At 34.8% G+C, this 144,179-nt stretch overlaps 5 protein-coding genes across 17 annotated transcripts in view; 1 reads left to right on the top strand and 4 right to left on the bottom strand.

Moving 5' to 3' along the window:
• Positions 1 to 1,620: 1,620 nt before the first annotated feature.
• On the bottom strand, positions 1,621 to 31,195 carry LOC143256453 (nuclear receptor-interacting protein 3-like). Its single transcript, XM_076513700.1, has 7 exons — positions 30,880 to 31,195; positions 16,006 to 16,176; positions 13,513 to 13,662; positions 7,210 to 7,292; positions 6,639 to 6,775; positions 6,218 to 6,273; positions 1,621 to 5,298 (listed from the first exon to the last, which is right to left on the bottom strand). Exons 2-7 carry the CDS (start codon positions 16,126 to 16,128, stop codon positions 5,179 to 5,181), a joined length of 669 nt encoding a protein of 222 aa, XP_076369815.1. The 5' UTR covers positions 16,129 to 16,176; positions 30,880 to 31,195; the 3' UTR covers positions 1,621 to 5,178.
• Positions 31,196 to 41,714: 10,519 nt separating this feature from the next.
• On the bottom strand, positions 41,715 to 55,824 carry LOC143256454 (RNA-binding protein 1-like). 6 transcript variants are annotated; one of them, XR_013031364.1, is made up of 7 exons: positions 55,693 to 55,793; positions 53,333 to 53,387; positions 50,010 to 50,216; positions 47,613 to 47,717; positions 46,675 to 47,134; positions 45,374 to 45,517; positions 41,715 to 42,003 (listed from the first exon to the last, which is right to left on the bottom strand). XR_013031364.1 is itself a non-coding variant. In XM_076513702.1 (6 exons), exons 3-5 carry the CDS (start codon positions 50,213 to 50,215, stop codon positions 45,418 to 45,420), a joined length of 411 nt encoding a protein of 136 aa, XP_076369817.1. In that variant the 5' UTR covers position 50,216; positions 53,333 to 53,387; positions 55,693 to 55,789; the 3' UTR covers positions 41,715 to 42,003; positions 45,374 to 45,417. The 6 variants fall into 6 exon arrangements, 3 of the variants coding, with proteins under 3 accessions (XP_076369817.1, XP_076369816.1, XP_076369819.1); XR_013031363.1 differs by lacking the exon at positions 53,333 to 53,387 and having other exon boundaries at positions 55,693 to 55,824; XR_013031362.1 differs by lacking the exon at positions 53,333 to 53,387 and having other exon boundaries at positions 46,669 to 47,134; positions 55,693 to 55,824.
• Positions 55,825 to 72,091: 16,267 nt separating this feature from the next.
• Positions 72,092 to 74,315, top strand: LOC143258087 (uncharacterized). The gene is made up of 3 exons (XM_076517107.1): positions 72,092 to 72,494; positions 73,272 to 73,458; positions 73,817 to 74,315. Exons 1-3 carry the CDS (start codon positions 72,345 to 72,347, stop codon positions 73,852 to 73,854), a joined length of 375 nt encoding a protein of 124 aa, XP_076373222.1. The 5' UTR covers positions 72,092 to 72,344; the 3' UTR covers positions 73,855 to 74,315.
• Positions 74,316 to 99,705: 25,390 nt separating this feature from the next.
• LOC143256455 (monoglyceride lipase-like) lies at positions 99,706 to 121,756 on the bottom strand. 3 transcript variants are annotated; one of them, XM_076513705.1, is made up of 7 exons: positions 121,457 to 121,753; positions 120,257 to 120,363; positions 119,265 to 119,401; positions 111,637 to 111,747; positions 104,376 to 104,555; positions 102,205 to 102,336; positions 99,713 to 101,995 (listed from the first exon to the last, which is right to left on the bottom strand). In XM_076513705.1, exons 1-7 carry the CDS (start codon positions 121,588 to 121,590, stop codon positions 101,897 to 101,899), a joined length of 900 nt encoding a protein of 299 aa, XP_076369820.1. In that variant the 5' UTR covers positions 121,591 to 121,753; the 3' UTR covers positions 99,713 to 101,896. The 3 variants fall into 3 exon arrangements, with proteins under 3 accessions (XP_076369822.1, XP_076369821.1, XP_076369820.1); XM_076513707.1 differs by lacking the exon at positions 104,376 to 104,555 and having other exon boundaries at positions 99,706 to 101,995; positions 121,457 to 121,756; XM_076513706.1 differs by lacking the exon at positions 111,637 to 111,747 and having other exon boundaries at positions 99,711 to 101,995.
• A 5,837-nt stretch (positions 121,757 to 127,593) lies between these two features.
• Positions 127,594 to 144,179, bottom strand: part of LOC143256456 (glutamate receptor-interacting protein 1-like) — a 76,527-nt gene continuing 59,941 nt past the window's right edge. For 4 of the 6 annotated variants that reach the window (XM_076513709.1, XM_076513713.1, XM_076513708.1 and 1 more), the window contains 8 exons: positions 142,878 to 143,095; positions 140,724 to 140,939; positions 136,540 to 136,684; positions 134,718 to 134,863; positions 133,264 to 133,295; positions 132,362 to 132,518; positions 130,897 to 131,576; positions 127,594 to 130,066 (listed from right to left, as the gene is read on the bottom strand). In XM_076513709.1, the coding sequence (XP_076369824.1) occupies positions 129,824 to 130,066; positions 130,897 to 131,576; positions 132,362 to 132,518; positions 133,264 to 133,295; positions 134,718 to 134,863; positions 136,540 to 136,684; positions 140,724 to 140,939; positions 142,878 to 143,095 (1,837 nt within the window). In that variant the 3' untranslated portion in view covers positions 127,594 to 129,823. The remainder of the gene's footprint in view (positions 130,067 to 130,896; positions 131,577 to 132,361; positions 132,519 to 133,263; positions 133,296 to 134,717; positions 134,864 to 136,539; positions 136,685 to 140,723; positions 140,940 to 142,877; positions 143,096 to 144,179) is intronic. The other 2 variants (XM_076513710.1, XM_076513711.1) reach the window with 2 other exon arrangements.

Below are 144,179 nucleotides of genomic sequence, written 5' to 3' on the forward strand. Positions count from 1 at the left end.
CGGGATTGCCCATACTTAAGTCATTTATTTGTATATAGTTTTGGTTATTGAACATAAAGTTAGTTTTTGTGTTAGTGAATTCTATAAAGGTTGCTAACTGGTTGGTGGGTATGTGTATCAATAGGTTGGGGTCTTGGATATAAAGTTGTAAGCTATCTTGCAGACTTCGCTCGATGGAACTTCTGTGAAGAGGGAGATTACGTCAAATACTTTATAGTTAAGTTGATGAAGAATATATTTAAAGTTAAAAGAGAATTCGAAAAAGGAGCCGGCTGATGTTACATATTTAGAAAATGCCCACGCTATATATTTACCAAAGTTGTAGTTGGATGATTCATAGGTTGGCATTATGAGTAGTAGTGTATAATCGGGTTTGTGAGGTTTGGGAGTGTCTTATAGTTGTGGTGTGCGTGAGTCAGTTTTACGTAGGTAAGAATAAAGGGTTTCTGAGACTGTGTTTGTGTTTTATTTGTAGTAATATTTTGTTTAGTTGGTTTTCATGTGTTTTTGTTATATTTTTGTGTATTGGCTTAAAACAAACCCGATTGTCTACTACGGTCCATAATGTCGACTGTCTAGTAAACAGTCCAACCCCCTCACCTGAGATAATGGGTAGAACTGCTTGAATCTAAACTACTTACTTAACAGAAAACAAAGGGTTTACCAATAGAAACCAGCATTATCCACGTGAATTGTCGTTCTCATTCAACATAGAGATGGTCATAACCTCTGAACATGATCTGAGATGGTCATATCGTCTGGACATGATCTGAGATAGTCATAACCTCTGGACATGATCTGAGATGGTCATAACCTCTGGACGTGATCTGTTCTCCCAGTGAAGGAAGCCGCCGTTCTAGGCCTTCTTGCACAATTTACAGCATTACAGTAATAATTCAATAGCAAAGCAAGTATTATCTCTGGAGAACAGCAACAATAACAACAACAAAACAAAACAAAACAAAGACACCTACAACAAAAATCAATTTAATATTTTTTTCTGGATCACGTGGTTATGTGGAATCTGCACAGACTCTGAAAATGTTTCAACAGCTCCACAGCTGAATTTTTTTAAAACGTACTTATAGACTTTTTCATTACCTCTAGTGTAATATTTTATAAGCTCATTTTTTTATTCTTTATCATACTCAATGCAGTGTTTTAATAAACTCGTGTTTTAGTCTCTTTCATTCATTATACTCTGTGTAACACTTTATATATTCGTTGTTTGGAAGATTTACTTTCACCCAACGAAATATTCATATTTTATTCTTTGATCCAGCATAATGTTTTATACAGTCTTTCAGAATATTTGATTACAAATGTCGAGCGTAGCCCACTAGTCAGTGTGCCGAAACTGCATTATAAGAGTGATGGTGAAACACTATAATTCGGACTGTGAGTGCAGTCCAACTTTTAGCAGTGAGTAGTGGTATTTATTAACTGCATTGTTTCTAGTTCATCAGCTGAAAATTAGGGACGATTAGCGAAGACACCCTTGAGTTGCTTTGTATAAAATCCAACAAAACACTGCAAAGTAACTTATTTATACCATTCAGTAGGCCTAGCTTTTATGACCTGATCAAGTTAAGGTTTCTTGATTAAAGTATGAAACCATAATTAACAAATATAAATAAAAATTTATTGGACGTTATAAATACATATAATGTGAATCAAACCTCATATTCTGGTCACAGGTAAGTAAAGTCTGAGTTGGGTGCTGTTAAGACTAAAGAATGGGTTAAACAATCGTCAAGTTGTTGTATATTTTTATTCGAAGTTTAAATAACATTATGTAACAACTTATCGAATGTTTAACCTATTTAATGGTGACGTCTTTTTCTTGTATACAGTTAGTTATACATTTATTTTTATTTCAGTTGTTGATAAGCAGAAGTTATCTGTGCTTTGTTAACTGTGGGTATTGAAATTCGATTTTTAGCGTCGTAAGCCTTGAGATTTTCCGCTGAGCCATGGGGGTGAGCAGTAGGTAGAGTGACACATATTGCACCTCTGTTGACAGCTATCAAATCATGAGTTCTCCTTCTTCCCGTTGTAAAGTCCTATCAAAGCATTTTTCAGCGAGCAGTTTGAGTTTCATAGCATACACAATACATCAAATTCTCCAACTACACACAACAATAACTTTATACTTTATTATTATAAACTAAGCGATAAATTTGCAGGCTTAAGACTCTAAAAATCTGGTTTCGATACCCACGATTAGAAGAGCACAGATATTCCTCTGAGCAACTCTATTTTAATACCAGGTATCCATTGTAAAATTTACTATAATTTCTAACTCGTTGAGTGAGAAAACATTTACTGTAACTTCTAACTCGTTAAGTGAGAAAACATTTACTGTAACTTCTAACTCGTTAAGTGAGAAAACATTTACTGTAACTTCTAATTCGTTAAGTGAGAAAACAAGTAGCTTTTATTTCCAGTTTTTACATATATCAAGATTTTGGTGTAAACAAAAGTTTTACAGTGAGTGACGTGCAAAACATATATATATACAATGAGATACTGATCATTAATAAAGTAATTAAAACCTCTGTGTTAACTGAGTCAAGTGGACTGTTAACTGTTTATGTTGTTATTGATCACTATGTTTTTACGCGATATTTTGAATGTATCAAACGAAGTGTATAATTTATTTCATCCCAATACAAGCGTTGGAAATACATTCAGGGGTTTATAAGATGGTAAGTTATTACGCGGTTATCTGTGTTTGAACATAACATCATCTTCATTACATTATGTAACACAAATTTTGTTCCTGGATAGCATGTGTTACTTCTTAATTGCTTATGTTGTAAAAGTACAGAAAATGGTCATTATTCCCTTCAAACTTTGTTTTTGTGGCCTGGATAATGAAATTTAGAAATTAACCTGTCTTCTATGTGGGTTAAGGCGTTCTACTCATAATCTGAGGGTCGCGGGTCCGAATCCTCATTGCATCAAAGATGCTCGCCCTTTCAGTCGTGGGGGCGTTAAAATGTTACAGTAAATCCCACTATTCGTTGGTAAAAGAATTGCCCAAGAGTTGACGATGAGTGGTGATGACCAGCTGCCTTCCATCTAGTCTTACACTACTAAATTAGAGATGGCTAGCACAGATAACCCTCGAGTAGCTTTGCGCGAAATTCAAAAAACAAACATCTTTTATGTAAAAACGGGCAAATTTGCACATTTTCATTTACATAAGTTCTGAATAGAACAACATATGAATCAAGATTTACATGTATTTATAACTTTAGTATAAATAGTTTAAAAGTGAATAGCTTTTTGACTGTAATGTAAATCACTTGCACGTGTCAGCCCCCAAATACAGTCTCCCATCATGTTTTCATTATTCGCTCCTTGGTCACAAAAGCAAAGTTTGAAGAGTAAAATAGGTCTTTTCCATTTACTTTAGGCTTAAGCAATTGGGAAATAACACTTTCTGTCCAGCAACAAGAAAAAGTAAAAATTTTGTTACATAGTGTTATTATTTAGGGTTAATTAAGGCTCTAATTCTGTATTCAAGGGAGAAGAATCAGTCGTTGTCATGGTTACCAGTTGAGCTATCACCTCAGCTAATTATTAATTAGTTATATGTTATTTCTAGTAATTAATCAACAGCCATATTTTAGCAGTGGTGTAACTTTAAATTTTATAAATCCGGAGCTCTGCGAAAATTTGTATCATAAGCGCACGCGCGCAAATTAAACTGAAGAAGTCATATTCAAAACTTAATTTACATTTCTGGAATTCAGGATGTCTCCACGCCCCCGATGAGTTTAGGGAATTTAAACACCAAAATCCGGAGTTTGATTTCGTGCGCTAAAAATGACCACAACCACAAGGCTTCGGCAAATCTACGCCCCTGCACTAGGATATCTTACAGTCTAGTAACAATAACTACAATCAAACTGCAAATGTTTAATGAAAAGAAATATTCAAAAATCTAAAGGTCGAGTAAGAAAAGAGTTAGCTTTTGGTTTAAATAAATAAAATTAATAAATAATAAAAAGATACCATTTGTTGCTTTGACTTTAGTAGTTGGGAACCAACATTACCAATGAAAATACTCCATCTGTTACCGCATGCAGATATTATCATCAAAATACTCCACCTGTTATCACATACAGATATTATCATCAAAATACTCCACCTGTTATCACATACAGATATTATCATCAAAATACTCCACCTGTTATCACATACAGATATTATCATCAAAATACTCCATCTGTTATCACATACAGATATTATCATCAAAATACTCCACCTGTTATCACATACAGATATTATCATCAAAATACTCCATCTGTTATCACATACAGATATTATCATCAAAATACTCCATCTGTTATCACATACAGATATTATCATCAAAATACTCCATCTGTTATCACATACAGATATTATCATCAAAATACTCCATCTGTTATCACATACAGATATTATCATCAAAATACTCCATCTGTTATCACATACAGATATTATCATCAAAATACTCCACCTGTTATCACATACAGATATTATCATCAAAATACTCCATCTGTTATTACATACAGATATTATCATCAAAATACTCCACCTGTTATCACATACAGATATTATCATCAAAATACTCCACCTGTTATCACATACAGATATTATCATCAAAATACTCCACCTGTTACCGCATGCAGACATTACCATAAAGTTACTCCATATGTTACCATATGCAGCCATTATCATTAAAAATATTCCATCTTTTAGCACATGTGGACATTACCATAAAGTTACTCCATATGCTACCATATGCAGCCATTACCATCACAAATACTCCATCTATCACCACATTTAGATGTTACTATAAAAATACTCCATCTGTTACCATATGCAGGCAGTATAAAAATACTCCATATATTATCACATGTTGAGAAAGAAAAGTATCAGTTGGTAATTTCATGAACGCTTTGAGAAAATGTTATGAAAAGAGCTTCGACAGATAATTGTATTAATAAAAGTTACATTTCCTGTTATTATTATCAGTTTTAAGAGACAAATACAGATCCTGTTCACTAGGTGAGAAAATTGAGTTACAATTAAATAAACGGCAATGAAAAATTAATATTAATTAATCAAAACAGATTCTTACAGCACGAACGAACTTATTGTTCTAGCTTGTTTTTTAACAGAATATTATTGTGAGTTGTTTAATTTTCGGGTCAGCATTATCACATCCCTGGTGGTGAGAAATGGAACTCTTTCTCCAACTTTGCCTCCTATCCTGAGGGAAGCATCTTCAAAGTTCACAACAGCCTAAAGGAAAGTTGAAATAAAACTTTTACGTTTTAAAACGGTAAGTTACAAACAAATTCTATCAGTAAAACTGAATACCGTGAAAATAAATGTGATATATACCGTGTATAATTTTACTAATCGAAGAAAAAGAACACGGCAAACAGTAATTTCTTTACATTGTTATCTGCCAGCCTTTCTTTATGGCACATATTAACAATATTCTTATGAGACAGGTTCTAACAAGCAGTTTTATTGTACGTATGCATGCGTATCATAGGACAGCTTTTACTTTTCTATTTTCAGTAAATAGCGTTTTACCTGCAACGAATATATAATTTATTTTCCTAAATAACTATGAGCAGAAACTAAATTTCATTAGATGAAACTTCAAAAAGACTTTCAAGGTATCCAGAGGCTCTTATAGTATATGTAAACAGAACCACAGTATCCTGAGAGTCTTATAGCATATGTCAACAGAACCACACTATCCAGAAACGTTTATGGTATATGATGTCAACAGAACCACATTTTCCAAGTAATGTTTAATATTCCAAGGAACTTGAGTGATTTGAAAATTCACCTTTATTCGTGGTATTTTTCGTGTTTGTTTTGTACGAAGAATCTTCCTAAAGTTGGCCAATTAACAACAATCAAGCGTGTGCACATTTCCAGAACAGTGTTCATAATCAAACTGTGCGATGAATGAACAGTGAGAAGGTCTACATTCTGATCATAATGAGTCAAGAAAGTCCATGTGTCTGTGTCGGGGGGTAAATCATAAATAAACTAGTATTACAGCTCATCTACAACAAAGCCCATCGTTAGTCGTGATATTTTCATCTCTGCCAAGCAGACCTACACAACACTGTAGTACTGAACCTGACTCTATTCAGTATCGAGTTTCAAAATGGTTGTCACGTTAAGTATTAACACTTACCTGTGTTTTTCTAAGGAAATCTACACCAAGGCTAATGTCCGGGACCAGGTCATTCACTGTAAGGAAGAACAGAAAAGTATTGACATTTACACATTCCCAACCCTAAAAAAAAAGTGACACGTTTTAATAACTGATGTAAAATTTAAAAAAAATGTGTAATTGAACCCCGTTTGATAAGTTAGTTTATCCATCACACAGCGAGCACTTTCTTACAATGAGCAAAATATAACCTTTTATGTCATACAGAAAAGTATTTAAGCAAGATCAGCTGTTCATTAAAGAAATTTAATTTTACGACTAAGCATCACATGATAAGAATCCACAAAATTCTGATGAAGATCTTTTACTAACACAGGACAGAGACACCTGTTACCACCTTATTAGTGATAAATATAAATACTGAATACTTAATGGTTCTTACCTACACAGAACTGAGACACCTGCTGCCAGTTTCCTAGTGTAAGATCTACATACTTAATTTTCCCTATGACGTCAGGATATGGAAGGCCCATATAATTACACACAGAGGTTGTATCCGGGATTATTTGGTCTGCTAGTCTGTTGATGTGACAAGTACTGTTATTATTTGTATGTATATTTCTTCTCTAAGTATGATTTCTACATCAACAAGGAGGCTCATTTATCTTCAGTGAAAATTATTTTTGATCTGGACTACAAATATTCTTAAACCCAAGCAGACTTGTTGAAGATTTTTTTTGTTTCCTTAACCTTTAAAACAGTACATTATTTTATATTTGATGCAAACGTCTAAAGACATTTCCGTAATAATTTGGTTTCCAGGATAACTGTTTATAAAATGAGATTATTCCGTGTTCACTTTTATCAGTTAGGTTATGAAACAGTATTTAAAGAAGTTACCTTTTAGAGAAAGGATAACACACATAACTTTAATAAAAGTTAAGACACAACTATATAGTGACGGATAAAACAGAACTTTCATAGCAACTACTAATAAGTAAGAAGACACCAACCTCAGCTGCTTCACCATAATCATTGATATCAATGATACCATGGTTCCCGTGTTGATCAAGGCGTGCCCTTCCACTCCATTGCACTGAGAAAGATATACAAGGGTGTCAGCGTGTTTTCATTACCGTCGTCTTCTGGTTCTAAGATTTATTTTACTATACGTAACTTCAATATCTGTACTATTTCTGTTGTGTATACTCCATGTCCAACAGAACTACTTCTGATGTGCACAATCTATGTCTAACAGTACTTCTTCCGGTGTGTACATTACATGTCTAACTATATCACTTCTGTTATGACAGTCGATGTCTAACTATTGTACTTGTCTTGTGTACGCTCTAGGTCTAACTATACTAGTTCTGTTGTATACACTCCATGTCTAACAGTACTACTTCTGTTGTGTATACTCCATGTCTAACAGTACTACTTCTGTTGTGTATACTCCATGTCTAACAGTACTACTTCTGTTGTGTAAACTCTATCTAGCTATAGTACTTCTGTTGTGTATACTCCATGTCTAACAGTACTACTTCTGTTGTGTATACTCCATGTCTAACAGTACTACTTCTGTTGTGTATACTCCATGTCTAACAGTACTACTTCTGTTGTGTATACTCCATGTCTAACAGTACTACTTCTGTTGTGTATACTCCATGTCTAACAGTACTACTTCTGTTGTGTAAACTCTATCTAGCTATAGTACTTCTGTTGTTGTGTATACTCCATGTCTAACAGTACTACTCTGTTGTGTATACTCCATGTCTAACAGTACTACTTCTGTTGTGTATACTCCATGTCTAACAGTACTACTTCTGTTGTGTATACTCCATGTCTAACAGTACTACTTCTGTTGTGTATACTCCATGTCTAACAGTACTACTTCTGTTGTGTATACTCCATGTCTAACAGTACTACTTCTGTTGTGTATACTCCATGTCTAACAGTACTACTTCTGTTGTGTAAACTCTATCTAGCTATAGTACTTCTGTTGTGTATACTCCATGTCTAACAGTACTACTTCTGTTGTGTATACTCCATGTCTAACAGTACTACTTCTGTTGTGTAAACTCTATCTAGCTATAGTACTTCTGTTGTGTATACTCCATGTTTAACAGTACTACTTCTGTTGTGTATACTCTATCTAGCTATAGTACTTCTGTTGTGTACACTCCATGTCTAACAGTACTACTTCTGTTGTGTATACTCTATCTAGCTATAGTACTTCTGTTGTGTACACTCCATGTCTAACAGTACTACTTCTGTTGTGTAAACTCTATCTAGCTATAGTACTTCTGTTGTGTATACTCCATGTCTAACAGTACTACTTCTGTTGTGTAAACTCTATCTAGCTATAGTACTTCTGTTGTGTATACTCCATGTCTAACAGTACTACTTCTGTTGTGTAAACTCTATCTAGCTATAGTACTTCTGTTGTGTATACTCTATCTAGCTATAGTACTTCTGTTGTGTATACTCCATGTCTAACTATAATATATCTGTTGTGTACAGTCGATATCTAGCTATAGTACTTCTGTTGTGTATACTCCATGTCTGACTGTACTGCTTGTGTTGTGTATACTCTATCTAGCTATAGTACTTCTGTTGTGTACACTCCATGTCTAACAGTACTACTTCTGTTGTGTAAACTCTATCTAGCTATAGTACTTCTGTTGTGTATACTCCATGTCTAACAGTACTACTTCTGTTGTGTAAACTCTATCTAGCTATAGTACTTCTGTTGTGTATACTCCATGTCTAACAGTACTACTTCTGTTGTGTAAACTCTATCTAGCTATAGTACTTCTGTTGTGTATACTCTATCTAGCTATAGTACTTCTGTTGTGTATACTCCATGTCTGACTATAATATATCTGTTGTGTACAGTCGATATCTAACTATAGTACTTCTGTTGTGTATACTCCATGTCTGACTATAATATATCTGTTGTGTACAGTCGATATCTAACTATAGTACTTCTGTTGTGTATACTCCATGTCTGACTATAATATATCTGTTGTGTACAGTCGATATCTAGCTATAGTACTTCTGTTGTGTATACTCCATGTCTGACTATAATATATCTGTTGTGTACAGTCGATATCTAGCTATAGTACTTCTGTTGTGTATACTCCATGTCTGACTATAATATATCTGTTGTGTACAGTCGATATCTAGCTATAGTACTTCTGTTGTGTATACTCCATGTCTGACTATAATATATCTGTTGTGTACAGTCGATATCTAGCTATAGTACTTCTGTTGTGTATACTCCATGTCTGACTATAATATATCTGTTGTGTACAGTCGATATCTAACTATAGTACTTCTGTTGTGTATACTCCATGTCTGACTATAATATATCTGTTGTGTACAGTCGATATCTAACTATAGTACTTCTGTTGTGTATACTCCATGTCTGACTATAATATATCTGTTGTGTACAGTCGATATCTAACTATAGTACTTCTGTTGTGTATACTCCATGTCTGACTATAATATATCTGTTGTGTACAGTCGATATCTAGCTATAGTACTTCTGTTGTGTATACTCCATGTCTGACTATAATATATCTGTTGTGTACAGTCGATATCTAACTATAGTACTTCTGTTGTGTATACTCCATGTCTGACTATAATATATCTGTTGTGTACAGTCGATATCTAACTATAGTACTTCTGTTGTGTATACTCCATGTCTGACTATAATATATCTGTTGTGTACAGTCGATATCTAACTATAGTACTTCTGTTGTGTATACTCCATGTCTGACTATAATATATCTGTTGTGTACAGTCGATATCTAACTATAGTACTTCTGTTGTGTACACTCCATGTCTGACTGTACTGCTTGTGTTGTGTATACTCCATGTCTGACTGTACTGCTTGTGTTGAGTACACTTCATATCTAATAGCACTTCTTTTTCTGTTATGTGTATTTCTTACATAATACAGGGTGTCCCAAAATTACGTTTACACTCTTTGACTGTGTATAGCTAACAAACCGTTTCTTTTGTCTCAGATTTGACTTGTGTCCAAGGATGGCGGATAATCAGCTTACAATCGACCACAAAATATTCATTCTCAAAACTTTTGCAAAGTCGAAAACAAAGCTGAAGTGCAAAGACGTGTTACTAGAAAGTTCCATATGGATGCGCCATCTCGCCCCAGCATTTCACGCATCATCGCCAAGTTTGATGAACACGGAACTCTCCACCATTTGAGAAAGGGTCGCTCCGGTCGAAAAAGATCATCAATACGCCCAACAAGAGAACAAGAGGTCAATTGATAATGTTCTGAATTCTCCAAGAAAATCAGTGCGCCTACTGTCTCCTGAAATAGGTATCCCTAAATCCAGCGTTCATCGCATTTTGAAGCGTTTCCAATTCAAAAGTTTCATCCCATCGCTTGTTCACGCTCTGAATGAAGATGACCCTGATCGAAGGGTTGAGTTCTGTGAATGGTATCTTGCTAGATGTGCAGGCGATGATGAATTTCCACTCAAAATTGTTTGGAGTGACGAAGCAACGTTTAAGCTGAATGGCTCAATAAATCGACACAACTGCACCTACTGGGCAACAGAAAATCCACATGTTACAGAGGAACATCACTTGAATTTGCTTGGAGTGACTGTCTGGTGTGGTCTGTCCGCTAGGGGACTCATCGGACCATTCTTTTTCCAAGACACCGTAACAGGATTGAATTATCTCAACATGCTACAAGAGTTTGCCATGCCACGCATCCAAGAACAATTTGGAGAAGAAGAGTGTTTCTTCCAGCAGAATGGCACTCCTCCCCACTTCCATCGCAACGTGAGAGCTTATCTGGATGCATCTATGCCAGACAGATGGATTGGACGAAGTGGAAGTGTATAATTTCCTGCTAGATCACCAGATTTGACACCCATTTCTTTTTGTGGGGGTTTCTGAAAGACAAAGTTTACAGCACAAAAAGGGCAACAATTGACGAATTGAGAGTTGCAATTGTAAAACAATGTGCTTTAATACCAGTTGAAATGATGTTTGATGTGTGCACTTCCATTTCTTCCCGTTATGAGATGTGTCTGGAGCAGAACGGATTTCAGTTTGAACACCTGAAGTGAAGCAAGCAAATTGTGACATTTTACAATTTCAAACAAGGAGAGTTTTCCTTGGGAAGAATTTTATTTGTTATTTTTTCTCTTGATTTCAGTATTAAATCTTTAAATAAATCCCTTGGCTATCATATGTATCTTGTTTCATTGTTAAAATCAATAAACAAGGCAAGTTATGATGATCCAAAGAGAATAAACGTTATTTTGGGACACTCTGTATATTAATTTTAATGGTATAAACGTCCTATTAAACACTGAAACTCCTGCTAACATAAATATGTTTTTATAGTATTTATTTTCTACTTAATGTTTTCACTTTGGTATTTATAGAGATGAAATTCATAGCAGTTATCATTCAAAACTCAACTACCTAAAACAAATGTTTGTCAAAAGGATTCATTGATGATCAAAGTCACTTAAAGTGCAAATTGGTTGTGCTTCGCCAGATATGCTTAAACCTTTTATATTTTAAAATGTTAAAAATTGCTTATTTGTTGTTATATGCAAAGTTACACAATGTATTAACTGTACCTAACTATACCTCTCTCTGTATGGGTATTTAGGTATTGATGTTCATATACCCAGGAGGGTCAGGTTTCGTTAACCTCTTCCTCCTTCCTTCAAATGTTGGTTTTACAACTGTCAAGTGTATTTATACATGGTACATGAGGACCAGAATAACCCGCACTTACTCAGGCCCCTTTCAGGGCAATGTTCATTCACAATCTACACATACACTTGGTGCAAATAAAACATTTCTCTTATAGTTCCAAAATTATTTACACTTTCATTAGTTAGGTTTTAACTATAAAATGTTTACATAAAAAACCCTTTCAATGTTTTGTAATTAATCCCTAATCTAATGTGGAGTCTAGTTTATAGGTGGCCTTTTATTTATTTATTATTTATTTAGAAAATATATATTCACTGGGGAAAGGTGCTTAGGTCTATCATCATCATTTAAACAACACCTGTAAAGTTCGCTTACTAGTTCATTTTTCTCCAATTTTTGTCAAAATAGTTTATTGTACTTTGTAGGAGTCTATCTGCTATTGTTTCTATGCGTGCGTATTTATGCATAAAATCAGATGATGTTTTCTGGGTACTTTATAAGCTGTTGTGAGTAGTGTATTTTGTATTGTTTGCAGTTTTTGTTTACATTTATCCATGCAGGAGCTGAATAGTCAATGACGGCTCTATATAAACCTGATTTGTAATGTATTCAACCTTTAAATTTACCTCCGGGGGCAAACATTATGGTGCATCATACTCTAATGGAACTCTTGCTTATATGATACTGGAAAAACGTTTCTATCACGCGATATGCAATCCCAACTTCACGAAATTTTTATCCTGTGGGCATGCAAATTTGCAGCAGGGGTAACTATCTCCATTTCGCCTCTGTCACGGAGAACTTTATTTTTCTCTATTCTCAGGGTGCAGATATGACGTTATGAATACGTCATATGCAGATCTAATGCACTAGTACCACGGATAATCGGCCAGTATATATAATTAGTATTTCATAAAATCTTTTGTTTCTCATCGTCCAGCCCAACTGATGAGTTCTGGTATTAAACGAAACGTGTCTTTGGTACTGACTTGTTCAAGAAAAGAGATAAATATGAAATTGAATTTTAATTTGAATCTGAAACTGACAAATTAAGACGAATGTGAGAAAATCTTAAAGCTATCTGTGAATATGCTTAACGTTAACTTGCGTCGGGTTAATAAATGCTCAATAGCAGCATTGATTGTGGTCGAGGAGATTGTGAACCTCCAATAACATGCCTGTTGTTCCAAGCTGTCATCCTACAAAGTTTGGTTGAGATTGCTCTAGCAACTTAGGAGCAGTTAGATAACGGACAAACAGAGAGAAACAGATTTTTGTGTGTGCGTGGTTTATATACATGTACAGTCTGTCAGAGAATCGGATACAACAGCAACACCTTTCGACACTAATTATATGTTGTTACAGAGTAAACAAAAGCAACTTTGTTAAACGGAGTTCAGAAAATGTTAAAAAACAAATTATCTTGAAGTGCATAAAATAATGTGAATATTCATAACATTGAGTAATAGCGACCTTTATTATAGATTAAGACACGGATTATAGCATGCAGTAAACAGAATATTTATATTAAATCTAAAAAAAAAATTCTGACGTGACATTAATCTAAGGGGAGAATTCAAAATTTACAGTCAATACGTTACCTCACATTTGATAACGGGTGGCACGTGCATTCTTCCAAGTCTCGTGTCGTCCTCGAATAGCGTAACAGTCGTGGCACCAACAAACGATTTTTGTGTTCCGTTCTTCGAATCTACTCCGAAACTCTTGGTGTCGAAAGAGCTTGATCTCCTCTAAAAGCAATATTAAGAATACTGCATGTGCTTACAAATATCCCACAACAAGAGAGAATCCTCAATAACCGCGGCTGTAATTAGATCTCAAATCGGTCAAGATATTGGACTACGAGCTAAAGGTTTGTTCTCGAAAACAAACAAACTCGGAATCATTTTATGAGCCACTAACCTACGTTTAAAACACATACACGTAAATAAGGCCTAAGGGGGGTACTAATGGAGTATGCAGTTATTGTTGTTTAGGGTAGGGAATATACCCAGCAAATAAAGTACTTTTGCTGTCAATGGTGGATTAATAACAACAGTTATATAGCTAATAAGCAAGAGAGGCCTTTTGCTTTTCAACTTTTTGTAGTTAATCATAAAGCTACACCATGGTATCGAAACTTGATTTCTAGCGTTGTAAGTCTGAAGACATGCTGCTGTGTCACTGGCGGGCTTACTTGTAAAGTTATAGAAATGCGTGTTTCTTTTATTAACTTACTGGTTTTCGATAATATTTAATCAAAACCTCGTAAATGAATCTGGAATTATTAAAACAGTTTGTAGAATACATTAGGGACGGGGTGGGAGCCCGTCCGTGGCCCAGGGGCATGACTTACTGATGGATACATTCAGAAAATATGATTAACGTATAGAGGCGAAAGAATGTTGAAAAAAAAAACAACGGAGATAGCGAATCAAGGAATATATTAGGCCTTAATATCATCTTCCCTTACTGAAATTCACGTTTTGGCGAGTAAAAGAAATTTTCGAAATAAAATGTTTTAATACCGTTTATATTAATTAGGTTATCTGCGCTAGCCAACCCTAATTTATAAATTATAGACTAGATGGAAGGCAGCTAGTCAAACCACTCACCAAAGTTACCAACGAATAGTAGGATTAACTGTCACATAACGACGTTCCCATGTCTGTAAAGAGCGAGCACGTTCGGTGAAACGGATTCGAACCCGTTTACGTTAGTTAATGTTATTTATAACGTAGGCCTACAACAGCAGCGTTCAAGCTTGTAGACATGTAAAAAGAAGAAATTTCGTTGCGGTTGTTCACGTGGACTGGACTTTAAATACATTTCGCCGGATGATCTATACGAACACACCAACAAAACACAAATGTTACAGTTGAGTAAAAGGTTTTAGGAGAAAGTGGTCCAATCTAACCTGACCCTTCCTGGTCTATAAGGCCAAAACCCCGACAAGGAGAAAGAAAAGCAAGTAAACGCAACGGCAACATATAGGTTTTACAAAAACCACTAGACATAAGAATATTTCAAAACACTAGTTGTGAGAAGTGAAAATCCACTACACACTTTAAATAAATGTCCAGGTCAAGTGTACATTACTTATTTTTATTTTCGTTTAACTTTATTACAACATTTTGACCACTTATCAACAGATAACTATGGTATATTGTGTAATAGAGAACTGTTAGCTGATGATGGCCACATGATTGATCAAAACGTTAAACAAAAATAAAAATAAAACAGCCACACTAAAGCTGTTCGTCTGGAGTTTTATAAAACCGGGTGATTCCAATAAATTAATTATTTATTTGGCCATTAGTATCCCTAAAGTGAAGAACTTTATTTTTAGTTACGTGTACAATACTCTTATAGGGCGTCTTTTTTATTGTTTTAATCTACACAATCTTGAAATAAAATAGTTTATAGCCCCAAAAAATTAAGAAAGGTAAACACATTCTGTCTCAATGAAAATAACAAGTGTATGAAAGCTCCGATATGTTAATAATACTTCCTCCAAACACTTTAATAATTTGCATTTACTACACAGTATGAAGCAGTTCTTCTTGTCCTACCTGCCTTCTTACACTGCTAAATTAGGGATTATTTGTTTGGTTTGTTAAATTAGCGCAGATAGTCCTCGTATAACTTTGCACAAAATAAAAAAAAACAAACTTTTGTCCCTTTCAAAGGAGTAGGCCCGGCATGGCCAGGCGGTTAAGATACTCGACTCGTAATTTGAGGGTCGCAGGTTCGAATCCCCGTCACACCAAACATGATCGCCCTTTCAACTATAGGAGCGTTATAATGTGCGGTCAATCCCACTATTCGTTGGTAAAAGAGTAGCCCAAGAGTTGGCGGTAGATGGTGATGACTAGCTGCCTTCCCTCCAGTCTTACTCTGCTAAATTAGGGACGGCTAGCGCAGATAGCCCTCGAGTAGCTTTGCGCGAAATTCAAAACAAACCAAATCAAAGGAGTAAATTTTACTATTCATTACAAAAATCGTCAAAATAGTGAACGAAAACAGTTTTTTATTAAACACAGCAAAACATAAACTCGTGACGACTTAACAAAACAGACTCGTTTTTCAAATACCTTTCCAAACGAAGCTGCTTCTGTTTCTAGTAGTTCCTCGACAGACGCACGACTGTGTAACCGTCGCTGTTGTCTTCGCAGCGCAATCTGGCGAATGTCGAACTTATCTTCATCTTCCATCATTTTTCTTGTTATTACAGGAAAATCGAAGCATTATGAATTTGCAGTTAACTGTAAAGATATTAATCCATTTAAGAATAATGTTTTCGTACTGAAATCTCAACTCCCATCGATATATAACAAAACAGAAAAATTATGGGGCCTCCGTACGACATTTGCAATTTTAGGTAAATTAACAATATAATCGTGATTCTGCCAACATTAAAAAAGGTAAAGTAACCATTATTGTTTGTTTTGACTTTTCGCGCAAAGCCACAAGAGAGCTATCTGCGCTAGTCATCTTTAATTCAGCGATAGAACACTAGATTCAAATCCTCGTCACATCAAACATGCTCGCCCTTTCAGCCATGGGAGCGTTATAGTGTGAAAGTCAATCCCGCTATTCGTTGGCAAAAGAGTAGCCGAAGATCTGGCAGTAGGTGGTGATGACTAGCTGTCTTCCCTCTAGTCTTACAGTTAGCACAGATTGTTCTCATGTAGCTTTGCGCGACATTTAAAACAAACAAACAAAACAAGCAACACGAGGGAAAAAGTAACGAGACAACTCAAACCACTTATAGACCGGAAAAGGTCATGTTCGATTGGACCTCTTCCTCCTGAGGGTTAGATTCCCCTCGGTGGACTCAACAGATAACCTGATGTGGTTTTGCTATAAGAAACACACACATCTTCCTCCTTAATTTAATAATTACTGTTTGTTTGTTGTTGCTTTTTTTAATTTCTCGCAAAGCTACACGAGAACAATCTGTGCTAACCGTCCCTAAGTTAGCACTTTAAGACTAGGGAGAAAGCAATTAGGCATCACGACATACCGCCAACTTTTGGGCTACTATTTTACCAATGAATAGAGGGATTAAACATCACATTGTAATGTGAACACGGCTGAAACGGAGAGCATATATGGTGTAATTACAAGTCGAACACCCTTAACACCTGGCCATGCCGTGTGGTTAACCTCTATTCATTTAACCCTGCAGATGATTTGGGCTACAACAACTGTATGTATGAATGATAAAATAATGGATAATAGTATGTATATGCTAACAATTTATTTTTCTGTTTTTACCACTGTATAATACCGAATAACATTTTTTTTTTTAATTTTGGATTTCAGGCAAAGTGACACAAGGGCTATATGCGCTAGCCGTTTCTAATTTAGCAGTGTAAGACTAGAGGGAAGGCAGATAATCATCACCATCTACTGCCAGCATTTGAGCTACTCTTTTACCAACGAATAGTGGGATTGACAGTAACATTAAAATGCTCCCACGGCTGAAAAGACAACCATGTTTGGTGTGACGGGGATGCGAACCCGCGACCCTCAGATTACGAGTCGCACGTCTTAACCCACCTCGAATAACAAATTCGATTGTCATAACATTACTGACAAACCTAAATTAATTTCGGTTACTATATGGTGAAGTGAAACGGACTCAGAATGTTATGGGTGAAGGAATGGATGATTATAGTATATAGCAGAGACTTCACTAAGTGAAACGGACTCAGAATGTTATAGGTGAAGGAATGGATGATTATAGTATATAGCAGAGACTTCACTAAGTGAAACGGACTCAGAATGTTATGGATGAAGGAATGGATGATTATAGTATATAGCAGAGACTTCACCAAGTGAAACGGACTCAGAATGTTATGGGTGAAGGAATGGATGATTATAGTATATAGCAGAGACTTCACTAAGTGAAACGGACTCAGAATGTTATGGGTGAAGGAATGGATGATTATAGTATATAGCAGAGACTTCACTAAGTGAAACGGACTCAGAATGTTATGGGTGAAAGAATGGATGATTATAGTATATAACAGAGACTTCACTAAGTGAAACGAACTTAGAATGTTATGGGTGAAGGAATGGATGATTATACTATATAACACAGAGTTCACTAACGATTCAATGGGTCTAGGCCCTCTCTTATTTATAATTTTGCGTCCTCACGCTATAAAGTGTGCCTCTCCTAGCTATAGGCCAATAATTTATGATATTACATACTCTTCATAAAATGAAACGCAAAAGGGATATTTTTTATTTTAAAGAGAAATATATGTAATAACGTTACAAGCTTAGAGTATGTGATGTTACACGTGTTAAGGCACTGATTGTCAGACCAAAATGACAATAAAAGTTGTGCACTTTGAAAACGGAGGAAAACATCGGATTTTTCGCCAAAACGCATTCGTGTCCAATAAATTTGTTTGAGAGATCTGCAGGTTCTGCAAGTGCAAAATCCCTATAAAAGTGACGGGTTCTCGGTTTCCATAATTCAGTGTTGAGCCACCGACAGGCAATACAGTTACGCCAAGACTGACTGAAGCACAACGCAACAACGCCATTTGTCGTTGGAAGCAGGCGAATCTCGATCAGATGTTGCCAGAGCTGTGAATGTCCACCCAAGCACCATCACAAAGCTATGGAATCGTCACCAACAACATGGATCAACTTGTGACCGTCCACGATCTGGCAGACCTCGTGTGACCACGCCTGCACAAGATCGCTACATTCGGTTACGTCACCTTCGGGATAGGACCACCACTGCGACGTCTACTGCCTCAACCATACCAGGGCTACGTAGGATTTTTGATCAGACCGTACGCAACCGTCGACGAGATTCTTAGGCCCCATGTGCAACCCATCATAGTGAACGTCAACGACGTTTTTCAACATGACAACGCCCATCCTCACACAGCCCGACTCACCACTGTCTTCTTGAAACACCACAACATCAACGTTCTTCACTGGCCCTCCAGAACACCAGATTTAAACCCAATCGTACATCTTTGAAACGAGTTGGACCGACGTCTACGACGGCGACAACCTCAACCGCAGACTCTACCTCAGCTTGCAGCAGCTTTGCAGGCTGAGTGGACAGCCATTCCACAGGATGTGATTCGTCATCTCATCGCTTCCATGGGCAGGAGATGCCAAGCAGTTATTAATGCTCACGGGGGGCATACTCGTTATTGACGTTGAGTGACGTTAAACTTCAACTAGTGAGCGTGGACTTCGCCTTTGCAGACTTTGGATGTTCAGCAGTGAATGTGCAAAGTTTCACACATGTCATACAAAACTACCCGGAATAAACTTGTTAACAATATGTCTCAAATTTTGCCTTTTGCGTTTCTTTTTTGGAAGAGTATATTTAAACTTAGTGTATGATCCGCGTGGATCAATTTCAATTATGTTTGCTGAAATCGTATAGCGTCTATCAATTTGATTGCACCACCCTTTCCAAAATCCTAGATCCGCTGCTGATCACAACAAAACATATGAAGAAGGAACGTATGAATGAATGTATCACACAACACTGTTTTATGATAACATATATGTTGAAAATTTAACAAATACCTTTAGCTTCCAAACCAAGAACCTGCTGTTTACGAAAATGTACATCTTAACCCTGAACCTGAATTTTTTATACACTTGATATAATTTGTCAGTTAGACTATTCTTTCACATTAAAGCTCAAAATGTTCCAATAAAAACTAAAACTTTGAGGTACTTATTTAAAGTATGGAAAATAAACAAATGTTTTTGTTTTACCTTATAATTTCACCAAGAGATAGACCCTGCATTCGAACACAAACCCAATCCTAACAGGATTTTTAATTTTCGAGTTGTTTTTATTTATTTAACATTTTTAGAATTCAGTATGCATTACGTACGGTACCTGAATTTCTATATGCTTACACAATAATTATATAATTGTAAAATCAGAGCCAAATACTTTTTAAGACTCATAATGTAGGTAAAGTAATATTTGAAATTATACACGGAGTTTTATTTACATTAAAATGTATTAACACCACATGCTACATTTTAAACTCTGAATATAGTGCTTTTCTGTTAAGTATATTATTGTGAAATTAACACCAGCTGTTACATTTTAAAACACCGAATGTAGCGCTATACTGTTTACCATTTGCAATACAACGTGTGATTAATCTATAATAATAAAAGAGTGTGTCTGTATGTGGGTATAACCGCCATAATTCTAAGACGAAATAACCTAATAACCTAAAATTTTGCACACATACGAAGTTGAATCTCAGGTTGTGCATCGATGTATCACTACTTACCCACATGGGTGCATCGATGTATCACTACTCACCCACGTGGGTGCGCAAGCGCATGTTTTTAATAAGGAAAGCTGGTGAAAACCACATAGGAAATAATATGTGACTGTCATATCACCAAGAAGAAAGGATTTAGGAACCTGAAATTTTGCACTCATACTAAATGAGCACTGAGGATGTGCATCTGGGTATTATTACTTATTTTATTTACGCGCATGTCCGTCTTTTTAATGAGACAAGCTAGCGACAAACCACACAGAAAAGAAGTGGTTCATTATATTGTAAATAGAAATCACAGACAGATACGCACGTATGCTCTCACACACGTGCGTATCTTTGCAAATGTGGCTACCATAAACCAGGAGGAAAGAACCTAGAAACATGAAATTTTGTAACTATACTAAATAGACTCTGGGGATTTCACCTGGTTATTATTACTAGCCTACGTGCCTGCGCATAATTTTAATGAGGAAAGCTAGAGAAAAAATATATAGAAAAGAAATGTTTCCTTAAATATCAAAATCTAATATATAGAAAAGTCAGTGCATTTGTTTAACAATGCATTCCAACAATGGCTTTCATGTCATGTTGGAACGCATTATCAGCAAAAAAAAATTATCTAATATTGTTGTTAATCTAGTACTGAAAGTATAAAACTGAATGTATACTCTATAAAACGTTGAAAAATATTTGCTGAATTCGTAATTTAGAGTCTCTGTTGATTAAGGAGATTTGTTTTTATTAAAAACGTTGGTGATACGACAGAAAATACCTTAATTTGAAAATGATTTAAGTTAAAAAAATTCAAGCGTGACGTGACACACACTGGCTTTTATAAAGCTTTGATAATAGCGTGACGTATAGTGACATCTATGTTATTTATAAAATAGCTATATAGAATGAAATGAAATAACTTTCGTTAACTTAATGAAATGATATGTCCTCTTATACAACACCATTTAATATATAGAAAAGCTAAGATGTTTTGTTCCAAGAATGGCTTTTATGTCATGTCGTTTAGCAACATAAGTATATAGGTTATGCTAAAATGGCTCCGGAATATACGCGCACACTGACATAGTCATCTGGAATATATCAACCTCGTAACCTGAGTGAAACTGAGTACTTTCGCTAGTCTTTTATAATAATAAAAGGGCGTGTTTCTGGATCTGTATGTCTGTGTGTATAAAAGAGGAAGGAACTTAGAAACCTGAAATTGTGTACATATATTAAGTGGACCTTGAGGGCGTGCACTTGAGTATTATTACTTATCCACATGCATGTACATCTTTTTCATGAGGCAAGATAGCGAAATAACACATAGGAAATAAATGTTTTATGCTCCTGGGAAATAAAAAAAAATGTTTATAGTATTTTTATTGTTTTTCTATGCTAAAATAAGTTCAGAATACACACATTAACGTACATATTCAACCAGAATATATCAACTTAAGGAGACGAGCAAAGACGGGTACTTTCGCTTGTCCAATATAAAGGCAACACAGTAAAATGTGGACGTTCTAAGATGACTTACGTATTTACTGTTGAGCTTCTATCTAACCAAATAACGCCAACACAGCAAAATTTAGGATGTTGTAGATTACCTAAAATGACAAAGGTATTTACAGAATAGCTGTAGTTTAATCCACTGTAAAGGAGTATTCAGGCAAAAAGGAAGACATGAAATGTATTTTGAGGGCATTATAGGCTTCAAGCGTTCTTATTGCAACCACTAACACTGAACAATAAAAAAAACTGTTACTGAAAAAAAAATAAAGTGATTCAGGATAATTTGTTTATGTTGATTTCTAAAATGTGTTCAGAAGTTATTCAATATCTCTAGATTTTGAGTTATTTCAATATCTCAATATTTTATAAGCACCATGTTAAATACAATTCAATCAACTCAAAGCAATAGATTATGCTGTTAAATTATGTTTACTTGGACAGCGTAATGGGCAAAAGGCGTACACTTTTAATAACTTCAATCATTCACGCTAGGCCCGGCATGGCCAGGTGGGTTAAGGCGTTTTACTCGTAACCTGAGGGTCGCGGGTTTGAATCCCCGTCGCACCTAACATGATCGCCCTTTCAGCCGCGGGGGCGTTATAATTATACGGTCAATCCCACTATTCGTTGGTAAAAGAGTAGCCCAAAGGTTGGCAGTGGGTGGTGATGACTAGCTGCCTTCCCTCCAGTCTTACACTGCTAAATTACGGGCGGCTAGCTCAGATAGCCCTCGAGTACCTTTGCGCAAAATTCAAAACAAACAAATCAAACCATTCACTCTAATGTATTAGTGTAAAATTACAATTATATTGTTCATTTACACCATTTGTTCTTGATTTAATTGTTGTAAAGTGGACCAGTTTTCCTTCGTTGTGTCATAATAAAGTCCGGTCTTCTTCCTCACGTCATACCTATGATAAAATAAAATTTTGTTTTTAAAATTATTTCAACTTTAGTTCTGTAAGTACAAATTATTTTCTATTTATTTAGAAAATAATCTGAAATAATGGCTGCTTCAAGTAAAGTCCGAAATTGTAAAAAATGACCCAAACTGTTTCTGCTACATTTGTGGACAATATATTACAGCTTCACCAAGGAAAATCATCATACTTAAGGTAAAGGTAACTGACTACCACTCTTTTGAATGTAAAATAAATAACAAAGAGAAACATTGAGCTCTACATGTGTGTTATACAGCTTGCACATCTGATCTGACACAACGGCTAAATAAGAAAAGAGTAAATATACCACTTGGAGATACCATGGTATAGTGTAAACCCAAAGATTATCCAACCGACTTTTATTTTTACATTACTTATGTTTCTAGATATTCGTACAAAACTAAACAATACGCTAAATATCCATATATTACATCTAAAATGAAACCAACGCCTCATAAGAATGGTCTTCTAATCCCACATTCACCAGCGAATTGCGAAACAGAAGAGTTATCCTGTGAAGAAGACAAAGAGTCATCTTCATCTTGTAATTTTACTTCTGTGACGTCTCAACATAATCTGTCTCATTTGATCATACAAGATGAGTTAAATGATCTGATTCGTGATTTGTCTCTATTAAAGCATCATGGGAAATTTCCTGTCTCTAGATTACAGCAATGGAATTTATTAGCTCTGAGAACAAGAGTTTCAGTTCACCATCAAAGTCCTGCCTCTCATTACAACGTACACGTTACTTTATGTTTCTGTACAAATGTTGATGTATTAATAGAAGACTTTGGAACTGAACACCATCCTCAAGAACGAATACTTTTTATCAACTCATCTACACTTAGTCTGTACTTTTACACGTTGAGAACAACAAGCCCTCGATTTCTGTTACTCATGACGTGAACATGGAAGAAACGTATCAAAGCAAACATACTATATATTTTTTAATGAAATGTTCAATGAATAATTAAAGTATCAGCTAGTTAGTTAGTTATCACCATTAGATTCCATCTAGGAACATAAGGCCGCAATCGCTTGCGGATTCTTCAACAAGTATTTAAGTGAGTAGGTTGTTAGCCCACTGCACCGAGCCGTCCCTAATTTAGCAGTGTAAGACTAGAGGGAAGGCAGCTAGTCATCACCACCCACCGCCAACTCTTGGGCTACTCTTTTACCAACGAATAGTGGGATTGACCGTCACATTATGACGCCCACACGGCTGGGAGGGCGAGCATGTTTGGCGCGACGCGGGCGCGAACCGGCGACCCTCGAATTACGAGTCGCACGCCTTACGCGCTTGGCCATGCCAGGCCCAATTAAAGTATTATAGCAAATGTATTTTCACTATATGTAAGAATATTTTCAATAAATCTGTCACCACGTGAACACCAGTGGCGATCAATAATGTTCAACATGATTTTTAGAATCAGCATCGTCAGAAACAGTTGAGAGAGAATGTTTGTTGTTCAGTCATCGGTAAAATGAGACACGAAACATCTTTTTAAAATTAGCCTTATTTAAAAAAAATATCAAAATGTTCACGATCCGTGTAATGCATGTAAACATTCCCGTAAGTAGTTTTCTTTTTCATTGTTCTTTGCGATAATTCAGAATCCGTGCATGGTCAAGTAGCATTGGTTTGTCACGAAAGCTCACGTGAAGAGATTCATTTTTGTGCTTTATCAACCAATGAGAAAGCACGTGTGGTGGGCACTGTGTATTCCGGCCCCAAGAAAACACTAATATTTTAATTAGTGGACTGGATTCGCGCTGACTGAAAGATGTTTATTACTTACTTTATTTGGACCAATCTCCTGATACCCAAAATGGCGGACTACAGGAAGTAGATTTAGTGGTGTGTTGTCAGGAAGTACATAAAAACTGTTTTGTTTCTTTGTTGTTAAGCACAAAGTTACACAATGTGCCATTTGTGCTTGTTAACAAGGGCAACGAAACACATTTTTCTTTGCGTCATGTACAGCGGTATGTCTCCGGATTTAGAACGCTAAAATCAGGGGTTCAATTCCCCTCGGTGGGCTGAGCAGATAGCCCGATGTGGCTTTGCTATAAGAAAACACACACACACACACACACACTTTGCGTCATAAGCCCAGACACCTCCGTCTGTAGCTTGAACACATGAAAATAAAGTATGGTATTTATTATGCGTGTAAAATAACATGTAACCTAATTATAAACAAGGACAACATTCCAGTGTGGGGTGTCACTCCTCCAAGAATACAAGGAAAACCCAATAATAAAATACCAGTTTTACGCTTTTACTGTGTGTGTTGTAAATCTAAATAGAACTATCGAAAGCTGGGCCACATATATTGTTGAACTTTTATTTTTAAAAAATCTAAGAGCTTCGATCCCTGAACCTTGGTATGAATCCCCCTCCAACTTATATATTGAATGATGTTGTTACTAACATGAAAGGCTATTATTTGTTCACAACTGTGACAATAGTTTTATAATAAACTATATTTTTACTTTATGTAAAATACTGGCAGTAAATTTGGCATCAAACTCAACCTTCGAGGCAATTATACACTGCTTAAATGCTGTGTTTAATAGCCTGCAAGGTGTATTCGAATTCGTTTCAAAGTTATTTAATGTGTTTACAAACTAACGAGTTTGACAGTTATCTATACATATACTTTAGATTTACTTTCCTTTAAAAGTTAGTTCAGAAGCTTGCTGTACAGACACTTTAAATTTACATTTCTCGATATGCCAGCAAACATCTTAATGAATATATATCGAGCAAATTTAAAATTCTGAAAGATTCGTATTTTCACGTGTTATTTTGTTTGACATCTAAAACATACAGGGTTAATTTTCGATAAAAACGTTTCCTAAGTGTTTTGGCGCCACTTTAAATAGAGGTAAGAATACAGAAGTAATAGCAGTTGGGTATGTTTGTTTGCGTGTTTTCTTATAGCAAAGCCATATCATTGCTCTGCTGAGTCTACGAACCAGAATCGAACTCCTGATTTTAGCGTTGTAAATTCGTAGACTTACCGCTGCACCAGTGGGGACCGGTGGTTAAGTAACGTTAGTTGGAAATATAGATATAAATAACACTAGGCTAGTTAGTCATTACTATTTATTGTTGATGTGCACGTGTGAATGCAACCGCCATTACTGAGTGTTGAAGTTCGAACTAGCAAATGGTGTAAAAATGTTGAAAGTAACAGTCGCCCGTTTAAGTCAAGACCAGAAAGAACGAAAGAAGCACAATGCTATGCCATTAACTGTTACACCTACCGTACCCATTCCACAAATAAATAAAACCTTGTTGTATAATATATTAAGTTACAGTGGGCGACATCGAACTATTGTTGACGTTTATATTTAGTTTCAAGTTATATATGCAAGTTTTTTGGAAGGCATTTCACTTATACATGTCTGCATCACAGTTTGATAGCTTTTAATTTGAAACGCTGACAGTATTAAGTACTCACATAAGTTGAAATAATTATTCACGACATTCTAATGTCACTTACTGGTCAGTCAGCTATACTGTACATAGAGATGTCGTCAAAACAAACACTGTCTACAGATACATGTTCTAAATTAATTCATTTTTGATGCTATCACTGAGTATGAAGATAGAAGTTTATTTATTACTAACTGGTGCAACCGTCCCCTAATTTGAAGTTATGTAGATTCGTGATTTATGAATGTTTTTTATTGGAACATGAACATTTGCTTCTCTTATATACAGTTGTGAAAAACTGCACAAACGCCCATAAAAATTATAAAACACAAAATGTTAAACCTCACTTTTTCATGTATCTCCGTGTGGATTAGAAAATCTTTCATGCCAAATTTTAGTGGAAATCCATCAACAGGGGGCGAAGTAGTGGCAAAACACGCACATCAAAACAGCAAAAAGCAAAACTAAAAATGTGTATGAGCATCCGCAAGAAACTGATGAACCTCCATACCAGTTTCTGTGAATATGAGTCCTCATCCTGGAAAGTAGTAACACAGTTTCTCAAATAAATGTGATTCAATTTTATTATACTCATAAAATAAATGTGCTCAATTATTTTCGCCCTCTTCAATTAAGAACATTGAATATTTGAAGGTAGATATATATAAATAACATTATCTACTGCCACCCACCACCCTAAAAAAAAAGACATGATGCGTCACCTATAGTTCATTAGTAACAATACTTGAGATGTATATTTTTCTGTGACACACAACATACATTGAGAAAAAATAACATATTTTAATTTTAAGATTTTCATCTGGATTTACATCCAATCCATTCTTCATATCACTGATCAGATATGTGTGTTTTGGGAAAGAATTTTGCAACAATTTCTAAGTTAAAATCAAGTTTAGACAATCTTGGCTTGACAGATTTATTAAAATCAAATTTTCCACTTTCGATGGAAAATGGCCAAGAATTGTCAGGTGAAATCGTCTTTCTATTGTAAATTCATAGTTATGTGTTTTCTTAGAACAAAGTCACATGCAAAAAATATATATGCCACATGCAGTTATATACTATGCCCAGCGAGGCGAATCGAACCCCTGATTTTTGAATTGTAAATCCGAAGACTTACCGCTGTCCTCTCGGATGACTTCTAAATTCACCTGGTGGACTTTGAAAGTTCAACACATAGGAATGGTAGCCGCTTGCTCATGCCAAAAGTCACGTGATTTTCAATATAATTTAATTGTATCTTTGACAACAATTATGAGTAAGAATTACGAAAACGAAAAAAAAAGTATAAAAAAAGATATTTTATTAAATTACTAAAGAATATGGAAATAATCTGTTTTGATAAAATAACAAGGTAAATATAATTTAAAATAACTTTTGAATAAACAATTGATAAATGAATAGAAAAGAATTAAAAGCATATTTATTACGCTTAAACTAATTGTTTTTAAACATATTTTGACGTATTTTATTCATGTAATGGCTGCACTTTATATTTTGGAAAATATATATTTAATTCATATTAAGTTGAAAACTGGTTTGTTTGTTTGTTTGTTTTTTAATTTCGCACAAAGCTACCGGAGGGCTATCTGTGCTAGCCGTCCCTAATTTAGCAGTGTAAGACTAGAGAGAAGGCAGTTAGTCATCACCATCCACCGCCAACTCTTGGTCCGCTCTTTACCAACAAATAGTGGGATTGACCGTCACATTATAACGCCCCCACAGCTGAAAGCATATTTGGTGCGACGGAGATTCGAACCCACGACCCTCAGATTACGAGTTGCACGCTTTAACACGCTTGGCGATGCCGGGCCTTGAAAACTGCTAATTGAAAGTTTTTACTGTAGCTCATCTGTAAAATTATGTCCTGTAGAGTAACTTTTGAAGTCACGACACCGGTAGAAAATGACGTAGAGTCCAAGAATTCTAGTGATTAATTTGATTTGTTTTTGAATTTCACGCAAAGCCGTCCTTAATTTAGCAGTGTAAGACTAGAGAGAAGGCAGTTAGTCATCACCACCCACAGCCAACTCTTGGCCTACTCTTTACCGACAAATAGTGGGATTGACCGTCACTTATAACGCCCCCCACGGCTGAAAGCATGTTTGGTGCGACGGGGATTCGAACCCACGACCCTCAGATCATGAGTCGAGCGCCTTAACCACCTGGCCATGCCGGGCCTCGATATGAAATAGCGTAGAGTTCAGGAGTTCTAGTGTTATTTGTATGTACAGATAGAAAACTTTATTCATGTTTTGGCTATATATACATATAGAGGCGTCCGTGCGGGAGGGGCAAGAGGGGACACTGATCCCCTAGAAAGTAAGAAACATAATTATTTCTTTATTTATTCAACATATGTATATGATTTTTTTTATTCATTTTACAATTTTACACTACTTTGTTCCTCCCTGGAAAGATACCTGTAGACGCCTATGTATAATACATATAAACATGGTGGTATCGATGCAGCATCTGTCATGTTGAATGAGGTCACTGCCCTGTGTTTTTGAAAGCAATATGATATACGACATGATTTCGTTGTTGGGCCGTACCGCGATCAATGATCCAATGAGTTAGGCTCTTTGTCTAGTACAGATATTTTAAAACATTTTTAGTTTAGTGATTTCTAAGGTGAACAAAAACAGTTCGCAGCTTAAGAAAAAACAGGAAAAGCGCACGGAAATTTCAACATACGAAATTTTTCTACTTATGACTTACTAAGTTATATCACGAAAATTACGTGTAGGACTAGCAATAATCTGTTCGAACACGCGCCTTTCGCAACGGGCTAGGTGTAATATTCACTAACTCGTCTACACAATTGCACATGTTAAGTATTTACATATTTAAAAGTTGGCACACTTTCAGTACAGGTTACAATTTTTTTGTACATAAAAAATTGTGTTTCAATGAAACATTTTTACAAAAGATTTGTTTATTAAAATGAAGTCTATTTCGTTACTAGTCTGAGTGCAAAGTGGTTTCATGTTACGATTAAAAATTATTCTTCGTTCCAGTAATCTCAGGTATTATTTGTGTAATCTCTATTATCTCCTAAACACATTTCAAACGTTTGTTTTCACAAGACTTTATATTTTGTTATTTTCTGTACTCTGACTACGTGGGATCTGTTACATGACCAACCTCGTAACCATCATAAACAGAATCTATTTGAAACAAATTTAGTCTCACAGACTGAAAAAAAAAAACGTTTCTGGTTTTATTATTAATAAAAACTTTATTTTTACAGGTGCGTAACCTTTTATTTGTTGTATATAAGTTTTTAAAGTTTAATATTCCCTACATGAAACTTCAATTTACATGTAAACCCCGATTGAAGAATAAATTTAAATTAAAAATGTTCCAAATCCAAGCTGGTGGCTAACGATGTTAAAACTGATTACAAAGAAGCTCGAATAAGAATGGATGAAATGGAGATGTGGCAGTTGTACAGTACGTTTTACAACAGTAATAGTACTAAAGACTGGATCTAATAAACACAGACCTGACTTAATATAGATATGCTGACGAATTAGTAAGCTGTAATCATATGAATAAACGATCTTTAAAATATGGTTTGGTTGTTGTTAAGCGCAAAACTACACAATGAGCTATTTGTATTTTGCCCACCACAGGTTTCAAAGCTCAGTTTTTAGCGTTATGTGCTCTCAGACATACCGTTGAGGTGCTCTAGAGCTTTTACTGCCTTGCATGCATATATGCATCTCTACCGTGTTTATATGACATATATACGTCCACATCTACCCATCCATACACATACACACATATATATTTATATACAGGGTATCTTAGAAGTATGGAACCATAAATAAAATAGACATTATATTACTAAAGTTCAACAAACACGTTTATAATTATTGTTGTACGTATTTCATGACATAGTATACCAATAGTTGATACATGTGTAGTTCTTAAAGCATGCAATTTTAATCTATATAAATATAACAATACTGTCTGCTGTATGTCCATGTAACTACTTATCTATATAAATATAATAGTACTGTCTGTTGTATGTTAATGTAATTACTTATATATATAAGTATAGCAATACTGTATGCTGTATGTCTATGTAACTACTTCACATGGTGTGGGTTGACCTTCACGTTGGTATGATGATTCCTTGGAGAGATACATATAATTCTTCAGTTTCACATTTTGTGATTGTTATTCACGTTTTTTTACCACTTGTTGATGGACATTCCATAAATCTGGCATGGAGGTTCATGGAGAAAACACAAATCTTCAGTCATGTTTTTTGCATTCTTCGGTTTTTGAGGGCGCTTTTTACTGCTATTTTGGCCTCAGTTGAGGAACTAATTATATGTATGGATTCAAACTATTAGAACACCCTGCATAAACGATAAACTTTCGATAAAAGATAAATTATAGGTCAATATAGCGTTTCAAGAACGTAATAAATGTCAAAGACATAACACCTACATAAAAATGTGATGTCTCTTTTCAATGCTATTTTTTTATTTAAAAAAATGCCGTTGTAATAAATTTACTGTTATTTACTTGAGTTATTTTAATATTTTCAACTTTATGCCTATTTCAACTTTAGGAAATAAGTCCTCAATTGTATATGTCATTTATCAAATTGATTGTTAATAAGCAGATCATTTATATCTCACAAGAAAATGGACATCAACATAAGTTAATGAATAACTTTCATAAAAATGCTATATATATATATATAATATACCATATTTTTAAACTTACCGTTAGTTCGTTCATGATGATTTTTTGCAAACAAACAAAAAAATTCCACTAGTAGAACTAGACTTAATCAGTATTCCTTCTGTTTGATGTAGCACACCGTTCGACAACGGTAACATTAACTGTTGGCGAATCAAATATATGCAAAACGACGTGAAGTATTCTGATGGAGGGTATGTTCAAAACATTTCGTGGCTCACATGTCGCCTAGCAACGGCGTTGCGTTTGCCAAGCACTGTTGGCGGTATTAGGGCAATCGACAGTCTTGCCACATCCGGGTATTTTGCGAATGATGTGGAAAAAAAAGAAAGAGACATTAAGTTTGTATTTAATTAAATACTGTTTCCTGTTGTCGTAACGGAACTTTTTGTAAAACGATGCACGCATTGACAAACATTATCTGTTTCTATATCTAGGATTAGTTTTTAAATTCTTCCTTGTTAAGGAATTGCTCTCAAAATAAAAAAAAAATTAATAGAGAACAATCTTGGAGGAGACGTATCAAAATACGCTTGTAGAGATTTCCGTATTAAAACGTATTTATAGTCGAAGCGCTGAATTTTCAACATAAATACTCTTATCAAACGTGGAAAAAAAATCATAATTTTGAAGTGATGGGCTTAGATCTCGTCTGAGGGCCTGACACGGTTAAATGAGTGGTAAGACCGTTCTGCTCGCAATCTGCAGGTTCGAATCGAGCACGTCCCACCAAACATATTTGCCATTTTAGCCGTGGAGGCGAAATTATTTTTGGTCAACTCCACTTGGCTTTAACTGCTAAATTAAGGACTGTTAGTGCAGAAAGCCCTCTTGTAGCCTTGAGTGAAATTCCAAATAAACTAAAGCAGCTAATCAACAGTTGTATCGCCTAAATAGTGGAATTTGACCGTCACTCTTATGACGCATACACGGTCCCAAACTGCTAAGAACGATTTTAAAACAACAGATTCAGAATCATGATCATCGAATTCACAGTCTAGACACATAAGGTATACTATAACTATCAAAGTATACGTTTTTGTTAACCTTCTTCGGGACATCAGGTGGACAATGGGTCCCAAAGATATCAATTATCCCTAACAGACAGCAATGATACCGGTTTCACTTCTTTATGTGTTTATTATCAGAATAAGTGGAAAAGTTTTCATGTGGTTTTGATTAAATTTGGAAAGAACTTCGAATGTCCTCCACAAAGCAATTTATTTTTATTTACCCTTTGGTGAATGCAGCTAAGAGGCCAGCAACATTTTTTTTGTTGAGCAAATCCATTACGGAAAATGAAAACCCGTATTTTATCGTTGTAAGTACTTAGACTTACCGCCGTTTCACTTTCAGGGAACACAACTTTAATTTTGGTAAATGTAGCTCATCACTTCCTTTCCTTGTAATGGTAAAGGTATTAAATCTAAATTTTGAAAAAAGATCGAAATTCGAGAACCAAATAACGGAATTGACTGTAATTTTTATAACGCAGCTAAAAACGCAAGACATGCACAGGGTTAGTGTTCCTGTACAACACTTGCTTCTTTTTTGTCAATAAGAAAAGTGTGCTATCAACTGGATGGGTCCCAACTCTTGCCAACAAATAGTCTCTCTCAGTACTCTCGTAAAGAGTAGCAGCCATTTTCAGTAACATCAAATAATAAAAAAGAACTGTAAATAATTGGTGGGTGTAAAGACCATGAAGTGTATCTGAAAGTTCACCATGACAACTAAGAGTACCTAAAATTCACTACTCGTGCTCATGCAATGAAGATTTCGGACTCTTTGTGTGAAAAGTTTCGCAAGCTTAAATCTCCTTTAGTAGCTGTAAGCAGTCTGAGCTGCGTATATATAACAATTAAATATTCAACTAAATGTTATTTATTGCTTAAGAACAAAGATGCATCAGTTGGTTAATTATAAGAACTTCGGCCAATGCAGAAATCAAACAAAAAACTTTACCGTATGGAGGACTAAGCTTACTGATGAGACACTGGAAAGAAGGACTGTATATTGTTTGAGTAATATTCATACAGACGTTACAAGTCTTGTGTAATCTTTTTGAAGGCTTTCTTTTCCCATCTAAAAGTCATTATTTTTTAAACACTCTTTAAAATAAAAATAAGTTTATGTTTCACTATACTTTATTCCGGAACCCAATCTGTACATTTTAACGAACAACTAATGTTGACAAAACACTTTTGATTTGGTTCGTTTGGAATATTGCACAAAGCTACACGAAGGCTATTTTCGCTAGCCGTCCATAATTTAGCAGTGTAAGACTAAAGGGAAGGCAGCTAGTCATCACCACCTAACGCCAACTCTTGGGCTACTCTTTTACCAACGAATAGTGGGATTGACCGTAACATTATAACGCCCCCACGGCTGAAAGGGCAAACATGTTTGGTGTGACGGGGATTCGAACCCACTACCCTCAGATTACGAGTCGAGTGCCTTTACCACCTGGCCATGCCGGGCCTAAATAAAAACTTAACCCTGCATTGGTCTTCTATAAAAATTTTCCGTAGTTACCCCATCATAACAAATGTAATTTCAAGATAAACAAAAAACAACAAACCATTATTTTGAAAAAAAACACACACACACATACACATACTGAGAGCAAAACATGTATGAGCTACCATCTATCGGTGCAAAGGTTTACACAATATTTAATGTCCAAGAAGACCCCATAAGACTAACGCAAGGTTTAAACAATTCTAAAATCTTTCGAAAGTCATTTTTAAACTAAAGTATTTTTTATATTTCTTTTTTTTTAATTCTCAAAAAAACCTGACTGATCATTGTTCTAAATATAAAAGATGACACCATTTTTAGCTTAGATCTTCTGTAAGCTCTAAGTAGTGGACACCACCTTGAAACATATAATTATTATAAATAATACGAGAATCTTATTACATTATTTTATTACTTTATTACATTATTTGAGGTCCTAACTATTGTTCTGACTTCCATATACATCAGTTCACGTGTAAGTATTTATCTTCTCAGAAACAAAAAACAGTTAAAACCCAACAAGGGTCGAGGGTTCGAATTCCCGTCACACCAAACATGTTCGCCCTTTCAGCCGTGAGGGCGTTATAATGTGTCGGTCAATCCGTTGGTAAAAGGGTAGCCCAGAGTTGGTGGTTGGTGGTGATGACTAGCTGCCTTTCCTCTTGTCTTACATTGCAAAATTAGGGATGGCTAGCGCAGAAAGCCCTTGTGTAGCTTTGCGCGAAATTCACAAACCAAATAAAATAATAATAATAAAGTTTTTTATTGTTCAAATTATAGTAAATCTTAAAACTTAGGCCAAGAAGCCCTTCTAATCCCTTGTGAAAAAAAAAAGAGAGACATTTGCCCTAAAGGTTTCCCGGATAAGTAATGCATAATTAGAAGTTGAAGTACAGAATCTGACTGTGATGGTGACTGTGCAACAAAGTTGTCCATATGTGGTTGTTCTCTAATAATCTGTTGTTTTTTCATTTTTATTTATTTCTTCATTAACGGGGGTATCCATAATAAAGACAATACATTTCAGTGTCCACTGATCCCACCTGCCATTGAGTCCTATGAAAGGACGCAGTGAAATACCAAACAAGAGCACTGCAGCAATACCAGGGTCTCGTGGGCACGATACCCAAACATCAGCGTCAAACACAATGTCCACAACACCTATTTAGAACGTCCAGCACTGTTACTTGGTTAACCCTAGCCAGAGTGGGCCAACCAACTGACCCTGGGGGCCATTTCAAAGCTATACGTCAGCAGGAATTCAAGGCCAAAGTGGTTTGTTGGAGTTGGACCCTCAATCACCAGGATCCTCTCCTCCTCTTCACGAGTCGCCACACACAGTAATCACGTTGGTGGATGTTTAGTTCCTAAAAGAGGTAAACTGAAGTTACAAAATCTTTTGTAGGAGGTCCCCTCACCATACACAGGAATCCATATGTAGCTGTCATGTAGTGTGGGCATAATGAAAATCAGGTTCAGACAAGATACAATTATATTAGATGTTTAAAGAAGCCTATGCTACATATAAACATGTAAATTAGGTTGTATATATCAAATGAAATTGAGTGTCAGAAACTGAATATTATAAATTATTTTGGTTATCAGCGTCTACCTGAAGAAGATAGAATAAATAAAGTCGGGTACCACGGATAATCTGGATTTATATTAATGTTATTCTGTGTGTAGATATAATTCTCAAAAAAGTTTTCTGTTTTCACAATTATAAAACTGTTTCGCAAGTGAACTTAAATCTTCGTAATATATTACACACATTTTGTAAAAATTCTATTTTTATGGTAACACAAAGGAAAGAAAGTTTTAATTAATATACACAGATCAGAGGAAATATAGACCAAGATACAGGACAAAGAAGATAGAAATGAGTAGGTGGACCCTATTTGTAACGGGAAGATAAACAGGGAATACAAGAGATGATTGTACATACCCCAGAGAGTAGCTATACATGCAATATAACAAAGTAGGACTCTAACCGGACACAGAAGTTAATCTGTAGGGTGCAATAAGGAGAATCCAACAAGAGAAATCACCCAATGAAGCAATCAGATGAAAGAGTACACAAAGGTATCTGTGAGACCAACCCTGGCTGAAGACATTGGCAACCAGAGTCTGCAGATGAGGTACAGATAAATAAAGGAGGAACAACTTGGTATTGCGGTACACGGCAAATGCATCCAAATGAAGAGAACCCCCCTAGACGGCAAAGAACCCTGAAAACGGGTGGGTCTAGGGGTCATTCCGTTGGATAGGCTCGGTGCGGGTGTTAAACATAATCTGCAAATAGATTGAAACATTTGGCTCATGAAATGTGATGTGCAAGTGTCCAGTACAGATGATCCAAAGTCCGAAACGAAAACAGAAACATCTTGACCACGTTCTCCCTAGTGGTTGATATCAGTCACTACTTTAGAGCTGTCTGGTTGAACCATCATCAGTGATAAACAACAGAAAGAGATATAATGCCTGTCAAACTGCTAGAAGTTGGAGATAATTGATATGTAAGATGCTTTTGTCTGTAAACAAATTGCTAGAAGCTTTCTGATGATTGAACCAATCTTCCATCCCTGAAAGGAAACGTCCATGAAAAGAAGTATATCTGGATGAAGGAATGGAAGTGGCACGCCAACTGACATATGGGCGTTGTTTAGCTATCCCTGCAAATCGTCTTTTAGAAAATGAAAAAGCAAAATAGTAGCAGAAAAAAGGATCCCATGCAGAGAATATAGTCATGAAGGACTACATTTCTAAAAGCAACAAAATCTCGCAAGAAGTAGGTGACTGAGCTGAGAGGGTACAGTGAAATAAAAGTTTCATGGTACGTAGATGCAAAGGAAAAATGTCGCTGATGTTAGTGTCCAAGAAAACCCCCAAATGCACTATATATTGGGTGGATCAAAGGACTCTCTTCTCTGATCAACCAGCCTAGTTGAGTTGGCACAGAAAAGAAGTTAATGAGTGTAAGTGGTCAACTCCTACTCAGAATGAGTGAGGGGCCAGTCACCCATGTAATGATGAAATTGCATCCACAGAGTACGAATATAATGATCAAAAGGCTGAACGATGTGATAAAACGCGTACGGAACCATGTCATATCTAAAGAGCAGTGCCTGAAATTGGTAACCCATCTCGAGGTGAACAAACCAAATATAAGATTGAGATTTAAATGCAATTAGAATGTGGTAGTAGGCATCAGATACATCCATTTTTGTCATCCATAACCCTGGGGAAATTGCCCATCTTAGAGTGAGAAAGGACTCCATAGTGAATTTGGGGAGTGCAATGAAGTGGTTAAGGTGTGATAATTGATAAGGTGATAAGGTCCCAACAACAAAGAACCAATGTATGTAATGCCAGAGCCGAGAACGATACGAAGGCTAATGTGGAAGAGGCAATATAAAGAGTATGAGTAGAAAATCCTCCAGGATTTCTGTGGAGAGCCTTCGAGAGTAGATGTATGGAAGAATAGCAAGGGTAAAACGAAGGCGGGAATATTGGGGATATGTGAGACTAACATTAGATTTGGGAACCACTCCTATAAGATGTAATAAGAAACCCAACAGATGTTAATCCAAAAACAGATATCCCACCCAGGGGACATGCTGAACCCCACATTTAATTGAGAGAGAAAATGATTCGTATGTACTTAAATATCAGGAGAGTAGGAATGAGGTAAGAGATAGGAGAAAAAGGCAAAAAGTCATAAACCTGAGATGTACATTCTGTGAAAACTGGCGAATCTTCAGGCTGGAATTGAGAAGAAATGACAAATTCAGGAGAAAAAAAAAAGGTTATGAATCCTCATAATTCTGTTTAGCTTCAGCATAACCATGAGGAACCTGGACGATGCCAGGGGATAAAGGTTGACCCATGTTACGTTCAATCTCCTAATATACAAAAGCAGAAAGTTCCACTGTCGGGCATCCCGCACCTGAAGCCCAAGATTAAACATCAGTCGTTGGTATGACTCACGAAGTAGTAACGTTGACATCGGAATTCACTACTCATGAAATCTGCACAAAATTGTCAAGTGAAGAAATATACTTACAATAATAAACTGGGAGAAAATATTTAAAAGTATGAATTTAAAAAATATCTTCAAGCGGAAAATAAATAGTCACGCAGGAAGCACAAAAATCGTCAGCATTCGAAAGCTGCCAAACGAGAAATGGTCAGTAGAAAATAGTACTGTAGAGAGCCACATGCGCATGCCATTCTGTTGGTTTTCAGATGATGCATCATGATTTACACGAGGGAGAGGGCAGATCGGTAGGTTTGTGGAAAGAGTTGAGTAAAAGTTCCCGTATAGAGTGCAACACTTAATGAAAATAGTTAATAGTGTGTAAAGAGGTAAGTAACCTATCGGGCAACGAAGCAGCAACTCCATTTAATCACAATTACACAAAGAAAAGACACTGTACATGTATAACCAACTACATTTTTTATTTTTTCATACAACTATTTAATACTAACACAAGCATTTTCTCTCATTTTATAGTAGCTGTATGACTTGTGTTTATTGCAATAACAAAACCTGATCAATATTTAAACTAAGTTCAGTAGCTAATAACTTTTCATTTACAACAATCTAGTTTTCTTTGTGGTTTCCTGTCATTTAAATCCGCTACAGTTGATCATTAAGCTAATGCTACAATATCATGTTCTTCAAACTGGAACACCTTACATATAGCAGTTAAACTGGGATTTTGAAAGACGTGGAAGCTTCCTCTTGTGATCCACTTTGACATTTCAACCAGAAGAACGGAAACACCAATGGCCTTAATCTTCAAGAGGCAGAACGCCATTACGTCCTGTTCTGCCTCATCTTAACCTACTTACCAAACAATTTCCAAATGTTCCATTCCAACCTCTTCCAACGTAACCCTCTCAAACAATATATACTAGAAACGCACAAACACTCCTTACAGACCACTAAGTAGTGTAGTGCTGAAGTAATAGTTGGTATCATGATGGAACTGTTAACAGCTATTACCATTTTCTTGGAAGAGGATGGAGAAAAGGTAGTTAGTATAAAACTTTGCAATTCCAGATATAAATGTTACTACCAGTAGTTGAAATAAAAAAGGTTTATGTAGGATTCTTCGAGATCTTCGAAGCTATTTTAAGCTGACACTGTCTGAACGGAACAATATTGTGCACAGTATCTTAGCCTTTATATTTGATGCCTTAAATTGTATGAAATAAAGGCACATGTTACTTCTTTTACGTCTTTAATAATATGAACATCTTTAATACTTGTTTCATCCAATCGAATCTGACTCTTTTGTCTACTTGCAACTATATATTACGACATTTGTCAAATAGTTACAAACATCAGGTGTTTTGAACTTCGTGCAAAGCTACACAAGGACTATCTGCGCTAGCCATCTCTAAAGAGCAATGTTAGGCCAGAAGGAAAGCAACTAGTAATCACTACCCACCACCAACTCTTGGGCTACTCTTTCATCAACGAATAGTTAGATTGACCACCACACTCTAACGCCCCAATGGCTGAAAGGGCAAACACGTTTGGTGCGACAGGTATTTGAACCCACGACCCTAGAATTACGAGTCGAGTGCTTTTACCACCCGGCCCAGGTGTTTGAGAGAACTCGTATTTCAGAGCAACAAGTATCTATGTAGGTAAATTATGCTTCGATTTTCCTAAATTTCACTTTAATACTATGGTAAATGTTTCTGAAATATTTAAATTATTATAATGGGAAAGTCTTAAGATTCATGTAGGTGTTTTGTACAGAATTCCATTACTTCTTCCACTCATCTTCGTGTTTTAAACAATTTAATCCTGTTTGCTTTATTCGAATTAAGCCTATTTATAATCCTGCACTTTTTAATATCGATTACTACTTTGGGGCAATATATCTCAAAAAATGTAAGAACACTGTCTTATTTGTTGTTGCTTAGATAAAGCCACGTTGTGCTGTCTGCTGCATTCACCATTCGGAATCAAATCCTGGATTATAACACTTTAAATCCTTGGACTGTTGAGATAATATTTATTATTGATAATTTTTCAGGAACTCTGGAACTGGATAAACAAATTGAAATATCTTTGAGAAACCAATATTACACTCCTTACGTATTTTTACTGTAATCTTATTTAAAAATAACTTAGCCTCTTCCAATTCGATTTTTCTTAATTTGGACTTTTCCATTGGTCAAAAAGAAAGCATTTCCCACACTGCTGTAACGTTTGGGGTTGCACAAAGTGATTCAAGGTGTGAAGGTGACTAGAATCAGTCAGTGCATCACGAGGTTTACGGTCACGCACAAAACACCATGGAAATCTCCAAATGGCTTATGGCACCGTTTCGAACCATTTTGGTAGATACTGTGTGTAGCAAGTCGTGTACAATATTATATCTGCAGCTGCTTTCAAAGTGTTCCTGTTTACTAATCCTACTTCTGAGTATCGTAATACTTCGACCTTCCCTACATAATCATAGGTGAAATCGTTCTTATCTCATTCAAAAGCTAAACAAGTAATAGCAGAAGCATAAGATTGACAACTGCTTAATTAATGGTTTACCGATATCTCCTGAATTTACTCCAAAGAGGTAGAACTTGGTACTGGCTAGTATGGAGACTTGGGGTTGCTGCACTTCACTTTAAGATTTATCATTTAACAAACGAAAACTTCTTGTAAAAATACGTTCACAACAACCCTCTTTGGGACTTCACTCAACAAATAAAGACACCCGTCAGCTCCTGAGGAATGTGTTAAAGAAAAACAAACTCGTTTTGAATAGGTTTTTATTGGACTCCTATAGTTCATTTCTGGAATGAAGTACATGCAATTTATGTTAATACCTGAATGTTTAATTTCCTTTTTAGTAATAGTACCAATGATAGTTATGAACTTTCCATGTAGCACAAAAATTATGAAAATATTACTTCTTAGAAGTCTTTGTATCATAACATCCTGGTTCCAACTTTATGACCCTTATACAGACCACCAATTGACGGCTTTTCTATTACTAGTAAAATATTTTAAAGTGCTTAAAAATTGAGAAATATTACCTATTAAATAATTACAATCATTGATGGTTTGCAAATCTTTTTGAGTAAGCTGTGATATTTGAGTTAAAAGCAATGTCCTGTAAAGGAGATTTGCCTATTGACAGCTGTCCAAGCTAAGTTGTCCTTGTCAGAGAACTTTCACACCAGTGGAAGTTAAGCCTTCCCCAGCCTCTTAGCTCACCACCACTAATTATCACAAAAGATTCAAGATATCCAAGGGATGTTTCCCAATAAAGTAAAAAAAGAAAATGTGTGAGGTATACTTATGGGAAAATTATACTTGCATGCCATGAGACAAGCATTTTAGGATTCTAAAGGGCAATTTTGTCTCCAACATACATATCCATTGTTGTTCAAGAAAATTACATTATGTTGTGTACTTTGTTGGGAATGTTATAGTTGTATTGTTTGCCATGAGTGTTAAATGACCTTTGATATATTTTACTTCTCAATTGGACACAGGGTAACTATTCTGTCACATAAGTCAGGTGCTTAGTTGTCATTAAAGGGTTATTTGTTCTCTTCTTACTATGGGTATCAAACTGCTTTCCAATATGTCTGGAGACATATTGCTGTGCTTCAGATGTTTAGATAAGTAATCTTGGATGTAAAAATAGATTTCTTAACACCATTTATACTACATTTAATCTGGAAAATATATCCTATTCCAGTAATGTTTAATATGAAAGATTGTTTTGAAACTCCAGTTTAATACAGTTACAATAGTTGAACAGTTTCAAACTGCAGTTTGACATGAAGCTAGAAATTAAAAAGCAACATTATTTACACAAAAACCTTGTTATTAGAAGTATTTTTTAGTTTTACAGAAGAGTAGATAACTGTTCCAGTACTAACTAAAGTTTAACACAGTACACAAGTCATTTGACATTGTTTCAATCTTCTGTTAAAATTTCTATAAAAGTTACTTGAGGGATATCTGTACTCAGTGCCCCTAATTTTGAAGTAATAAATTAGATGAAAGGAACCTATAAACACTTGTAATTCACACTTTTTACTTTAAGAATGTCATTCCACACATTGTTTTGTTTTGATGTCTAAACACTTATCTTAATTTTAAAAAAAGCATATTTAACTACTCTTTAAAGAAAATTATAGTTAAAAATATAATCCCCTAATCAACAGTATTTGGTATAAAACTACTGCATGATACTGTGGTTTTAACCAAGTTGAGAAAGTTACACTTTAGCTACAAAGCCTTAGTAATAACTTGAGGTAAGGTTTAGACTATATGATTATCATTTATTTAACCAATACTAACAAAATTTTCTTTTATCTTTATTTTTCACAAAGTACATTCCAAACATTGTGCCAAGCTAAACCTCTTACTTAGAGTGATAACATCAGATTTTGCTTTAACAGAAAATGTTTCCTGGAGTTGTATGTTCTAGAAAATTAGCCGATACTTTTAACAAAGAGAAATTAACACTAAGAGTTTTGTCAAATACCGATAGAAACATTTTGTCAAATATGGGACATGACTTATAATACAATGAAAAACATTAAGAATAAAAATCAACACCTGTCCTCCAAACTTCTCAATGACAGTCACTTCTGAAAAAAACAAAAATCTTATTGTAACAAATTTGAAGAGTAATAGGTTTACCTAACATACATTTCCAATTCTGTTTATATTGACAAGTTCTGTCAGACTCAAACATTACCTTACACATACTTTATGTGCACCATACAATACTTTCTTGGTAGCACTAGATACTAAATTAAAATCAACTTAATTATACAAACTGTGTTTCTTTAAATTTCACAATCCAAACTTTACTTACTAGTTCACTTTGGAAACAATATATTTACATAATAAAACTTGCTTTTAAACTAACTTACTGTAATGAATCAAACCTTTCAATACAGGCCAAGTACACAATACTGTATTACTTCAACTTTGAGACACCCCACTTTAAAATGGGATTTTCAGCAACAAAGATTTGGATGATAATTAGAAATGAATGTTGAAAGAGTTTCATGTATCAAAAATGTTAATGTATTTAAGATGAAATATAAAACACAGAAAATTTAAAATGTTCATTGCAATAATGTTTATTTAAATCAGAATGTTACTCTGATGTTTTTTCTGACTTACTTTTGTATTCTGAAATTCAAGTATTGTAATTGCTTGATTTACTATTTTCTTAAAGAAAATTTTGCATTCCGTCTTCCACATCTTCAAAATCTGATAACAATTTTTAACTAATTGTTGTCCTTTGCTATAATGAAACCTATTTTCCAATAAATTTCTTACACCAGCCACGGTTAGCTTTGAAAGAAACACCACTGTTTCTTCCACATTTTGTTAACATTAACTTCTCTCATTACAGACAGTTCTTTATTTTGTAATTTGTTGAAAACAGTGACAGTTTCAGAATGTCTTCCTTTTCTTGTAAAAACTTAATTTTCATGTCACACCAATGACGTACATTTGCCTCACTCACTGTATTCTTATCAGATACATGATACCCAATCTGTTTGGTGCACAAAATAACTTCTTAAATTCAGCATCACATGCAAGTTGCTTTTCCACAAGTAAAAAATGCAATAACAATAAAAACAAAAATAGTATTTGAACAACAGGAAAGTCAGAAAGACTGAGGGTTGAGATATCCATCTACACCACTAGATGGCACTGACATCAGTAAATTTGATGCTTGGTAGGTGTTTGTTTTGTCTGAGTTCTTTTTAAAATTAATCCAATCTGTTTCTTAATACAGAATATTTTTGAAAATCTTTGTTCAAGGAGTTTGAGACTTGAGTGAAAAAATAAGTCTTAAATTTGAAGTAATATGGTATTAAAGATTTGACACTTATGTGATTACAGTTCTCTGATGATACAAGACAGTATGCACATGTGAGAGTTCAACTTACTTCATGATAGCTTAAGCACATACTAAAACAACTGCTTATAAATAGTATTTTTAACTTTTAAAGTAGCATTCAAACTGTCTCGGATGTTTTGCATTTCCAGAAACCAGTGAAATAGGAAAATTTTATTTGTGTTTGTTTATTGTACATTTCATTAAAAAAGGCCATACAAACTATATATACCACTGGATTTATTGTTAAAAGCCTTCATCAAGGTATGCCTGTATGATCAAAACAGAAGTACAAAGCACATCTGTGATGAACCAGCAATTAATAGTAGTATAACAAAACTTCCAGTAATGACTATTCTTGGGTTCCTAGATTAGTTACACTAGAAAAAAATATCAACTAATTACAGAATACACAGATGTGTGACTGTCATTTATCAACTATCCTACAAAGTTTAGACTAATATGTGAGAGCATCAGAATTTAATAAAAAACTTGAAATTAAATGTTGAATAATTGTTGTGTTTAAACAGAATGCAGAACTGTGCGATATTATTAAATCAGTAGTATAATAAATAAAATGTACATTGAACACTAAATGTGACTTAAAAGGATATTTTAAAACTTTTCAAAATTCTTGGAGCCCTTTAACTTGCATTTAAATCTTAATATTTATGGTGGGATTTTGTTCCAATTCCACAAAAAGCACTTAAGAGGGCCACATTTAAAACTGAGTGATCCATCACACCAATAATATGCAAATACACACACAAAAAATTGAATAATTTCAGGTCATAGCAATTACAACTGGTCAAAGTATGGAATTTCTAATTTATTAATTTCCAAGACCCTTAAACAATAAATTCAGACAACTTTAATAGTTTAATTTTAGTTGGTTATTTACATGCTATTCAATAACTGAATCATAATTTTAATTATCTGATCATTTTATCTAACACCATTTAACATAACTGATAACTATGGGTAACCAATTATAGACCTAAATCATGCAATTCTTAACACATTACATCTTTTTGAAACTTAGCTTAGTGAAAAGTGCTAGAGATAATCCACTTAATTATACTATTACAAACAGATATTTTAAAGCATGTTTTTGCTTAATTTCTTGTGGTTACAGGACTTTGAAAACACGAGTCACAAAAACGTGTAGACAAATATCAGTAGTATGCAAAATTACTTTATAAATTTTACATAAAAATGAATGATTTCATATATATTTTGGCCAGTTCTTTATATTGAGTGTTATAATAGGAGGAAATTAAACAACTTAATGTACACATCACACCCCTACCATTAGTAGTAAAGAGAGAAATTGGATTTTAATTCTCAATAGATAAAAGTTACAATAAAACAGTATCTGCTAAACAAAGTGCTAACAATGACAATTTCAGCCATGATACAAATTTTACTTGTGAAACCACACACTTAAACGTGTCATTAGAGTAGTGTTGAGGAAAAATTTTAAATAACTATGGTTAAATGCAAGAACTGAAGTTCGTAGGTGCTCTAAATAAGATATTCTATTTTTATTTTTTTGTTGCTTTCCTTAATAATACTGATTACACTAGTAACAACATTGAATGTACATTATTATTATAAAGATGGTTTTGCATTTTTAGCTTAAAATGTTTATTCAGAATTAAAACTCCTAAGCTGGCCAAATCTTGCAAGGTAGCGAATCTATGGTCAAATATATAGCTTATAATAAGAGTACTCAACCGATAAATCATGATTTTAATACCTTTATAAGTAGGAATGCAAGTACACTTAGTTAGCTGGGTTGGATTTTACCTTCAAAGTAAACAGTTTACTTTGACAGAGTTATAATTAACTGTAGCAATTTCACAGACACCATATTTGTTTCATTAGGTATGGAAGAAATATTCCTTGATGTTCACTTACTGATTAACTTTATGACTGCATTCCAATCATATTTGGAAGTAATGACCTAAAGGCATTTTTGAACTCTAACATGCTAGAAGTACCCTTTCACAATGTTGGAGCTTTACTCCAAAACAATTATACATATAGTCAGGTAGCACTTCCAATTTCATAGCAATACACATTAAATTAATACATACCTTAAAACTTCAAAAGCCATTTGAACAATGTACCAAGTTTGTTTTTATCTTCTGACAGGTGATCGACTAATGCTGCGGCGTGGTGAACTGCGAGACCTACTTCGGCTTCTACTACGTGAATAGCGCCTCCTCGGTGAACGATACCTACAACATTACATATAATGAAGTTAATTTAACACAGATCAGTATTTCTAAGATAATCATCTTACCAAGCAATTTGGTTTGTTTTCTTTGAAGTTTGTGTACACAAAATGACTCCTGAATTTAAAAATCTTAATTTCCAGCCCAGAATATTTATAAAATCTTCAAAACAAACATATATATTGGCAACTATATACACAGTACAATTACCCAACCGAAATGAATTAATATACATAAAGGAAAAAAACAACCATATACTATAAAAACTATTCCGGTCTTAAATCTTTAACAATCTTACTTAAAGTTAATTCTTGTTAGAAGAAAAACATCTAATGTCCTTATTCTTAATTAAAGATGTATGTAACTAAAAAATGTTTTAAGAATAAAGCACTGAAATACAAACAGTACTAGAGTTATACACTTTACTGTTTTACTAAAAATATACAACTATACAGGAATTTGGGAAAGCTTTATTTAGAGCAAGGTCAACCAAGGTTGCAGAATTTTATGCAGACCAACATTTCAAATCAGACATGTTCTTCAAAAAACACCTAGAAGAAATAAAATTAAAGTTAACATTCAGACCTCCAGCTGAAATGATAAAAACAAAATAAAACCTTTAGTGTTCCAGCTCAACTACACTTACGTCTCTGAACTGAAGATCTTTCTGATAGAACACAAAAGCAGCAATACTAACATAAAACTTCAATTAAATTAGTAAGCTTTTTTTTTTTTTTTATCCATCTTCTTTCCACCAGCTTCAAAAAATAAGTTCTGAACCTGATATGAAACAGTACATATAAATTACAATTAAAAATATTAACAGACCTCAAACTGGATCTTCAAGCCATCGGATATACTGAAAAGAACTTTCATAAAGTTCTTGAAACTTTTGTAAATGATAAAGTATTTGCAATAAGTTGCAGAAAACATGCAATACTTTTTTAAAAATTAACAAACCTATTTCATTATTTTTTTTGTTGTTGTTTATGACCTACGGTTAAAACACTTAGCAAATACCAAAATAAAATTTGTAAAAAACTACTGATTGTGAAAACAAAAGAAGAAACAAGAAAATGTAGTGTATAATAAACAATTTTGATCATCAATTGAAACAATTGTGTCACATAACAATACAGGAAGAAAGACAATACCCGTACACTGAAGCCTTTGACAAAATGCATAATGGCGATTGATATGTGCTGATCACGGCCAGTAAGTTCTGAGGTAGGTGTAGGATAAGATTGGTAGATATGTTGTAAGCGATGCATCCAAGATGCACCCGAGATGAACGGTGTGGGTGAGATGTGGGATAGGTGATTACAAAGTGTCACGTTGGAATGCTGGTTGGTAGCAGACCAAGGAAGACCAATGATGCAAATGAAGATAGATTGAGATACAGTTGCAATGTTGTTTTTAGGAAGAAGTGGACATTTGATTGCCGAAACCTTGTGGTTTGTAGGCTAAGTGGTGAGCAGCATTAACTGATGTAATTGTAGAAATTGAAGAGTTAATTCAAACAGTATTCTGCGTTGGAGATACCCTGTTCAGGCTGCAGTCGAGACGAGTACCTTGCAAGGTTTTGACCAGGTCCATTACTGAAGCATTTTGAAGCAAAATCTAAAAGAAATATTGGGGGTTTTAAATACATGTTTATAACACATTCTGTAGCAGAACTTCATATGGGCAAGTTGTAATGTAACCAATCAACTCTGGCTGGTTACCTTCTATAATTACAGTAAGAGAAAGGTATGGACTTCTACTGTCTCAGTCACCTACTTCTGCACAGAATGGTGTAACGTAACGCATGCAGGCCAAAAGCAGTTACTTTATACAACTTCAAACTCAAATTATTGAAATGGAGAAATAAAAGCAAGTTAAGCCATATGAGGAACACTGTAACAAATTATAATCAAAATTATTATTAATAGATTATAAAATCAAGTATTAAAAACATTGAAAACTTTAATTTTCTGCATTTTCAAAAGAAACAAATAATCAACTTTATGTTATTATACCAAAAGGTGACAAGTTCTCCCCCACAAGATATACTGCTGCAGGTATAGACAACTGTAACATATACAATTTATTACTCTACCTTGGTGGTGGTGGTGGTGGAGGTGGACGCCGACCTCCTCCTCCACGCCCTCTTCTTGATCGGCCATGAGACATTTCCACTCTTATCCTACTACCACAAACTCTCCTTTATAAAAAAAAGGAATGAAAATTCAGTTAATTTTAATAAAACTAAATATTCTATAACTAAAAATATGTATATCAAATATTTTTATGTAAGAATTACTACTACATTATATCCAATCTTTGCTAACAACTGGCTGTCACTTAACCATCCTCCAGATGGCAAACACTAAAGAACTACAAGCTTAACTTTAACCTACTTCATGACTGCTACAACTTTCAAATGAAAGTGTTAATATATATGAAATTCTGTAACAGTAAAATGACACTATTGTTTATATAGTATGGATATACTGTATACCGTTTAGTAATAGTTCTATATAAATAAAAACTTGTTGCATGTGTAGTTAAAACACTACAGGCATTTGATAAGTTCCAAACCTTGACTTTGTTTTATAGCAACAGGTAACAAAATGAACCCTGAAACACAGCCAGTTTCATGTACAACAATCATCCAATATAAAACAACTTTCATAAAACTTGCTTTTATTTCCTGGTAAGCACAAGCAATTTCAGCAGCCACATTATACCAAACATTATGCACATCTAAAAACTGCCATATATTTTGCATTCCCAGAAACCACTGTTACAGTTTTAAAATATTATTCTCTCCACCTCAAAACTTAACAATAACAAAGCATGTATTTATATATAATACAAACACAAAGTAATTTAAAATGATGTATAAAACAGCTTAGAATTAAGAAGGCAGGAATTTTGGCTTGGTTAATTTCTTTTAAACACTGAAAGGTACTTAGTTAAATCCAATGACTGACAAGATTACTACGTAAGAGGCCTCGGTATCTTTTCTTTCGTGCAGTAGGGTTAATAATAAATATTGTAATGGTCAGACATAAATCTTACCATTTTTAATATTGAACTTAATACTTGATCAGAATTTAAGTTAAATAAGCCTAAGCACAACTGATATGATTGATTCTTACTGAATATTCCTGCAATCTATAAAATGCCAAAACTTTTCGAAATCAAAATTGGAGGTCAGCAAATTTTCCAGACGAAATGACATTCACGTGCCAAAACTTTTAGAGTTTAGAAGCCTCTAGAATTTTATGATATATATTTATCACTAAGAATACCATGATGTTAATACCTTCTACAGAGACCCAATTGTCATCAAGTTCAAGCTTTTAGAAAATTTGGAATTGTGTGCAATGGTTATATAAAGAAAAAAGCTGGAATTGTATTTGATGGTGAAATTGGACTTAAACATGTTGCATTAACAAATTCTTGATTCTAATCACACCAGTTAAGTTTAGAATTTTTACGATTGTGTCAACATTACTTCATAATCGTGTAAATACTGCCACTGTAAAATTATTTGTATTGTGAATTAATAAATTTGTAAATTGTTCATCTTGTTCTTTGTCACAATCAGCAATTTGTACTGTAGCAGACTCCCTGGAGTTTTATAGTGGTAGAAATAACATTATTTATATTGGGTACTTGCTATTAAAAGCATGATATACAGTGAAAACTAATACTAAGTAAATACACAAAAGTAAGTGAATGCCACTGGCTAGTTGCATCTGTGACTAGTGGTTTGGAATTGGAAATGGGCCACACTCTTGGACTGGACACTGACAACTTACCACGATTGGATATCAATGTTGAAGGGAGTGAAACCTGTGCATTTACTAGCACTGAGCTCTTCAATCATTGAACCTAATCTTTATAAAGGTCTGTATGTTGCAAGGATTATTTTTTAGCTCTGTTAATAAGTGCTCACCACATAATTACACATATAAAAAGATACCATGTATTTAGTTTAAGCATTTTGCAGTCACTATGGAAACTTAGTACAAATCATGTTTACTTTAATATTTACAGACCACTTAAATGGATAATGAAAACTTGTACACAAGTTTAACACAGTAACAAATACATAACATCTTACTAAGCCTCCCTCATCAGGTATCTGATTATGGAAGGGACAAAACAGAAAGCAATCATTAGGCTAAGGAGCTGTTTATTTTTCTCAATATTATTTAACAGACATATAGTATTACATAAAGAGAAAGTAAAACATCTGCACACTTCTGTTGTTTCCACAAAATGAGATGTATAGCCATAGATTATTTTCATGACAATTAAAAAATTAAATCATCTGTAACTGGATGTTAAGTTATAATGACAGTATTTCAACAGTGACACGTGTATTCCAATAACGTGTAAAAACATTCGAGAATCTTTACTAGCAAAGTCAGATACAGCCACACCTAGTACAACTTTAAAAGCAGAATTATACTAGCACATATGAGAATGTTTAATGGCTTACATTCCATCCATGGCCCGAACAGCATCTTCAGCATCTCTGCTGTCTTCAAACTCAACAAATGCAAATCCTGGTGGGTTTCGAGCAACCCAGACATTTCTAAGAGGACCAAACTTGTTGAAAGCTGCCTCTATTTCATGTTTGGCTGCTCCACTGTTTAGGTTCCCAACGTACACTTTGCAATCGAAACTCCAATCTCGACGAGACATTCTATAATAATAAAAGCAAGATTTAACTACACTTCAAAATTATTCATTTAATCTCATTTCTTGAGAAAGTGAAGAATATTTAGCTCCAATCCTTCTCTAGTTTTGAAACAAGCTGAATTAGATATTGTTCTTGCAGAGCTTACAAATTTGTGATGAATTTTTCCCCATACAACACTGAAAAAAACTATATAGAACAATAACAAAGTCACATTAATTCCCAACTATTTTCAACCCTTACTATTCAGGAGTCCCACTACTTTTGTAATTAAGTGTGGAAAAGGTGGCACATTAACACAATTCCTGTTACAATCTTAAACACCTCAAATCACCCTAACTCTTCTCTTAAGAGAAAACAATTTGAGAAATTATCTTCTTATATGACAACCCCTCCATACCAGTAACCATTCTAATGGCTCTTCTCTGAACCCTTTCCAACAATTCAATGGATTTCTAAGGAAACAAAGACTGAACACAGTATTCTAAATGTGACCTAATCAGTGAATTATACAGTGAATTTGTAAGCTCTTTAGGACTTTTATTCAATATTTCTCCAAGAACAAACAAATCTCATTTGACCTACCACTAGCAACATGACAGTGCTTGGATAGCTTTAGAGACCAATCGACTTTTACACCAAGATTTATTACCTTTATAACACTGTGATGGACTAACACTACCTGGACTTAGGTAGCTGGACCAATCAACAATCAGCTCACAGTGAACCAATCTGGCCATCACCGAGCACATTTCATTTACAATCAATGCTGAATTTTTTTTAAGATGGCTGAAATTTTTATGGTGTATGCCAAGTTATTTTGAATAGTAAGTGACAGTGAGAGAAAATTATTGAAAATTATACATTGAACATAAAGCAAATTTGGTAAAACAAACGATGTGAATGGTTATCAGTGAAATAAATCTTATTACAGCCTAATGCAAGTAATTGTGTTAACAGCTAGGCCTAATAGTGATATTTTTGAACTTAGAAAAAGAGTTCCATTTTGTATTGCTGGGTAGTTCATCAAGTATGGCTTCCAAATTATGCAAGAAAATTCCAATAAACAACTAAACCGTTCCAAACATCATATAATGCAGTTACTTAAGTATTATAATGCCAAATCAGAATTAACATCCTTTGACATAGCCAGATCATTACATTATGCTGATTGGAGTTTAACAAAAATTAAGAGAATTCAGCTGTTCACTAGGTATTTAAGAATGCTGCAAAGAGAATATTCTGAGTAGCAGCAAGAACTTTTACTGTGCAAAGAAAATAGCTTTTGATAAATTGTGCTTATTTATCCTTGGAACAATAATACAAGATGCTTTGGACAGTAAAGTCCAAACCTGAAATGTCCTGTTCCAACTGGCATGTACGTATTTGCCAAAGGGTTAATAACATAAACATACATGTATAATGGAATGGTATTTGTTTTGGTTTCTGAAATTTTCACAAAGCTACAAAATGACTATCTGTGCATGATAGTCATTTATTAGTGATAAAGTGATTTATTAGTGATAATCCATCACTAATTTAGCAGTGAAAGACTAGAGGAAAGGCAGCTGGTCATTACCACCCACCACCACTTCTTGAGCTACTCTTCCATCAACAAATAGTGTTGACCATGAAATAAATCTATGTCCAAAAGAGTAGGCATGTTTGGTGGGATGTGGATTCAAACCTATGACCAGACTGCAAGTATTCTAACAACTTAACCATTCTGGGCCCTAGCATTAAAATAACTTAATCCTAAGTTGCTGTATCATAATAAATGAAGGATAAGTGAAAAACATTTACAAACTAAACAAGCTGAAAAAACGTTGTGCAGAATATTTGATAATTCTACTAATTTCCAAAGCTCTAGTACCAACTGCATTAACCCTAGTACACACACTCAAAAAAATTACGTTGCCCACACTGGGGGCCATTTTTGGCCCCCACCAAAAATATTAAAAAAAAAAATTTATTTTCATATAAGCAAAGTATAAATTTGGACAAAATATTCTATACAATTTATGCATACACTCTGGGTAACTTTATGGTCATTGCAATCCATTTTACTACATTTGATACACTTTGAAGTTTTTTTCCTTGAATCACGTGCACACATTTGACACCATTTCCTAACGTTCTCTTCAGCAACTTTTTGTCTTTTTGGACGGATCATTTCATTAGTATCTTCTTCAGGCAGTAATTCATCAGTAAGCAACTTCAGAAATTCACGTCTTGCTCTTTTTTGGTACTTTGATGCGAATTCTGGATGGCGCTGGCGATAGAGAAGGTAAGCATTGTATGTGGCAGCATCAAGAATGTTATAAAATAGTGCCATTGGCCACCTTCTGGTCTTTCTTTTTGTGGAAAAGAATCTATTTGGTCTAGTGTATCGACTCCTCCTTTGGTGGAGTTATAGTATGATATTATTTCAGGTTTTCCTGATTCATCATTGATTGAGGGCTCTCTATGCAACGTAGATAAGAATATTCTAGAATGCTCGTGAACATTTATAGTGTTCTAGAATGTTCTAGAACACAAAATTTCATATCAATATATTAATTGATTGTTTACCAGAAATGTAATTAAGTTATTTTGAAATGGGGGTCAAAAATGACCCCCAGTATGGAAAACGTGAATTTCGACATTAGACAAGGGGTGTAATACCCCATTTGCATAAAATACATGTTAAACGTATTAGTATAGTATGTTATTAGTATAGATTAAAGTAGGTACATTTTTAGGTCCAAAAGTCACACCTTTGATATTTCTATAACAACTTAAACACAAGTGGGCCCATTTTTGACCCCCACCGTGTGTATGAGGGTTAAGTAACTCAGTGTAGGATTGGTCCCTGGGAGAGACCTTGTACCCATTTTGTGTTTGTTATAGTTTTCATGCTATAACTTAAATCAGTTAGCATATATTTGCAAAATATAAAAAAAACTTAACTTTAATCTTTACAAAAGTAACCAATCTTGGTTACATTTTAATGGGCTACTATTTTGGGGAAGACAGTCATTTAAATTGTTATACAAACATACTCAGATTATTATTTACAAGTTCTTAAACTTGATTTTCTTAAAAAACAAAACGATAAATAAAGAAGTAATGTAAATAATTACCTCTTCTAGTTACAACTTCTGCACTGGAGTTGCTGGTTGTCAAAACTTGCTAAGCCTTATGAAATTTCATATGGCAAGGAAGTGAAATATTTAAAAAATAATGTTGTACACATACATTTGAATAATCTAAAAATCATAAATTACTATATTGATACTACTGAAGTCCACTAATTTAGCAAGTTTACTAACTAAGCTATATTTGGGTCTAAAAAAGAAAGGAAAAAAACAGGCTAATGATCCAACTTACCAACACAAAGGCTGGTCTTGAAAGAAGGAGAAGATGCCTTTTTTTTTTATATATGAAAATGACTGAGATAAATCATTAATGGAACATTCTGAGCTTTCAACTGGTTATTCATATGTTATACACACAAGCAACTGTATATAAGAGACCATTTCCAAAAATAGAAAGAAGTGAGCTGGGCCACAATTTGACTCAATACACGAGAGATCTCAGCAAAAAAAAAATAGGACCTTATCCTATATTCTAGGTTGTTAATATCAGTAATTTGAGTTCCTAATTTGTACAAAACTATAGATTGTACTTGACATCACAAACAAAGTTTAAGCAATGCTGCATTCAACATAAACACACACACACACACAATGACATGACCTTTGATTCACCCAGAAAGAGTCAAGTCTCTGGATGGAAATTTAACAAATACAATTAAATTATACCAGAAACTGAGAAAATACAGACAGTGCAACAACATAACCAATCTCTTACTGATGCCAAAGATGGCCAAGTTAAATATTAAAATAAGAAACAGACTTCTTTTGTGAATTAATTTTATGCAAGATTAATTGACAATAGTTACAAGTTCATAAATTACCAAGTGTTGTGTGTGATAATAAATTCGAACCCTATTGTACACTCAAAATGTAAAAGTTCTTTGTGTCACTACTTCTTAGTAAAGACTATAAACAAAAAACTTACTACATGGCTATAAACATCACTAAAGCAATACTTGCTATTAAACTTCTAACAATTATTGTACAGGGTGTTTGGAAAATCACTGTGCACTTGTATATTTATTAACAGACAAAACTGCACAGTGACTTTCCAAACACCCTGTATTAAAACTATTTTATAAAAAGTCAACCTTATTTTACACATACAGTTGTGTGTGTGTGTGTGTGTGTGTGTGTGTGTGCGCGTGTGCGCGCTCACTAACCTTTCATGCAGTAATAACATTAAAACATAAGATCTGTTTAGCTTAAGATATTTCATAATAAACTTAGTATGTCTAAAGATTTAACAAGACCTGTTGACACAGTCTGGCAAAATTTGATTACTGCTAAAAGTAATTCAGTCTTAGTTCTACATCTAGAACTGTCTTTTGGTTCTAATTCTAATTTATTTTCATTTGTTACAGAATTAATGTTTTTCACATCTTATTGTTACAGCTGATGAGAAAGATACAAATTTTTTACTACAGAACATAAAGAAAAGCCAAATTTGAAGCTCATCTTCATTTAAAAACAGAAAGACTGGTACCAATTTGATGAAATAAAAATCAGTCTTGGTTGTTTTTTTTACACCTAACAATTATGCTGCTTTAGTGTTTTTTTTAAATTAATGTTTAGATTTTTCAAAGATACATTAACATCCAGCAGTGAAACAAAACTGCAAATCTAAAAAATATAAAATGGTTGCTGGCTAGATTTTATTACAAAGACTTTAGTTAAAATAAAATCATGATGAACAAATATGTTTTCACAACTTCATTTAAATTAACACTAACCAATGTGATCAAAATATAAAAAAATTATATAAACTACAATGGATGTTTAAATCTGTGTGTGCTGAAAAACCATTACCATTACACTTAATTTGAATTACATTTATATATTTTAAACATTTAAAAGATGGATTCATTAAACTTGCATTTAACACAGAAAATCAAAAGTTTATACAATCTCGCATTTTAGAGTTAAAATCTGAATAAACATTGAATCTAACCTAAAAAACAAAAATAAAAGAATATGCTTATTGTTTTCGCGCTTTGGACTTCACAACGAGAGTCCATATTATATTATTATTGCACTAAAACTATACTTTCTAAGCGTTCAGTTTACCTAAATTGTAAGACTAAATACAACGTCCTGAAACTATGACTCAATAGTCAATACACTACAATCAAGCCTAAGACTAGGAGGCTTCTGGCCAGAACTACTGCCATATTGTTTGTTACTGTTACGACTACACTATAACTTGTAGCGTTAGGCGTAAGCGTACTTAACTTTATCAAAGTACTTTCCACTATTTACAACTAGAAAAACTTATACTGACTTCCAATCTTTAAATAACAAAACTACACAATAATATACTTTTATATCACCTAAAAAAAACTTACTTTATTCAAATCCGTTTTAGTTGTGTAATATACACTCACTATTTTTCTTGAGAACGAAAACCGCTCGAACAGAAAGACACTTCTCCCTTCCACTACATATATATAGATGGAGTAGCCCCCTTTCTGTATATATCTATGGTTTGCTGGTTTGTTTGTTTTTTTAAATGTTGGTGTTGTACATAAAACAACTTAAGCAAAACCTCGAAAATCATATAGTTATACCAAAATAGGTCCTGAATTTTTCATATAAAGTGTTTTATCTGTTTTAGTTTTAGTAAAACCCAATTATTTAGTTTTTATCATCACATTAAAATATAATTATTTTAAAAAATGACAAAAATATCTGTTTGTTATTTTCGCGGGTATGGAAATCCGGCATCAAACAAGCTCACCCTTAAACTATGGATGCGTTTTAAATTATTGTCAATCCCACTGTTCGTTGATAAAGAGTAGCTCAAGAGTTGCTGGTAGGTGTTATTATGTAGTTGCATTCTGTTATATATTTAAAAACGGCTGATATGAGTAGAGAAAGCACTAGTAGAGGAGCAAACAACGTTTCGACTTTCTTCGGTCATTGTCAACCTGACGTTGTTCACTCCTCTACTATTGATTTCTCTACCAATACCAGCCGTTTTTAAATATATAATTTTCTCTACAAGTGGGTTTTCTCGTCATCAAGGACTAGTTGCATTCTCTGTATTTGGAAATTCAAAATTAGGGTGTAAAGGATGGTAGTAGATATTCTTAGTAACTTTACCTTCAATATAATTCACTACCGTTTCTTTTAAAATTATGTCGTACGTTAAGCAAAAGTGTTAAAGAAAGGAAGAGAAAGAAAGAAAGCTGTGATACTTGGATTATTTTGAAAGTGAAATACTTCCTATAAAACATTATATGTAATGTTATTCCCTTTACTTCCATTGTTTGTTAGACTAATTTATGGATCTACTCAAGAACATTTAATTTATTTATAGTAACAAGAAGGATCAAAACTTTTAATGGTAAATCAACATGTTTACTGTCTTCAGTTCACTGAAAAAGTACTAGTAGGTAAGGGTAAAGACGAAGACATGACAAGTAATAACATCAGTGTTAAAGTTGTTGGGAAACTCAAGCAGACTTTGAGTTTTTCACTCTTCATCAACTGACGAGTTTGAAAGTTCAATCTCTTTCATAAATCCGACTAAGTTTTTTGGTTCTACACTGTGAGCATTTTTGAGTCCACAGTTTGGAAATGTCCAAATAATTGATTCATTTAATCAGACGACCTATTTTATCTTACATATGACGTCTTTGTAGTTTCATTAAACTAATGAGTATATCCTGGTGATTTTTTTCATGGTTTATATTTGCATAATTTGTTTTCAAGTACTTCAGTGTTGATTCTGCTAAGATACCTAGATATGTTTGTCCAGAGTCAAATTATTACTTTGATTCCATTCATCAAAAGTGGCAGCAAATATTATGATTGGTCCTTCCATTTCTACTCGCAGCTTGAGAAAGAAAGTAATGCAATACTAACAATACTAAGAAATACTAACGCATTTCTTTAACGTACCAGTTATGTAACTATGAAAGAAGTATTTTTGTATGTGTAGCATTTTGAAAGACAAATGCTGGCCATGACTTGATGGTTATAGTACTGGACTTACAATCTGAAGGTCGCAGGTTCGAATATCCATTACACTAAACATGCTCGCTCCTTCAGCTGTGGGGACGTTATAATGGACGGCCAATCCTACTATCTGCTAGTAAAAGAGTAGCCTAAGAGAAGGTGGTGGGTGGTGATGCCTAGTTACCTTCTTTCTAGTCTTACACTGCTAATGTATAGCCGGCTAACTCAGATATTCCTCGTGCAATTTTGCGCAAAACTGAAACAAAAGAACAATTGGAAGGTAAATGATACGTTTTATAAATGTAATTCAACACATTATTCAGGTAGTTTATTTATCCTGAGCTAAACCGATAAAATTTGTTCTAACCTGGTTGCCAGAATCTTAAACATGTTACAAACCTAGAAAAAAAAAAAAGAAGTTGTGAAATATTGATGGTTTTAAATTTTTCACTACATTTTTTACTTTATAATTATCACTATATAAAAATTGTTATTTTCACTTTTTAGCATGTTACTTTCACATATTAATTCATAGATCGTTCTTGACTTAGCTAGGTAGTCAGACCCTCTCGATTCGCTATTTGTAGGCAGTGAGCTCAAATCTTATCATCAAATATGTTAATAACTTCATTAACAAAGGTATTACAATGTGAGGGCTATGATGCAACCAAAACTTTAAGTTCTTTCTCTATTTTTTATTGCAAAGGTTTTTAAGTATCCTATATATCTAACTGCTTGTAAAATTGCACGAAATTGATTTAGAATTACTTGTAATGTCTAGTTCTGTTTTAATCGTCTTTAGTGTTACATTGGGTGAAATTTAACAATCTATTAAAATTTATATCTTCTCACCTTCTTGGCTTTTCAAAAGGTTATAGTATCCTTCTTGTCGTATGCTGGTCCATTTGGTAATATCTTTAATATATATTAAGGAATGTCGCAAGAGAGTGATTAGTCATGTGATGATGCAACCCGAGGCAAAGAAACTGAGGTTTCTTGTGAGATTAAAAATATAATATTAGAAGACTTCTGTTTGGTTTATGAATGTTCGCGGTTCTCTGAACCTGCTTTTTGGAGAATAAGAAACTTGAAATGCTATACACTGAACCAGTAGAAGTGGCGACTGTAATAAATAGCACACACACCGGCTTGTATGTGGTTTAAGGGTTAAGTAATGAATGATAGTGTTCTTAGTGTATTACACTTTCCATTCAATCCAACTATTCTATTCCTATATATAAACTCAGCCAGTAAACGTTAAGCACTGTCCCACAATACCTTACCCTGTCGAATCTCACGTTATTACTGATGTATTCTATACTCACGAGTTAATTTAGTTCCCCTGAATATAACATAATTATTTCCTCACATGATTCTTTTTTATAAAGATGGTTATATTTCAAAGCTTTAGATAAACATTTTTCACTTACTGTAAATGGTAATGTTCCAGAGTTTAACTAAAGTGTAATTGAATGTGTAATACACTAATGCAATTTTTATATTACAAATATAATACTTCAGGATCAACTATGGCTTAAACATAACGAATAATTTGTATGAAATGGCCACTATATATTTAATTACCTTTAAGAACATGCATGTGTCTTAATGGAGATAACCAAATGAAATCACTGAATGAATTTCTCATGTATTTTTTAATGTGTTCGTTTTCTTGGCTAAACTTTATTTATTTAAGTTATAGTAAAACTGTTTTTGAAATCTGACGGTTATATTACGTAATCTCATTTATTGAATATTACGTACTATAGTTTGTATTTCTTTGCAAATAAGAACATTTCGTAACTTGCGAACAGAATGTCTGTCTTTAATATCTAAGTTATTAAAAAATATCATTATTTTTCAAACCGTAACCTTGAATCGTGGCTTTTTGCTTCTTGTTATTCGTACTAATCAAAGAGAGCCAAATATTAAGATTCCATTTTTCTCCAGAAATCAGTTAGAAAAATTAGAAATGCTAACAGTGGTAATATTACTTTAAAAAGTTTGTATTATCATAAAAACTAAGATAACCAAAAGCGGTAAATTTTACCTCAAATAACAAGGGTCATTTTTTGGAATTGAAAGTTCATTGCATCGTTTTATTATTTTTTGCTTTCAAGTTATTGTCGTTATTTCAACAGAACTTCTTTAAATTCAAAATTTCTCGAAAAATGCAAAATAATTCTAATCGCAGATACCAAAATCTCGAAGTCCACATTGCTTAGGCCTGACATTATTTAGGCTTTTATTATCTACGGCGTATATTCAATAAAGAGATAAATTAACTTCGTAACTTGTGTTTGTTTTTTTGCTTTAGTTTCGTTAGTGCTAAACTTTATCGTAGTTAATACTATCAGCAAATAAATTTATAATGCTATTATACAACTTCGGCCTGGCATTTCTAGGTGGTTAAAGCACTCGACTCGTAATTCGAGGGTTGCGGGTTCGAATTCCCCTCACACCACACGTGCATGCCCTCCCAGCCGTGGGGGCGTTATAATGTGACGGTCAATCCCACTATTCGTTGTTAAAGAGTAACCCAAGAGTTGCGCTGGGTGGTGATGACTAGCTGCCTTCCCTTTAGTCTTACACTGCTAAATTAGGGGCGGCTAGCGCAGATAGCCTTCGTGTAGCTTTGCACGAAATAAAAACAAACAAACAGCACAATAAAATAAAATAAAAAATAAGGAGAAGTAAAAGAAACTCCATGTATTGGATTTTGAACATTATTACACATAATAACATTAATCTATGGTATAATATTTCTGGCCTATTTCAGAGTTAGAAAAATTATCTTTTTTCCTTTTTTTGTGTTTACAATATATACTTTTTATTGTTTTCATTTTAATGCTATTCTTTCGCTTTAAAGATTTATTCAGATTAATTTTAATTCTTTATTTTGTTTAATTTATTTTTTCTGTCTTTTGGCATGTTTAAGCGTGTTATTTGAAACATATATGTTTCAGTTTCTATAACTCTCACCACCACTACTGGCTCCTCGCTAAGCCTAAAATATTTATAATGTTCAAAACCGGGTTTTAGAGGTCGTAGTAGGGACGGTGTGGCGTTGCCCTTAACAACAGATAAACTCACTAAAATTGTACTCTTCTACCTTGTGTTTCCTTCTTAGCTTCCATTTCCTGATTTTCTTTGTGTCACCACAGCACGCACCCTTGTCACGTGCCTTGACAATACACTTCGGCACCCTAACTCTTTCTGCTCTTAAAATAATTTATAATTTCATTTACAAATTTCTACTTTTATTTTGTTATTAACTCAATTTCCCTATAAATTATTTTTAAGTTTGATATAAATGTTTAAAACCAATTCTAGTTGATTTATGACATTGTTTGAATTTTTAATTAAAATATTAGCATATGACCTATAAGTATGTTTTTTCTTAACAAGCGGGAGGCCCGGCATGGCCAAGCGTGTTAAGGCGTGCGACTCGTAATCTGAGGGTCGCGGGTTCGCATCCCCGTCGCGCCAAACACGATCGCCCTTTCAGCCGTAGGGGCGTTATAAAGTACGGTCAATCCCACTATGTGTTGGTAAAAGAGTAGCCCAAGAGTTGGCGGTGGGTGGTGATGACTAGCTGCCTTCCCTCTAGTCTTACACTGCTAAATTAGGGACGGCTAGCACAGATAGCTCTCGAGTAGCTTTGTACAAAATTCCAAAACAAACACACAAACAAAATTAACAAGCGGGATACATTACTAAATTAGTATTTTAACATGTGACCTACAAGTATGTTTCGGGATACATTACTTACTTAATATTTTAATTATTTTTTAGGATGCTAATTAATTTGTTTAATACAGCTCCACGAATTGTTACCCGCATTTATTTGTCACTAATTTTGGATAGATAGACCAGAGGAAAGACAGCTAATATACACTATCCACAAACAGCTTTTGAGAGACCAGAGAAAAACAGCTAATATACACTATTCACAAACCGCTTATGAGAGACCAGGAGAAAGGTAGCTAATATACACTATCCACAAACAGCTTATGAGAGACCAGGAGAAAGACAGCTAACATACACTATCCACAAACAGCTTTGGATAGACCAGAGGAAAAGAAGCTAATATACATTATCCACAAACAGCTTTTGATAAACCAGAAGAAAGACAGCTAATATACACCATTCACAAACAGCTTTTGAGAGACCAGAGGGAAAAAAGCTAATATACACTATTCATAAACAGCTTTTGTAAAAATGAATTGTGAGTTTTAACAGTCAATCTTATAATGGTACAGCAAGTGTTTTTTGCGACATGAGGCCGTCATACCACGAGCCTTTACATTCATAGTTTGGACACAAGAACAACTATGCCACAAACTATTTTTATATGTAGTTCATATATTTTATCTCTTACCTGTAGAAATACTTCCTCTGAAACTGACGGAAAATATACGTATATATTTGTTTAAAGAATTCTAACTAAAATATCGAGTAAAATAAGAAGGATAGTTTATTTAATCCATTAACCTTCTGCGTGTGTTTTGTGTTTATCTTATAGCAAAACCACGTCGGGCTATCTACTGTACCCACCGAAGGAAATCGAATCCATGAATCCATGGGGGACTAATTCTCTACGACAATGGCCATTGATTAAATAACCATTGGTTTGTAGTTAAGCACAAAGGTACACAATGGATTACACTATGTAACACAAATTTTGTTCCTGGGTGGTATGTGTTATTATTTTTTAATTGTTTATGTTATAAAAGTACAGAAAATGACCATTATCCCTCTCAAACTTTGCTTTTGTGACCTGGATAATGTAATTTAGAAATTAACCTATTTTCAATGTAAAAACGGGCAAATTTGCACATTTTCATTTACATAAGGTTTGAATAAAGCAACATATAAATTAAGTAGTGCGCTGCGGTCTCCCTTCTGTCCCAAAGGCAAAGATAACAGGGAAACTTGGTAAAGCCTCCTTGGAGACCCATCAGGAATGTCACCATTTTGAAGTCTCCAATAACCTCCCAGCCATACTCATCATACTTCAAGGCTTCTAGCAAGGTCGTGACGTTGTTGTAATCCTCTTTGAGGTGCACCGAATGAGCTTGGGGAAGAGACAGATACTTATTTCCGTTATGGAACAGCAAAGCTTTGAGGCTTCTCGATGAGCTATCAATGAAGAGGCACCACTCGTTCGGATTACAGGCAATTCCAATTGCCTCGTACAGATCGAATACATTGTGGCAGAAGCAGAGCCCATCTTGTCGAGTGAAGAAGCTTGAGAAATGTCAGTGACGCTTCATCTGACTTGGGACCTGCATACTTTCATCTAACAAATCCCACTCCTTCACTAGATGTCAAAAGCTCGGCATTCCACTTTGTTAGACCAAGATATCTGATCAAGACATTGAGGTCTCTTTGGTTGGGGTAGTGTGGGTTTCTCTCACCAGCTGCACCTATAAAATTGTAATCTGAATCTTCAACGTCTACCTCCTCTTCTGATTTGCTGTTCTCTTCTAAGGACGGTTGCTTTCGCTCTGGCAGAGTAGGTACAGGAAGCTCAGGGCAGTGTGGCAATGGGACGATGTATGATGGAAGGTCCGGATACATGATGGCAGATGCATTCTTGCCAGCCTGACGTTAGGAAGGGTCCACCATGCAGAAGTAGTAATTGTTTGAGTGGTCAGTGGGTTCACGCCAAATTCTTGGAATAGCGAACTTCATAGTTTTCTTTCATGAAAAATATTTTATTTGTGATATTTTTTCTATATTATTGGATATTAAAGAAAATAAATTAATTGAAAGATATTCAAATTTTAAAAGGTCTAAAATTTGTATAATATAAAATCTTACTATTCAAGCAAGCAAATATTGTCCGTCTTACCTTCTAGAGTGTTTTTCTGCAGAGGTCGCAAGTAAAATGAGGTGCCCAGGGTTTGTTTTGATCCCTGATAGACATGCCGAAATATGCCTTTGTAGGCTTCACACATTATAGCAGATGCTGTCACAAAGTACTTTTTGTTTTTGTCTTGATAAATTGGCCACGTACATAGCAGAATGCGTCTGAAGAATGCTTGCAGCTTCGCCATCTCTGATAAATTCAAATAGGTCTATGTGTTCACTTAGGCAGCTGGAACTAAACTGAAGTGAGCCCCTGTATATATATTACTATGCAAAGTTCCAGAAAATTCTAAAAGGTTCTTAAAAATTCTTATAAGTTCTACAACATTCTAGAAAGTTCTTGAAAATTCTTGTCAGCTACTCAGCACTGAATTTTCCTGGAATATTCTGGAAAATGGGTAAATTCGAAAATTTCATTACCAAGGTGACAAAAGCAAAGTTTGAAGAGAAAAATAGGTCTTTTCCATTTACTTTAGGCATAAGCAATTGGGAAATAACACTTTCAGCCCAGGAACAAGAAAAAGTTTTGTTTGGAAATTTCGCACAAAGCTACTCGAGGGCTATCTGTGCTAGCCGTCCCTAATTTAGCAGTGCAAGACTAGAGGGAAGGCAGCTAGTCATCACCACCCACCGCCAACTCTTGGGCTACTCTTTTACCAACGAATAGTGGGATTGACCGTCACATTATACACCCCCACGGCTGGGAGGGCGAGCATGTTTAGCCCGACGCGTGCGCGAACCCGCGACCCTCGGATTACGAGTCGCACGCCTTACGCGCTAGGCCATGCCGGGCCGTACAAGAAAAAGTAAAAATTTTGTTACATAGTGTTATCTGCATTCTGTTCGACGATTATCGAAATGCGGTTTCTAGTGTAGTTAGTCAGCAGATACACTGCTGAGCTACTGAAGGTCATGCTGTTACGGATTATATGGTATGGTTGGAGGAATCTGGTGGGTGCTGGAAAAAGTATTTTAGAATATCTATAATCTGGCTTTACGCTCATACTAAGAAACAATTTCTGTTCTGTTCTGGTAACAACTTTATTTTCCGAGAATTTAGATTGAGCATGTTGTTTAGTTCAGAATTTAACGTACTTTTGTAGATTTGGAGGTTCATCTAAACATTTCCAGAAAAAAATACGTGTGTATGTTTTCTTATAGCAAAGCCACATCAGGGCTATCTGTCGAGTCCACCAAAGGGAATCGAACCTCTGATATTAACGTTGTAAATTCGCAGACCTACCGCTGTACTAGCGTTTAATCGTCTGTAGTGTTACATTGGGTGAAATTTAACAATCTATTAAAATTTATATCTTCTCGCCTTCTTGGCTTTTCAAAAGGTTGTAGTATCCTTCTTGTCGTATGCTGGTCCATTTGGTAATATCTTTAATATATATTAAGGAATGTCGCAAGAGAGTGATTAGTCATGTGATGATGCAACCCGAGGCAAAGAAACTGAGGTTTCTTGTGAGATTAAAAATATAATATTAGAAGACTTCTGTTTGGTTTATGAATGTTCGCGGTTCTCTGAACCTGCTTTTTGGAGAATAAGAAACTTGAAATGCTATACACTGAACCAGTAGAAGTGGCGACTGTAATAAATAGCACACACACTGGCTTGTATGTGGTTTAAGGGTTAAGTAATGAATGATAGTGTTCTTAGTGTATTACACTTTCCATTCAATCCAACTATTCTATTCCTATATATAAACTCAGCCAGTAAACGTTAAGCACTGTCCCACAATACCTTACCCTGTCGAATCTCCCGTTATTACTGATGTATTCTATACTCACGAGTTAATTTAGTTTCCCTGAATATAACATAATTATTTCCTCACATGATTCTTTTTTGTAAAGATGGTTATATTTCAAAGCTTTAGATAAACATTTTTCACTTACTGTAAATGGTAATGTTCCAGAGTTTAAATAAAGTGTAATTGAATGTGTAATACACTAATGCAATTTTTATATTACAAATATAATACTTCAGGATCAACTATGGCTTAAACATAACGTATAATTTGTATGAAATGGCCACTATATATTTAATTACCTTTAAGAACATACATGTGTCTTAATAGAGATAACCAAATGAAATCACTGAATGAATTTCTCATGTATTTTTTAATGTGTTCGTTTTCTTGGCTAAACTTTATTTATTTAAGTTATAGTAAAACTGTTTTTGAAATCTGACGGTTATATTACGTAATCTCATTTATTGAAGATTACGTACTATACTTTGTATTTCTTTGCAAATAAGAACATTTCGTAACTTGCGAACAGAATGTCTGTCTTTAATATCTAAGTTATTAAAAAATATCATTATTTTTCAAACCGTAACCTTGAATCGTGGCTTTTTGCTTCTTGTTATTCGTACTAATCAGAGAAAGCCAAAATATTAAGATTCCATTTTTCTCCAGAAATCAGTTAGAAAAATTAGAAATGCTAACAGTGGTAATATTACTTTAAAAAGTTTGTATTATCATAAAAACTAAGATAACCAAAAGCGGTAAATTTTACCTTAAATAACAAGGGTCATTTTTTGGAATTGAAAGTTCATTGCATCGTTTTATTATTTTTTGCTTTCAAGTTATTGTCGTTATTTCAACAGAACTTATTTAAATTCAAAATTTCTCGAAAAATGCAAAATAATTCTAATCGCAGATACCAAAATCTCGAAGTCCACATTTCTTAGGCCTGACATTATTTAGGCTTTTATTATCTACGGCGTATATTCAATAAAGAGATAAATTAACTTCGTAACTTGTGTTTGTTTTTTTGCTTTAGTTTCGTTAGTGCTAAACTTTACCGTAGTTAATACTATCAGCAAATAAATTTATAATGCTACTATACAACTTCGGCCTGGCATTTCTAGGTGGTTAAACACTCGACTCGTAATTCGAGGGTTGCGGGTTCGAATTCCCCTCACATCAAACGTGCATGCCCTTTCAGCCGTGGGGGTGTTATAATGTGACGGTCAATCCCACTATTCGTTGTTAAAGAGTAACCCAAGAGTTGCGCTGGGTAGTGATGACTAGCTGCCTTCCCTTTAGTCTTACACTGCTAAATTAGGGGCGGCTAGCGCAGATAGCCTTCGTGTAGCTTTGCACGAAATAAAAACAAACAAACAGCACAATAAAATAAAATAAAAAATAAGGAGAGAGAAGTAAAAGAAAGTCCATGTATAGGATTTTGAACATTATTACACATAATAACATTGATCTATAGTATAATATTTCTGGCCTATTCCATAGTTAGAATTAGATTTATCTTTTTTCTTTTTTTTGTGTTTACAATATATACTTTTTTATTGTTTTCCTTTTAATGCTATTCTTTCACTTTAAAGATTTATTCAGATTAATTTTAATTCTTTATTTTGTTTAATTTATTTTTTCTGTCTTTTTGCATGTTTAAGCGTGTTATTTGAAACATATATGTTTCAGTTTCTATAACTCTCACCACCACTAGTGGCTCCTCGCTAAGCCTAAAAGATTTATAATGTTCAAAACCGGGTTTTAGAGGTCGTAGTAGGGACGGTGTGGCGTTGCCCTTAACAACAGATAAACTCACTAAAATTGTACTCTTCTACCCTGTGTTTCCTTCTTAGTTTCCATTTCCTGATTTTCTTTGTGTCACCACAGCACGCACCCTTGTCACGTGCCTTGACAATACACTTCGTCACCCTAACTCTTTCTGCTCTTAAAATAATTTATAATTTCATTTACAAATTTCTACTTTTATTTTGTTGTTAATTCAATTTCCCTATAAATTATTTTTAAGTTTGATATAAATGTTTAAAACCAATTCTAGTTGATTTATGACATTGTTTGAATTTTTAATTAAAATATTAGCATGTGACCTATAAGTATGTTTTTTTCTTAACAAGCGGGAGGCCCGGCATGGCCAAGCGTGTTAAGGCGTGCGACTCGTAATCTGAGGGTCGCGGGTTCGCATCCCCGTCGCGCCAAACATGCTCGCCCTTTCAGCCGTAGGGGCGTTATAAAGTGACAGTCAATCCCACTATGCGTTGGTAAAAGAGTAGCCCAAGAGTTGGCGGTGGGTGGTGATGACTAGCTGCCTTCCCTCTAGTCTTACACTGCTAAATTAGGGACGGCTAGCACAGATAGCCCTCGAGTAGCTTTGTGCAAAATTCCAAAACAAACACACAAACAAAATTAACAAGCGGGATACATTACTAAATTAGTATTTTAACATGTGACCTACAAGTATGTTTCGGGATACATTACTTACTTAATATTTTAATTATTTTTAGGATGCTAATTAATTTGTTTAATACAGCTCCACGAATTGTTACCCGCATTTATTTGTCACTAATTTTGGACAGATAGACCAGAGGAAAGACAGCTAATATACACTATCCACAAACAGCTTTTGAGAGACCAAAGAAAAACAGCTAATATACACTATTCACAAACAGCTTATGAGAGACAAGAGGAAAGACAGCTAATATACACTATCCACAAACAGTTTATGAGAGACCAGGAGAAAGGCAGCTAATATACACTATCTACAAACAGCTTATGAGAGACCAGGAGAAAGACAGCTAATATACACTATCCACAAACAGCTTTTGAGAGACCAGAGGGAAAGAAGCTAATATACATTATCCACAAACAGCTTTTGATAAACCAGAAGAAAGACAGCTAATATACACTATCCACAAACAGCTTTTGAGAGACCAGAGGGAAAAAAGCTAATATACACTATCCACAAACAGCTTTTGTGAAAATGAATTGTGAGTTTTAACAGTCAATCTTATAATGGTACAGTAAGTGTTTTTGCGACATGAGGCCGTCATACCACGAGCCTTTACATTTATAGTTTGGACACAAGAACAACTATGCCACAAACTATTTTTATATGTAGTTCATATATTTTATCTCTTACCTGTAGAAATACTTCCTCTGAAACTGACGGAAAATATACGTATATATTTCTTTAAAGAATTCTAACTAAAATATCGAGTAAAATAAGAAGGATAGTTTATTTAATCTATTAACCTTCTGCGTGTGTTTTGTGTTTATCTTATAGCAAAACCACGTCGGGTTATCTACTGTACCCACCGAAGGAAATCGAATCCATGATTTTAGCATTGTAAGTCTGTAGACTTAGAGTGGGGGACTAATCCTCTACGACAATGGCCATTGATTAAATAACCATTGGTTTGTAGTTAAGCACAAAGCTACACAATGGATTACACTATGTAACACAAATTTTGTTCCTGGGTAGTATGTGTTATTATTTTTTAATTGTTTATGTTATAAAAGTACAGAAAATGACCATTATCCCTCTCAAACTTTGCTTTTGTGACCTGGATAATGAAATTTAGAAATTAACCTATTTCCAATGTAAAAACGGGCAAATTTGCACATTTTCATTTACATAAGGTTTGAATAAAGCAACATATAAATTAAGTAGTGCGCTGCGGTCTCCCTTCTGTCCCAAAGGCAAAGATAACAGGGAAACTTGGTAAAGCCTCCTTGGAGACCCATCAGGAATGTCACCATTTTGAAGTCTCCGACAACTTCCCAGCCATACTCATCATACTTCAAGGCTTCTAGCAAGGTCACGACGCTGTTGTATTCCTCTTTAAGGTGTACAGAATGAGCTAGGGGAAGAGACAGATACTTATTCCCGTTATGGAACAGCAAAGCTTTGAGGCTTCTCGATGAGCTATCAATGAAGAGGCATCATTCGTTCGGATAACAGGCAATTCCAATTGCCTCGTACAGACCGAATACGTTGTGGCAGAAGCAGAGCCCATCTTGTCGAGTGAAGTAGCTTGAGAAATGTCAGTGACGCTTCATCTGACTTGGGACCTGCATACTTTCATCTAACAAATCCCACTCCTTGACTAGATGTCAAAAGCTCGGCATTCCACTTTGTTAGACCAAGATATCTGATCAAGACATTGAGGTCTCTTTGGTTGGGGTAGTGTGGGTTTCTTTCACCAGCTGCACCTATAAATTGTAATCTGAATCTTCAACGTCTACCTCCTCTTCTGAGGATGGTTACTTTCGTTCTGGCAGAGTAGGTACAGGAAGCTCAGGGCAGTGTGGCAATGGGACGATGTATGATGGAAGGTCCGGATACATGATGGCAGATGCATTCTTGCCAGCCTGACGTTAGGAAGGGTCCACCATGCAGAAGTAGTAATTGTTTGAGTGGTCAGTGGGTTCACGCCAAATTCTTGGAATAGCGAACTTCATAGTTTTCTTTCATGAAAAATATTTTATTTGTGATATTTTTTCTATATTATTGGATATTAAAGAAAATAAATTAATTGAAAGATATTTAAATTTTAAAAGGTCTAAAATTTGTATAATATAAAATCTTACTATTCAAGCAAGCAAATATTGTCCGTCTTACCTTCTAGAGTGTTTTTCTGCAGAGGTCGCAAGTAAAATGAGGTGCCCAGGGTTTGTTTTGATCCCTGATAGACATGCCGAAATATGCCTTTGTAGGCTTCACACATTTTAGCAGATGCTGTCACAGAGTACTTTTTGTTTTTGTCTTGATAAATTGGCCACGTACATAGCAGAATGCGTCTGAAGAATGCTTGCAGCTTCGCCATCTCTGATAAATTCAGATAGGTCTATGTGTTCACTTAGGCAGCTGGAACTAAACTGAAGTAAGCCCCTGTATATATATTACTATGCAAAGTTCCAGAAAATTCTAAAAGGTTCTTAAAAATTCTTATAAGTTCTACAACATTCTAGAAAGTTCTTGAAAATTCTTGTCAGCTACTCAGCACTGAATTTACCTGTTCTGGAAAATGGGTAAGTTCGAAAATTTCATTACCAAGGTGACAAAAGCAAAGTTTGAAGAGAAAAATAGGTCTTTTCCATTTACTTTAGGCATAAGCAATTGGGAAATAACACTTTCAGCCCAGGAACAAGAAAAAGTTTTGTTTGGAAATTTCGCACAAAGCTACTCGAGGGCTATCTGTGCTAGCCGTCCCTAATTTAGCAGTGCAAGACTAGAGGGAAGGCAGCTAGTCATCACTACCCACCGCCAACTCTTGGGCTACTCTTTTACCAACGAATAGTGGGATTGACCGTCACATTATAACGCCCCCACGGCTGGGAGGGCGAGCATGTTTAGCCCGACGCGTGCGCGAACCCGCGACCCTCGGATTACGAGTCGCACGCCTTATGCGCTAGGCCATGCCGGGCCGTACAAGAAAAAGTAAAAATTTTGTTACATAGTGTTATCTGCATTCTGTTCGACGATTATCGAAATGCGGTTTCTAGTATAGTTAGTCAGCAGATACACTGCTGAGCTACTGAAGGGGGGAGGTCATGCTGTTACGGATTATATGGTATGGTTGGAGGAATCTGGTGGGTGCTGGAAAAAGTATTTTAGAATATCTATAATCTGGCTTTACGCTCATACTAAGAAACAATTTCTGTTCTGTTCTGGTAACAATTTTATTTTCCGAGAATTTAGATTGAGCATGTTGTTCAGTTCAGAATTTAACGTACGTTTGTAGATTTGGAGGTTCATCTAAACATTTCCAGAAAAAATACGTGTGTATGTTTTCTTATAGCAAAGCCACATGAGGGCTATCTGTCGAGTCCACCAAAGGGAATCGAACCTCTGATATTAACGTTGTAAATTCGCAGACCTACCGCTGTACTAGCGGGACACTCCGGAAGGAGTAACAACCTAATGTAGCTATTTCTTAGTTTTGAATTTTATACAAAGCTACACGAGGGCTATCTGCACTAGCCTTCCCTAAGTTAGCAGTGTAAAACTAGAGGAAAAGCAGCTAGTCATCACCATCCACCGTCAACTCTTTTACCAACGAACAGTGGGATTTACCGTCACATTAGAATACTCCCACGGCTGAAAGGGCGCCCATATATGGTGTTACAGGGATTCGAACCCGCGACTCTTAGTTTACGAGTTGAGCGCCCTAACTACCTGGCCATGTCGAGCCCCAGGTTTAAATAACTTTATATTTGTGTGACTAAAGGATTAAAAATAACCGAATTAACTCTGTTCCACAGTTTTGTTCAAAGCTACATTAAACTCGGTATGGTCAGGTAGTTAGGAAGTTCGACTCATAATATGAGGGTCACGGGTTCAAATCCCTGTCACACCAAGTATGCTCGCTCTTTCAGCCCTGGGTTTGTTATAATGTGTAGCCAATCCTACTATTCATTGGTAAAAGAGTAGTCCAAGAGTTGGCGGTAGGTGTTAATGACAAGCTGCCTTCCCTCTAGTCTTACACTGCTAAATCAGGAACGACTAGTGCGGATAGCCCTCAAGTAGTTTTGCGCGAATTTCAAAAAGACAAACATAAACTAGTTTCGAAAGTGAATTTTCACCCCTTTATTCATTTTGTATCCGAATCACTTTTCCCTTTAATTTGTGTTGCTCACAAGAGGAATGAGATAACGAAACGTGACGACATTTAAATTATCACAGTCGATGTGATTCAGGAAGATTTACCACGTGAAAAGAATGACGTGGTATTCTTTCCGTTTTTCATGATTTCCGTTATTAATTTTGCTCCACATCATGCATAACTTATTCTTTAAACTACCTACTACACATTTTGTGCACGTAGCAAAGACATTATGAAACTTTGTACTCCTTACTACATAGCTTCCTCAGAAAGATCTGGAATCATCTCTATTTGTTCATCGGTTCACGGAAAACAAAACAACACAAAGAAGGTAGAGAAAAAAAACCACAAACAGTGAAAATGTGTTGGGTTTTCGTGAGATTTAACATGTTAGTCAACAGTTTCGTGGGAAACTAAAACCGAAACTGTGGTTAGGAATTCGTGAGTTGATCACCTCTCCTTGTGAAAGAAAAGTAAATAGATCCATTTATTATAACTACTGGAGACAATCTGAACTATGATGCAAAATCATCTTTCTCATCATGTTTGCTAGCTATCAGTAAAGGTAAAATACGATGTGTTAAGGAAAACAGTGAGTTTAGTCTTCGGTTATACAACCAGCAGAAAATATGTGCGTTATATGCAAATAAGAATTACACGTTATGTGGTTAAGAAAAAACAACAAAAAAACTCGTGGTTTTAGAGTTCCTTTGGCAACACGAAATTCTGTGGGCGGAGTGATTCACGCTATTCAAACAAGGTTTTATATTTAAGCCAATTCAGAATCTTATGCATCAGCAACAGAATACAGTGATGGAAACCCTAAGATTTGTGTTACTCGTTGGTGTCTTTCTTATCGCAAGCTGCAGCTGCACACCTAGGCACGAGGCTGACTATCTGGTTATGTTCCAGAAACCTATCGATAACTTTTATATTATGGTAAGTAGTCTTCCTTCATGTTTGTTACTATGGTCATTAGAGCTACTTATGTTTTGTTTGTTTGTTTTGAATTTCGCGCAATGTCCCACGAGGACTATTTGTGCTAGCCGTTCTTAATTTAACAGTGTACTACCAGTCATCTGCACTCACCGCCAACTTTTGGACTACTCTTTCACCAATGGCCGTCACGTTGTGATAAATCCAATGCTGAAAAGGCGAGCATGTTTGGTGCTATGGGGATTCAAACCCACGATCCTCAGATTGCGAGTCGAGGGCCCTAATCACCTAAGTTCGATTAGTATTAGTCGCGAAGCTACACAATGGGCTTTGTGTGCTTTACAGGTATCAAGATCTAATTGTTAAAGTAGTAAGTCTAGAGGTCTACCGATGAGGTACTTGGAAGATGGATGAGTATATATTAGGTACTTGAAACCACTTAACCGTCAAGACTCATAATGACATTGTATAATATTATCTATTAGGTACTTCTAACCACTTAACCGCCATAACAACATTGTATAATTTGTTTTTATTTTGTTGCGTCTATATTGAATACCTGCCATATGGAATATTTTAACTTTGTAAATAGGATCTCCACTTACTATATTAAGCCTTGAACTACAGATACATTATCCTTATTAAATTATAATGTGGATTCCATTTAAATAATATTTTATGTCGTTAAAACTTAACTATTTAAGCAGTAGTCTCAATGCACAACATGATTTCAAATTTACTCGTAAGCCAGAAATTAACACTGTTTCCTAATGTGTTTAGAAGGACTTCCTGGACTTGGGTGTCATGTGCCAGTCCAGTAATCAGTGTAAGAGCAACTGTTGTCTCATGGACCATCGAACCAACAGACGAACTTGTCAAATGAGAGCATTGAAAGGTGAACGGTGTTCCAACAGCCAGGTCAAATTCGATTGCTATGCGGATTTCTGCCCTTGTGAAAGTGGAGATGGTAATTTTGTGATTATATACATATCTCTTTATGTCTGTATGTTTATTTGTTACCACATGTAAACTTTATCCACTATAATGGAGACATAATTATCCCCCCCTTTAACGTATAATAAAGTGCTTAGTTCTTACGCAAGTAACAGACAGACAAACCAGTAAATGTGACTTAATTATTAACTATCCCTCACCGCATAATATTATAGAAACTTCCGGTATTTTATAGTCACGAATAACATCATATCGAAAATAGACCCTGAAGTAAAATTTTAACCAACAAATCATACTTTACTATTTTGTACAGATAAATGTTTTTGAGGGCCCATTTCAATTATTATATTTTTTTAAATTGTTTTTTTTAGAGTTTTGCACGTATCCGGATTACCAATGTAAACGATGAAATTGAAGACATTTTGAGAAACGACGGATAAAACGAACTTGGAAGAAATAATGTAGTTATGCTTACGACAAAAACCAAGTTTGTATATATGCCACTTTTCCATTTTTAAATCTAGAATCATTGTCCTATTTTATATTATCACTTGTAAGTGTTCCCTTTTTTTTAATCTAAAGATATTTATCTTGTGTTATTTCAATACCTGTAAGTGTTCCCTTGTTTAACCTAGAGATTGTTCTGTCTTGTATCAACACTTATCATTGTTCACTTGTTTAACTTAAAGAATGTTGTCCTGTGTTATATCAACACTTGTCAGTGTTCCCTTGTTTAACCTAAAGATTGTCGTCCTATGTTATACTAACACAATGTTATGTAAACTTCATGGCTACGTTTTTTTTTCATGTAATTACATTTATTGTCAGTAATAAGAAGTAACAATAAAATATTTTACCTTGCTTAACGTAGCTTTCTGGTTTCGTTTGTTTTGAATTTCGCACAAAGCTACTCTAGAGCTATCTGCGCTAGCTATATCTAATTTAGCAGTGTAAGACTAGAGGGAAGGCAGCTAGTCATCACCACCCACCGCCTACTCTTGAGCTATTCTTTTACCAACGAATGGTGGGATTGACCGTCACAATATAGCGCTCCCCACAGTTGCAAGGGCGAGCATGTTTGATGTGACGGAGATTCAAACCAGCGACCCTCAGATTACGAATTAAGTGCCTTAACCACCTGGTTAATAATTACACTTCGATTTCCATGAAATGAATCTGTAATTGTCCATACGAAACTGTTTCATTTTCAAAACTTTTTAAATGCTCACATCAACGGTGTTTTACAACAATAATCGCATTTTATTAATGAATTTTCTACAAGTAAAAAACAAAATAACAACACTAAATCGCTGGTGTGTTTCGTTTAATTATAATATTTGAACTACCAGGGTGTACTTCCAGTCTACGTTCACACTCATATAAAATAAAGTAGAAACAAAGCCACAGTAAAGCAGAGTATAATAGAATAGCATTATAGATTTTTATAGGATTGGTTGTTTGTTTTTTGAATTTCGAGCAAAGCCAGACGATGGTTATCTGTGATAGCTGTCCCTAATTTAGCAGTGTAAGACTAGAGAGAAGGCAGCTAGTCATCACCACCCACCGCTTACTCTTGGGCTATTCTTTTACCAACGAATGGTGGGATTGACCGTCACATTATAACACACTCACGGCTGAAAGGGTGAACATGTTTGGTGCGACAGAGATTCAAACCCACGACTCTTGGACTACGAGTCGAACGCCTTAACCCACCTGGCCATGCCGGGTATTTTTATGTTTTTTTAGGAAATAGGCGAAAATCAGTTCTGTAGCGGATCAGGCTTGTGAGTGGTTAGACAGCTCGACTGGGAATTCATGTGTCAGTCTTTCGACAAATCCCTGGGAATATGGGTGAATTAAGATAAGAAACGATACTTTTGAAATGATTTCATTAGCTAGTCAGAGGGCGATTGTATGTGCCTGATAGAACTATTCGATTTAAAGGATTAAATTTATGTGTTTAATGGAAGATTATGTTGTACATTTTTAATAGAAATATCAACAAAACTAGAGATGATTTAGTTATTCATTTAATCAGGTTAAAACATTCCCTCCTTCCTCCATTTTATTACAATTCGTTTCAGTTATTTTCAAAATGAATTATTAAACAGACGTTTGTCCAATAAAGGGTTTGCTTCAGAATTTTGCTCAAAGCTACACAAAGATTATCCACGCAAAGGCATCGCTAATTTCGAATACATAAACTAGTATGAGAAAAGGCAACTAGTCAGCAGTACACCGCTAACTTTTGGGCTACTCTTGTTTGATCAAGTCGTGGAATTTCACCTTCAGTCTTAAGGACATCCAAGGCCTCAAACTGCGGATTGTGTTTTTTCGGCAACCACTCATGATCATTAATCTTACAAATCACAGTTAGAACATGCCACGTCCAGATTATGTCGAATGAAAACGATTTTACTAACCGTCAACATTTCTAAACTCAACGAGTCACACTTAAGTTATGGCTAAAATGTTTGAATATTTTGTTATAACTAAGATCATTATTATTAAGCTGGAATAGAAAGGTACTTAAAACTGTCAAAGAGAGAAATGTATGTTACGCTAAACATATATATATATATGTAATTTGTATAATGAGACAGGTTATATGAACGGATTACTACAGATTACTACAACAATTTTATGATGCACTTGTAAAAAAATGTTTAAGTCAGCATTTCACCGACCACAATGAAACATTTCCAAAACATATATAATGATAAAAATATAACATCAAATTATTATAAATAGCGTCTGTAACAATATATCAGTTCATATTAAACATTCAGCACTTTCTTGGTCGTTCTCGTACTATAATTACCCCCAAAAGACTACTTCTCATGTTGTCGACTATGTTATTGATGTAATACACCGATACTTCATCTCAATGTATCACTACAAAGCGCTACAATTTAACTATAATAGCTGTTTTAGGGTTGTTACTAACAATTTTGCCGGTTCATTTTGTACAACAGTTTTCAATTGGTTTACAACCTGGACACTTTGCTGGACATGGAAATCTTGTAACATCCTACAGGTCAAAATAATCTTGAACAATATGCTCACTGAGGGCAGTGATAGTGTCATCCTGAAAAAAAAGAAGTTATATACAAACATAAACCTAGCATAATGCAACATATCGACTCTATGAGCATGTGTCATTGACGTTTCTTTGGGAAATATGAAGAGAAGTTTACTACCATGATGAATAGCTGCCCAAACAGGTACTGCACAACCTTCTGAATGACAGTTTTCCCTCATTTATTATCCAAGCAAACGACGAACACGAATCCTGCTGTCAGTTTTAAGAAGCTAAAAGCAGGATTCATTAGAAAAGATGACATGCAGCCAGTGTTCTAACTAAAAGTTGACATACTGTCTTGCTCAAGAAACATAGTGACTCCAGCGAGTTTTGTTTCGGTTTTCAGATAGCCCTTCTTTCAAAATAACCTTGTTTAGTCAATCTCTTATTCACGGTTCTTCTTGATACCGATTAACGAATGTGTTCATGCCATTCCTGTCATAAGGTGTTGCAAGACTTCTTTCAACCTTGACCTCTTGACCTGATCCAAACAAGATCATTTCGAGCAGTAAGTTTTAGAAGTATACCAGCAGACTTTCCTGGAACATCGTTTCCCGTGGTCCGATGACGTTTTGGGATTCTGGATACCGTACACGGGGGCTGTTCTGGCAATATTTGTTTGTTTCACATCATCCCTAGACAGTCGAACAAGTTGAGGACGATAACATCTAACCCGTGACAAGGTATGGTTATACATCAAGAACGGAGAAGTTGGATGAACGAAACGTTAAGAAACCAAATAAACACAGCCACAAAACTATGCTCACCTGATAAAATTAATGATGAAATCAACAAAATAAAACAACACTTCATTAACATAAAAAATTTCCTCCAAAAACCGTAAAAAAATTGTACACACACAAACCTAGACCAACAACACGGTCAACAACAAACAAACAACAATAAATCCAAAGAAACAACAAACTACAATACTTTAAACTTTAATAACTTAATCAACTTTAAAATATCCAACATTTGAAAAAAAAACAACTTATAACAAAACACAACATTCCAGTAAATACCAAATTTATTCAAAAACCAGGTACAAAACTAAAGTCCATACTATGTAAAAAACTATACTGACAAACACAACACCAACACAATTTATAAAATACAATGTAACAACTGTCACTACTTCTGTATTGGAGAAACAAACATAAAAATGGAAACTAGATTCAAATAACACACACACAAAACACCTTCACACGTTTTTGAACACTGCAAATCAAATAAACACAATATAGCCATAGAAATCTCCGAGATACTAAGGAGGGAAGCAAATATAAACAAATGCAAAATCAAAGAAGCCCTAATTATAAAACAAATCAAACCAAAATTAAACCAATATAAAGGAACAACTTTATACCTCTACTAATTAATAACCTCACATGCAACTGCAACACGTCCTACAGTCTTGTACCTGTTAAAACTCTCGTCCCTAACACGTGCCCGGTAACGATCAGTTGCAAACTCTCTCTTTGTTAACTTGAAGATGACATAAGAAGGTCGAAATGTTGTTTTCTACTTTATTTTAATAAAAGTTTTAATACCCATACCAGCCGTCCTGAGATGTAAAACGTTAATCTGTTCTGAAAACAAAATTGTACTAAAATCACACCCTTCATACAAAACAGGTGTGTATACGTGTTTTGATGAACAAATGCTCAAAACACCCTGCACAGATCAGAATAACAACTTGTGCATGTATGTCAGCTCATACGCTACCTTCAGTGTTAATGCTCGATTATTCACTTATTAACTACTACATGTATGAAGACAATAACATGAATGTAAAACAGTATGTAAACATCTTGACCAACACTGTATGAGATGCTGAATTTTTTAAATTAACCTACAAGATGAGTTTCCAGGTTATGATTATATAACGATTACATTTTTAACGCAACTTAATTTGCATAAAATATGCAATGAAAATATCACACAATTTGTAAGAAATATATACTCCTTGAACCTACGTATTTTTAAAATCATGACTGTATATAACTTGTAATGGTTTTAGTGTATTTCCTCTTAAAAAATACATCAGTTTACACGACTATCAGGAGTGTCTAACACAAGTGAGATTTAAATGTGACTTTGCTCAGAAAGGGAAGACATTATCCACCACTATCTATACGTATCTATATAATATATTGTATCAATGTTTCGAAGCAAATATATGATTGACACGTAATAAATGTAAAATTAAAATTATTTTTTTTAATCTGGTCAGTGGTAAGTTTCCAACAGCTCTCATGTTCGTTTTATTAAACAATATATATTTCTATAGTGGACAGCCCAAACTGTTTCTTTTATTCAACAATACATATCACTTAAAGGTAACAAAGTATTTAAGTTTTGTATAAAGAATTTCAACTGTTTACTATATTTGTGTTAATTCATTGAAACTGTCTTTATTTTTCAGTGAGTAACTTTACAGCCTTGTTGTTTCAAAGTATGGCACATGGAGTACTCATGGGCCATTGTAATAAAATAACATCATCAGAAAGAAATAAAAGAAAAATGGAATTTAACCCTTTGAGCACTTTTGAAGTGTCTATTGAACAACTGCATATGTGAAATTTCTAAATTAAGAAAAGTAATACTTGAAATTGTTACCACAATTTTTACCGTAAATATTTCAGAATTGATGTTTTTCTGTTTTGTATGACTTAGTGTAATTTGTAAACAACTCTTAGACGTCTCACCTGATAATAATACTTTTAGTAATTTTAGTTTTATTATGATATCTATGCTCATTCCAGATCAGTGTATAAGTGTATCTTGCAAGTACATTTAAATTCTTCTGACTGTTCTTATAGTAGTGAGAGATTCAGTTACATCAGCTGTTATATTCTTATCTCCACCTAAGCTACACTTCAGTAAATTATTAAAAGGATTAAATCTTAAATGCTGGGCTTGATCTAGTGATTAGCTTACCATACTATGACTCAGAGTCCATGGTTTGCATCACTCTGTGTAAAATCATTCTTTGTGCTTTGGAATTGTGTGTGAATTATAAAAGTCGCAACTCTGATCTTATTTTCTGAGCAGAATTACTTGAGACATAATGGTGATTTCTGTCAGTTAGTTGAATCTCCTTTAGTTAAGGGTATGCAGCTCTTTATGTATCTTTTCACAAACCACCTAATCAACTACTTAAAAAGCTGGCTGTATCAGTTTTGTTCTTAACTGTTTATTTTGGCTTATTCCTCATAAAGATGTTTATCACATAGGAGATGAATTCATGTTTCTTGACCCAACCAACAACTGTCCTCAATACTAATTCTCCTGACATTGAGAGCTACCACTATTGTTATGCTAGTAGGATGAATTTCACTGAAGTGAATCCTTCCATTACATTGGTACGTTTTGTTTTTAAAGCATTCTATCTTATACTTTTTAAGTGAAACAAAGAAACAGTTTAAAAGCATCAGTTCTCTATATGTTGGTCTTGTCTTGCTGTTCACTGTTGATGAACCATAAACCTACTTTTTTATACTAATGATTGTACTACATTAAATAATTTATTTAATTAAATACTGTGCCCAAGAACACACAGTAATGACTTGCAAAAAGCAAACAATGCCATATAACTATTGTTATTTGTCTGGCTTTCTAACTGTGCAGTAGAAGCCATTAAAAATTCATCTAAACTCATTTGGGTGATTCTCATGAAAAGAAATTGAAACTGGTTGATGAAATAGACAATTCTCTGTTAAGAAAACAACATAATATAATATATTATTTAATAGATTAGAAGTTTGGTTTTTCTAGTGGTTATAGAGAATATACAATGTCAAAGAAAACTTGGCTATTTATGAAAGAGAGGATGTTTATGGTTCTCTAAACAAATAAGATTGAAGGCTATAAAAATTTCTTTACTTCAGTAATATTTATTGTGTGAATTCCATATTTCGTGGTAAATAAATTGGAAAAGATACTGACAGAACAAATGTCATAATTTCTTACTTGTGGAGATTGAGGTTTGTTTTCAATATTTCCTTTTAAAATTAAAACTTGTATTAAAAGTTGCTTTATTAACTACATTTTCATACCAAGGTTATGGTAGTGGTTCATAACAGGAAATGCATACAACTCTAAAAAGTTAACATTTCTTATAACTGTTATCACATTTAACCCTTATGTACTGTACACACCTTTTTGGCACAAGCTGAATGTGTTACCAATGACTCTAAATTATGATTTGCCAGTTCTAAAAGCTAACTTGTATTGGACATCCAGTTCATGTGACATCGACATTCCTGTCTATATATTTCATTACAGTCTTTAAACATAACATTTTATTCTCCTATAGAAGAAGAGTGAACTATTCAAACGTTTTCAGTTTTGAGTATTATTTAAAAATCATTGTGTCTACCTTGTTTGTGAAGGACTGATATCCTTACATTTACTTGTTTTTTTTGTAGTTTTCTTTACTTGTTTTAATGTTAGTTTCGTTAGTTATTACCTTTAGTTGTACGACTTGTGTTTCTTAATTTGTAAATTCTTTCTTGGACTTGTACAAATCCATTAAAGTAGTTTTTTCCTTTTTATTTAAACTGAGAAACAACTGAATAAATATCTATAGGTATGATGTAAAAATGATTGAGATGCTGATACCGATTTCAAAAATGAAACACCAACAACTTGAACATTTTCAAATAGTTGTCTTTTCTTTATTTTGTTTTGTTCTCACAGAAAATAATTGTCAAGTATCTGAAAGTGCTCGAGCTTTGATTACTTTTTTTATAATCTATTGCATCTTTTTCGTGTGATCCTGTGTTGCTAACTCTCTTATCTGAAGGTACCAATATGTATACACAATATTATTATTTCTTTTAAAGTATCCTGTTCTTGATTCTTTAATGAAATATTTTTTTGTATTCAGTTACATTTATCTAAAGATATTCTACTATAATTTTTATAAAAATAATCACCTAAAAGTCTAGTCTTACAGTATAATATTGTACAGTTTATTTTGTTCTGAATTTAGTGTTTCTACTTTTGAAATAAAGCAGAATTTGATATGTAGTGTAACTATGTTTATAAGGTAAGTACTGACTCCAACTTTGCCATTTTCTTTATCATAATTTTCTATGAATTTGATTTCTGTTTTCCTGTCGTTTTCAGAGTTAAATATTTAGCTATAAAAATACTAACACAAAAACCAATTTAAATACCATTTGAGTGACTGAAAAAAAATTAATATTGGATGTTACTCATTCTGTGACATACGTGTAATTATACAAATATTATTAGAGTACGTTCTAAAAAGAATATTTCAAAGGATTAATATATTTGGAATCAAAACTTGTGGAATAAAAACCTGTTTAAAAGTAGAGAATCTCCTAATAGAATTAATGTGATTAAAAGTTTAAGTTCTAATAGAATTGTACACCTCTGGTATTTTGTGTTTCACTTGACTGTTATCAGATAGTTATTGAATCAAGTTAGATGTGTAATCCAGCCACTCTCAGTGTTAAACGAGAACATATATAATAGATAGTAATATTTTAGATAAACTTTGATTATTTTTTCTAACTTACAATGCAACTAGCAGTTGATTCAACATATCAGGCTGTTGTATATGAAATGTCAGATTTTTAAAGGAAAATGTGTAATAAGTACATCTTATTGTCTTATAAATTATTTAATCAAAATAAGCTCATTTAGATCCAATACACTTCTGTCAGTGAGTTGCAAGTTTATAAATGCCACATTTAAAGAGTTGGAAGCCTTTTGATACAGTGAAGTCTTCGAAGGTACTTTAATTGACGTTTTTAAGGAGTGAGGAACAAATTTTAACTTGTTATTTGATGGTTTTCAATCAGTCCCCAAGGTACCCATTTATTGAGCTTTTTCACCTTACCGGCCTGGCATGGCCTAGCGCGTTAAGGCGCGCGCTTCGTAATCTGAGGGTCGCGGGTTCGCGCCCGAGTCGCGCAAATATGCTCGCCCTCCCAGCCGTGGGGGCGTTATAATGTTACAGTCAATCCCACTATTCGTTGGTAAAAGAGTAGCCCAAGAGTTGGCGGTGGGTGGTGATGACTAGCTGCCTTCCCTCTAGTCTTACACTGCTAAATTAGGGACGGCTAGCACAGATAGCCCTCGAGTAGCTTTGTGCGAATTTCCAAAAACCAAACCAAACTTCACCTTACCAGCTGCTCTATGATGTCAGGAAACTTTAATAATGAATGTTACATTTGTCAGCAAGTTGTCTTACAGTTTGGTGAGTACCTGATTAAACTAAGGCCTCAAATTCGTCCTTCTTAATAGTTGTCTGAGGGTGGCCTAGAGGCTTATTTAAAACACTTGTCACACCAGAGTGAAATCTTCTAAACCAATGCTGTGCTGTCACCAAATGCATTAATGATATTACACACTGCTGTCTCTGTATTATAACCAAGCTTAAACTCACACAAGAAAATCACAAGGATACTAATTTTATCCATGGTGACAAAAATCAGTATAAATATGATTTAGTTTACAAACTAGAATAAAGTATGACAATGTTTGGAAGGAAATCTGTTGTTGGTTTCTGATCAGTTTTTAGCACTTGGTTTAGGTTACATATTTTACAGACTGTATCTGTCTGTACCTGACAATGTTTTTACAGATAAAACTGTTGTACTCGTGAAATAAAACATAAGTGAAATATACATTTGGCTTTCTTTTCCTACAATTATTTTTATCAACTGCTCACGTTCTTAAGAATTGATTTATACATACTAATTCAATGGTATGCACTAATAAATGTCAGTCAGCTATGAGATCACTGGCAACACAGCACATTATTATCTGTATGTTTGGTTCAGGGTGAATTTCTTACCAATTGACAGTGAAAAGCTGCCACATATAAGACTTGTTGCTGGAGGAGTATATAAGGTCTTTAGGAAGATAAGAATTCATACAGTGAACTTTCCAAATAATGTAGAGACAAAGCACATGACATTTGAAAGGCTTAAACCTTCAGTGATCTCCTTGGAAAAACTTATCAGCCTTTAAGACACCAACGTGTTCCAAAAAATGTAATTCACAGCAGTGTCTTCATACATTAAATGAAGGTGATTGCTACAAAAGAGAATAGAGAATGCTTTGACATACAGAAAAAGCTATCATGACACATGCATTTCCTAGTACTGTTGACAAAATAATAATTAAGGATTTGAGGCTCATGAAGGCTTAAAAGCTACAAGTTAACATGTTTCCAGTTATGCCTTGAAATTGGTGCTGTTTCTTCAAGAAAAATGGCCAAAGAAATTGAAATTGCAGTAATACTCTTCAACACATTCTTATTACATCCTAAGGTGCAACTCCAATAGACCTTTGGGCCTTTGTTCTGCCTAAATATGGTCTTGGTAGCCAAAATTCATATGCGATATTGGAAAATACATCAAGATATTTGAGCTGTGATTGACCCCACCATTTATTACAAAATCTTAACATGTTATGGAAATAGTGTTGAATAATAGAACATAATCACGGCACTCGTTGACCTTTTGAACACTGTTTTTAATAAAGTACAGTTAACCTAAACAGCATAAAAACTATTTTTAATTTTTATGAACTTCAGTTTCTTTCCGTATATTCTTTTGCATTCCACGTGGTTACATAAATGAGCTGTAACTTATTACAAATACATGTATAAAGAATTAATCTACTTACAAACTTAAGTCACAAAAGAATCTATATATGTACTTTGAATACCATTCCAGAAAGACTGTTTTCATAATTCCTTTTCTGACAGTTTTTGATACCAGTGAGAAAGTACCTTTATTTGAACTAAGTAAAGACAGACCACTCCACTGACCAACTTGAATATGAAGAAGCTGTAGGTAAGGAAGTTTTGAAATTTATATTTTAAAGTATACCAATTTGTTTTAAATTATTTATCGTGTTAAATACTAAATATTTTGCATGCATAAATGATTTAAGCTTTTATTAAAATTTTCTCTAGCTGCAGTTCATCTGTGAAAAAACAACAACTCTGCAGCAATGAGATGCAAACCATGGATCCTCAGATTCATTGTCTAACCTGCTAACCATTATTATTTAGGCTAGACTAGACCTAGTGGTTATTATGCAAGATTGTGAAATTGAGAGTCCATGGTTTGCATTCCATTGTTGTAAAAAATAGTGCTGTGTGTTTTTGTCTGTGAGTGCATAGAACAGTGACAGCCAAATCCCACTATTCAAGAGTTGACAATGAATTCTGTTGATTACAGAAATTGTTTTCCTTGCTAATCTGTCATTTTAAAAATTAGTGATGTATATCATATATAGCTTTGAATGAATATCCAAAATAAACTATTATTCTTTGAACTTGAACAGTTGTTCCCTTCCTTTACAGAGTTTAATATCATCTTTGTTTTGTGTATTTTATTAACTGAACACTTTTTACTTTTGGTGTTCCTCATGCAGCAATCTGAAAAAAATAACAACAAAAAAACACTGTAATCTCCACAGACTGGTTTACTTTGTGATTTCCAAATACAAACTTACATACTCTTATCAATACTTATTCCACTTGTGTGAGTGTTTTTCATATAACAAAGCTACAAAGGGCTATCTGCTCAGCACACCGAGGGTAATCGAACCCCTGATTTTAGCGTTGTAAATCCAGAGACATACTGCTGTACTAGCGGGGGCGCTTGTTTGTTTGTTATTTCTTTCTAGAGTTACCACACTTCACATAAATATTCCAAGCTTAATAGATATAACTTAATTTTATCAGCCATTCAAAATCAGTTACCACTGTTGTAACAATCACACAATCTGTTCAACAAACAAAACATTTTTAACAGTAAATGTTGATGCATTGAGTTTTATTATCTATGTTAGATTGATATATGTGTTTTACTGAACATATTTAGATTTACATGACAAAAATAATCCCTTAATTTATTCTTTCAGACCTGTCTGCTCTTGAGATATAGCTTTTCATATTTTTTTTTCCCATATTTCCTTTCCACAATTGGAACTTTGTCTGTGTGGTTGTCTCATTTGTCAGCTTAATGAGGTGGCAGCGTATGAGCTTAGAATTAAGAACCTTTTTAAGGAATATAGCATCTGTAACTTTTTTAGGAAGTTTATCAAATTCTCATAATTCTATATTTGCACTCATAAATAATTACCACATATCATATGTCCTCAAATACATATAATATAATAAGTACTTAAAAGTTTCAGCTTCCTGGCCTTGCCTTCTCGGTAATACATATTTGTTTCTCATTGTCAGCCAAACATCGTCTTCTGTGTTAGAGTAATAAAAAAAAATAAGTTTGAGGATTGGATCATTGCTAACTGTCAACAAACAATACAAACAAGTGTGTGTATCTATATATATAAACGTATATATACACTTAAGTAGTATATTTAATGTAAGCAAATTAAAGATCTGAACAGTTGTTTTACAGTATTGTTTTATAATTAAATACTAGTAACAGAAAAATTTAAATGTTCTAATACAATGATTATAATAATAATGACTTTAGAAAGATATACATTTAATCACACAAGAATTAAAAACCTAATAGCTACATAAAAAAATGAAATTAGCTATAAATAAGCATAGGAATAATTCTGTTTTGTGTTTGTTTGCCACACAGCTAACATGGACATAATAGAGTGTAACAGGTGCCACATAAGTCTGGGAATAACTTGATGTAACAGGTTTAACACATCACATGTATTGCATTGAACTTTGGACATCACTTGTTGTTTGTACACATTTGTTTAAAATTAATTTGTTTTATTAAATAGCAAACACAAATTCAAAGGTAGAATATTAATACACAGTGTTCCATCTACAGATAACCTCTTCACACTTTCGCACGCAGTAAATAGTATTGATTGCACACTTTGTGAAGGAATATATGCTGATTTGAGTTTTCAGATACATTTTTACTTGTACATAAAGGATCTTTTTTCATTAAATGTACAGCGTCTGTAGTTTACCTGTCAAATCATGAGTGAAACTAGTTTAACTGTATTCCTGTACAAATGCATGGTTACACGACAGTATGTTCTGTTGGGTGAATGAAAATTTTCCTCACTTATTTAAAATCAAATAACTTAAATCATTTTGGTGTCTCTTTAATGGTTAATAAATGTATTCTAATATTAAAAATAACTTCTCTTAAAACTGCCAACTCTATTAAAATTCAAACCAACCTTTTATTTGACTAACCACATGTTAGGACAAGTGCTATGATATTAGTTTCTAACAGTTTGAAAATAATGTAGTTAAAGTGTTTGCTATACTACATTTAGTTGGGTTTAGTTTTGGGTTTTAGGTATTGTACAACCTAAAAAACAGGGAAGTACAAAAAAGTCATTGTAAAAACCTCATCCTAGTGGTTAATGTATATGGACTCTAACTTTAAAGATTCATAGTTTGTAACTAATTGTCACAAAAATACCCCTTACACTTTGAAGATGCATTATAAGAATGATGGTTAAAGTTCATTACTTGGTCAGACAAGAGAAACCCAAAAGTTGTCACTTCTTGTTTACCAGTTAACAATTAGGGATGGCTATCTGTACATAACCATTATGTAGCTTTGCACAACAGTTTAGGTTATTTCTAGTTAAATTTGAATTAAAACACAACCATTTATATTCTTTCTGTTTTGTTTGTTTGTTACTTTACAATTCTTTGTGTATGTTCCAATTTTATTCTTGTTTTTGTAAAAAAAATATTTTGATAAAATTACCGACTGGTTCTTCATACTTTGCTTCTTAAACAAATTATAAATTAAACAATTCATATTTAATAACAGCTAAACTAAATTTTAATATTATTTTATTTTAGTTAATATAAAGAATGTATTTCACACAACTGAATAAGAAATATTTCCACGGTATACTCTTTACAAACTAAACAAACACACCATAAAAAAAAACTGTTTTACTATGATGATTTATAGGAACCAGGTATTATTTTATCAGGTCTTAAATCATTTCTGATCGTCCATGAACACTTTTGAATGTCACATTATTGTTGATGGTTTGATTGATTTTATGATGACTTTCCTGCAACTTTGTTTCTGTTTTAAGGCACTAGTTTTTGGATTAATAATTTTTGTATCACCGTGACTTTGATATACTGTCAGCAAAACGTTTTGAAGCAATATACGAGGTTTGTTCAAAAAATACGCGGACTGACGTCATAAAACAAAATGTACTTTATTTAGAAGTTACAGGTCTGGGACCCCTTCAAAGTACTCTCCTCCCCCAACGCACACACTTATCCCAACGGTGTTTCCGCTTGTTGAAACAGTCCTGGTACGTTTCTTTTTTAATATCCTTCAGCTCCTTCGTCGCATTTACCTTAATCTCGGCAATCGTCTCAAATCTTCTTCCTTTCAAGGGTCTTTTGAGTTTGGGGAACAAGAAAAAATCGCAAGGAGCAAGGTCGGGTGAGTAGGGGGGGGGGAGAACAGTGATCGAGTGTTTGGCCAAAAACTCACGAGTTCTGAGGGCTGAATTTCGCAGCAACGGGGTGCATCTTCAATTTTTCGGTCAAAATCTCGTAAAAGATCCAACTGATATCCCACACTCTTCAGCAAGCTCCCTGACAGTCAGACGTCGATTTGCCCGCACCAGGGTGTTGATTTTGTCGACGTGTGGGTCGTCAGTTGACGTGGAAGAACGTCCAGGACGCTCATCATCTTCAATGGACTGTCGACCATCCTTAAAACGTTCATGCCACTTGAAACATGCCGTACGCTTCATAGCAACATCACCGTAAGCCGTGTTAAGCATAGCAAAAGTTTCAGTCGCAGATTTTCCAAGTTTAACACAAAATTTCACAGCAAGTCGTTGCTCCTTCAGGTCATTCATTCTGAAATCCGCCAAACGAAAAAATCGCACTTCACTTAAAACCGCGTAGCTAATACACAAATGAAGATATCTGCAATCGGGTAATGGCGTCGTAATCAGCTTATCTGTGCGAACCTAGCGACACCAAGCGGATTACCCTGGAACCAACTGGAGCCGCGCAATTCAAACAGTCCGCGTATTTTTTGAACAGCCCTCGTAACCATCTCATTGTATTCAATGTCACGCTGTTGTTGTGAATCTTACTTTTAACTTTTGTTTTTTATTTATGTTTTGTTTGTTTGTTTGGAATTTCGCACAAAGCTACTCGAGGGCTATCTGTGCTAGCCGTCCCTACTTTAGCAGTGTAAGACTAGAGGGAAGGCAGCTAGTCATCACCACCTACCGCCAACTCTTGGGCTACTCTTTTACCAACGAAAAGTGGGATTGACCGTCACATTATAACGCTCCCACGGCTGGGAGGGCGAGCATGTTTGGCGCGACTCGAGCACGAACCCCGATTACGAAGCGCACGCCTAAATGGGCTAGGCCATGCCAGGCCGTTTTATTTATGTAGCTTATAAAGTTTTGGAACAGAAGACAATAGTTTATACAGTTCATAATGGATTCCAACTGATGTAATAACTTCAAAGTAAATTTTTGAAGAACAAGAACTTAGTTGTCACGAAATATTGAAACTTGAAGTATTCTGGATTTTAAATCATATTCTTTGGTTTTGGAATACAGTGTATGTATGTGTTAGGTAACCTTGATAAGCCATCATCATGTTTTTTTACTGTTATTTGACTTACATAAGTAAAGTTGTTTCTCTGGTGTTAGGTAACTACAACTTTTCTAAAGTAGTTATCATTTTTTTAAGTCAACCATTGTTAAGGTGATGTATGGTTCACTCTAATGTCTAACATCTAGACAATTTAAGATAACCTTCCAGTACATATTTAAATTTTTCTAAATACATGTAACAAAAGTTTACATTTTTCACGTTTCTTGTATTTACTTCTTTGCCAACAGCCACAAATTGTTAAAAGTGTACGTCTGTATAGGTTTTAAAAATGTATATGCATAAAATTTTAATCATTTGAAATAATATTTTTGACTGATGAATGAAAAAGTGACAAAACTGTATAAAAGTTTGTAGTTGTGTCTGAGTTAGACTCAGTTTTATAATTGTGGGTTGATTCACGTATAAAGTGTACATACTAGACACCTAATTCTTTTTGTTGAGCAAAGTTGTTGTGTAATTCAAAAGGAGCATACTAGATGTTCTTTGGATCTCAAAGTTATGTATTATTCATGATTGAATGTTGTGTCTGATCAGAAATCTGTGATTTTAATCATATTAATGTAAGTTGCAAGAAATTTTGTTTTCTAGTAACTATTTGAAGTCACAGTTGTACAATAAATAAAGTTGTCTTAATGAAATGCTTGTACCAAATTATCTTACCAATACCTTGTTCAGAAAGCTAAGTATTCTTCAAATTCCTTATTTAAATTAATACTTTTGTGAATTATATAAGAACTTTTCAAGATTTTTTTGAAGTATTAGGTCTAACAACAAATACACCATTTTTTAGTGTTAATTAGCACATATTTTTATCATAAGCCATTTAACTGGGATGAAACCACTTATTCAAGTTTCATGTGTAGATGTCACAATAAAGTTGTGGAAGAATTGGATTTTTAATCTTTTGTGTTATGTATAAAACTTGCTACTGCTTTAGGAGCTTTCATTCAGTTGAAATCTTGCCTTTCTGTATTTTGTTACAATGATTTTGATCTGTTACATTGGCCCCAAGACTTAGCATCTCTTCTAAAATGTGAAAGTAACTCTAAGTTCATTTTGCATAGGTTTAATAAGTAATGAAAAATCAAATGTTTAAGATTTTTTTCAGAACTCTAAGCCTAAAGTTGGAAAAATAATTATAATTGATGAATAACTTAAAAATATATTTATATAAGAAGTAACTTTGTATTTCTGATTTGTGGTTAATATTTTATTGTGGATTACTCTTACTATTTTCTTGACATAATCTTTGTCAGAGACTGAATTTTGTTTATTATACTGAATGTTAAAGTAAATGACCAAACTTTTTAAAGACATAATTAAAAATTAGCTTGAAGTGTTTTATTGTCGAGATTTAGTAAAAAAAATTCTGGTGTAAGAGAACATTAACTTGTTAATGTTGTTTATTCAAATACTTGTAATGAAATCAAGTTATTCAAGTTACAATAATTCTGACAATATCAGTGATGACGAGAAACCCACTTGTTGAGAAATTTATATGCAAAAACGGCTCGTTTGGGCTTTACTTTACATAGAAGAGCGAACAACGTTTCGACCTTCTTCGGTCATCGTCAGGTTTTTTTTTGTGTGAACCTGACGATGACCGAAGAAGGTCGAAACGTTTTCTATGTAAAGTGTTTTCTTTCAAACATTTTTATAAAATTCTGACAATATGTTTATTTTTAAAATATGTTTTTAACCATTAAAGTTGTCATCAGCAAATAATTTGAATTTTACATGCACTTTGATGTTTTGACTTTTAATGACTAATTTCACACTTATTGTTAACACTCCTACGAAAAGTGGGGCCTAATAGGCCCCAGAGCAACTTGAAAGGTTATTAATATTAGGCTAATAATTTTGTATTTAAATGAAATTGCCATTTAAATCCATTAATGAATGGATTAACGAGATTCCCACTGTCCCTATCTACTATCTAGCGAAACCACAGCCAGGGGAACGGGCTTGGAGAAATCAGGACTAGAAACGTCTTTTCGTAGGAGTGTTAAAGATCTTCTTAGGTAACTTTCTTATTCCAAAAGTAAACAAAAATTGTTCAAATGTCTATTTTTATTGTGAAGAGAAATAAGAATTTAAGTGGTATTTACAGACCCTGGTGTTTGATATTTATAGTAGTTAATAAATTTGTGGCTGTGAAAAAAGTTTATTAAAAATAAATTTAGATATATTGGTAAATTGTAATTGTTCATGTATAACACATTCTTGTAGATTATATAGTAAAATTAAATCTGTGTGATATTCTTCACCAAGTTTTGAATTTTGTTACTGATAATTCTTTTTAAGCATTAACATTCACTTCACACATCTTTATAAAGTCTTTCCTTAAGTGTTGTCAAAAGTTTTGGAAGAGTAGTTTATAGTAATTGTGAAAAATGTACATTTTATATCATGGTTGGTCTCTTTTAACTGAAGATTTAGTGCTATGCAACTTTAATACCAAAACACCACCAAAAGGCTTAGAAAACATTTCACTAAACACTGTTTCTTTTTGCTTTTCAACTGTATAAATTTTAGCATTCCTCATAAGTTCCTATTATTTACAAGCCTAGAGATATTACTAACAGAAACTTCTGATGTTTATGTGTAGGTTGAAGGGTAAAATGTAGTCGTGTGTTAATGTGTAGCTTAATTGGGAAATGGAATTGTTGGAATATTTTTGACATAAATTCTGCATGTAACTTAGTACTAACTGTTTCCAAAAGATACCTTTATGTGTATATTCCACATAGGAGAAGAAAGAAAAATATTTTGTAGTACTTTGTGAACATTAACACTAAACTAATACTACTAACATTCATAATTATACTAAAATTAACAGATTCTGGATACTCAGATTAGTAAGTTATGACTCGCAAAAACGGCACCATTTTTAAAAAAATGTTTTGTCCCAAGGTTTATTCATAATGTCAGACAGTGTTATTGGTGATTGTGACACTGTCCACCCTGGAAATGTTTTTAGTTTTTTAAAGGCAATTAAACTTTTTAGTGCAATTTAAGTTATTTTAATTTATACATTTTTAAATGTGATTCCCTTTTAAGAATCACAGTTCATCTAGCTTGGTTTGAAATTAGAAAATGGCCGTAACGTCAAATAACTCACAACCAGGAAAGGAAAGGCCAACTTCAGGTGACTGACGCTGCTATTTGAACTACCCATTTGTCATCCTAGTGAGTTATTAATAAAATTTTGCTACAACTCTTTTAAAACTTTCCTTTTTGAAAATGGCCATAACGTCAAACAACTCAGAACCAGGACTGGAAAGGCAAACTTCAGGTGACTGATGGTGGTTTTTGTACTTACCTGTTAATCTTTCTGGCGAGTTATGATACATACAATTATGCAACAGAAAGTTCTTTACAACTTGTATTACTGTGGTTTTCCCTTACTGCTGTAGATTAGATATAAATATTGATTTTATGTTATTTATCTTTTTTTACCTTAATTTACTTTTATGAATTTTACTAAATTTACTTTAATTTTAACTTTTTTTTCCTGGATGTTTGACGCAGATCGCCTAGCTGATTTGTGCCATAAAACACCAACCAACCATGAATTTAAAAGGAAAGATAAATATAATTCAAATGTTTAATGAATTTCTGAACAACCAAGCTTTTATTATTTCAAAAAAAGAAAACTATTACACTGTTTGTTTTTGGTATCACAAATGTTTAGACATTTATTATAGTGTATTCTGTGCTATCTTAGTATATTTACGTTACACAAAGTGTAATGCTGGGACATAAAAGTTTATGAAATTGTAGTAATTATTCTAAGAAAATTGCAAACTATGAAATGAGAATAAACTGAGAGAAATATAACATACAGTGGTCTGACTTGATGTATTTACCTGATTGTTTTTCATAGTGTTGCATGGAAGTAGTGTTGTGTTAGATCACATTAACTTAGTTTTTAAATGTAGACTCAAAAGTCATCTAATAATATGCAATATTTCAATATAGGTGAGAAAATTAATATTTTTGTTTTATACAGTATTTCCAAAATAACGTAATAAAAGAAATTAGTATGTCCAAACTTCATGTGCTTTTTAATAAATGATAAAAGTTTTGTCTTGAGATGGTTGCACATTATTTTTGTGAGTCTAATAAGGGAAGTTTAAAAAATAAGTGTTGGTTGTGTTCATTATTTAACATGTGGGTATATAACGTAGAAAGGATGAACTAGTATGTCTGTAAAATATACATGCCAATTTAGTAGTTTATCTACCAAAACTCTTTTTAACAGTGATGTTTTCAAGAAGGGCTACAAACAACTTCATATAAATGTTTTTTATTCTGCTCGATGTTTTAGCTACAACCGTTTTTGATGGTCTTTAAGCGTCGCAGCTTATAAAACTGGTTTTAAATTATTTTAAATATAATTAATATAAGGCAAAATTCTTGTATAAAACAACTTTTTTTCAACCACCAGGTGTTTACAATAATTATTTTAAGAACTTTATATACTTTCTTCAGTCCAAACATATATTATAAAGAGAAATTCAAATACAGAATAATAAAATTTTAATAAATGAATATTAATTAATTATAGGAAATAAGGGTGTGCTTGATCCTCAAAGTACTGACTTTTTCCATACTATTCAGTACTAATGACAGTTCACTTATTGCATCATGTGGCAATAATCTAATGGTTTTGCTTGTTATAATACTCACTGTACTGGCCCAAAGAGTTGGATAAAAGTTACTAATTTCATGTATAAAGTATAAATTTTGGATTAATTGTAATGCTCACTGTATTACTGTTTTTGTGACTGGTGTGTTATCAGGGATACTGTAACTCACAGGATCTGAACACTTTATCAGTTAGGGGTATAAATAATTCAGAAAAATACATTTAAAAATCTTTATTGGTAGGTCTGTGATTAAGTTAAATGTTGGGATGATTAAAAATCATTTGAGCAAGTGGCCAAATGTATATAAATTTACTGTTCCAAAAATGTGTCATAATGGAATATAGTTTCCCTATATACTTGTTTTGGGTTTTCTTTAGTTACAAAAATCACTATCTGATCCTAAGAAAAAAGCCTCAAATGGAAATTCAATAAAAATATTGGGAAAGAAGTGAATGTGCTTATTAAATCAACAAAAAATAATAATTTGGTTTCTATCGAAAAGGAGACAAAAATCTTGTGTGGCAGACTTAGCTACATATATAGTGATTTTATTAATGGTTTCCATTAAAAATTTCTTGCTACTTAATCCTAAATATGGAAATATTTATTAAGTATCAAAACCATTTGCCAAACATGCTTGCCCTTTCAGCCATGGGGGCATTATAATGTGATGGTCAATTCCACTGTTCATTGGTAAAAGAGAAGCCCAAGAGTTGGTGATGACTAGCTGCCTTTCCTCTAGTCTTACACTGCTAAATTAAGGATTGCTAGTGCATATAGCCCTTCTGTAGCTTTGCACAAAATTCCAAAACAAACAAACAAAACAGTAAAAGCATTTGCCCCTCCCATAAGCAGTTAAATTAAAATTAAGTCTTATAAATACTTCAAAATATCTAAACTTGTAACTAACTGAAAAATAAAATTCACTCTATACATTTCTAGTAGCTTATTTCATACTGTTATAGTTTTTACCTGTATTACATTACATTAGTGTTGAAAATTTGTAACTTTAGCATGATTTTGTACAGTTACTGATGGTTGTTTTATTAAATAATCATAGTACAAGCAATGATGCTATTGTATAGAGTTGATGCTTACAAAACAGTGTTATTCCTGTTTATCTAAAATGATCATAACATAAAATTAGAATGTTTATTTATTATTCCATCACATTTATTTGTTGCTTGGTACAAGTTGTTTATATTAATCTGTCATATCTTCAAGTAAGAATATAGGAAAGTGTGAGTAAAATGTGTTCACATTATAACTTTTCCAACTGTACAGAAAGTTATTTAATTACCTTAGCAGATTCTATACTGTAAGAAATAGTCATTTTTTTAGTGTATTTTATTTCAAAATAAACACTTTATGTACTACTTTGCTTTACAAGTACAAGAAAAGTGTCATATGCAAAAGTTAGTTTACTACATACACTAATTATATATATAGGCTTATATAATAATAACTGAGAAGTCTAAATGCAGTTTTGTTTGTGTTGTTACATAAAGAAACATTAACTAAACATTTTATGATGAATATTATATCTGTTATTTGTAATTAAATTCAGTGACTCATCCTTGATCCAGCCTCAACCAAAATTGTCTCATTTTGTTTGCTAGTTTTGATCAGATTTATCATGCCTTTTGAACAAACTGACATATTTAGTTTTTGTTTATAACCCATCAATAGACATTCCCAGAAACCAATTAGCAACCATAACAGATTTCACCATGATGAAGACAAACTTCATGTTCAACAACCACAACTATATACAAACAAATGGCCTAAGTATGGGCAACCCAGTATCACCAGTTCTAACCAATATTTTTATGACACAAGTTGAAACACAAGCAATTAACACAGCATTACATCCACCACTATACTGGTACAGATATGTAGATGACACGGTTGCAGGATGCAGATCTACAGAACACACACTTAATTTTTTCAATCACATTAACTCTATACATCCCAACATTAACTTCACATGTGAACAGGAAGAAAGCAATCAAATATCATTTCTTAACCTCAAAATTACAAAAATCGATACACAATTTAAAACAGAAATCCACCAAAAAATCACCCATACTGGACTATACATTCCTTCGGACCAGCACATGAAACAAAACAAAAACTCAACATACTAAGAAACCAAATAAACACAGCCATAAAACTATGCTCACCGGATAAAATTAACGACAAATTAGGCAAAATAAAACAATACTTCATCAACATGAATAAGTTTCCTCCAAAAACTGCAAAAAACATTGTATGCACACACCTAGACAGAAAGCAAATTTTCTTTCCTGAAAATTGAAATCAGAGTACTATTTTTCTTCAATTCTCCATTGGTAAAATTCCAAACCTAATAGTACACTGGTCACTTGCACATAAATGCTCATCAAACACAACTCTTTCATTTCACATTGAATGTTAAATCTTAAATAGTTTTTGTTCTTGTAAGTTCCATCACCAGTTGGTGTATAAAAGTATTTTTAACAATTTTCATCAACCTGTTTCTTTAGTATCAGATACAAAATGATCTACTAACACTAACCAACTCAACCTTACTACTATTTTCTTTAATGTACTCTAACTCAATTCACTCCTCACATGTAAAGCTACTTCTCATCCTTTCTCTTCAGTTCTCTACCTGTAGTAAATAATCTACAGCTTGGTATATTAAAAAAGATTTCTCTCATCAAAACTGTTAATATCCAACCGAGTCTCACTAATACATATAATATCAAAATCCACAGTTTTATTTCCAATACTTCTAGCATTATGGTAGTAATAACCAGTCATATATTTTAAAACAAATTCATATTTTGTGCCTGTTGTACATGTTTTCCTATCAATTATAATTACAGTTTTACTAACATCATAACCCTCATCTCTGTTTAGTCCTAGTTTAAATTTATCAATACAATTCAGTTAAATTGCCACTGCGTAACATGCTAACCCTGCTTTGTGTAAGTGTAAGAAGTGGTCGGTAATACAATGAAGAATAGGGATTTGGGTGTCAAATAATTAGCAAGACGATAAAGCATAAGAGATGTGGATGTCACACAGTTAAAGGGTAGGTGAAAAATAAAGATATGGAAGCCAGATAGTTATAAAAATATGAAGAGTAGATTGATAAATTTCAAATAGCTAGACGAAGAAGAGTAGAGATCTGGGTGGGGAGTGGTGGATAACACAACAAAAAATAGAGTTGTGGGTGTTAAGTTGATAGAAGGACAAGAATGGAGATTCGGGTGTTAAATAGTTAGCAATGCGACGAAGAATAGAGATTTGCATGTCAAATAGTTAAAAGTCGGTGAATAATAACGATATGAAAGTCAGATAGTTGTAAAAATATGAAGAATCAATGTATGAAGTTCAAATAGCAAGACGATGAAATATACAGTACTGGGTAGCAAGTGGTCTTTAATACAATGAAGAATAGAAATTTGGGTGTTGTATAGAAAGAAGGACAAAAATAGAGATTTGGGTGTCAAATAGTTAGCGAAACGATGAAGAATAGAGACCTGGATATTAAACGGTTGGTAAGATAAAGCTAAATGGAGGTCTAAGGGTTAAATAGTAAGTAAAAAGGTGAAGAATATAAATTTGGGTGTCAAATAGTTAGCAAGACGATAATGAATAGAGATATGGATGTCAAACAGTTAAAATAGAGTTGAAGAATAAAAGTATAGAATCCAGATAGTTATAAAAATATGAAGAATAGATATATTAATTTGATAAAGCAAGACGAAGAACAATAGAGATGTGGGTGGGAAGTGGTGGGTAACACAACAAAGAATAAATACTTGGATGTTAATTACATAGAAGAACAAGAATAAATATTTGAGTGTCAAATAGTAGGAAGACAATGAAGAATAGAGATCTGCATATCAAATAGTTAGGAAGACAATGAAGAATAGAGATCTGCATATCAAATAGTTAGGAAGACAATGAAGAATAGAGATCTGCATATCAAATAGTAAGGAAGACAATGAAGAATAGAGATCTGCATATCAAATAGTTAGGAAGACAATGAAGAATAGAGATCTGCATATCAAATAGTTAGGAATACAATGAAGAATAGAGATCTGCATATCAAATAGTAAGGAAGACAATGAAGAATAGAGATCTGCATATCAAATAGTAAGGAAGACAATGAAGAATAGAGATCTGCATATCAAATAGTTAGGAAAACCATGAAGAATAGAGATTCGCATATCAAATAGTAAGGAAGACAATGAAGAATAGAGATCTGCATATCAAATAGTTAGGAAGACAATGAAGAATAGAGATCTGCATATCAAATAGTTAGGAAGACAATGAAGAATAGAGATCTGCATATCAAATAGTTAGGAAGACAATGAAGAATAGAGATCTGCATATCAAATAGTAAGGAAGACAATGAAGAATAGAGATCCGCATATCAAATAGTTAGGAAAACAATGAAGAATAGAGATCCGCATATCAAATAGTTAGGAAGACAATGAAGAATAGAGATCTGCATATCAAATAGTTAGGAAGACAATGAAGAATAGAGATCTTCATATCAAATAGTTAGGAAGACAATGAAGAATAGAGATCTGCATATCAAATAGTAAGGAAGACAATGAAGAATAGAGATCTGCATATCAAATAGTTAGGAAGACAATGAAGAATAGAGATCTGCATATCAAATAGTAAGGAAGACAATGAAGAATAGAGATCTGCATATCAAATAGTAAGGAAGACAATGAAGAATAGAGATCTGCATATCAAATAGTTAGGAAAACAATGAAGAATAGAGATCTGCATATCAAATAGTAAGGAAGACAATGAAGAATAGAGATCTGCATATCAAATAGTAAGGAAGACAATGAAGAATAGAGATCTGCATATCAAATAGTAAGGAAGACAATGAAGAATAGAGATCTGCATATCAAATAGTAAGGAAGACAATAAAGAATAGAGATCTGCATATCAAATAGTAAGGAAGACAATGAAGAATAGAGATCTGCATATCAAATAGTAAGGAAGACAATAAAGAATAGAGATCTGCATATCAAATAGTAAGGAAGACAATGAAGAATAGAGATCCGCATATCAAATAGTTAAAAAGATTAAGAAAACTATATGTATTCAGATGGTTATAAAATTATGAAGATTTGTCAAGTTCAAATAGCAAGACGATCAATAATATAGATCTGGGTGACAAGTGGTGGGTAATACAATGAAGAATAGGGAAATGAATGGGAAGTGGTGGGTAATACAATGAAGAATGGAGATGTGGGTGGGAAGTGGTGGGTAATACAACGAAGAATAGAGATGTGGGTGGGAAGTGGTGGGTTATACAAAGAAGAATAGAGATGTGGGTGGGAAATGGTGGGTAATACAACGAAGAATAGAGATGTGGGTGGGAAGTGGTGGGTTATACAACGAAGAATAGAGATGTGGGTGAGAAGTGGTTGGCAATACAACAAAGAATAGAGATGTGGGTGGGAAGTGGTGGGTAATACAACGAAGAATAGAGATGTGGGTGGGAAGTGGTGGGTAATACAACGAAAAATAGATATTTGGGTGTGAGATATACTGAATGTCAAGAATAGAGATTTGAGTGTCAGATAGTTATGAAGAGGATGTAAAATAGTGACCTGGATATTATGCTGTCTGTAAGATAATACAAAATGGAGATCTGAGGAATAAATGTTTAGAATAAAAAGTAGGAATAGAGATTACGATGTCAAATACATATCAAGACGATGAGGATTATAGATATGGTTGTGAAACAGTTAAAAGGTAGGTGAAAAGTAAATATCTGGATGTCAGGTTTTTAAACAACACACATTCCACTCTGGATATTCCAAACGGTTCGTTTTATTCAACAATACATTTTTCAACAGTGGATAGTCTTAACTGTTTGTTCTATTTAACAATACAAATACCTACATTGGATAGTTCAATTCGTCGATTTATTAAACAACACATTTCTACAGTGGATAGTCGAAACTATTCGTTTTATTCAACAATACCCATTTTAACAGTGGATAGTCCTAACTGTCCGTTTTATTCAACAATACTTATTTCCACAGTTTATACCAATTTGTTACTTTTATTCAACAATATAAGTTTCACTATGGATAGTTCAAAGTGCTAGTTTCATCCATCAATACAGATTTCTACAGTTGATAGTCTAAACTGTTGGTTTTAATCAACAATAGACATTTCTATTGTCGATAGTCCAAACTCTTCGTTTTCTTCAACAATACACATTTCTACAGTGTATAGTTTAAACTGTTCGATTTATTCAACAATAAACATTTCACTGTGGATAGTCGAAACTGTTCGTTTTATTGAAGAACACATTTCTACAGTGGATACTCCAAACCATTCGTTTTATTTAACAATACTCATTACTTCAGTTTATATTTCAATCTTGTAGTTTTATTGAAGAATATACGTTCCACTGTGGATAGTTCAAACTGTTAGTTTTATTCAACAATACACATTTCACTGTGGATAGTCCTAACTGTTCGTTTTATTCAACAATACTCATTTCTGCAGTTTATATTCCAATCTGTTACTTTTATTTAACAATATACATTCCACTCTGGATATTCCAAGCTATACGTTTCATTCAACAATACATATTTCTGTAGTGGATAGTCTAAACTGTTTGTTTTATTTAACAATACAAATTTCTACATTGGATAATTCAACTCGTCGATTTATTAAATAACACACATTTTTACAGTGGATAGTCGAAACTATTCGATTTATTCAACGATACTCATTTCTACAGTTAACATTCCAATATGTTCGTTTTATTCAATAATATCCATTCCCCTGTGGATAGTCCAAAGAATTTGTTTTATTCAACAACACATTTTTACGGTGGATAGTTTAAACTGTTGGTTTTAATGAACACCACATATTTATGCAGTGAAGATACTTTAAACTGTTCGTTTTATTCAATAATACTCAGTTCTTAAGTTTATATTCCAATCTGTTAATTTTATTTAAGAATATACGTTCCACTGTGGATAGTCTAAACTGTTTGTTTTATTCAACAATACACATTTTTTACAGTGTATAGTTTAAACTGTTCGATATATTAAACAATACACAATTTTATAATGGATAGTCTAAACTGTTCGTTTTATTTAACAATACACATTTCTATAGTGAATAGTCAACACTGTTCGTTTTATTTAATAATACTCATTTCTAAACTTTATAATCCAATTTTTTATATTTATTCAACAATATACGTTGCACTGTGTATGGTCTAAACTGTTCGTTTTATTCAACAATACACATTTTTACAGTGTATAGTTTAAACTGTTTGATTTATTAAACAATACACTATTCAACAATGGATAGTCAAACTGTTTGTTTTATTCAACATTACATAAATCTACAGTGGATAGTTTAATCTGTTCGATTTATTAAATAATACACATTTCTACAGTGGATAGTCTAAAATCTTCGTTTTATTTAACACCACATGTTTATACAGTGGAGAGTTTAAACTGTTCGTTTTATTCAACAATACACATTTCTACAGTGCATAGTATAAACTGTTAGTTTAATCAACAACACATATTTATACAGTCCATAGTTTAAACTGTTCGTTTTATTCAACAAGACACATTTCACGGGTGGATAGTACAAACTGTTTGTTTTATTCAACAATATTCATTTCCACAGTTTATGTTTCAATCTGTTAGTTTTATTCAACAATACAAATTTCTACAGTGGATAGTCCAAACTGTTCGTTTTATTCAACAATACACATTTCTACAGTGGATAGCTTAAAATGTTCGTTTTATTCAACAATACACATTTCTACAGTGGATAGTCCAAACTGTTCGTTTTATTCAACAATACACATTTCTACAGTGGATAGCTTAAAATGTTCGATTTATTCAACAATACAAATTTCTACAGTGGATAGTCCAAACTGTTCGTTTTATTCAACAATACACATTTCTACAGTGGATAGTCTAAACTGTTTGTGTTATTCAACACTACATGTTTATACAATGAATAGTCTAATCTGTTCGTTTTATTTAATGATAAACATTTCTACAGTGAATAGTCCAAACTTTTATATCCTGTTTTTAATCCAGTTTCTTATTTCTTCCAGAACTTCGTCTGCAATATCTTCTGGCTCGAGGAAAAGACAATGATATGAGTCCGGATACACCTGAGGACACCAAATAAATAACAAAACATAAATATGTTAATTTTAGTTATAACTGAATAACTAAATAACTAATTTTTCTGTCTTCTAGAGGCTTCATAATTTCAATGCTACATAATGTACCAACTTTTATAATACGTTATCCATTTTTATCTTCTGCTTTTGTAGTAGGCGTGCGACTCGTAATCTGAAATTGAAAAACAAAAACAAACCTTTAACCTCTTATCTTGAGACTTAGACGTTCTATACAACTGTCGTGCACATTGTACATCACATATCTTGTCCTGACCTCCATGAAGTATCAACAGAGGAATGCCAACGAATTGCAGTTGGTCGTTCAGATTCTAGATAGGAAAATAGAGAGTGATTATAAACAAGCTTAAATGTGAAACCGAAGGTTTCCTGAACTTATACTTAAAGCTGGATATTTGGTTGTTTATTGGCAAGAAATGTTATAAATATCAAACACTTTTATCTACAAAAGCACATGATCTATCAAAGTTACTTCTAACGTTATTTTACTCTTGATACCTCAACATTAACCATCGTTGGATCTAATATATTTAAACCAACCAATAATATCTAATATATTTAAACCAACCAATAATATATTAAACATACGTGTTCTATTTCCCCTTTTACACCAATCATCATGTTGTTAAACGTCCATTCGTCTTTCACACAGACCTATAAGACATCCACCTTATAAAGCCTAGTTTATTTTAACACCTACGAAAATGGTGGCTAATATTACTAACATGGGATTTTTTTTTTCATGGCAGCTGGAATATACTGTTAAGTATCCCATAACAATATTCCGCTGTTTTTTATTGTGTGCATACAGTATGTGTATGTAAGTGTGCTTTCTTTTAGCAAAGTCACATTAGGCTATGTGCTGAGCCCACGGAGAGGAATCGAACCGCTGATTTTAGCGTTATAAATCCGAAGACTTACTTTCGGAGTAGGGGTAGTGTGTTAAGTGAAGATATGTACGACATTAATAGTTACAGGTATAACACCGGCCAAGGTTCTAGTTTTCTTTTATTCACAAATGCTGGTATATGAAGTGTTATAGGACTTTTATAAAAGTGATATACGTACGTTGATGTAGTGGGTTGTCAACGTAGTGCTATATTTAGTTTTCGTCAAATTACCAACCATTTAACATTCAGTGCAGTTTTATGAAAGAGACCGAAACCAACAAGGATTTCATTCGGTGAATAGTAGGCCTATATAAAGACATATACAAACGAAGAGTTGCATCCCTCTGGTGTACATTTAACATTTTAGATATCTTAACATCATGGAAATATGAGCTTAGATTTTTACAATTTCTGTGGTGAACAATATACATTATGTTAAAATATAATATTAAGTATTTGTTGCCTTGAATTAAGCACAAAGCTACACGATGGGCTATAAGTGCTTTGCCCATCGTGGGTATCGAACCGTGGTTTTTAGCGTTGTAAGGCCGCAGACATACCGCTGAGCCACTGGAAGGCGATATTAAGTAACATGTCTGTTCAACATAAAACAAATAATAAATATCGATGTAATACACACGGTGCACGTTAATAAATATCCATGTAATACACACGGTGCACGTTAATAAATATCCATGTAATACACATGGTGCACGTTAATAAATATCTATGTTATACACACGGTCCACGTTTTAGGAAAGATGTTTTAATTCTCTCTTTTCTGTGGTTTTTTTACTTTGTTTTATCTGAATGAAAGAAATTTCAAGTGTTTTTTTTTCTCTCAACACCAAATCCCTGTTTACGACCTTTATCATCAAACCATGTGAACAGTTTTCGCGAACGAAGATTTTACGTATCGAAAAGTTGTTTTGGTTTTTTGATATTCTTTTTTTTTTTTAATTTCGCGCAAACCAACACAAGGATTATCTGCGCTATCCGTCCCTAATTTTGCAGTGTAAAACAAGAGGGAAGGCAGCTAGTCATCACCAACCACTTCTAACTCTTGGGCTACTCTTTTACCAACGAATAGTGCGATTGACCGTCACATTATAACGCCCCCACGGCTGAAAGGGCAAGCATGTTTGGTGCGACACGGATTCGAACCGTCAGAGTACGAGTCGAACGCCTTTACCCACCTGCCCATGCCGAGCCTGTGAAAGGTTGTTAAATGATATTCAACTATAGCACACAACACTATAAGGAAAAGAGCTTTTAATATTTTCCACTGCAACATTAGACTTCGAAACTAAACCTCAATCTATTCCAGAGCATGAAGCATGAGCTATGGTTACTAAAGAGGATCTTCCGACCCAAATAGCCTCTGTTATGGAGGAGTAAATACCTCCTAGTACCGTTAACAAAATGAAATGAATGTAAGGCTGACATATTTATTTACTTACCGGTATAGTGTTCATCACAGTTCTTGCCCAGCCTGCTTTTATCCTAGTGCCTTTGAAAGTATGTGGATCTTTTAACAGTAATTCCTTAGACTCACTTGTCCGAACAGCTAAATCGAGGTCTATGATGGTGCTCACAGGGAAGTTGGGGACCAGCCAGCCAAACCATTTAGCTACAAAATGCTGTGATAACAAACATTTTGAAATTATCCACTGAATAGATTTCTATAAAGTACTTGAGATCTAACCTTCACCTTCACTGTCTGGTCTTAACATCATGTGGTATTTGTGACCATTAAAAATATTTAAACATTTTTAATTATTCACATCATTATTGAGGCCCGGCATGGCCAAGGGCGTAAGGCGTGCGACTCGTAATCCGAGGGTCGCGGTTTCGCGCCCTCGTCGCGCCAAACATGCTCGCCCTCCCAGCCGTGGGGGCGTTATAATGTGACGGTCAATCCCACTATTCGTTGGTAAAAGAGTAGCCCAAGAGTTGGCGGTGGGTGGTGATGACTAGCTGCCTTCCCTGTAGTCTTACACTGCTAAATTAGGGACGGCTAGCGCAGATAGCCCTCGAATAGCTTTGTGCGAAATTCAAAAACAAACAAACATATCATTGTTAATGGAACTTCCAACACAGGCAACACGTTAAAGTGAATAAAAGGTTAAGTAAGAGTTGATTGACTGATTTAGTGTTTTATGGCACAAAGCAGCTAGGCTGTTTGCACCAAACGTCCGGTAAAAAGGTAAAAATAAATTAAATGTAGTAAAATACATAAAAGGAAATGAAGGTGAAACAAAACATCATTGAAAAACAGAAAAAGCATAAAACCAATGTTGACACCTAGTCTACAATGTTAAGAGAGAAAACAGAGTAAGAGAAGTTGTAAAGGACTTTCTCTAGCAAAATGGTAATGATCATAACCCGCCAGGAAGACTAACAGGTAAGTACAAATACCACAGTCTTTTCAGTCCTGGTTCCGGGTTATGTGTCATAACAGCCATTATCAAAAGGTAAAATAAGAAAAGTGTTAAAAGACATTTTGCAAAATCGTAATAAAAATTAGCCAAATGTTCTGTAAAAAAGTAAAAGTAAAGTAAATGTAGTAAAATTCGTAAAAGGAAACAAAGGTAAAAACAAAATAGCAATTAAAACATAAAATGATATGAAACCAATGTTGACATCCAGTCCACAAAGTTGTAAAGGACTTCCTGTAGCAGAATGGTAATGATCATAACCCACCAGGAAGACTAACAGGTAAGTACAAGAACCACCGTCAGTCACCTGAAGTTGGCCTGGTTCTGGGTTATGTGTCAGTATGGCCAGTACTAAAAGGTAAAGTAATAAAAGTGTTAAATGATATACAGCAAAATTGTAAAAACAACTCGCCAAGACGACTAACGGGTAGTTCAAACGGATAGTTCAAACAGCAGCGTTAGTCACCTGAAGTTGGCCTTTCCAGTCCTGGTGTCGAGTTATTTAATGTTCTGGTCATTTTCCAATTTCAAATCGAACTAGAGAGATTGAGACTCTGAAAAGGGAACCACAAGTAAAAAGGTGTAATGAATAAATATCAAACAGTTAAATGAGATTAAAAAGATTAATGGCCATTAAAAAACTAAAAACTTTATCAAGGTGGACAGTGTCACCATCACCAATAAATAACACTGTCCAATGTTACAGATAAACCCTGGGACAGAACATGTTTAAAATATTGCCGTCGTTGAGAATTGTAACGATGGCAAGAAAGTAAAATGTGGCTTATGGTGATTTGAGTGTTACACAAACTATACACTGGTGCATCAGTTCCAGATAAAAGAAAACGATGAGTTAAAAATCTATGACCAATGTGTAGTCTAGTTAGAACAACTTCCTCCTTCCGAACCTTACGGAAGCAAGACGACCAAAGTTCAATATAAGGTTTTATTTGAAAAAGTTTGTTGTCACGTTGCTCACTCAAAGTGGACTGCCAGCCGGCACGGAACCGAGCCTTGAATACAGGACCATAGTCCATGTACGGAATAGACACAGTGGTGATAGTGCCAGAGCAGGTAGATTTAGCTACCATGTCTGCAAGCTCGTTCCCGCGAATACCAACGTGGCCTGGTATCCAGAGAAACTGGATAGAAGTAAATGTCAATGATAAATGGGCCAGTCGGTTTTGAATATCAGCGAGAACAGGGTGTGAACCAACATGAAGTGATTCCAAGGCCAGCAGAGAACTAAGGGAGTTAGTATAAATAGTGCAGTTGGAGAACTGCTCAGCTTCAATATGATCCAGGGCAAGAGATGTGGCGTACAGTTTAGCAGTGAACACAGAAGCTGCAGAAGGGATTCTCCGCGCAACCACCGAACCGCAACAAACTATGGCAGAGCCACAGAGTCACCTGAATTTGAAGTATCTGTATAAATTGGAATGGAATGATTGTTCGAAAGATGTTCAGTAAATAAAAGACGGTACTTCCAATCGGGAGTATCTGCCTTTTATTCAGATGATTTAGAGAAAGGTCACATTTGGGGGCTGTAATAAGCCATGGGGGGATGGGCTGATCAATGGATTCTGCAATGTTTTCCAAGGACATACCCAATTCATCCAATTGCGCCTGGATGCGAAGGCCAAAAGGAGCAATGGCAAATCGTCTGTTTTGAAAAATAAGGCCCATTGAGGAAATAAAACACATCCACAAGTAGGATGCTTTAGTAAGGAACAAAGTTTCGAAGAATACAGTAAAGACAGTTGCAAACGGTGAAGGTGCAGAGAAGGTTCATGAGATTCCACGTATGAGCTCTGAACTGGAGAGGTGCAGAAAGCCCCAGTGAAGTCCTTGATGATGAACGGGGTCCAGCATCTTTAAGGCCGAGGGTCTGGCAGAGCCATAGGCCATTGATCCATAGTCGAGTTTTGAACGAATAAGAGCACGATATATCTTTAACATAGAACATCGATCTGCTCCCCAACTAGCAATAGAGAGGACACGGAGATTGTTCAGTGCTCTTGTGCATTTGACCCGTAGCTGCTTTAAGTGTGGTATAAAGGTCAGCTTACGGTCAAAGATAAGCCCCAAGAACTTGGTCTCAGAGACCACTGGCAGCGAAACTTCACCGATACGGAGTTCAGGATCAGGATGGATACTCTGTTGGTGGCAAAAGTGCATGCAAACGGTTTTAGAGAGAGAAAAATTAAAGCCGTTCGCCGTAGTCCACTTCAGTACACGATTGAGGGCAGTTTGTAGTTGCCGCTCAATATATCTCATGTTCGACGACTGACACGAGATGTGAAAGTCGTCAACATAGAGCCCGATTACAACAGTGAGAGTGAGTTGTTCAGTGATGGCATTTATCTTTATACTGAAAAGTGTGACACTCAAAACACAGCCCTGAGGGACCCTAAGTTCCTGTACAAAGGAACGGGAAAGTGTCGAACCCACACGAACTTGGAATCTCCTGTCCATTAATTTTTTTTTTTTAAATAAACATGGGTAAATGGCCACGTAACCCATATATGTGGAGGTCTCGCAAAATGCCATACCTCCATGTTGTGTCATAAGCCTTCTCAATGTCAAAGAATATTGATACAAGATGTTGGCGTTTGAGAAAGGCTTCTTTGATTAACGTTTCAAGTCGAATTAGGACTATTAGGTGGTCCGTGGTGGAATGCTGTCGTCGGAACCCACACTGAGGGGTCGAGAGGAGGTTGTTTGATTCGAGGAACCAAACAAGACGAGCATTAACCATCTTCTCTAAGGTCTTACAAAGACAGCTCGTCAAAGCAATTGGACTGTAGTGTGAAGGAATCTTGGGATCTTTCCCAGGCTTAGAGAAAGGTAAGATAATAGCCTGGCGCCAGGCATCAGGAAAAACATTCTCCTGCCAGATCTGGTTAAAAAGAATTAGAAGAATATCAAGAGAAGCAAGAGAGAGATAACGCAGCATGTCATAGTGTACATCATCAGGTCCAACAGATGTACTGCCAGACCGATGAAGAGCCATTCTCAGTTCCACCAGTGTAAAGGGACAATTATAGTCAAAGATAAAGTTAGTTAGAAAGGAAAGAGGTGAACGCTCTGCTCAAGTTTTGATGGCCAAGAAGGTAAAGGAACAAGCAGAAGTGCTAGATACCCGGTAAAAGCTTTCACCTAGAGTATCGGCGATGCTCCGGATATCAGCTACCTCTTGGCCATCAGAGAGTAAAATAGAGAGGGGGGACAGATTTGTAGTGTCCACTGACCTTTCGAATCCTGTCCCATATGACCTTGGAACTGTTGGTAGAAGATATGCTAGTTGTGAACTTAATCCAAGATTCCTTCTGGCTTTGACGTCTTACCCACCTAGCATGTGCACGGGCCCATTGGAAAGCGATGCGGTTGGAAAGTGTGGGATATTTACTGAAAATATCCCAGGCCCGTTTTTGAGCCTTTCGTGCCAAGTGGCAAGCATGATTTCACCACGAATGAGGATATCGTGGAAAACGTGTCGAGGTTTTAGGAATACACTGTATAATACAGTCAGTTACCGCTGCCACACAGTCGTCTATTGATGGCTGATTCACGATGGCAGGATCAAGTTCTGCGAGAGAAGTGAAAGTGGACCAGTCTGCCTGATCCAGCTTCCACCGGGGCACGTGGGTAGGGTGGCATCGACCACGGCCAGTCTCTCTCAAAAGTATAGGAAAATAATCACTGCCTTGTGAATTATTGTCAACCCTCCATGAAAAATGGGAAAATAATGAAGGGGAGCAAACCGAGAGATCAATAGCAGTAAAGAACTGACTAGGTACATGGAAATAAGTGGAAGAACCAGTATTGAAAAGAGAAAGATTGTGATCAGAGAGCATATGCTCTATGGAGCAACCCCTCCCTATCAATACCAGCACTACCCAGAGGGATGAAGTCCATTAAAGCACCCAAAATAAAAAAGAGAGACGGCAACTGTTCAACGAGAGCATCAAGGTTTGATTGATCATATGTCTCTCCACGTGACAGATAGAGAGAACAAACATTGATGGTATAAGCCAAGGAAACACGGATGTGACACACCCTCCAAGAGTGTGTCAAGTGACAAAGACAAGGTTGGCACATGCTGATCAACCAACAGTGCCACCCATCCATGTACTCGTCCATCACGCAGCCTGTCATTTTTGTACAGAGAAAACTGCCGAATGGTGACTGTATCAGCAGGTTTTAGAAATGTTTTTTGTGAGGAAAGACATACAGGATAGTAGGAAGCAATCAGTGTTTTGATATCATACAGATTAGAACGTAAACCTCGACAGTTCCATTGTATCAAGGTGGCCAATTTTAATGACGGGTAGGCGAAGTGGCTGGAGAACTTTTCTGTTTACGACCACGTCTTTTTTCCTTACTGTCCTTATTCGGAGGAGGTCTATCGACCTCCATGGATCCTGCTCTGGGTCGATTGGGCAGGTCTTTGTTGTTGGAAGGGGAATCCAGTGACTGAGGACGCAAACGAATGATTGTTTTGCATCGTGGGGTTGAAGAAAAAGATGTATCAGAAGAAATGCCTGTATTTGAAACTGAAGGACGTGGATCTTGAGGTTTGTTGGACTGTATGGGAGGAACAGAGATGGGTGTAGAAGTCGATTCATCAACCTTTTTAACCATGGAGGTCAAAAGGCTTTTCACTCGTTTTGAAAACGATTCTCTTGGAGGCACAGAGAGATCTGTCTGTACTCCCACTGTAGTTGTGGAACGAAGTGCAGCAGCATATGTTCGAGATGAAGTGGCGGACAGCAATTTCCGAGCCTCAGGATAACTAATGTTATGAGTCGTTTTGAAACGCTGCACTTCTTTTTTCTCCAACCATTTTGGGTAAGAACGAAAGTAGAAAGGGTGGGAACCATTGCAGTTGACACAATGTAGGTATGTGTCACACTCATAGGCATCATGGTCCTTGCCCCCACAACGAGCACATGTCAGGGAACCACGACAGGACGTCTTTGAGTGGCCGAACCTCTGACATTGGAAACATAGAAGAGGGTTTGGAATGTATGGCCGTACCCTGCAAATTAGATAACCTGCCTTGATGGTGGCAGGTGCACGTGGTGATGTAGATGTCAAAACGAGGATATTTGTTGGCAGTGTAACTCCGTCTTTGCGAGTGGAGATGCGCCTCACTGCAGAAACTCCTTAAGTGGAGAGACCAGCGAGAATCTCTGACTCGGGGACGTTCTTCAAATCCCTTTCAACAATAACTCCTCTTGATGAATTTAAGGTAGCATGAGGGGTAACCTCAATAGGTATATCCCCAATTGCCTTTGAATTCAAGAGGAGTTCACTCTGTTGGGATGTGGATGTTTCAACCAATATGTCTCCAGATCGAAGCTTCTTTACTGACTTTGGAGGGCCAGCAAGTCCCTCTAGTCCCTTCTGAATAAAAAAGGGGGACATTTGCCCTAAAGGTTTTTCTGAAAGAGAATGTAATACAAGAAAATGGGGTACAGGTGTTACAGATGTTGAAGATTGCTGCTCAAAGTCTTCAAGACGTGGTCGTTTACCTATTGACTGTTTTTTCACTATTTTATTTAAATTTTTTGTTGGAGGATCCATAGGAAAAAAGGAAAAATTTCGGTACCCACTGACCCCACCCACCATGGAGCCCTACGAAGGGACGCACTAAAATGTCATGCAAGGACATTGCAACAACGCCAGGGTTTCGTGAGCATATACCCACACAACAGCATCAGACACAGTGTCCACAACACCCGTTGAGAACTTCAAACACTGGTACTTGGTTGACTCTAGCCCAAGTGGACCAGTCTACTAGCTGCCTTCTCTCTAGTCTTACACTGCTAAATTAGGGACGGCTAGCACAGATAGCCCTCTTGTAGCTTTGAGCGAAATTTAAAAAAAATTCTGCTTAATGAATTTCTAATTGTACGTTTTAAGCAACGACATCTACATAACGTGTACTTTGATTACATGCAATGAAAGTTTTCACTAATCACAATCTTTTATTTGCCTCACAATGTTTTTCACAAAGCTACAAATTAGGTTATCTGCGCATAGTCTCTTTAATCTGGCGCTGACTAAACGCCTAACGCCAACCCTTGGGCTACTCTTATCTGAAGAACAGTTGGATTTTCCCGTCACTCCTATGTTTTATATAGGTGGAGAACATTTTTGTAGCAATATTCTCGAACCATGAATTATCGAATTTAATCTGAACACTCTTACCACTTCTGGATTTGCTTACCGTATATGAACAATCGATACATGACATAATATCATGTTGTTTCATTACCTTAAATGGTGTGGCACCTTCAGGGTTCCAGGTGACACCTCCTGATACCACCACAACACCTTTTAGCTCACGTGGCTTCTTTAGCGACACTAAAACCGATATAACTCCACCCTGTCCAAAAGAAACGATCCAAGTACGAAAAATTAGAAAGACAGAAGGAAAGGTGTAGTTGGTGCTCATATCTGGAGCAGTTTTAGTTCAATACACGTCTTACTAAATGTAACATTTCTACCATTAATGAGAACCTTACAATAGTGGGTTAAGTTGAGAATGGAAAACAGTTAGAAACTCCAGAGAACTTGTAGCTTCAAATCTTAACCCTTTGTTCAATCAACAGAATAAAATAAATATTGTATCAAGTTTAACAGCTTGTGTGATAAGATAATGAAACTCATGTTATAACAACCTTATGATCTATGTGGCAAGGTAATAAAAGTCAAGTTCTATCAACCTTATGTTTTATGTGGTAAGGTAAAGTAATAAAAGTCATGCTCTATCAATCTTATGTTTTATGTGGTAAGGTAATAAAACTCATGTTCTATCAGCCTTATGTTCTGTGTGATAAGGTAGTAAAGCTAATGTTTTAACAACACTATATTCTATGTGTTAAGGTAATAACATTCATTTTCTATGAACCTTATGTTCTATATGGTAAGGTAGTAAATCTCATGCCCTAACAACACTATGTTCTGTGTGTTAAGGTTGTAAAACTTATGTTCTAACAACACTATGTTCCATGTGGTAAGGTGGTAAAGCTCATGTTCTAACAGTACTACGTTCTATGTGGAAAGGTAGTAAATCTCATGCCCTAACAACACTATGTTCTGTGTGTTAAGGTTGTAAAACTTATGTTCTAACAACACTATGTTCCATGTGGTAAGGTGGTAAAGCTCATGTTCTAACAGAACTACGTTCTATGTGGCAAGGTAGTAAATCTCATGTCCTAACAACACTATGTTCTGTGTGTTAAGGTGGTAAAGCTCATGTTCTAACAATACTACGTTCTATGTGTTAAGGTGGTAAAGCTCATGTTCTAACAATACTACGTTCTATGTGGTAAGGTAGTAAATCTCATGTTCTAACAACATTACGTTCTATGTGATAAGGTAGTAAAGCTCATGTTCTAACAACACTACGTTCTATGCGGTAAGGTAGTAAAGCTCATGTTCTAACAACACTACGTTCTATGCGGTAAGGTAGTAAAGCTCCTGTTGTAACAACACTACGTTCTATGTGTTAAGGAAGTAAAGCTCATGTTCTAACAACATACGTTCTATGTGGTAAGGTAGTAAAGCTCACGTTCTAACAACACTATATTCTATGTGGTAAGGTAACAACACTCATTTTCCATGAACCTTATGCTCTATATGGTAAGGTAGTAAATATCATGTTCTAACAACACTACGTTCCATGTGGTAAGGTAGTAAAGCTCCTGTTCCAACAACACTACGTTCTATGTGTTAAGGTAGTAAAACCCATGTTCTAACAACACTACGTTTTATGTGGTAAGGTAGTAAAGCTCATGTTTTAACAACACTACGTTCTATGTGTAAAAGGTAGTAAAGCTCGTGTTTTAACAACACTACGTTCTATGTGATAAGGTAGTAAAGCTCGTGTTTTAACAACACTACGTTCTATGTGATAAGGTAGTAAAGCTCCTGTTGTAACAACACTACGTTCTATGTGGTAAGATAGTAAAGCTCCTGTTCTAACAACACTACGTTCTATGTGGTAAGTTAGTAAAGCTCCTGTTCTAACAACACTACGTTCTATGTGGTAAGGTAGTAAAGCTCCTGTTCTAACAACACTACGTTCTATGTGGTAAGGTAGTAAAGCTCCTGTTCTAACAACACTATGTTCTATGTGGTAAGGTAGTAAATATCATGTTCTAACAACACTACGTTCCATGTGGTAAGGTAATAAAACTCCTGTTCCAACAACACTACGTTCTATGTGTTAAGGTAGTAAAACCCCTGTTCTAACAACACTACGTTCTATGTGTTAAGGTAGTAAAACCCATGTTCTAACAACACTACGTTCTATGTGATAAGGTAGTAAAGCTCGTGTTTTAACAACACTACGTTCTATGTGATAAGGTAGTAAAGCTCCTGTTGTAACAACACTACGTTGTATGTGGTAAGATAGTAAAGCTCCTGTTCTAACAACACTACGTTCTATGTGGTAAGTTAGTAAAGCTCCTGTTCTAACAACACTACGTTCTATGTGGTAAGGTAGTAAAGCTCCTGTTCTAACAACACTACGTTCTATGTGGTAAGGTAGTAAAGCTCCTGTTCTAACAACACTATGTTCTATGTGATAAGGTAGTAAAGCTCCTGTTCTAACAACACTACGTTCTATGTGGTAAGGTAGTAAAGCTCCTGTTCTAACAACACTATGTTCCATGTGGTAAGGTGGTAAAGCTCATATTCTAACAGTACTACGTTCTATGTGGCAAGGTAGTAAATCTCATGTCCTAACAACACTATGTTCTGTGTGTTAAGATTGGTAAAGCTCATGTTCTAACAATACTACGTTCTATGTGGTAAGGTAGTAAATCTCATGTTCTAACAACATTACGTTCTATGTGATAAGGTAGTAAAGCTCCTGTTGTAACAACACTACGTTGTATGTGGTAAGATAGTAAAGCTCCTGTTCTAACAACACTACGTTCTATGTGGTAAGTTAGTAAAGCTCCTGTTCTAACAACACTACGTTCTATGTGGTAAGGTAGTAAATCTCATGCCCTAACAACACTATGTTCTGTGTGTTAAGGTTGTAAAACTTATGTTCTAACAACACTATGTTCCATGTGGTAAGGTGGTAAAGCTCATATTCTAACAGTACTACGTTCTATGTGGCAAGGTAGTAAATCTCATGTTTTAACAACACTATGTTCTGTGTGTTAAGGTGGTAAAGCTCATGTTCTAACAATACTACGTTCTATGTGTTAAGGTAGTAAAGCTCCTGTTCTAACAACACTACGTTCTATGTGGTAAGGTAGTAAAGCTCCTGTTCTAACAACACTACGTTCTATGTGGTAAGGTAGTAAAGCTCCTGTTCTAACAACACTATGTTCCATGTGGTAAGGTGGTAAAGCTCATATTCTAACAGTACTACGTTCTATGTGGCAAGGTAGTAAATCTCATGTCCTAACAACACTATGTTCTGTGTGTTAAGGTGGTAAAGCTCATGTTCTAACAATACTACGTTCTATGTGGTAAGGTAGTAAATCTCATGTTCTAACAACATTACGTTCTATGTGATAAGGTAGTAAAGCTCCTGTTGTAACAACACTACGTTGTATGTGGTAAGATAGTAAAGCTCCTGTTCTAACAACACTACGTTCTATGTGGTAAGTTAGTAAAGCTCCTGTTCTAACAACACTACGTTCTATGTGGTAGGTAGTAAATCTCATGCCCTAACAACACTATGTTCTGTGTGTTAAGGTTGTAAAACTTATGTTCTAACAACACTATGTTCCATGTGGTAAGGTGGTAAAGCTCATATTCTAACAGTACTACGTTCTATGTGGCAAGGTAGTAAATCTCATGTTTTAACAACACTATGTTCTGTGTGTTAAGGTGGTAAAGCTCATGTTCTAACAATACTACGTTCTATGTGTTAAGGTGGTAAAGCTCATGTTCTAACAGTACTACGTTCTATGTGGTAAGGTAGTAAATCTCATGTTCTAACAACATTACGTTCTATGTGATAAGGTAGTAAAGCTCATGTTCTAACAACACTACGTTCTATGCGGTAAGGTAGTAAAGCTCATGTTCTAACAACACTACGTTCTATGCGGTAAGGTAGTAAAGCTCCTGTTGTAACAACACTACGTTCTATGTGTTAAGGAAGTAAATCTCATGCCCTAACAACACTATGTTCTGTGTGTTAAGGTTGTAAAACTTATGTTCTAACAACACTATGTTCCATGTGGTAAGGTGGTAAAGCTCATATTCTAACAGTACTACGTTCTATGTGGCAAGGTAGTAAATCTCATGTCCTAACAACACTATGTTCTGTGTGTTAAGGTGGTAAAGCTCATGTTCTAACAATACTACGTTCTATGTGTTAAGGTGGTAAAGCTCATGTTCTAACAATACTACGTTCTATGTGGTAAGGTAGTAAAGCTCCTGTTGTAACAACACTACGTTCTATGTGTTAAGGAAGTAAAGCTCATGTTCTAACAACATACGTTCTATGTGGTAAGGTAGTAAAGCTCACGTTCTAACAACACTATATTCTATGTGGTAAGGTAACAACACTCATTTTCCATGAACCTTATGCTCTATATGGTAAGGTAGTAAATATCATGTTCTAACAACACTACGTTCCATGTGGTAAGGTAGTAAAGCTCCTGTTCCAACAACACTACGTTCTATGTGTTAAGGTAGTAAAACCCATGTTCTAACAACACTACGTTTTATGTGGTAAGGTAGTAAAGCTCATGTTTTAACAACACTACGTTCTATGTGTAAAAGGTAGTAAAGCTCGTGTTTTAACAACACTACGTTCTATGTGATAAGGTAGTAAAGCTCCTGTTGTAACAACACTACGTTCTATGTGGTAAGATAGTAAAGCTCCTGTTCTAACAACACTACGTTCTATGTGGTAAGTTAGTAAAGCTCCTGTTCTAACAACACTACGTTCTATGTGGTAAGGTAGTAAAGCTCCTGTTCTAACAACACTACGTTCTATGTGGTAAGGTAGTAAAGCTCCTGTTCTAACAACACTATGTTCTATGTGGTAAGGTAGTAAATATCATGTTCTAACAACACTACGTTCCATGTGGTAAGGTAATAAAGCTCCTTTTCCAACAACACTACGTTCTATGTGTTAAGGTAGTAAAACCCCTGTTCTAACAACACTACGTTCTATGTGTTAAGGTAGTAAAACCCATGTTCTAACAACACTACGTTCTATGTGATAAGGTAGTAAAGCTCGTGTTTTAACAACACTACGTTCTATGTGATAAGGTAGTAAAGCTCCTGTTGTAACAACACTACGTTGTATGTGGTAAGATAGTAAAGCTCCTGTTCTAACAACACTACGTTCTATGTGGTAAGTTAGTAAAGCTCCTGTTCTAACAACACTACGTTCTATGTGATAAGGTAGTAAAGCTCGTGTTTTAACAACACTACGTTCTATGTGATAAGGTAGTAAAGCTCCTGTTGTAACAACACTACGTTGTATGTGGTAAGATAGTAAAGCTCCTGTTCTAACAACACTACGTTCTATGTGGTAAGTTAGTAAAGCTCCTGTTCTAACAACACTACGTTCTATGTGGTAAGGTAGTAAATCTCATGCCCTAACAACACTATGTTCTGTGTGTTAAGGTTGTAAAACTTATGTTCTAACAACACTATGTTCCATGTGGTAAGGTGGTAAAGCTCATATTCTAACAGTACTACGTTCTATGTGGCAAGGTAGTAAATCTCATGTTTTAACAACACTATGTTCTGTGTGTTAAGGTGGTAAAGCTCATGTTCTAACAATACTACGTTCTATGTGTTAAGGTGGTAAAGCTCATGTTCTAACAGTACTACGTTCTATGTGGTAAGGTAGTAAATCTCATGTTCTAACAACATTACGTTCTATGTGATAAGGTAGTAAAGCTCATGTTCTAACAACACTACGTTCTATGCGGTAAGGTAGTAAAGCTCATGTTCTAACAACACTACGTTCTATGCGGTAAGGTAGTAAAGCTCCTGTTGTAACAACACTACGTTCTATGTGTTAAGGAAGTAAATCTCATGCCCTAACAACACTATGTTCTGTGTGTTAAGGTTGTAAAACTTATGTTCTAACAACACTATGTTCCATGTGGTAAGGTGGTAAAGCTCATATTCTAACAGTACTACGTTCTATGTGGCAAGGTAGTAAATCTCATGTCCTAACAACACTATGTTCTGTGTGTTAAGGTGGTAAAGCTCATGTTCTAACAATACTACGTTCTATGTGTTAAGGTGGTAAAGCTCATGTTCTAACAATACTACGTTCTATGTGGTAAGGTAGTAAATCTCATGTTCTAACAACACTACGTTCTATGTGTAAAAGGTAGTAAAGCTCGTGTTTTAACAACACTACGTTCTATGTGATAAGGTAGTAAAGCTCCTGTTGTAACAACACTACGTTCTATGTGGTAAGATAGTAAAGCTCCTGTTCTAACAACACTACGTTCTATGTGGTAAGTTAGTAAATATCATGTTCTAACAACACTACGTTCCATGTGGTAAGGTAGTAAAGCTCCTGTTCCAACAACACTACGTTCTATGTGTTAAGGTAGTAAAACCCATGTTCTAACAACACTACGTTCTATGTGGTAAGGTAGTAAAGCTCATGTTTTAACAACACTACGTTCTATGTGTAAAAGGTAGTAAAGCTCGTGTTTTAACAACACTACGTTCTATGTGATAAGGTAGTAAAGCTCCTGTTGTAACAACACTACGTTCTATGTGGTAAGATAGTAAAGCTCCTGTTCTAACAACACTACGTTCTATGTGGTAAGTTAGTAAAGCTCCTGTTCTAACAACACTACGTTCTATGTGGTAAGGTAGTAAAGCTCCTGTTCTAACAACACTACGTTCTATGTGGTAAGGTAGTAAAGCTCCTGTTCTAACAACACTATGTTCTATGTGGTAAGGTAGTAAATATCATGTTCTAACAACACTACGTTCCATGTGGTAAGGTAGTAAAGCTCCTGTTCCAACAACACTACGTTCTATGTGTTAAGGTAGTAAAACCCATGTTCTAACAACACTACGTTCTATGTGTTAAGGTAGTAAAACCCATGTTCTAACAACACTACGTTGTATGTGGTAAGATAGTAAAGCTCCTGTTCTAACAACACTACGTTCTATGTGGTAAGTTAGTAAAGCTCCTGTTCTAACAACACTACGTTCTATGTGGTAAGGTAGTAAAGCTCCTGTTCTAACAACACTACGTTCTATGTGGTAAGGTAGTAAAGCTCCTGTTCTAACAACACTATGTTCTATGTGATAAGGTAGTAAAGCTCCTGTTCTAACAACACTACGTTCTATGTGGTAAGGTAGTAAAGCTCCTGTTCTAACAACACTACGTTCTATGTGGTAAGGTAGTAAAGCTCCTGTTCCAACAACACTACGTTCTATGTGTTAAGGTAGTAAAACCCATGTTCTAACAACACTACGTTCTATGTGTTAAGGTAGTAAAACCCATGTTCTAACAACACTACGTTGTATGTGGTAAGATAGTAAAGCTCCTGTTCTAACAACACTACGTTCTATGTGGTAAGTTAGTAAAGCTCCTGTTCTAACAACACTACGTTCTATGTGGTAAGGTAGTAAAGCTCCTGTTCTAACAACACTACGTTCTATGTGGTAAGGTAGTAAAGCTCCTGTTCTAACAACACTATGTTCTATGTGATAAGGTAGTAAAGCTCCTGTTCTAACAACACTACGTTCTATGTGGTAAGGTAGTAAAGCTCCTGTTCTAACAACACTACGTTCTATGTGGTAAGGTAGTAAAGGTCCTGTTCTAACAACACTACGTTCTATGTGGCAAGGTAGTAAAGCTCCTGTTCTAACAATCTGCAATAAACTCTGCTCAACAGAAATAAAATAACCGATAGTGTGTAGCTGATTTTTTACCATTGAATGGCCGATGAGAAAAACTGGAAGTCCTGGATATTTGCCTTTCATCATGTCTATATGTTTAAAAATGTCGTTGACGCAATTGTCAAGACTGCCCACTAGCGTGCGTGGTCCTCCACTTCGTCCATGACCCACTAGAAAGAAAACAAACACAATAGTTTTTGTAGGACCAGTGCAAAAATGAATATTAAAGGGGTACAAAAATTTCACATAAGCTGAACCTTAATCACCATTCTGAAAAACAAAACTGAAACGAAAATATTCATTTATTTATAGTAGACACTTTGGCCACAGGATGTCACCAAAACCCCTTCTGTGAATTAAGCTTATTATTTTAACAAAATTAAAAATATATCAGTTAACGTTTACAATTGCAGTGCGTTATTAGTTTTTTGTTTTTTTTTTACAAATATCAATCTTAAGGATGCAGTGATAATATATACTCCATGACAAGAAAAGCGTTTCATTTCTTCAACTGTAAGCTTTAGAAGTAAAATTAGACAAATTACACACAATTAATGTTAAGCCTAGCTTAATGGAGAAATTAGGCCTCGAAAGAGATTCCGCTTGAAAATTTACAATACTTAACTAAAAGATTAATTGAATGAGCAGTCAACAACAAAATTAACTCAATCTTAATCAAGTGGAGTTTTTCTACTTTCAAATTATCTTCTAAATCTTTCAAGAAAATTTCAGGCGTTACAGCCAAGTTATTATCACGTAACATTAAAACTATTCCTTTAAAGTATAAACTGTACATTGAAATTAAACCTCTGTAACTCAAATGTAAGCTGGAAGTCATGCATGCAAAAAAATGGGCACAGCGCAGATAGTCTACAGTGTTGAAAAATGTTAAAACTACGATTAAACTGCACATTAAAATTAAAGGTAAGTTTCTGTGTTTTGTATTTTAAATTATGTTTAACTTCTATGCATTTTGTATCAAAATAAAACCGAATTTATTTTCAAAGCAAATAAAATAAACTTACCGTGATCATGGCCGAATGTCAAAATTTCAGTCTTGACTAGAGCGTGGATTAAATCTTTGTACAAAGCACAGTGCTCACCAAATCCATGAGCAAAAAACGCTAAGGCCCTAAAATATTATGAGCGATACAATTGTTATATATTTTTTAAAAATATAGAATATGCAGTAATGGTAACAGTATAATCATTGTCCCATAGTAATATATTTAACTGAAATATTTGAGAAAGTAAATCTTTTAATTTTTCCAAAAGGAGGCCGAAGACTTCCTGGAATGCTCACATATCTTAAATATTCGTACCACCGTGCAGTAGTGTGTTGTCTGTCAGTCAGTCAATAGACGTTAAAATGACGTCACATAAAGGACGCCTAACACTGACGTAAGTGAAACGTGTGCATTCTATGAGTTACAAGAAAAATTATGCATTCTTTTCGCTACAACACAACATGACATGAACTTCAAAATCAAAGAAATAAAAATATTTGTTACTCTTAGTTGTTGTTTTATTTACTATTGAAAAAGAACATTTTCGGACACCGTTCGCGGTTACACCTAATATTAATTAGTAACAATTTCTTAAACTTCGATTTTTGTATTTCATTATCAGATCAGTTTGATGCAAAATTTTGTTTTTGAATTTCGCGCGAAGTTACACGAGGGCTAGCTGCTCTAGCCGTCCCTAATTTAGCAGTATAAGACTAGAGGGAAGGCAGTTAGTCATCACCACCTACCGCCAACTTTTGGGCTACTTTTTTACCAACGAATAGTGGGATTGACCGTAACATTATAACGCCTCCACGGGTGAAAGGGTGAGCATATTTGGTGTGACAGGGATTCGAACCAGCGACCCTCAGATAACGAATTGAGTACCTTAACCACCTGGACATGCCGCGCCTTGATGCAAAATAGCGTCAGTGTTTCAACGTTATGTAATTAATTATACAAACTATTAAAATCAATTACCTTGGGTGGCTTTTGTTTTCAGTCGTATTTGTTGTGAATCTATTAGCATGTGAAAGTAAAAATAAAGAAATCACATCTTCTCCAAATTGGTTTTAGTTTACAAAACACAACTTGCAAATTGTGACTAGCAAATTCCGCTTGTGTTTATCCTTACATAATTAAAGCTAGCACTATGCCATCTAGTATAGTAGATATTAGATTTTTTGGCGTTTTCTACGACAAAAAACACATTTTTTTTACCTTGGTGTTCCCGGTGTCGCCCAGCACTTGCAAAACAGCCTGTGTCCTGTACAACTCTTGAGGTAATAATCTTTACATGAATATGGTGCATTTTCAGCCAGCATTACTAATGAAAGAGGAATAAAAAAGACCATAAGACCATGTCAGTACGCACTTTTTTGTTGGAATTTGGCAGTTTTGAAGAAATGCGTCTTTATAATACTTCGAGAAAAAGCACCTATGTTATGTGAAAGTATCACAGCTATATGGAACAAGATAAACCAGAACTTGCACACAAGTGCCCTATCATAGTTTCTGATATCAGGAACAATGTAACCTTAGGAGGTAGTGACATCTGTCAAAATTGCTGTATTCTAAAAGAAATAGCTATGTGAAAAGTAAAAAACAACAACAAAATATATTATTTTATTTTTAAGAAATCATTGTATGATTATTAAACTGTCTTGAACATCTGTGGGTACATAACTAAACCATTTCAAAGGCGATCCGGATAAAATGTATATCATTATTAAAGCTTATACACCCTTGTGCAAATTAATTGAAACAAGACGGAAAATTACGATTTTTTTCGATTTTTGCATTTTATTTCTGAGAATCCAAAAATTACTCACAAATTAATACATGATATGATCGCCTTCTTTTTCAGAAGATTATTAATCCGCTTTGGCATCGAGTCCACCAGTTGACTGCAATCTTTACTAATTTTTGGATCGCGGTACCACACCTCAATTATGGCCTCAATTAGCTCATCTTTCGTAGTACAGTCTTTACCCCGAAGTCTTTATTTACAAAACGCCAAAAGATTTTCAATAGGATTTAAGTCCGGAGAGTTTCCAGGCCAGCCCAGCACCTTTATTCGCGTTGTAGTCATAAAATTCTTCACTAGTTTCGATGTGTGGCACGAGCCAGATCTTGCTGAAAAATGTCATATCCAACTGAAAATCTCTTTTTCTGGAACGACTCTTCTCTGCAAACCTTCGATGTACTGTGATCCTTGCATCATACCTTCTACGATATGTAAGCCTCCAACGCCATAGCAACTGAAAAAGCCCCAAAACATCTTCTTCAAGGGATGTTTTACGAACTGATTGATGTGAAATTCTCAAAGTTTCTCACCTGGAGATCTGCGAACATGTAGACTTCTTTGACCCTGTACGAAGAAATGAGTCTCGTCACTGAATAACATCTTCTTCCTTTGTTCTTGCATCCAGTTCTTGTATTTCAGACCCCATTGATACCGTTTTTTCTTCATTGAGTTGGTAACAAGTTGTTTTTTGACTGGTCTCCTTGCCCTTCTAACGCAATTTCGAATAACGTAATATTCCTCAAAATTTCGTCATATATCCAAAAAATAGATCAACCGTACTGCTAATGACACAGCTAATCATACCGTCTGTGTGAAAAAATGACTATTAAAGGAAATCAGTGGGTCCAGCGAGCCTACACCGGCCACCATGTTGAAAATATTGTAACATGATCATTTGTTTCAATTAATTTGCTTGTTTGTTTTGAATTTCGCGCAATGCTACTCGAGGACTATCTGCACTAGCCGTCCCTAATTTAGCAATGTAAGACTAGAGGGAAGGCAGTTAGTCATCATCACCCACTATCAACTCTTGGGCTACTCTTTTACCAGCGAATAGTGAGATTGACCGTCACATTATAACGCCCCCACGGCTGAAAGGGCGAGCATGTTTGGTGAGATGGTGATTCGAACCCGCAACCTTCGGATTATAAACCAAACGCCTTAAGACGTTTGACCATGCTGGGCCCAATTAATTTGCACAAGGGTGTATGTGTTAGTAGACTGTCTCTCGATACGTCCCAAAGCATCTTTTTGTCCAATATCTGTATCCAAGGTTTACAGTTCTCAATTTGGGTTTGCCAATACACTCGTAGACTCATAATTGAAATTAAATTACCTTAAAAATTTAAATAAACTATTTTTCCATAATTTACTGGATTCATTTTACTCAATTATAGTTTAAGGAAGAAGCAAAACAAATTAATTATCTTTGAAAGTAAGCACTTACTCAAACACAAATGATTGAACAAGGATAAATGACAGACGTAGAACTGGGTAAATGGATAATAAAGATAAATGACACATGTGGAACTGGGCAAATGGATAACAAAGATAAATGACAACTGTGGAACTGGGTAAATGGTAAACAAGGATAAATGACAGATGTGGAACTGGGTAAATGAATAGTAAGGATAAATGACAGATGTGGAAATGGGTGAATGTGTAATAAAGATAAATAACTTATGTTGAACTGTATAAATAAATAATAAGGATAAATGACAGATGTGTAACTGTGTAAATGAATAATAAGAATAATTAATAGCTGTGTAACTGGGTAAATGAATAATAAGGATAAATGACAACTGTGGAACTAGGTAAATGGATAACAAGGATAAATTACAACTGTGGAACTGGGTAAATGAATAACAAGGATAAATGAGAGATGTAGAACTGGATAAATGGATATAAAGAATAAATGACAGATATAGGACTGGGTAAATGGATAACAAGGATCAATAACAGTTGTTGAACTGGGTAAATGGATAACTGACAGCAGTATAGCTCATACCCATCACATTTGCTTTTTCACATATTTACAATCTTTACTTCTTGCCTTGAAACTAATACACTGAAATTTCGTACATTCTCAACCTTCCGTATTACTTTGTTGATGCAGTTTTCTAAATATTAGACATACGTATAAGGAACTAAGTTATTATTAATCCTGATGAAGTCGTAATGGCGAAACTTTGGCAGGTGTTTATACGTATATTTAAGCCTTTTTTGATAATGTTTTATTTTCACTTTATAATTAAACATATGTATCCAGCACGTTTTGTCGTCATTCTATTATAGTATTACAGTTTAAATTTCTTTTCCCTAAGCATGTGGTTGTATTGAAACTTCTAATTTAACAGCTAATGTTGTTGTTCTGTGTGTAATATATTGTAAAGTAGTTTTGAGTATTAAACCTAATGATGGAATACGAAACAGCTCTTCAACGTGTGTAAGAAAAGATTTTTTTTAACTGACATATTTCTAATATTTTTATACATATTTACAACATCCTCGTAATTTATTACTTTCTTATTATTGTCAAATTTTGTTTGACCATTTTCGTTATTTGTTTCTTTTTCGTCTTCGTATTAAAATTGTATAATCATTGTTTTGGTTATTTCCTATACCAGTAGACCAAGGAAACTTTAACAGTAAACAGATACCTCATGTGGTCTAGTTCAAGAAACTGACTGGAAAAGATATAAATAAATACATGAATCATGAAATGTAAGGTACCATTAGTCCCACAGTAACATAACTGTAGTATTACCGGTAAGGTACCATTAGTCCCATAGTAACATAATTGTAGTATTACCAGTAAGGTACCATTAGTCCCATAGTAACAGAATTGTAGTGTTACCGGTAAGGTAACATTAGTCCCACAGTAACAGAATTGTAGTATTACTGGTAAGGTACCATTAGTCCCACAATAACAGAATTGTAGTATTACCAGTAAGGTACCATTAGTCCTGTAGTAACAGAATTGTAGTATTACCGGTAAGGTACCATTAGTCCCACAGTAACAGAATTGTAGTGTTACCGGTAAGGTACCATTAGTCCCATAGTAACAGAATTGTAGTGTTAACGGTAAGGTACCATTAGTCCCATAGTAACAGAATTGTAGTGTTACCGGTAAGGTACCATTAGTCCCATAGTAACAGAATTGTAGTATTACAAGTAAGGTACCATTACTCTCATAGTAACAGAATTGTAGTGTTACCGGTAAGGTACCATTAGTCCTGTAGTAACAGAATTGTAGTGTTACCGGTAAGGTACCATTAGTCCCATAGTAACAAAATTGTAGTATTATCAGTAAAGTACCATTAGTCCTGTGGTAACAGAATTGTAGTGTTACCGGCTGGCTGATTCGGTAAATTATTACACTTTACATGTTATGTTGAAAGTTACAGGTACTTCTAGCTATAGTGAGTGTGTACCATACTTGTTTCTTTCTCCAGTACCCCTGGTGTTACTTATTTTATTATTAATTGTTCCCCAACTGTCTTTTCGTCATATTTATCTCAAAAGCTTCTGTTGGTATTTATAACACTTTGAAGGTGCTGGTGCCAGAACAACATCAGTACTGTAGGTTTAATAAAATCACGTGTGAAAGTCTTCTTTTGTTTTATATTGAAAAAACATATATCTTGTAGAAGAAAGCAAAACAATGTTTCACTTGTTCAGCCATGTTGTAAAGATGAAATGTGAGTTAACAAACCCGGTGAGGAGATAGTGAACAAACCAGTCAAACCTTCCGTCACGTACAGCCAATTCTTGACCGTTCACCTAGGATTCCTTTATTTGTGAGTGTAATAAAAAGTTTACAGTTAAAGAGACAGAAATACGGACCTTATTGGTTGACCTATATTTTTTATCACACGAGCTTCTCAATAACAGAACAATTCTCAAGTAACAAATATGATTCGCAACTTCGAAACAAATTTAACAGGATCGTTTGGTAAGTTTGACCCTAAATAAATATAAAATAAATCACTTTTCGTTCGTAGCTATTTTTACATTTTACATTCCTTAACTTTTAACCAATTTAATGAAGTAAAATAATTTCCGTGAGAATGTTTAATAATTGACGTCCTAACAATAAGAGGACGACACCGTATTGGATACCTGCACAAAGAAACAAGTTATATTCAAAGTTCCCCGCTGAATCAGCAATAAGTCTACGGATTTACAACGCTAAAATCAGGGGCTCGATTTCCCTCGGTGGACACAGCAGATAGCCCGATGTGGCTTTGCTGTAAGAAAAACACACAAAATATAGACAAAATAATAATAGACAGAGCACGATCCACTCAAACTGTTTGTACCACCACTGTTACACTCACCTGGTTGTTTGTACCACTACTGTTACACTCACCTGGTTGTTTGTACCACTACTGTTACACTCACCTGGCTGTTTGTACTACTACTGTTACACTCACCTGGCTGTTTGTACCACTACTGTTACACTCACCTGGCTGTTTGTACCACTACTGTTACACTCACCTGGTTGTTTGTACTACTAATGTTATACTCACCTGGCTGTTTGTACCACTAATGTTATACTCACCTGGCTGTTTGTACCACTACTGTTACACTCACCTGGTTGTTTGTACCACTACTGTTACACTCACCTGGCTGTTTGTACCACTACTGTTACACTCACCTGGCTGTTTGTTCTACTAATGTTACACTCACCTGGTTTTGTTTGTACCTACTAATGTTATGCTCACCTGAAACTGTTTGTACCACTACTGTTACACTCGCCTGAACGTTTGTTCTACTAATGTTACACTCACCTGGCTGTTTGTACTACTAATGTTATACTCACCTGGCTGTTTGTACCACTTAGTGTTACACTCACCTGGCTGTTTGTTCTACTAATGTTACACTCACCTGGCTGTTTGTACCACTACTGTTACACTCACCTGGCTGTTTGTACTACTACTGTTACACTCACCTGGCTGTTTGTACTACTAATGTTACACTCACCTGGCTGTTTGTACTACTAATGTTACACTCACCTGGTTGTTTGTACCACTACTGTTACACTCACCTGGTTGTTTGTACCACTACTGTTACACTCACCTGGCTGTTTGTGCTACTAATGTTATGCTCACCTGGCTGTTTGTGCTACTAATGTTACACTCACCGGCTGTTTGTGCTACTAATGTTACACTCACCTGGCTGTTTGTACTACTAATGTTACACTCACCTGGCTGTTTGTACTACTAATGTTATACTCACCTGGCTGTTTGTACCACTAATGTTACACTCACCTGGCTGTTTGTACTACTAATGTTATACTCACCTGGCTGTTTGTACTACTAATGTTATACTCACCTGGCTGTTTGTACTACTAATGTTATACTCACCTGGCTGTTTGTACTACTACTGTTACACTCACCTGGCTGTTTGTATTACAAACCGTTCTCTTTGAATGTCTGTCGTGTTAATAATTTTTATACCAACTAGTACAAACTAATTCACAAATATTAAAACTTGCTGGAATAAACTGAAAATAGTTATATAAAAATAAAAATGAGGCAGCTTGTCAAAATCCCAGTATAACTTTATTGTTGCTACGTGAGTCATTCTACTGTACAAAAACAAACACTACACAGTATTCTATACTTGTAAACAGTCATTTTCAAACGTGTAATAAAAAAGATAAAAAAATCATGGATTAAATATTTTGCAATAAATAATTAATATTCAAAACAAGAAAGTCAACCTTACCATCTAGTCAATCTATTCTACTATATCCATCCACGACTTTATTATTTGCAAAAAGAAAACTTAGATTAGATAGGAGAAGTTCACACAACATAAAAAACAAACTTTATCTCTTAGAAAATTATATATTTTTCGTGCTCGTTTATGATATGAATATTCATAATAATATATATATGTACATGTATGAAGGTACCATGGTCTTATCAGCCATTATTTTAAACCATAAAAGAATACTGATATAAGACGTGTATATTCTATATATCATAATAGATTTGTTTGACCGTAACAGTCACAAGGTTCTCTATGCAGGAATCTAACCTTGTATACTTTTAAACGTAAAATCTAACATATGGGATTCTGTTTCGTTTACATATTAAAACAAACACCAGTTGCTCAGTAGTATGTGTAATGGACATAATGTTAAAAGTCTGGTTTCGATACCCATGGTAAGCACATTACAGATAACACATTGTGTAGTTTCGTATTTCATACAAACAAACTAAAAGCTCTTGTCCATTAGTATAACTTAGAATAAGTAACAGATATAGGTAATTGTATTACCAAGTTAAGTACAACCAAAACAAGAAAATTATTACTACAGTGAAAACATATATGAATGAAAGTAACTGACTGTTACTTCAGTAGCATTATTTGCTATTTCAAACTTATAGTGTGTAAATAGTATTCAGGGTTTATTTCATCAATAAGTTTAAAGGATTTACCATGTCATGTGTTTCATCATGTGACCTTGTATCACATCTGAGTTTAGTTCATCTAAGTTTGAAGGATTTACCACATTACGTGTTTCATCATGTGACCTTGTATCACATCTGAGTTTAGTTAATCTAAGTTTGAAGGATTTACCACATTACATGTTTCATCATGTTACTTTGTTTCGCACTAAAGTTTAGTTCATCAATAAGTCCAAACGATTTACCACGTTTCGTGTTTCATCATGTGAAGTTATATCAAATCTGAGTTTAGTTCATCAATAAGTCCAAAGGATTTACCATGTCACATTTCATCCTGTGGCCTGGTATCACATTAGAGTTTAGTTCATTAATAAGTCCAAAGGAGGAACCGATAAGAAGTTAATTTTTTAGACATAAAATATCTACTTACATGGGGTTTAGAATACTAAGGCTTAGAATGCGTTTATATTTGGGAAACAATCCTTCATTGCCCGATATATTTTTGATTGGTAAACTTAAGTATCTAAAATTAATAATCGCCCCCCGCTAGTACAGCGGTATGTCTCCGGATTTACAACGCTAAAATCAGGCGTTCGATTCCCCTCGGTGGGCTCAGCAGATAGCCCGCTGTGGCTTTGCTATAAGAAAACACACACTCTAAAATTAATTAAGAATTTTTTACAAAACATATACATTATTATTTTTTGGAATATATTAAATTTTAGTAAGATATTATGAAACTAACACAGTCTCATAAACTAAATTTTTTAATGTCTTACTTAGTCGTTTTCAGGAGTGAAACACCAAATATATGAGTTTATGAGACTGTTTACTGTCTGACGGTTTTGTCTTTATACAGTCAATTTTAGAGTAAACGTTGTGTGTATTTTATTGTGTCCCATTAAACTTTGGTTTTTCTTTCGAACATATTTGCTCTTCAAACCTTAATTATTAATATAATTGTTCTAAACTACGAAAATGTTATAAACGAATTTATTTATGAGAAATGTGTCACTCACTCATGACTTCAGAAATGTCTAGCGTTAAATATAAAAAAATGGAATGCTGACATTTGTGTCAGTTTCGTCGAAGTTAAAAGTTGTTATAACCATTTGCGTTTCGGAACACAGATTTGATGAATTAAAAATATAAGAACATATTTCAGATACACAAAAGAGTTATTTAGCAGATATCTAAAAACCAAAATTATCACGGGAAAGTACTGAAAAAAAATCTTTTTCCACACTTCCTCTAAAATAATGCATCACCTTAAGCCTAGTTTGCAACAACAAAAAACAACTCAGTTACAGTAAATGTTCTAAAATTATACACTTCTTCAACCATTCCCGTTCACGTTAACTAGAGAGTTTTGGTTAACATTTCACCACCGTCTGGTGGAAGCTGAGGAGATGAACAATTTTCTCTATCTTCTTCGTCCACCCAACCATGAAACGTGCTACCCCCTCCATTAGTACTGTCTGCTAGAGAAATTCGACTTTTATACGCTGACCTGCTAACAACGAGTTCTATTCGGTCTCCAGCGGCTGCTATTAGCGGTACAGCCAGACAACAGTCAAAGTCCTGAGTCCTTGTGTTGTTTACCTAGAAAAAAGAAATGTTATGGTAGGAACTTTCCTAAAACACACTAAAATTCTCTCTCTCTGGAAAATCTGATGTTATACTTAATAATGAACATGATTTTTTTTTAATCTATTTTTTTTTATTCTACAAGGTATGATGCGGGTTTAAGTTTCAGTTTTGGTTGCATGAAACAGATATAGTGCCTTCTTTAAGGGCCTGGCATGGCCTAGCGCGTAATCTGAAGGTTGCGGGTTCGCGCCCGAGTCGCGCCAAACATGCTCGCCCTCCCAGCCGTGGGGGCGTTATTATGTGACGGTCAATCCCACTATTCGTTGGTAAAAGAGTAGCCCAATAGTTGGCGGTGGGTGGTGATGACTAGCTGCCTTCCCTCTAGTCTTGCACTGCTAAATTAGGGACGGCTAGCACAGACAGCCCTCGAGTAGCTTTGTGCGAAATTCCAAACAAACAAACAAAAGCCCTCTTTTATTTATATTTTCAAATGGGAGTGCTCTGAAGTTGTTTTAGAGTTTATGATTTTTGTCAGTTTTTTTTTTTTTCTGGTATACTGATGGACATTTGTTCTTCTAAATATTTATTTCTCGCTGTCATTTTTCTAAACTGAACTATCCAAGGAAATTATTATAAAACTGGTTAAAAATTGCCATCAGACAACGTACATTCGCTGTGGTGCGATGGTGAATGCACATTAAAGTTATTTGTTTTTATTTCTAGTACATACTCTGAAACTAAATTAAATTCTATTTAATTTACACAAATTCTGTAGATTAAAAAGACGGATTAGTTTTCCTGCAACATTTCTTTTATATTTAACTGAATGATGTAATACCAACCTGCAGTATTTTGTCCAAAGGCTTTAATATACCATTGACACTGGCAGGTCCTCCTGGACGTATCTTATTGATGTAGATCCCTCTTTCATAAAGTCCATCAGAAACACTAAACCCAAAATCTTCATAAACCTGATCTTTGAACAGTATTACTTTGTGGATTTCAAGTGGTCCAGAGGCAGTGGAAGAACTCTGACAAGAGCTTACAGCTTCATCTACACTCTGATGTACCTGTTCTCTGCCTCTTCTGGAGGTCACGTGTGGTAAGGTGCTGTACCTCTGCGATTCACTATCTGACTGTCCGGTCAGTTGCAAGCCTGGTTGACTAACAAGCTCACAGACTTGTTCCATGGATACAGCACGAGACACTGGACGAAACACACTTTCACAAGATGGCTGCAATTCACCGTGAAAGTGCAACAGCTGGGACTGTGAGTGGGCTAGATAACCTGGATCACTTCCCATAATGCTCTGACATCTTCCTTGGAATTCTGATTCTATGTCCTCCGAGTCTTCTGACCAGTCAGCTCCTTTCTCACCAGAATAGCAGCTACCACAACTTTGAAAACTATGATTACTATTGGTGTTCAGTTCCCAGTCTTCATCTTCCCATCGTCTTGATTGGAAATTGTTGTCAGTTCCACTGGGCTCAAAGTTCTGGTTAACTGATGACCCTGTGAGAACTGTAAAAAGGGATATTTCTGATAAAGATAAATAGGAACATCATAAAATTTACTATTCTTATCTCCCAACATGCATTCCTTTATTTCTATATTATACCTATATTCTTGGCATTGATTTTTTTGTTTGCTTTGTAGAGTAGTTTGAAATTCAAAAACTATTTATAGTATTGATTGAAGTTTAAGCTGTATTTCTGAATCTCTTCTAAAATGCATACAAGAATTCTCACATTTTATGCACTTAACTGTATTTATATTTAACCTTTGAACTGTACAAACATCCTGAAATAGCGAATGAAACATAAAATATAAAAGGAAATTGAGTTACTAAAGATTTAAGAACATTCCAATACAGTTTGGTATAATTCTAAGGTTATAGAAATGTCTTTGATGGAAGAGAGTAAGTATCATAGATACAGGGTTTTAATTTTAACTGAAACGTTGCTGATATGGTAAAATAAAGCTATCACCTAGTACCATGTAACGTGGTATGCTGCTTACACCTGTACCAAGCCACATGGCACAATGTTCATATTTGCAGTATGTCACATAGTCCATTGCAAAGGCTTGAGGTGATGGGGAGCAAACCAGAATTCCCTTCCTGTTGTAGAACGCCCAAGGACATACATATTGCCAATTAATATGGTTTATGCAGGTCTACTTCATTGTATCTCAAACGTTAGAGCTTCTGGGGGTCTCTAGTGGCCTCCCAAATTCCCCTGCTTCATGGTGGCTGTAAGCCAAGCTTCACTTGATAACTTTACACAGCCCCTTCCCCTTGTTCATACCTGTACTATCAGATGTTTGGTTAACTTGTTTAGATCTTGCCCCTGTAATGGAAATCTCTAAGTCTGAGCTGCCCCAGGATTCTACAGCACTGTCTACACTTGGAATGGTTTTCCTTACATTGTTCAAGTAGTCATCTCGGTCCTCAGTTTGCTGTGGCTTGAAAATAAAGTTAGTGAAAATATATTATTCACGAGACTTTTAATACAATAAAACTAAACCTTCTAACTATTAGTTGTTTATGTTTTATAAATTGTTATTACAGGATAAAAAATCAGAATAAATATAAATTTTAAGTTGGTATAAATAAAAAAAGCAACTTAAATCAAGGTTTGAGTTAATAAACACTGTAACACAAAGCCATGTCAAAATTAGGTAACAAGACCCATATCAGTCAATAAACACTGTAACACAAAGCCATGTCAAAATTAGGTAACAAGACCCATATCAGTTAATAAACACTGTAACACAAAGCCATGTCAAAATTAGGTAACAAGACCTATATCATTTAACTGGTTTCAGTAATGTAAGTTTGAGTTAATAAACACTGTAATACAAAGCCATGTCAAAATTAGGTAACAAGACCTATATCATTTAACTGGTTTCAGTAATGTAACTTTGAGTTAATAAACACTGCAACACAAAGCCATGTCAGAATTAGGTAACAAGACCTATATCATTTAACTGGTTTCAGTAATGTAACTTTGAGTTAATAAACACTGTAACACAAAGCCATGTCAAAATTAGGTAACAAGACCTATATCATTTAACTGGTTTCAGTAATGTAAGTTTGAGTTAATAAACACTGTAATACAAAGCCATGTCAAAATTAGGTAACAAGACCTATATCATTTAACTGGTTTCAGTAATGTAAGTATATTGTTACACAAAGAGATTACTGTACCTCCTCTTTTCCGGTTTTTAATTCCTCGTTTCCTGCAAAGAGAGAAACAATATATACCACATGTGGAGTTTGATTTTGTGCAGGAAAATGAAAAACATAGTTAACAGTTTATGGCAACTAAAACACCCTTAATACCATAAGGTATGTTAAAAGGACTTATTTATTTATTTATTTTGCATGCATAAATATGTTATTAACATAAAATCAATAAAAATGTGGTAAGTCGTTGTGGCACATTGGTGAGAGTAAAATGGCCTCTTGGGGTGTAGGTTCACCTGTTCTGTTTTGTCTCAAATGTTCATTAAACTTACCATTATATTGTTAACATACAGCCACAATAGGTTCATTTGAAAAATACTCTGTATCATTTTTGACATGTTTTAAAAACACAATTATAATAAATCACTTTGGCAAAGATTTACGTTTCATTCAGTGTGACACCATATTTCCTTTGGTTATGTATCACATACATATATATTTGGGAGAAGACTGAACACAGATTTTGTAGACCTAAATCTGTGTTTGTTATTTGGTTTATAAGTTACTACTTTGCTGCACTACACCAGTGTGTTCATACATTACTCACCATGACAAACAGTAAACTGGTGTGAAACTCAGACACGTTCATGAAGTAGCCCGTTTTATCATTGTTAGAATCATGTCTTCCCTTTTTTAACTATGCAGTTCAACACTACAGACTTCCCTTTCTTTAAAATGCCAGAATGCAGTACCTTTCATGATTTTATAATTCAATAATAGGAAGATTTCGTTTGGGAAAGATTTTTAAATTAACTCTTACAAGAGAGATAAACTTTAGACTTCAACGGAACATCAAAATGACCAAACTCCAAATTTGTGACAAGAAATGGGTGAAGGATTTGAACCTATGTAGTCACATGCCATTGAAATGGCTGAGGCAAGGAGATTGGACATACAAACTGTTAGTATAAAGAGTGAATAACCTTTTGTATGTAACTTTATACAATATTACCTAACTTATTATATGTAAAAGAGATCCTAAATCATTAACCTTGTCTTATTAAAATGTTCTTATTTGTTCAGTAAACTAATATACATAGGGCTAAATGAAACACACAAGTCTGTAAACTTATTAAAGTTTCAAATTACAAATACAAGGTATATATTCAGGAGTGAATTTCTGGTCAATTTTATACCACAACTCAGTATACCTCCTTGTTTTATAATGCTTTTATAATGTTTCCAAGAAGGAAACGTAGCAGCACAGTAGGTATTGCAGAAATTATGTTATAATGCTATGTTATAATTTTGTATAAAATATTTTATGCCAACATATCTTAGAACCACACCTCAACACATCTGGTGTTACTGTATACTGGCATATATCACCTGAAATTCACTAATATAAACTTAAAAAATTATCCATACGATATATCAAAAGTATATGTATAACTAATTAAAGTAAATTAAATTACGATTTTGGTCAGGAGTCTTGGATATCTTCAGAGTAACAATGTCTCCTGAGTTCTGCAGCATTAGTATAGCCTCACTCAAAGGTTTTCCCCTCAGACTTTGACCATTTATAGCGAGGAGTCGATCCCCCACATGGATAGCTCTTGTCCTATCGAAACATAGCAAATATTTTCAGACTGATGGACAACGAGTCATATTTCTTATTTTAAGAAACAAACGTTCTTTATAAGTATAAAATACTTACCAAACGATTCCTTCCAATAATCATAAGTATCTTATGATCTCTTCCAGTTAGGTTGATAAATGGATATCAAATACATCTTTTAACGTCCTAAAAAGGATGTCAGTTTTAAAGACATACATACAAGAATTAGAGAGACCTGAAAACCATTGTATTTAAAAGAGAAAAGCTACATACATTATATTAGTGCCAGATTAATAAATAATATAACACACACACACAAAAAGTAACCATCCTCTCTCAGGTAGTAAGCAAAATTGTCTATGAGTGAATAAGTATAGCTTCACAATTAGTATTTCCATCTTTCTTCACAAAAGACGTTTCTTTCATTTGTGTTTTCTCTTCATAATTATTCATCCATTTTCTGATCCCAGTTTCATATTACTATCTTTAAACAGGCATATCAAAAATTGATATTTAAAATGGACTAACATATTATATACTTCATGCTGTTGCTGTTTATGTTTATATAACTTGGTGTATTTCACACACCCGTACTATTTGTATATCTGTAATTCTATGATATTTATGGGTCTATGCACTTATATAGGGGTCCCTGTTCTATCTTAGGAGGGAGTTTTCATCTGATGAGCACTTATCTACCTACATAGTGTTTATAACTACAAGCATAAGAAGTTATTGTACTGTCATGGATTTCACAACAGGATGGGTCAACCCCCTTTCAGAATTACAGAGATCTATACTCCCAATGAACTTTCATAAGTTTGGAATTCCCCAGTTTAAGTTTATTTTGTTAGTCCAAGATAACAAACCAATATAAATATATCAGTAAAATTTGGTAGCTGAAAAAAGGAAGACTTGATTAGATGATACAAAGAAATTAAAGTAAAAAAAATAGGGCATGTAAGTTGGTTATGATTAACTTCATTATAAACGTAAAAGTTTCCCTGAAAGCAAGCTTCCAGTCATCACTCTGAATAACTTCTACCCTCAACCCCAAGCTTCCAGTCATCACCCTGAGTAACTTCTGCCCTCACCCCTAAGCTTCCAGCCATCATCCTGAACAACTTCTACCTTCACCCCCAAGCTTCCAGTCATCACCCAGAATAACTTCTACCCTCACCCCCAAGCTTCCAGTCATCACCCAGAATAACTTCTACCCTCACCCCTAAGCTTCCAGCCATCATCCTGAATAACTTCTACCTTCACCCCCAAGCTTCCAGTCATCACCCAGAATAACTTCTACCCTCACCCCCAAGCTTCCAGTCATCACCCTGAGTAACTTTTGCCCTCACTGCCAAGCTTCCAGTCATCACCCAGAATAACTTCTACCCTCAACCCCAAGCTTCCAGTCATCACCCTGAGTAACTTCTCCCCTCAACCCCCAACCTTCCAATCATCACCCAGAATAACTTCTGCCCTCACTGCCAAGCTTCCAATCATCACTCAGAATAACTTCTACCTTCACTCCTACCTGCACACAAACATTTTGCTTCTGGCAATTGCATATTTTCATAAAACCCTTTAAGATCATAGTTTTAAAACAAACTATACTCCAAGCCGAATAAGTTGTGCAAAAAGTCCTCACTACGGCTGCACAGTGCAGAGTTTCAAGAACTTACTTTTCTGCTAGTCCTCCTTCTGTTAGCCCTGAAATTACTATAGGGTTGAAAGGTTCTTCAACTCCAGATATGGTTATGCCAAGTGGTCCTCCATGACGCACTAACTCCACGGTATAAACAACAGCTCCTGAGACATCAGGTTCTTCTAACAAAACATACAGATGACTAGATAAAACAGGCCCAACTAATTTCTCAGGAAAGATGAAAGCACACTTTGCGCACAACACAAAAGTAACACACATGAGTACTAAGTGCTATTAAATAAGTTGTTCTTAAAACAGACTTAATTAAGTGTACAAATATAAAAGTAAATTACAATATTTTACTCGTGTACTGTTTCATGTCAGTAATGTATAATTAGTTGAAATAGATTTATAATTTGATATATGCTTGAATCACATGTTAGGTTTATACAACAGAAATAATACAAAACACTTGTTACAGGTCTCATAAAATCCAGTTAATTTCCTACTGATGTGCTATTGTTGTTTAGAAATTAAACAATAAACCCTTTACAAGTTTTTCTTTCCTTGCTATGATTGGGGTGCAGAAATATTTTCATATGTTGGTCATGTGTTTGGAAGCAAAGCCACGGATAATGAGAGAAATGATTAGTGAATCAAGAGAGGCTTTTGTATATAAATGCTAGTTAAAGTTCAGAGAAACTTGTAAGTATATTGTGTGTAACGTCTGTATTGTTCCAATATGGTCATGTATGTTACCACTTCAGCCTTGACACCTTGATAATTATTAACCTTGTCAGGTGTGTATGGTTACCACTTCAGCCTTGACACCTTGATAATTATTAACCTTGTCAGGTGTGTATAGTTACCACTTCAGCCTTGACACCATGATAATTATCAACCTTGTCAGGTGTGTATAGTTAACACTTCAGCCTTGACACCTTGATAATTATCAACCTTGTCAGGTGTGTATAGTTACCACTTCAGCCTTGGCACCTTAATAATTATTAACCTTGTCAGGTGTGTATAGTTAACACTTCAGCCTTGACACCTTGATAATTATCAACCTTGTCAGGTGTGTATAGTTAACACTTCAGCCTTGACACCTTGATAATTATCAACCTTGTCAGGTGTGTATAGTTACCACTTCAGCCTTGGCACCTTAATAATTATTAACCTTGTCAGGTGTGTATAGTTAACACTTCAGTCTTGACACCTTGATAATTATCAACCTTGTCAGGTGTGTATAGTTAACACTTCAGCCTTGACACCTTGATAATTATCAACCTTGTCAGGTGTGTATAGTTAACACTTCAGCCTTGACACCTTGATAATTATCAACCTTGTCAGGTGTGTATAGTTAACACTTCAGCCTTGACACCTTGATAATTATCAACCTTGTCAGGTGTGTATAGTTAACACTTCAGCCTTGACACCTTGATAATTATCAACCTTGTCAGGTGTGTATAGTTAACACTTCAGCCTTGACACCTTGATAATTATCAACCTTGTCAGGTGTGTATAGTTAACACTTCAGCCTTGACACCTTGATAATTATTAACCTTGTCAGGTGTGTATAGTTAACACTTCAGCCTTGACACCTTGATAATTATTAACCTTGTCAGGTGTGTATAGTTAACACTTCAGCCTTGACACCTTGATAATTATCAACCTTGTCAGGTGTGTATAGTTAACACTTCAGCCTTGGCACCTTGATAATTATTAACCTTGTCAGGTGTGTATAGTTAACACTTCAGCCTTGACACCTTGATAGTTATCAACCTTGTCAGGTGTGTATAGTTAACACTTCAGCCTTGACACCTTGATAATTATCAACCTTGTCAGATGTGTATAGTTAACACTTCAGCCTTGACACCTTGATAATTATTAACCTTGTCAGGTGTGTATAGTTAACACTTCAGCCTTGACACCTTGATAATTATTAACCTTTTGGTAGCTCATGTAAGTGTTTTTGTTTTCATCAGTTATGGCTATACTACTGCTATAACCTCACGAACAACTGTAGCACTTGTAACTGTTTAAAATGTTTGATTAGTTAACAGCCCTGAATTATTCACCTTAGTGTATTTCTATAACGATACTCTGATCTGTTTATGTAATCAGAACAGCCCTGAATTATTCACCTTAGTGTATTTCTATAACGATACTCTGATCTGTTTATGTAATCAGAACAGCCCTGAATTACTTACCTCAGTGTATTTCTATAACGATACTCTGATCTGTTTATGTAATCAGAACAGCCCTGAATTACTTACCTCAGTGTATTTCTATAACGATACTCTGATCTGTTTATGTAATCAGAACAGCCCTGAATTATTTACCTCAGTGTATTTCTATAACGATACTGTGATCTGTTTATGTAATCAGAACAGCCCTGAATTGTTTACCTCAGTGTATTTCTATAACGATACTCTGATCTGTTTGTGTAATCAGAACAGCCCTGAATTATTCACCTTAGTGTATTTCTATAACGATACTCTGATCTGTTTGTGTAATCAGAACAGCCCTGAATTATTTACCTCAGTGTATTTCTATAACGATACTCTGATCTGTTTATGTAATTAGAACAGCCCTGAATTATTTACCTCAGTGTATTTCTATAACGATACTGTGATCTGTTTATGTAATCAGAACAGCCCTGAATTGTTTACCTCAGTGTATTTCTATAACGATACTCTGATCTGTTTGTGTAATCAGAACAGCCCTGAATTATTCACCTTAGTGTATTTCTATAACGATACTCTGATCTGTTTATGTAATCAGAACAGCCCTGAATTGTTTACCTCAGTGTATTTCTATAACGATACTCTGATCTGTTTATGTAATCAGAACAGCCCTGAATTATTCACCTCAGTGTATTTCTATAACGATACTGTGATCTGTTTATGTAATCAGAACAGCCCTGAATTATTTACCTCAGTGTATTTCTATAACGATACTCTGATCTGTTTATGTAATCAGAACAGCCCTGAATTATTTACCTCAGTGTATTTCTATAACGATACTCTGATCTGTTTATGTAATCAGAACAGCCCTGAATTGTTTACCTCAGTGTATTTCTATAACGATACTCTGATCTGGTTGTGTAATCAGAACAGCCCTGAATTATTCACCTCAGTGTATTTCTATAACGATACTGTGATCTGTTTATGTAATCAGAACAGCCCTGAATTATTCACCTTAGTGTATTTCTATAACGATACTCTGATCTGTTCGTGTAATCAGAACAGCCCTGAATTATTCACCTCAGTGTATTTCTATAATGATACTGTGATCTGTTTATGTAATCAGAACAGCCCTGAATTATTCACCTCAGTGTATTTCTATAACGATACTCTGATCTGTTTGTGTAATCAGAACAGCCCTGAATTATTCACCTTAGTGTATTTCTATAACGATACTCTGATCTGTTTGTGTAATCAGAACAGCCCTGAATTATTTACCTCAGTGTATTTCTATAACGATACTCTGATCTGTTTATGTAATCAGAACAGCCCTGAATTATTTACCTCAGTGTATTTCTATAACGATACTGTGATCTGTTTATGTAATCAGAACAGCCCTGAATTGTTTACCTCAGTGTATTTCTATAACGATACTCTGATCTGTTTGTGTAATCAGAACAGCCCTGAATTATTCACCTTAGTGTATTTCTATAACGATACTCTGATCTGTTTGTGTAATCAGAACAGCCCTGAATTATTCACCTCAGTGTATTTCTATAACGATACTCTGATCTGTTTATGTAATCAGAACAGCCCTGAATTATTCACCTTAGTGTATTTCTATAACGATACTCTGATCTGTTTGTGTAATCAGAACAGCCCTGAATTATTCACCTCAGTGTATTTCTATAATGATACTGTGATCTGTTTATGTAATCAGAACAGCCCTGAATTATTCACCTCAGTGTATTTCTATAATGATACTGTGATCTGTTTATGTAATCAGAACAGCCCTGAATTGTTTACCTCAGTGTATTTCTATAACGATACTCTGATCTGTTTATGTAATCAGAACAGCCCTGAATTGTTTACCTCAGTGTATTTCTATAACGATACTCTGATCTGTTTATGTAATCAGAACAGCCCTGAATTGTTTACCTCAGTGTATTTCTATAACGATACTCCGATCTGTTTATAAAATCAGATGTGTACAAGAAGAAAGGTGGTCAAAAGTCTATTACTTTGCCAGTCTTACCAGAAAAGGTTTCGTCTTTACGTATTCTCAGTTTGACGATCTGGTCACAAACCTTGAGGATCTCATAAGCATCCTCCAGGGTGCAGTTGTCCATCCTCACCGAATCTATGGCCAGCAGTGTGTCTCCTGGCTGAAGAGTTCCTGTTCGATGGGCAACACTTCCTTTTTTAATGTCTGAGATGAGGAGTGGTTCACCTTGCTGACGATTCTTTGGAACTTGAGAATGAACCAGATTAAACACATCAGTAAGACATAACTAATAAAACAACGTTACTCCAGGGCTATTTTTGCTAGTCATACAGTTACGACAGAAAGTGTTTGCACCCCTGCATCCCGAGTAGTTTTTTGCTCACAACTTAAAAAGTATCACAAGTAAGCTAATAGAAGTATGTTATTTTATAAATATTATACTAACACACATCTACATAAATTTTTATGTAAATTAAACGATAAATAAACTTTATAAACAAATAACCAAACATAGGAGGAGCAGAAAGTGTTCGTACATTTCAAAACGTGTGAAAAAACTGATATTCCCGTAACAATTTTGTTTAGTTTAGCGAATAAACTACATTATACCATTCCAGAACTAGACACGGGGTTCATAATTATTGGAATTTAACCAGCAAAAAATGTACTTCCGGCAATTTAGCACCATCTCCGTCATTATCTGCTTGGTCATCATGGCGAACATGAAACAACTGTCCAGTGATTTAAAAAAAACTAATTATTGTAAAATATAAGTATCGTGTGTCTCTTTCCGGTATTGCTACACAACTTAATGTGCCGAAATCTACTGTTCAAATCATAATTGCCAAGTTTAAGCTAACAGGATCAACTGCTAACCTCCCTCGTTCCGGACGCCCCACCAAAATTCCAGAGAAAACCAAGAGGATGAACAGATTCAAAGATGGTGGTCACGACACCGACCATCATGACATTACAAGTCAAATACCCCAACAACCAGGCCATGCCACGTTCGCTAATAAGAATTTAACTATTTTGTTAAAGGTAAGTATATAGTATTTCAAAACTTAAAAATTAGATTTCCTCAGTCTTATTTTATTAGATTCTTGTTAAAATATTTTATTTTAATATTATTTTTCCTTTGTTATCACTGAAAGCATTAATCTACAAACTGTTTTTCTTAATTTGTATGCAGAGGATAACTTGAAAGACAGGCAGTATTTCATTAAGGATTATGATAATATCTGAATACTTACTCGTTTCAAAACGTGTAATAATAAATGGAAAATATAAAACTTAAGTTCTATAGATGACGCTGTTAACGATTTCACAGATTCTTAGTTTTATCTTGAAACTCTTATTACTACAACGATTTCTGACGTAAGGACCAAGAAAACAATTAATTATTCGTGCTACAATAACATGATTTCATTTCACACAGATGCAGGCTCGGCATGGTCAGATGGGTTAAGGCGTTCGACGCGTAATCCGAGGGTCGTGGGTTCGAATCACGGTCGCACCAAACATGCTCGCCCTTTCACCCGTGGGAGCGTTATAATGTTACGGTCAATCCCACTATTCGTTCATAAAAGAGTCGTCCAAGAGTTGGCGTTGGGTGGTGTTGACTAGCTGTCTTCCCTCTAGTCTTACACTGATAAATTAGGGACGGCTAGCGCAGATAGCCCTTTGCGCGAAATTCAAAAACAAAAACAAACAAAGTCATATCGATGCTTTTATAGAACTTCTTACACAAATTATTGGCTCGGTATGGTCACGTTATTAGGGTTTTCGAGTCGTAATCTGAAGGGCGCGGGTTCGAATTCCCGTCACACCAAACACGCTCGCCCTTTCAGCCGAGGATGAGTTATAATGTGAAAGTAAATCCCACTATTCGTTGATAAAAGAGTAGTTCAAGGGTTGGCGGTGGGTGGTGGTGACTAACTACCTTCCCTCTAGTCTTGCCCCCCAGTGGCTCAGCTGTATGTCTGCGAACTTACAACGCTAAAATCCGGGTTTCGATACCCATGGTGGGCAGAGCACAGATAGCCCATTGTGTGGCTTTGTGCTTAATTCAAAACAAAAACCCTCTAGTCTTACACTGCTAAATTAGGGACGGCTAGCGCAGATATTCTTGGTGTAGTTTTGCGCGAAATTCAAAACAAAAAAAAAGAAATTATTTTAACACACCTGCGATTGTTATACCCAATCCACCCTTCGATTTTGCTAATTTAACAGCAAATGTTCCACTACTTGGCACAACAGCTTCAGCCACATCAAACTGAATGTCAAGTGTTACCCTCGGGCGAGAACGATGGAGTAACTGTGTTACTTCCTTCACAGTTAACCCTTGAGTAGACTGGCCGTTTACTGCCACCACTCGGTCACCAACTTGAAGGATGCCGGTCCTGGAAAAACGAAGTGGCTTTCAGCACGTGAAACTATCTTTATTTGTACTCGTTCAAAAATCATTTACATTATCGTTACGTTAGAATATTTCACTGATATTTTGAAAGATTAAAACAACTGTTTACACATCGTTTTACAACAGTAGCAAAAAGTTTGGAACTAGAGGACACAAACATAGGTTTAGGGAAGGTTGGCGCTGTCTTCAGCTTGGCCATTTTACCTTTCAAACAAGGTTGTTAACCTTCATACATTGTGAGACAGTAACAACAGAGTTGTTAACCTTCATACATTGTAAGACAGTAACAACAGAGTTGTTGGCCTTCGTATATTGTAAGACAGTAACAACAGAGTTGTTAACCTTCATACATTGTGAGACAGTAACAACAGAGTTGTTGGCCTTCATACGTTGTAAGTCAGTAACAACAGAGTTGTTGGCCTTCATACGTTGTAAGACAGTAACAACAGAGTTGTTGGCCTTCATATATTGTAAGACAGTAACAACAGAGTTGTTAACCTTCATACATTGTGAGACAGTAACAACAGAGTTGTTGGCCTTCATACGTTGTAAGACAGTAACAACAGAGTTGTTGGCCTTCATACGTTGTAAGACAGTAACAACAGAGTTGTTGGCCTTCATACGTTGTAAGACAGTAACAACAGAGTTGTTGGCCTTCGTACGTTGTAAGACAGTAACAACAGAGTTGTTGGCCTTCATATATTGTAAGACAGTAACAACAGAGTTGTTAACCTTCATACATTGTGAGACAGTAACAACAGAGTTGTTAACCTTCATACATTGTGAGACAGTAACAACAGAGTTGTTAACCTTCATACATTGTGAGACAGTAACAACAGAGTTGTTAACCTTCATACATTGCGAGACAGTTACAACAGAGTTGTTGGCCTTCATACATTGTGAGACAGTAACAACAGAGTTGTTAACCTTCTCACATTGTGAGACAGTAACAACAGAGTTGTTAACCTTCTCACATTGTGAGACAGTTACAACAGAGTTGTTGGCCTTCATACATTGTGAGACAGTAACAACAGAGTTGTTAACCTTCTCACATTGTGAGACAGTAA

The sequence above is a fragment of the Tachypleus tridentatus genome, chromosome 7, assembly GCF_004210375.1.
Source record: "Tachypleus tridentatus isolate NWPU-2018 chromosome 7, ASM421037v1, whole genome shotgun sequence".
NCBI classification, from domain to species: Eukaryota; Metazoa; Arthropoda; class Merostomata; order Xiphosura; family Limulidae; genus Tachypleus; species Tachypleus tridentatus.

What these genes read in the sequence shown, in the direction of transcription:
- LOC143256453 (XM_076513700.1), bottom strand. Translation starts at nt 16,128, where the DNA reads ATGATGGAAGATGAAGATAAGTTCGACATTCGCCAGATTGCGCTGCGA. An exon ending in AAGCAGCTTCGTTTGGAAAG is followed by an intron (nt 13,663 to 16,005) that starts GTATTTGAAAAA and finishes TATTGCTTTTAG; the next exon opens with AGGAGATCAAGCTCTTTCGA. An exon ending in ATTATGGTGAAGCAGCTGAG is followed by an intron (nt 6,776 to 7,209) that starts GTTGGTGTCTTC and finishes TCACATCAACAG; the next exon opens with ACTAGCAGACCAAATAATCC.
- LOC143256454 (XM_076513701.1), bottom strand. Translation starts at nt 50,215, where the DNA reads ATGTCTCGTCGAGATTGGAGTTTCGATTGCAAAGTGTACGTTGGGAAC. An exon ending in GTTCGGGCCATGGATGGAAT is followed by an intron (nt 47,718 to 50,009) that starts GTAAGCCATTAA and finishes TTTTTTATAAAG; the next exon opens with GAGAGTTTGTGGTAGTAGGA. An exon ending in CCACCACCACCACCACCAAG is followed by an intron (nt 45,518 to 47,612) that starts GTAGAGTAATAA and finishes GTAATGTTGTAG; the next exon opens with GTATCGTTCACCGAGGAGGC.
- LOC143258087 (XM_076517107.1), top strand. Translation starts at nt 72,345, where the DNA reads ATGCATCAGCAACAGAATACAGTGATGGAAACCCTAAGATTTGTGTTA. An exon ending in TCGATAACTTTTATATTATG is followed by an intron (nt 72,495 to 73,271) that starts GTAAGTAGTCTT and finishes TAATGTGTTTAG; the next exon opens with AAGGACTTCCTGGACTTGGG. An exon ending in CCCTTGTGAAAGTGGAGATG is followed by an intron (nt 73,459 to 73,816) that starts GTAATTTTGTGA and finishes TGTTTTTTTTAG; the next exon opens with AGTTTTGCACGTATCCGGAT.
- LOC143256455 (XM_076513705.1), bottom strand. Translation starts at nt 121,590, where the DNA reads ATGGTCTTTTTTATTCCTCTTTCATTAGTAATGCTGGCTGAAAATGCA. An exon ending in AAGGTGCCACACCATTTAAG is followed by an intron (nt 104,556 to 111,636) that starts GTAATGAAACAA and finishes TTGTTATCACAG; the next exon opens with CATTTTGTAGCTAAATGGTT. An exon ending in CTCAAGATAAGAGGTTAAAG is followed by an intron (nt 101,996 to 102,204) that starts GTTTGTTTTTGT and finishes TGGTGTCCTCAG; the next exon opens with GTGTATCCGGACTCATATCA.